Source organism: Loxodonta africana, chromosome 11 (assembly GCF_030014295.1).
Source record: "Loxodonta africana isolate mLoxAfr1 chromosome 11, mLoxAfr1.hap2, whole genome shotgun sequence".
Taxonomy (NCBI): domain Eukaryota; kingdom Metazoa; phylum Chordata; class Mammalia; order Proboscidea; family Elephantidae; genus Loxodonta; species Loxodonta africana.
The window spans coordinates 15,353,779-15,497,957 of NC_087352.1; the positions used below are offsets into that span (position 1 = coordinate 15,353,779).

The following is a 144,179-nucleotide window of genomic DNA, read 5'->3' on the forward strand; positions in this document are numbered from 1 at the left end:
GGAACATTCCATTAATCACATTATGAGGTTACATAACCTTGTGGCAAAACTTGACAAGGAAAGTATGAAAAATCATAAGATTGTTCATTTTAGGAGCCTAGATGAAAAAAAACTATACAAAATCATTGTAAAATTGACCCCACAATATGTAAATCTAATCAGGCAACTGAATAAGAGAATTAGCCCAAGGATGCAGGGTGAATTTGATCATTAGAAGTTTCATTGGTATGATTAATTACGTTGATAGGTCAGAGGAGCAAAAATATATGACCACCTCAATAGATGTGTAAAATCATTTATAAAATTGAGCATATATATACTATAAGAATTCTTAGCAAAGTAGTGATAGCCTGGAATAACTCACCTTGATAATAATAGCTACATGTGGTGTTTGTGAAGAACATTGAATATACCATGGACTGCCAAAAGAACGAATAAATCTGTCTTGGAAGAAGTACAACCAGAATGTTCCTTAGAAGCAAGGATGGTGAGACTAAGTCTCACATACTTTGGACATGTTATCAGGAGGAATCAGCCCCTGGAGAAGGACATCATGCTTGGTAAAGTAGAGGGCCAGCGAAAAAGAGGGAGACCGTCATCACGATGGATTGACACAGTGGCTGCAACAATGGGCTTAAGAATAACAGCGATTGTGAGTATGGTGCAGGACCTGGCAGTGTTTTGTTCTGTTGTATGTGTGGTCACTATGGATCAGAACTGACTCGATGGCACCTAACAACAACAACAACATGGCGTCAACAGTAAATATATTAGCAGTTAAGAACTGAAAAGTTTAGCTTTGAGATTAGAAAGAAAAAAATGTTTTCCCTATCACCACTTCTACCCCTCATGTTTTCTGGAGTACTTGAGCTTTGTAGTAAAAGAGGAAAGTAAAATATATAATAGCTGGGAAAAAATAACAGAATTTTTTTATCACTGTGAATTAAAAAAAAATGAATTATATAATTTCAGAGAGGAAATCTATAGAATAATTGTCTAAATCCTTAGAATTATTAAGAGATTTTCAAGGTTGCTGAAATCAAAGTCAACAGAAAAATTATTTGGATTTGTATATTCCAGCGTAAAAAGTTTTAAACATGCAATTTAAAGAAAGATACCATTTAAATAGCATAAAGACTTGGAGAACCTAGCAATCAACATCGCCATGAACAAATCAATTGTGTTAAACCTCTAAGAGGAAACGATTATAAATTATCTTAAGTGTGATTGAAGCACTTTTAAATGACAATGAGCATATGATAAATTGAAATAAAGTTTGCAATTTATAAAGATAGTACAGTGTAGAGGAAAACAAAAGCCAGTACAGCAGTAAAGTGGAACAGAGAACGGTAAAATCAAACTGAGAGGAAAATTATATCAAATGCAAACAAATATCAATTAAGATACAGAGAATCAAGAAGAGAGAATGAAGAAAAGAGTAAAATATGGGAGATATGTCAATTTATGGAATTATGTAGAGTTTTAAAATAGTTGTTAGTAATAAAGCAAAAAGAGGTTAGAATACAATAAAGAGAGAACAATGGTTATACAAAGAAACCATATCAACTGAAGGCAATGAAAGAGATTTGGAGAGCAGTTAAGAGAAGTTAAAGAATAAGAGAAATAAAAGAAGGAAGAAAGTGAAAATAACATACATCAGAAAAGGAGATGTGAGAAATGGAAGAAAAGGAAATAGTGATGATCAAAATAAGAAAGAAGACAAAAACTTAGACCTGTCAAATCAGAAAAGTAATAGGAGAAATCTGAAAAAAAGAAACAAACAAACCAAAGGCAGCCTCTGTAAGGAAGCACAGAATAAGAAAATGAAATACTGAAAAAAACAACTCTCTGTACCTCCCTCTTATTCTCAAGGCTAGGCATTGCGGAATACTTATGAAAGACAGCCAGCTTCCCCAAGAAAGTGAGACATCTCAGAAAGGCTGAATGTGATGGCCAGGACTATATATCAGGGAGGAGATGGCAGGACTCCTCCCAGTGGACAAGGATCACCCTCTCACCTGCTGTCCCAATGACCTTGTTTATTGTGGATCATTTTGATGCCCCCAGAGCAGCAGCAAATAATTCTCCCAGATGCAAGATGACTTCTGGTAAATGTATTAGGTCTATTAATTAAGAGTGCAAAGGCGGTACGTTGTCTCAAGTTGAACTACGGAAAAAAATTAACTTCAGGGTCTAGAAAAGTTTATCACAAGTTAGTGTTTTTTTTTTTAATGGATTTGTATAATTAAATAATTTTTTAAAATTGTACCGTAGATGAAGGTTTACAGACAAAACTAGTTTCTCATTAAACAATACACATATTGTGTTGTGACATTGGTTGCCAACCCATGACACGTCAACACTTTTCCTTCTTGACCTTGGGTTCCCTATTACCAACATTCCTGTCCCCTCCTGCCTTCTAGTCCTTACCCTTGGGCTGGTGTGCCCATTTTGTTTCGTTTTGTTTTATGGGCCTCTCTAATCTTTGGCTGAAGGGTGAACCTCAGGAGTGACTTCAGTACTGAGTTAAAAGGGAGTCTGGGGGCCATATTCTTTGGGTTTCTCAGTCTCTGTCAGGCCAGTAAGTCCAGTTCTTTTTTGTCAGTTAGAATTTTGTTCTACATTTTTCTCCAGCTCTGTCTGGTCCCCTCTACTGTGATCCCTGTCAGAGCAGTCAGTGGTGGTAGCTGGGCACCATCTAGTTGTGCTGGACTCAGCCTGGTGGAGGCTGTGGTAGTTGTGGTCCATTAGTCCTTTGGAATAATCTTTTCCTTGCATCTTTGCTTTTCTTTATTCTCCCTTGCTCCAGGTGCGGTGAGGCCAGTGGAGTCTTAGATGGCCGCTCACAGGCTTTTAAGACCCCAGAGGCTACTCACCAAAATAGAATGTAGAACATTTTTTTATAGCTATGTTATGCCAGTTGAGCTAGATGTTCCCCGAGATCATGGTCCCCAGACCCCTAAGCCCAGTAATTTTGTACCTCAGTGAATTTGGATGTGTCTATGGAGCTTTCATGATCTTGCCTTGGACAAATTGTTTTGGCTTTATTGTTTCGGAGTATTCCATTGTGTGTATGGACCATACTTTGCTGATCCATTCATCTGTTGATGGGCACCTAGGTTGTTTCCATCTTTTTGCTGTTGGGAACCAGTGATGCACTGAACAAGGGTTTGCATATTCCTGTGACAGCTCTTATTTCTCTAGGATATATTCCTAGGAGTGGGATTGCTGGATCATATGGTATTTCCAGTCATGATATCATTAATATCACACGCAAGCAAAATTTTGCAGAAGACCATTCAAAAACGGCTGCAGCAGTATATCTACAGGGAACTGAGAGAAATTCAGGGTGGTTTCAGAAGAGGATGTGGAACCAGGGATATCACTGCTGATGTCACATGGATCCTGGCTGAGAGCAGAGAATGTCAGAAGGATGTTTACCTGTGTTTTATTGACTACACAAAGGCTTTCAACTGTGTGGATCATAACAAATTATGGATAACATTGCGAAGAATGGGAATTCCGGAACACTTAATTGTGCTCATGAGGAACCTTTACATGGATCAAGAGGTGGTTGTTCGGACAGAACAAGGGGATGCTGATTGGTTTAAAGTCAGGAAAGGTGTGTGCCAGGATTGTATTCTTTCACCATACCTATTCAATCTGTATGCTGAGCAAATCATCCGAGAAGCTGGACTATATGAAGAAGAACAGGGCATCAGGATTGGAGGAAGACTCATTAACAACCTGTGTTATGCAGATGACACAACTTTGCTTGCTGAAAGTGAAGAGGACTTGAAGCATTTACTAATGAAGTTCAAAGACCACAGCCTTCAGTATGGATTGCACCCCAACATAAAGAAAACAGAAATCCTCACAACTGGACCAATGAGCAGTATCATGATAAATGGAGAAAAGATTGAAGTTGTCAAGGATTTCATCTTACTTGGATCCACAATCAACAGCCATGGAAGCAGCAGTCAAGATATCGAAAGACGCATTGCATTGGGTAAATCTTCTGCAAAGGACCTCTTTAAAGTGTCGAAGAGCAAAGATATCACCTTGAAGACTAAGGTGCACCTGACCCAAGCCATGATGTTTTCAATCGCATCATATGCATGTGAAAGCTGGACACTGAATAAGGAAGACGGAAGAAGAATTGATGCCTTTGAATTGTGGTGTTGGGGAAGAATATTGAGTATACCATGGACTGCCAAAAGAAAGAAAATAAATCTGTCTCAGCAGAAGTACAACCAGAATGTTCCTTAGAAGCAAGGATGGAGAGACTGCGGCTTATATACTTTGGACATGTTGTCAGGAGGGACCAGTCCCTGGAAAAGGATATCATGCTTGGTAAAGTACCGGGTCAGCAGAAAAGAGGGAGACCCTCAACGAGGTAGATTGACACAGTGGCTGCAACAATGGGCTCAAGCATAACAACGATTGTAAGGATGGTGCAGGACCGGGCAGTGTTTCGTTCTGTTGTGCATAGGGTTGCTATGAGTCGGAACTGACTTGAGGGCACCTAACAACAACAACAACATGGTATTTCTTTTTTTAGCTTTTTAAGAAAGTGCTACATTGTTTTCCAAAGTGGCTGTACCATTTTGCATTCCCACCAGCAGTGTATAAGAGCTCCAATCTCCTCACAACCTCTCCAAAATTTGTTATTTTCTGTTTTGTGTGTGCGTGTGTGGCAGTAATGTCAGGGTGAGATGGTATCTCATTGTGGTTTTGATTTGCATTTCTCTAATGGCTAGTGATCGCCGGCATTTCTTCGTGTATCTGTCAGTCGCTTGAATGTCTTCTTTGGTCAAGTGTCTGTTCCTATCTTTTGACCATTTTTTAACTGGATTATTTGTCTTTTTGTTGTAGAGGTGTGGGGTTTTCCTGTAGATTTTAGAGATTTAGACCTTTCTTGAATTTTTCATAGTCAAAAATTTATTTCCATTCTGTAGGTTCTCTTTTTACTCTTTTGGTGAAGTATTTTTATGAGCATAAGTGTTTTATTTTTAGAAGATCCCAGTTATCTAGCTTATCTTCTGGTGTTTGTGTATTGCTAGTTATATTTTGTATCCTGTTAATACCATATACTAGGGCCTTTAGCATTGATCTTGTTTTTTCCTTTATAATCTTTATAGTTTTTGGTTTTATATTTAGGTCTTTGATCCATTTCGAATTACTTTTTTGTTGGTGTGAGGTATAGGTCCTGTTTTGTTTTTACAGAAGGACATGCAGTTTTGCCAGCACCGTTTATTAGAAAGACTGTCTTTTCCCCATTTGATGGACTTTGGGCCTTTGTCAAAGAACTGGTGACCAAAGATGGATGGATTTATACTGGGCTCTCAATTCCATTCCATTGGTCAATGTGTCTGTGGTTGCACCAGTACCAGGCTGTTTTGACTACCCTAGCTGTATAGTAGGTCCTGAAGTCAGGTAGTCCGAGTCCTCCTACTTTTTTCTTCTTCAGTAGTGCTTTACTTAGCTGGGCCCTCTTCCCTTTCCATATGAAGTGAATGATTAGTTTTTTCGTCTCATTAAAGAATGCTGTTGATGTTTGGATTGGGATGCATTGTATTTGTAGTTTGCTTTGGGTAGAATTGACATTTTCTCAATGTTGAGTCTACCTATCCATGAGCATGGTATGCTTTTCCATTTATGTAGGTCCCTTTGGTTTCTTGCAGTAGTGTTTTGTAGTCTTATTGGTGTATAGGAATCCAACTGATTTTATATGTTTACCTTGTATCCTGCTACTTTGCTATTAGTTCCAGTAGTTTTGTTGTGGAATCTTTTGGGTTTTCTATGTATAGTATCATACCATCCTGAAACAGGGTCAGTTTTACTTCCTCCTTACCAATTTGCATGCCCTTTATTTCTTTTTCTTGCCTTATTGCTCTAGCTAGGGCTTCCAGCACAATATTGAATAGAAGTGGTGATAAAGGGCATGCTTGTCTTGTTGCTCTTCTCAAGGGGAATGTTTTCAGCCTCTCTCCATTAAGAATGATGTTGGCTCTTGGTTTTGTATAGATGCCCTTCATTATGTTGGAGGAATTCTCCTTCTATACCTATTTTATTGAGAGTTTTTATCAGGAATGAGTGTTGGACTGTCAAATGCCTTTTCAGATGATCATGTGATTATTTTATTTATGTGGTTGATTATGTTGGTTGATATTCTAATGTTGAACTATCCTTGCATACCTGGTATGAATTTCCCTCTTTTGTAGTGTATTATTTTTTTTGATATGATGCTGAATTCTATTGGTTATAATTTTGTTGAGAATTTTTTTGATCTATATTTTCTTTTTTTGTGGTGTATTTGCCCGGTTTTGTTATCAGGGTTATGCTGGCTTCATAGAATGAATTCGGAAGGATTCCTTCTATTTCTATGTTCTGAAATAGTTGAGTAGTACTGGTGTAAGCTCTTCTCTGAATATTTGGTAGAATTCTCCAAAGAAGCCATCTGTTGTTGTTGGGAGTTTTTTTTTCTTTTTACCTTTTCAATCTCTTCTCTTGTTGTGGGTCTGCTCAAATTTGGAACTTCAGTTTGTGTTAATTTGAGTAGGTAGTGTGTTTCTAGGGATTTGTCTATCTCCTGTAGTTTTCAGATTTGTTGGAGTACAGTTTTTCATAGTACTCTGCTATGATCCTTTTTGTTTCAGTTGGGTCTGTTGTAATAGACCCCATTTCATTTCTTATTTGGGTTATATGCATAGTCTCCTGGTTTGCTTTTGCCAATTTGGCCAACGATTTTTCGATTTTGTGGATCCTTTCAGAGAACCAATTTTTGGTTTTGTTAATTCTATTGTTTTCTATTCTCTATTTCATTTATTTCTGCTCTGATCTTTATTATTTTCTTTCTTCTGGTGGCTGTGGGCTTCTTCTTCTTACATCAATGCTTATCTTATTGGCATTCAACATAATTTTTTCCATATGTGTATTTCAGGCAATGTATTCCCAATTGAATAATGTTTTCTTGTATCCCACCTGTTGATTGTCTGGGGTTTTTTTATCATTCAGTTCAAATGATTTATCATTATCATATGATTTCTTCTTTCGTCAGTAGATTATGTAAAAGTGTGGTTATTTATTTTCAATTATATGACTATTTTAGAGGTTTTAAAAAGTTAGTTACTCACTCCAGCACATTGAATTCTGAGAATCTGCTCTGTCATTTTTTTCAATTCTATAAAATTTCTTTAGCAGTAGGAGTATATGCTTACAGTCCATGTTTGCCTACAAATGTATTCCCATCCTTTGTTAGCTGAGTGAGGTGATCTCTTTGTGCATTAGGATAAGTTTCTCAATTTTGTTTTTCATATTGTCTATGTCTTTTTCTTTTCTAATATATTACGAGAATTGTGTGAAAATCTTCCATTACAAAGGTAGATTTATTGTGTCTTTATGTTTGTGCCAAATTTTCCTGTATATTCTGAGACCTTTTTATTATGTATTTACAAATTTTAAAATGTTATATCATTTGTTATATTATTGATATTATCATGTTTTCTTTTTTTTTTGGAAATAATGGTCTAGCTAAGCTATCTTGAATGGAATCTCTGGTCTTTACATTATGGAAAAAATCATTATATCGGGTAATGGGAAATCGTTTTGAACAGCAGTTATGGATACTTTCACTCTGACTTATGATGTTAAAAAGTTCTATCTGAATCACATCTTCTTCAATACTTTGTTGTCATAAACTTTTTTATTTTGTCAATGAATAGGTGCACCATACTGGGCATTTTGAGGGTGCACAAACTTACAAATCTAAACTAAAATTGAGATATATAAATTATTGAAATTTTGAATTTAATTTTACATACATGAGAACAAGAAATATGGTTTTACTCCTTTAAACCCAGTATAATATATTTAAGATTTATAAAATTTATGTAAATTTTTTTAAACTCTTGTTCCAGAACTTAGCTTAGGATTTAAAGCATTACAATTGCAGATGAAGACTTTTGTGTATGTTTCCCATATCCTACAAAAGTAACCACTACCCCAAATTATGTTTCTTTTTTATTTTTACCTTTATTCTTCAGTATATGTGTGTTCCCCAATAAAAAATTTCAGACTATATTAGTTTGCATAATTTCAGTGTTAATACATAGTTACATATTTTATTAATTCTTCTGAAACTTGATTTGTATGCCTTGAAATAATTAAATACAATGGATATGTACTTTTTAATATAATTTATTTTATTTTTGTTGTTGAGAATATGCACAGCAGAACATGTACCAATTCAACAATTTCTACATGCACAATTCAGAGACAGTGATTACAGTCTTCATATTGTACAACCATACTCACCCTCCTTTTTCTGGATTGTTGCTCCCTCATTAACATAAACTCATTGCCCCCCTGAGGTTCCTATATAACCTTTCCAGTTGCTGTTATCAACTTGACCCCATATAGATAAATCTTAGAAGGGCACAATGCACAAGGTGGACATAGAATGAGTCCGTATTGATACACTTTACCAAAATTTAATTTTCATCTAATAGGGGCTCAAACTTAAGCTAAAAATCCACTTGGGCATGCAAGAAGTTAATAATGAGAGAATCAGTGTGCAGGGGAGAAAGGGGATGTATGGGAACTCTCTTAACTTTCTGCACAATTTTTTTTTAACTGTAAAGCTGCTCTAAAAAAAGTTTATTAAAAATATTAAACTATAATTATTTCAAATACCATGTTTTTTTTTTTAGCCTGATGTAAATCATTGTACAGAGTTCTCTATTGCATAAGAAAATTGGGGTATTTGATCATTGATATTGTTAGGTGCCATTGAGTCAGTTCCAACTCATAGTGACTGTATGTACAACAGAATGAAACATTGCCTTGTCCTGCACGATCCTTACAATTGTTGCTATGTTTGAGCCTATTGTTGCAGCCACTGCGACAATCCATCTCTTTGAAGGTTTCTCCTTTTTTGCTGACCCGTTACTTTACCAAGCATGATGTCCTTCTCCAGGCACTGGTCCTTCCTGATGACATGTCCAAAGTAAGTCCTTACTTCTAAGTAGTGTTCTGGTTGTACTTCCTCCAAGACAGACTGCCAGAAGAACATCCGGGGTATTGGATTAACCACTGAATATTTTTTGAGAAAAGATAATTCTCATCTTTGAAAGAGAAGAAGTAAATTTGGAAATAATTTTAATATTTTTCAGCAACACAAAAGGGCAGATTGTTGGGTAACCTGATGAAATGATTCCAGTAATTCTCTCCAGTTTTGGGTTTTTCTGAGGTCCGTAAATTGAATAAACAGAAAGGCAGTTGTTTAAGAAATGAAAGAACACAAAACAACTTACTAGGGAAAGGATGCTGTAGGTAACTTTGTTTTCAGGAGATGGCCTAGAAGAGATGCTGGTGCTGTGGAGGTGCTGGACTCTCGAGGAGAGCATTCACCATGTGGGCACTGGTCCAGATCATGAAGATCACAAAGAGGAGATCTCGAATCACCATGACACTTACAAACGTGACCGAATAGTTGTATTCAAATGGCTTACATTTACAGTACACTTAATGGAACCCAGACCCAACGACAGTGAGATTTCTATGGGCTCCAACACTTACGATGATCCTGATGTAGATCAGCATGTTGATGATCCAGAAGAAAAGGAAAGAGGGAAAAACACGTGGAGATTTTGCATTTAAGCCACGCCCATTTAGAATTACTGGGGCTGATGGTGACACCTTGAAACACATTCAGGAAGGAGGTGTTACAAATAGAAAGACCTCGGGTCAATCTGTAAATATATAACACTACCTTACAACCAACATCGTGCATAAACTCTCTTACTCCGAAGGATGCCAGTACATCTGGAATCAGCCTGAACATGATGGTCATATCATTGGCCACTGTCAAGTGTATGGGCTTCTTCAGGTGAGGTTGAACTAAGAAGGTATATATATATATATATATAATGTGAGGAGCAATGAGTTCCCTGTGAAGCCAATACAAAGTTGAGATATGAACAAAATCCCCAAAGTCATGTTGCTGGGAATCGTCATGGCTTTGTACACATTTTAATTAGTTGAATCTGACTCAAGTAAAATGCAAATACATTAGGATGTGAAAGTTAGCAATAATTGAGTTTGTGGAAGAAATTAATGGTGAACAGTTCAGTTTAAGAGGAGGGTGTCAAAATGTTTGACTCTTGTGTATTTCAAGCCCAGATTTGACCATTCCAGAGGCTGGATTCCATGAATTCTTGTGAACCCTAAAGAACAGGATTAGGTTTTATGAAGACATTGGAATTCAAATTCTAACACCCTTTATTCTAGGACGTCGACCAGCACATGTTGGCCTATAAGAAAAACAAATTTGCAAGTTATAAGGCATTTTTTCTTTTCTGAATGCTTGATTGTTTTTATCTAAAAACCTCTGTGTTTCAAAATTATGAGTTTTCTGTAGAAAGTTGTACTTACAAGAAGTAAACAGCAGCATTTGCAAGTGAAAAGTTTTTTGAGAGTTTTCACTGAATTACACAATACACAGAGAAAAATGTCACTTTAAACATCTATCTACCACAGAAGTTTTCAATGGGGGCCACGTTTCCCCACTCCCCGTGGGAGAATTGTCAGTGTTTGCAGACATTTTTGGTTCTCACAACTGGGTGGTATGCTACTGGCAACTAATGATAGAGGACAGGGATGCTGTTAGAAATTCTACAGTGCACAGGACAGTCCCCACAATAAACAATTTTCTGATTCAAAATGACAATCATGCCCAGGCTGAGAAAGCCTGATCTAACAACTTATGTCTTGCTGACTATAATATATATATATAACCAACAGGTTGTTCTGAACATTCTATTTCACTTTATTTAGATACACAAATGTAGGCAGCATACCGAAGAGTAGGACATTCATTATTTAAGGTTGACATTTGAATTCATAAGGTTATTACTTCATTCATATTTATTGCATTTTGGAGTTGTTTACGACATCATCCTCTCTCAAACTCATTCTTCTGCCCAGCCAGTTTTTGTCATCTAAAACATAATTCTTCTTTGCTTTATAGGCCTCTAGTGAATTCTATGTGTACACTTTTTATACTGAAACAGTCTGTTACAGTATTCTAAACTTACTAAGCTGTGTTCCCTTCTTTCACCACAACCCTCTGCTCTAACATCCAACCCTACTAGAGCTATAATACTCTCATTATATGTGGTAGAGGTGGAAGAGGGACCTAAACATTTATTGAATGCCTATGATGTGACAGATCTTATTCCTCCAGTGTCATATTTGTTTTTTAATGATTTTATAATTTAGGTTTTATGATCTTGATTTGTTTGAAACTGTGATACTTGATATGGTTGACAATTGTTGATATACTCTCATTCTTGAAAATGCACCTTACCTTTAATTGGATGGCATGACAGTTTTCAGGTTCATCTTCAAGCTTCTTTACCATTCATTTGCTGCCAAGTTCACTAAGAATTGGCCTTCTCTTGCTCCTTAGTATCAACCAGAATTCTGCCTTTAGTCGTCTTCTCTGCTCACTTCACAACCCTCCCTTCACAATCCAGTCTCTTTCGATAACTTTATATCCACTCAATCTCAAAATTCCCACAGGTCTTTACGTAATTCAGACTTCTTTCTGCTATGCCAATCCCAGATTATGCCAATAGTGTTATATAAATGAGCAAAGATGGCCTCTGTATATGGGCCCCATGTTGTTTACTTCTTATGCTCATCTGAGGCCCATTAGCCCAAAAAAGTCCAAGAGCATCAAACTCAAATTTGTACACATCTGATTGTTTTTAAAATAATCAAAATAAGCAGATTTTTAGCTTAGGAGGCTGCCTGTTTGCCACATCCCTCAAAACTGCTCCCAACATCTTTTAGCCGTAAACCAAAAAAACCCAAACCCATTGCTGTGCAATCAATTCCAACTCATAATAACCCTACAGGAACAGAGTAGAACTTCCCCAGAGGGTTTCCAAGTCTGTAATTTTTAAGGAAGCAGACTGCCAGATCTTTCTTCTGCTGAGTGGCTGGTGGGTTTGAACCATGGACATTTCAGTTAGCAGCTGAGTGCTTAACCACTGTGCCACCACAGATAAGATAAAAACTTGTAGTTGTAAGGATCTGAGGTGCTGGTATCCTTTGGGCTCTCTGACCCGCAGACTCCCCACCTTGTTGCAGAAGGACATTACCGAGGCACATGCAAGCCACCTGCTTCTCCTCTTCCCTGGGAGTTTTCTTGTCTTCTTCCCCTTCTCATGGTTCCCTTCATGCCTCCTGCTATGAGGGACCACTTCCTGCATCAGCTGTCAATATGTCGACCCCAATAAATAGCTTGTTCTGCAATGTTGCTGTCTTGTGGTCATGTCATTTTCCTCGATTACCTTGCGACTCACTAGAACTCACTACAGAGGGGCCCTGGATTACATATCAGGATCTCATCTGAAGTTAACCCAGCCTCCATCCTGAACAGTGCCTGATTGGATAAATGGCATCAGCTTCTGCTCTATAGGACTAGTGGAGAAGAAGTAAATACCCTATACCACATGATAACATCACGTATACTTTAGCAATCACAATGTTTGACATTGAATAGAAACATTCCTAGAAGACTTAACAAAAATGTATTAGACTGATAGAAAGTCATAAATATATCATGCTCCCAATGATGAAATTGGATACTGGGCAAATATCATTCCATAAGAAATCTCCAAACACACTAAATACAAAAAATGTCTACAAACACTTCCCAAAGAAAGAATAGTGGCAGTGTGCCATTAAGCATATTATGAGGTCAGTACAATCTTGGTAACAAAACTTGACAAGGGTAATACGAAAAGGAAAATTACAAGACTGTCTGTAAGAATGACCTATCTATATAAAATAATTGTAAAATAGATTCCACAATATATAAACTAAATCCAATAATTGACCCAGAGCTTTATGCCAAGGATACAAGGTGAGTTGGACATTAGAAATCTCATCTGTATGATTAATCATAATATTAAATTAAAAGAGTAAAAATATACCATCACCTCAAAAGACACATAGAATCATTTGATAAAAGTCAACATATATTTATGTTTAAAAAATTCTTAGTGAAGTAGCAATAGAATGAAATAATCTCACCCTGATGAAAATATCTACAAAATGTCAACAGCAAATGCCATAATAAAAGTTAAATATTGAAAGCTTTTTCCTAGGGATTAGAAATAAGAAAAAAATGTCTATTATCATCACTTCTATCTCTTGTGTTTTTGGAGTACTTAGACTTTATAGTGAAAACACAAAGTAAAATTTATAATAGTTGGAAAGAAAATAACACTATTCTTTAATCACTTGCCGAGTATATAATTTGCATGGAAATCTACAGAATAATTGGATTAATCGGTAGAATTATTAAGAGATTTTTCAAGGTTGCTGAAATAAAAGTCAATAGAAAACTTATTGGAATTTGTATTCACCAGCATAAAAATAGTTTTAAAGATGCACTATAAAGAAAGATACCATTTAAATAGCAAAAAGACACAGAGAACCTAGGAATCAATGTCACCATAAACAAATCAATTTTGCAAAACCTCTAAGAGGAAATGATTCTATAAATTGTCTTAAATGTGATTAAAGCACTATTATAAGTGTATGATAAATTGAAACAAAGTGTCTCATTTGTAAAGATAGAACGGTGCAGGGGAAAACAAAATCGAGCACAGCAGTAAAGTGGAAAAGAAAGTGGTGAAATAAAACTGAGAGGAAAGTTATATCAAACACAATTATCAGTTAAGATATAGAGAATCAAGAAGAGAGAATTATGAAAAGAGTAAAATATAGTAGATATATCAGTATATGAAATTATGTAGAGTTTTAAAATAGTTGTTAGTAATAAGGCAAAAAGAGGTTAAAATACAATGAAGAGAGAACAATGTGGCTATACAAAGAAACTATATCTAGTCAAGGTGAAGAGATTTGAAGAGCAGTGAAGAGCAGTTAAAGAATAAGAGAAATAAAAGGAGGAAGAAAGTGAAAACGCATCAGAAAAGGAGACATGAGAAAAGGAAGAAAAGAGAAACAGTGACGATCAAAATAAGAAGACAAAATCTACATGTGTACAATCAGAAAAATAATAGAAGAAGAAATCTGGAAAAAAAAAAAAAGAAGTCCCTATAAGGAAGCACAGAAAGAGAAAAGGAAATACTGAAAAAAAAATCTCTGTACCTTCCCCTTACGCTCCAGACCGAGCATTGTGCAATACTTGGGAAAGACAGCTTCCCCAAGTAAGTGAGCCACCTTCTAAAGGCTGGGTGTGACGGCCAGGACTGTATATCAGGGATGGGATGGCAGGACTCCTCCCAGTGGGCATGATCACCTTGTCACCTGCTGCCCCAGTGACCTTGTTTACCGTGGATCATTTTGATGCCTCCAGAGCAGCAGCAAATGACTGTCCCAGTTGCAAGACAATTTCTGGTAAAGGTTTTAGGTTTATTAATTAAGAGTGCAAAGGCACCCTCTGAGGATGTACATTTTCCCAAGTTGAACTACAGAAAAAAGTAAACTTCAGGGTCTAGAAAAGTGGTTAGAAATTAGTTCTCACTCAAAAAAAAAAAGAAAAATTTCTCACTCAGCTGATAGAAATTACCCCAGGACCTGATGTGACCTGGCCCCAGAGCTGCACGCAGAGAACGAGTTTCCTTTCCAACTGAGCCTGCTGTGCCTCCTTCTAAGGAGGCTGAGCGTCTTCTCATATGCTTCTTGGAAGACTGAATATCTTCTTTGGAGAAAAGTGTATTCAAGTCCTTTGCCTATTTTTCGACTGGGCTGTCTTTTTGTTGTTGAGTTGTAGGAATTCTTCATAATTTTTTGAGTAAATTCTTGTCAGATACATGGTTTCCAAATGTTTTCTTCCATTCTAGAGGTTGTCTTTTCAATTTCTTGATAATGTCCTTTGATACTCAAAAGTTTTTAATTTTGATGAAGTCCAATTTATCTGTTTTTTTTCTTTTGTTACTTGTGGTTTTGTTATCATATTTCAGAATCTATTGCCAAATACAAAATCTTGAAAATTTAACTCCATGTTTTCTTTTAGGAGCTTTGAAGATTGACCATTTAGGTAGTTGATTCATTTTGAGTTAATTTTTGTGTACTTTGAGGGTAAGGGGCTCAATTTCATTGTTTTGTATGTGGAAATGTGGTTGTCCCAGCACCATTTATTCAAGGGACGATGCTTTCCCCATTGAACAGACTTACCAACCTTGTTGAAAATCAGTTGGCCATAGATGTATTGGTTTATATTTAGACTCTCAATATTCTCTACATGTCTATGCTTATGCCAGTACTACACTGTTTTGATTGTTGTAGCTTTGTAGTAAGTTTTGAAATCAGGAAGTATGAGTCCTCCAGCTTGTTCTTCTTTTCACTAGTGAGGACTCCTTGCAATTTTATATGAATTTAAGGAAATTATCTTGAAACCGTAGGTTGCTTTGTATAATATTGACACTTTAGCAATATTAAGTCTTTCAATGCATAGACGCCGTACATCTTTTCATTCATTTAGGTCTTCTTTAATTTCTTTTAGCAATGTTCTATAGTTTTTCATGTCCAAATCTTTTACCTCCCTGCTTATATTTAGTCCTAGGTATTCAATTCTTTTCAATGCTGTTGTAAATGGAATGGTTTTCTTAATTTCCTTTTTGGATTGTTTTTATCTGGTGTATAGAAGCACAACTGATATTTGTGTATTGATTTATACTCTACAACTTTGCTGAATTTGTTCACGAGCTCTAGTAACTTTCTTTTGGATTCTTTGAGATTTTCTATATTCAGGATCCTGTTATAAGCAAATAAAGATAGTTTTATTTCTTCATTTTCTATTTAAAGGACTTTTATTTCTTCTTTTTCTTGCCTACTTGGTCCTGCTAAGACTTCCGATAATGTTGAATAAAAGTGGTGAAAGCAGGCACCCTTGCCTTGTTCCTGGTCTTAGGGGGCGAGCTTTCAGTCATTCTCCATTGAGCATGATATTAGCTGTGATTTTCTCATAAATGCCCTTAATTATGTTGAGTAATTTATTTTCTACTCCTAGTTTTCTGAGTGTTTTTATCCTTAAAGAGTGTTGGATTTGGTCAAATACCTTTTCTGTGTCAATTGAGATGATCATGTGTTTGTTTGTTTTTTTCCTCTCTTTGTTCTATTAATGTGGTGTCTATTTCCTTGTCATTATTTGTCTAGATATAAAGTCTAGATATACTATCCATTATTGGAAGTGGTATATTGGAGTCTCCAACTATTATAGGAGATCAAATTTTCATTTGATTCTGTCAATGTTTGTTTCCTTTATCTTGGGGCTGTCTTTTCAGGTGCACATATGTTTATATACATTATATCTTCCTGATGAATTGACTCGTTTATCAATATATAATGCTTTTCTTTTTCTCTTGTAATAATTTTTTACTTAAGAGTCTTTTTCCTTTGATATTAGTATGGCCACAGGAAGCAGCAAAAGAAGATGGATGGAATACACAGACTTGGCTAATGTTCAACCATTTCAGGAAAAATCATATGACCAGGAACTGCTGGTATTGAGGAAGAAGTTCAAGCTGCATTGGGAGCACTAGCGAAAGATAAGGTGCCAGGAACTTACTGAATACCAATTGAGATGATTCAACAAATGTATGCAATGCTAGAAGCATTTACTTGTCTACGTCAAGAAATTTGGAGGGCAGCCATCTGGCCAACTGACTGGAAGAGGTTTATATTCATGCCCATTCCCAAGAAAAACAATCAAATGGAATGCAGAAATTATCAAACAGTAGCATTAATATCACAGGCTAGGAAGTTTTTGCTGAAGATAATTTAAAAACTGATTGCTGGCTTACATCATCAGGAAATTTCCAGAAGTTCTAGCCAGATTCAAAGGAAAACATGGAATGAAGTATATCATTGATGATGTGAGATGGATCTTACCCAAAAGCAGAGAATACCAGAAAGATGTTCACTGGTGTTTTATCAACTACACAAAGACATTCAACTCAGTGGATCATAACACATCATGAATCACATTATGAAAATGGGAATTCCAGAAGAACTAATTGAGCTCATGCAGAACATGTACATGGATCAAGAGGGAGTCATTCAGACAGCAGAAGGGGGTGTTGTATGGTTTAAAATTGGCAAAAGTTTGTGGCGGGGTTTCACCTTGCTTATTCAATCTGTATTACTTATTGAATTATGACATTGGTGAAGAATATTGAATATACCATGGACTGCCAAAGAATGAACCAATTTGTTTTGGAAGAAATACAGTCAGAGTTCTCCTTTGAAGCGAGGATGGCAGGACTTTGTCTCATGTTCTTTGAACATGTTCTGAGGGGGATCCAGTCCTTGGAGAAAGACATCATGCTTGGTAAAGTAGAGGGCTAGTGAAAAAAACAGAGACCCTCGACAAGATAGATTGACACAATGGCTGTAACAATTGGCTCAAACATAACAATGATTGTGAGGATGGCACAGGACTGGGCAGTGTTTTGTTCAGTTGTGCATAGGGTCGCTATGAGTCAGAACTGACTCGACAGCACCTAACAATATTCAATCTGTATGTGGAACAAATAATCTGAGAAGCTGAACTATATGAGAAAGAAATGACATCAGTATTGGAGCATAATAACATAACATAATAACATCTCTGTTACCTTGTTTTGAGCGTTTTTTTGTTTGTTTGTTTTTGTAATCTTGCTTTGTTTTTTGATTTCTCTGTCTGTGTTGACTTCTGATTGTTCTGCCCAGTGTTCTAGTCTTGGGTTGATACCTGATATTATTGATTTTCTAACCAAAGAACTCCCTTTAGTATTTCTTGTAGTTTTGGTTTGGTTTTTATGAATTCCCTAAAATTCTGTTTATCTGGAAATGTCCTAATTTCATCTGCATATTTAAGAGATAGTTTTGCGGGATATATGATCCTTGGCAGGCAATTTTTTTCATTCAATTTTTTAAGTAATCCCATTGTCTTCTTGCCTGCATGGTTTCTGCGGAGTAGTCAGAATTTATTGGTTCTCCTTTGTAGGTGACTTTTCATTTATCTCTCGCTGCTCTTAAAATTCTCTCTTTATCTTTGCTTTTGGCAAGTTTGATTATATGTCTTGATGACTTTCTTTTAACATCTACCTTATGTGGAGTTCAATGAGCGTCTTGGATGGATATATTCTCCTCTTTCACGATATCAGGGAAGTTTTCTGCCAACAAATTTTCAACAATTTTCTCAGTATTTTCTGTTATCCCTTCCTGTTCTGGTACTCCAGTCACCCTTAGGTTATTTCTCTTGATAGAGTCCTACAGGATTCTTAAGGTTTCTTCATTTTTAAAAATTCTTTTATCTGATTTTTCTTCAAATATATTAGTGTCAAGTGCTTTATCTTCAAGTTCAGAAATTCTGCCTTCCACTTGCTCAATTCTGCTTCTCTGTCTTTCTATTGAGTTGTCTACTTCTGTTAATCTTCTGAATTTCTGATTGCTGTCTGTCTATGGATTTTTCCAGCTTATTAAATTTTGCATTCTGTTCATGAATAATCTTTTTAAATTTCTTCAATTGCCTTATCTGTGTGTTCCTTGGCTTGTTCTGCGTATTGCCTGATTTCCTTCCTGATGTCTTGAAGGGTTCTGTATATTAAACTTCTGTATTCTGCCTCTGGTAAACCAGGAATGCACTTTCATCTAGAAGATCCCTTGGTTCTTTGTTCTGAGAGCTTGTTGAGGTGATCATGGTCTGTTTCTTTATGTGACTTGATATTGACTGTTGCCTCCGAGCCATCTATAAGTTATTATATTAGTTTATTTTATGTTTGCTTACTGTATCGTAGTTTCTCGCTTTGTTTTGTTTTGATATGCCCAAATGGGTTGCTTGAATGCGCTTGATTATTTTTGCCTTTGGAGCTCTGACTTCCTGTCCCCAGATGGCTAGAGCTATTATCAGGTATATCAGTCTAGGAGTCCATTTACTTTTCTTGTATGAATTCAGCTCAGGTGTCCAGGTAGCTGATCATCAAGTGTGTGGTACAGGCTCTGTCCTACAGTCTTAGAGGGGCAGGGGTAATTGGTGAATGTACCGGTATCTGATTGCAGCAGGGGGTCACTCTCTGAACAAGGCAGGGAGGTGGAATCTTCCCCTATATGTCTCTGAGGAAAGCCTGTCCCTGATCCCTAGAGTGTGCAGGTGGGTGGGTTCTGCAGACGGACCATGGGAATCCAATGTTTTTGGTTGTAAGGACTAGGAGGTACCAGTTATCCTTGGACCCCTGTTGAGGGTGGCTGGGTGGCCTGAGTGGAGCTACCAGTCCTTAGGCCCCTGATGTGGGTAGGTGAGGACCCTGTTTAATAGGCAAAGCAATGTCAAACATCAAAGACCCAACTCTCTGCCGCACAGCTGAAATGGTTGGAGTTTGCCAACAAGGGCCTATTCTCCTGAAATAGGCCCACAGAAGTCTATGCAGAGGGCAAAGATACTCAAAGTCCATGGACTGTTTATGCCTGGACAGGAGCTGTTTCCGTCCTGAGCTCTCCTGGTTAGTGGAGCCGGCAAATTATCTTTTCCCCCAGTTGCAAATTTTTCCTTCTCTAAAGCTGGGAGGATGGCTCCAGGCACTCAACAGGGCCTATCTCAGGCCCAGGGCAGTCAGCTGCTGAAGCTGGCTTGGGGGTGGGGGGGGGGAGTGGTAAAATATATGCAGGTACCTAGCTTTTGCTGAGAGTGCTGTTCTTCTCTGGTTCTGGAGGTGTGAGTAGGCTGTGTGGCAGGCTGCTTCTCCCTGAGGAACCTGCAGCCGAACGCTAGTACCAGCCCGTCACTGCCGCTCTGGGAATGGTGTCTGAGGGAGGGCTTCCCACAATTCAGGTCCAGTAACTCCTCTCTACTTCTGAACATCTCTTCTTCCCCCTGCCCCTCAGTTCATTTTCTAAGCTTGCCTTTGATGCTCAGGGCTCCTAGCTTGTCATAAATATACTTGTTTCACTTGTTTTTTTTAGTCTTTGTTGTGAAGAGGGCTTGCCGGAAGTGTCTCTCTATTCTGCCATCTTGGCTCCACCTCCTCTCTTTAAAGTTTTAAAAAGTAAAGATGTCTATTTGATGACTAAGATGCGCCTAACCCAAGCTAGGGTCTTTTCAATCACCTCATGTGCATGTGAAAGCAATACATATGGACAAAGAAGACAGAAGAATTTATGCATTCAAATCCTTGTGTTGGTGAAGAATATCGAATATGCTATGGACTGCCAGAAGGATAAACAAATCAGTACTGGAAGAAATACAACCAGAATTCTCCTTAGAAATGAGAATAGTGAGACTCCTTCTTGCTTACTTTGGACATGTCTTCCAAAGAGATTAAGTGCTAGAAAAAGGCATCATGTTTGATGAAGGAGAGGATCAGAGAAAACAAAGGAAGTCCACAATGGGATGGATTGACACAATAGCCACAACAATGGACTCAAATATACCAATGGTCATGAATGGCGTAGGACGAGGCAATGTTTGTTCTGTTAGATATAACCATAAGCTGGAGCTAACTCAATGGAAACTAAGAACAGCAGCAGTATATAGTCACCCCAATTCTCTTCTCGTTACAATTTGCATAAAATACTTTTGTTCCATCCTTTCAATTTTAATCTGTGTCTTAGATCTAAAGTGAGTCTCTTGTAGACAACATATAGTTGGGTCATTTTTTTTTTCAAATCAGTTTTTCCAATCTCTGCTTTTTAATTGGAGAGTTTAATCCGTTTGCCTTTGAAGTTGTTGTTGTCGTTAAGTGCTATCGAGTCGGTTCCAACTTACAGCAACCCCATGTACCACAGAATGAAACACTGCCCAGTCCTGTGCCATCCTTACAATGGTTGTTATGCATGAGCCCATTGTTGCAGCCACTGTGTCAATCCATGTCGTTGAGGGTCTTCCTGTTTTCTGCTGACCCTGTACTTTACCATACATGATGTCCTTCTCCAGGGACTGAACCCTCCTGACAACATGTCCAAAGTATGTAAGATGCAGTCTCGACATTCTTGCTTCTGAGGAGCAATCTGATTGTACTACTTCCAAGACAGATTTGTTCATTCTTTTGGCAGTCACGGTATATTCAATATTCTTTGCCAACACCACAATTCAAAGGTGTCAATTCTTCTTTAGTATTCCTTATTCATTGCCCAGGTTTCACATGTTTATGATGCCAATGAAAATACCATGGCTTGGGCCAGGCACACCTTAGCCTTCAAGGTGTCATCTTTGCTTTCCAACACTTTAAAGAAGTTCTTTCCAGCAGATTTATCCAATGCAATGTATCTTTTGATTTCTTGACTGCTGCTTCCATGGCTGTTGATTGTGGATCCAAGTAAAATGAAATTCTCAACAACTTCAATCTTTTCTCCGTTTATCATGATGTGGCTTATTGGTCCATTTGTGAGGATTTTTGTTTTCTTTATGTTGAGGTGGTGCAATTCATACTGAAGCCTGTGGTCTCTGATTTTCATCAGTAAGTGCTTCAAGTCTTCTTTACTTTCAATAAGCAAGGTTGTGTCATCTGCATAACGCAGGATGTTAATGAGTCTACCTCCAATCCTGATGCCCCGTGCTTCCCCATATAGTCCAGCTTCTTGGATTATTTGCTCAGCATACAGATTGAATAGGTATGGTGAAAAGATACAACCCTGACGTACATGATTCCTGACTTTAAACCATGCAGTATCCCCTTTTTCTGTCTGAACAACAGCCTCTTGAACCTTTAAAGTAATTACTGATTAAAAAAAAGACTCACTTCTGCCATTTTTCTGTTGCTTTCTCTGTGCCTTGTACATTTTTGTCCCTCGCTTTTTCCAATACTGCCTCCTTTTGTATTTGGTTAAATTTTTGAAGTGAATTATTTTGATTCCTTTCTCATTTCCTTTCGTGTATAGCTTTTAGATGTTGTCTTACCATAAGGATTACAATTACCATCCTAAATTTAGGGCAATGTTATTTATATTGTTACCAACTTAACTTTAATAGCATACAAAAACTCTGTACCTATACAGCTCCATTTCTTCCCCTTTATGCTGTTTTCATCTTCATAAATTATCTTTATACATTGGGTGCCAAATAATATAAATTTATAATTATTTTATGTATTTATCTTTTAAATCATGTAGGCTGTAGGGTGGAGGCATGTCTGAACTCCGCCTCATAGCAATCAGCCTTGGGCTGTTGGTCTTGATTCTCCTTCCCCCTTGTGAAGTGAGAGGCGGTCAGATGTCCCTGAAATGCCATTTTTACAGCCCCACATCCAGTAAACTCGATTAAAAATTACAGATGCTTCCTACTTTGGTGCCCTGGACTTCAAACCATGCAAGGCCCTGCCTAAGCAGAACTCTCCCTGGCCACACCCTCTAACTACCATACAAAACCTCCCATCGGTTTCATTTCCTTGTTTGCTCATGCCATTTTCAGACCTGCTTAGGAGTCACTCTGCTCTCCTAAGAAAGCTGTGTTATGTGAGTAATAAACTTTTCCATACTCTCTTGGTATGTGTGTGTGGTGTCAACGTTCTCCACATCTGAACCAAATTTTGACTGGGGAGTCCCCCAGCACAGCTGCTGCCCTACCATATCTGATGTGCATAACCTTCAGTGAGTGGGGAAGAGAGCAAGGAGAGAGAGCAAGCCGGATAGAGGTAGGTCCGTGGATTTCACAAGATTTTTTTTTTTAATAAAATTTTTATTGTGCTTTAGGGGTAAGTTTACAGAGCAAATTAGCTTCTCATTCAAGAGTTTGTACACAAAGTGTTCCATGACATTGGTTCCATTCCCCACAATGTGCCTGCCCTCCCTCCATTTTTGTCCTAGTTACCCTGTTTCCTTTCGTCCTTCGTTGCTACTACCCCTTCCTGCTTTCTCAGCTTTGCTTTAGGGCAAATGTTGTCATTTTGATCTCATATAATAGACTGTTCTCTTGGGTGTTGTTGTTTATTTTATGGGCCTGTCTATGGTTTGGCTGAAAGATGGTCTCTGGTAATGGCTTAGTTCCAGTTCAGAAGAGTGTCGTAGGGCCATAGTCTCGGGGGTTCCTCCAGTCTCTGTCAGACCAGTAAGTCTGGTGTTTTTTGTGAATTTGATTTTTTGTTCTTCAATTTTTCTCCCAATTTGTCCGGGACCCTCTGCTGCGATCCCAGTCAAAGCAGTAGGTAGTGGTAGCCAGGCGTCATCTAATTCTTTTGGTCTTGCGGTAGTGTAGGCAGTGATTCATGTGGTCCATTAGTTTTTTGGACTAATTGCTCACTTGGGTCTTTGGTTTTCTTAATTCTCTTTTGTTCTGAAGGGTAAGAGACTGGTAGTAGTATATTAGATGGCTGTACACGAGCTTTTAAGACCCTAGATGCTACTCACCAAAGGAGGATGCAGAGCTTTGTCTTTATGTACTATGTTGTGCCAATTGACGTAGGTGTCTCCCGAGTCTATGGTCCTTCACCCTCAAAGTATTTATGTCTAAGTTGCCCTGACTGTGGCCTTTGTGTGCTCTATTGTCTATGTTTATATATAAGCATCACCTACAGTTATGTATGTAGAAATATCCACCACCAAAACCTATATCTGCAGATGGGTGTGTTCCCTTATGCCCTCCCACGTCTCTTGTCATGTCTGCATAGCTATGCATCCATTTGTAAATTTGTGTTTGTTAATACTATTGTTGCAGGATTGTCTATGCTATAGAAATCACTATTGTCACCCTTTGTTTTGTATACCAGATGTTATTTTTGAAACGTCAGTATTTCTTGTAACAATAGCAATAAATATAATAATGACTCACACTTTATAGTAAATATTTTTCAAGATTACATAACTAACTGTTCCACCCCACCCAGTAATCCCACTAGAGCAATGGTGTTTAAAACTTTTGAGGATTGCATTCCTTCATTAGTTTCAGTGTCAGTAATAACATGAAGTAACTGGGAATTGTTTTTACATTGTTAAAGATGAGAAATAATTATATTTTATGTACTTATGCAGATATAAAAATATATTCTTTCTGGCTTTGTCCCTGTGCGGCACAAAAGGTTAAGATAACAGCTACTTGCTGAAATGTTGGAGGTTCAAACTCACCCCGAGGTGCCTTGGAAGACAGGCCTGGAGATCTGCTTTTGAAAGGTCACAGCTTTGAAAACTCAGTGGAGCAGTTCTACTCTGTGCACTTGGGGCCGCCATGAGTAGGAATCGACTGGACAGCAACTAACAACAGTAACAAGCTTTATCTACTGAAATGTTAGGCTGTCCCTAAACAGTATCATCCCAGAAGGACATTGTGGTGGCACAGTGGTTAAAAGCTACGGCTGCTAACCAAAAGGTCAGCAGTTTGAATCCACCAGGTGCTCCTTGGAAACTCTATAGGGCAGTTCTACTCTGTCCTTTAGGGTCACTGTGAGTCAAAATCGACTCGATGGCAATGGGTTTTTTTGGTTTATCTCCCCAGAAACAAGAGCCTGATATATCCATCTAGAATCTATATTTTAAATCCTAAATCTCTAACACTGATTGGATTAGAAGTTAGCTCAATACAGGAACTGATCCAGTCAGATATTTTCCTTAGGACTTTTAAATAAACGGTACAGAGTGTAAAGTCATATGATGTTGCTCTTGTTAGCAGCCATTGAGCTGACTCTGAATCATGGCGACCTTATGTACAACATAAGCTACTTGGTTCCACATAATCCTCACAATCAACGGCATGTTCAAGTCCATCATTTTGGCTATTATGTCAATCCATTGCACCTAGGGTCTCCCTCATCCTTGCTGGCTCTCTACTTCATGAAACATGACGTCCTCCTCCAGTGATTGACCCCTCCTGATAACATGGTCGAAAGAGGGAGTCAGACAATGTTCTGTTGTGATCCATAAGGTTTTCATTGGCAATTTTTCAGAAGATTTCCAGAATCAATATGCAACATCATGATAAATGAAGAAAATATTGAAATTGTCAAGGATTTTATCTTACTTGGATCCACAATCAATGCCCATGGAAGCAGCAGTCAAGAAATTAAACAAAGCAACTCACTGGCAAAACCTGCTGCAAAAGACCTCTTTAAAGTGTTAAAAAACAAAGATGTCACTTTGAGGACTAAGGTGGGACTGATCCAAGCCATGATATTTTTTATTGCCTCATATGCAACTAAGCGAAAGCTGGACAATGAATAAGGGAGACTGAAGAAGAACTGATGCTTTTGAATTATGATGTTGGCGAAGAATTTTGAATATACCATGGGCTGTCAGAAGAACGAACAAGTCAGTCTTGGAAAACTTCAGTCAGAATGCTCCTTGAAAGTGAAGATGGCGAGACTTTGTCTTAACTATTTTGTATATATGATCAGGTGCAACCAGTCCCTAGAGAAGGACATCATGCTTGGTAAAGTAGAGGTTCAGTGAAAGAGGAAGACCCTGAATGAGATGGATTGACACAATGCCTGCAACAATGAGCTCAAAATAGCAACGATTGTGAAGATGGCGTGAGACTGGGCGATGTTTTATTCTGTTGTACATAGGGTTGGTATGAGTTCGAACCAACTGGACAACACCTGACAACAACAACGGATCACCAGGCCTTTCTTCCTGGTCTGTCTTAGTCTGGAAGCTCCGCTGAAACCTGTCCACCATGGGTGACCCTGCTCATATTTGAGATACTAGTGGCATAGCTTCTAGCATCGTAGCAACATGCAAGCCACCACAGTAAGACAGACTGGCAGACAGGGGGTGGTCTCTAACACTAGAAGCTATCATTTCTGTTTCTTTTTTTTGACTACAAAGACCTGTATCAAAAACAAAAATCACGTAAGTAATCCAGATTCCTACCACTCTAGGCAGAAAAAAAAAATGCTTTTCTTTTCCTACTTCCCTTTTTATGGTCTTTGTTTCAAGTGCGTACCACTGCTGGAAACAATTAAATAGATCTCTTTTGAAAGGACAATAAGCAATCTTGGCTATTTGTAGAGATAAAAAATGCTAACATTTACTTGAAGGTTCATCAGACTTATATGGAGCCCTGCTAGCGCAGTGGCTAAGAGCTCGACTGCTAACCAGCAGTTCGAATCCGAGAGCTACTCCTTGGAAACCCTACGAAGCAGTTCTACTCTGTCCTATAGAGTCGGGATGAGTTGGAATGGGCTTGACTGCAAGGAGTTCTTTTGTTTGTTTGTTTTTCTGACCTATGTAAATACAATCATCTTATATTTTTTCAGGATTCATAGAGACACAGTGGAGAGAATACAATATTTCATAAATGGAAGAAGATAAATCTTTGGAAGAGAAGACTTCTGGGCCCATTGGAAGGCTCCAAAGTTGGTGAGAGAGCATATAACCTCTGAGAACTCTTGATGGCTTTGATTCCTGTGCATCTTTTTTTGTTCCATGAAATACGAAATATGGTGGATGGGTTCTAAGATATAAAATGCTCTGACTTTTTTTTTTTTTTTTTTGCTAAATTGCACTTAGGTCAGTATGTGTAAATTTCTTTTTCTTTCTTTCTATTGTAACTTAGATGAAGGTTTACAGAGCAAATTAATTTTTCATTAAACAATACATATATTGTTTTGTGACATTGGTTGCCAACCCCATGACATGTCAATGCTCTTCCTTTCTCGACCTCAGGTTCCCCATTATCAGCCTTTCTGTCCCCTCCTGCTGTCTCGTCATTGTCTCTGAACTGGTGTGCCCATTTAGTCTTCTTTTGTTTTATTGGCCTGTCCAATCTTTGTCTGAAGAGTGAGCCTCAGGAGTGACTTCAGTGCTGAGTTTTTAACTCCAGAGGCCATATTCTTGGGGTTTCTCTGGCCTCTGTCAGACCAGTAAGTCTGGTGTTTTTTTTTTGTGTGTGAGTTAGAATTTTGTTCTACATTTTTCTCCAGCTCTGCCTGGGACCCTCTATTGTGATCCCTGTCAGAGCAGTCAGTTGTGGTAGCTGGGCACCATCTAGTTGTGCTGGACTCAGTCTGGTGGAGGCTGTGGTAGTTGTGGTCCTTTAGTCTTTTGGACTAATCTTTTCCTTGTGTCTTTGATGTTCTTCATTCTCCCTTGCTCCAGAGTGGGTAGGACCAGCAGAGTATCTAAGATGGCTACTCACAAGATTTTAAGGCCACAGACATTACTCACCACAGTAGGATGTAGAACATTTTCTTTATAAACTATGTTATGCCAGATGACCTAGATGTCCCCCAAGACCATGGTCCCCAGCCCTCAGCCTAGTAAGTCAGTTCCTCAGGGAATTTGGATGTGTCTGTGAAGCTTCAATGACTTTGCATTGTACAAGTTGTGCTGGCTTCCCCAGTATTGTGTACCGTCTTACCCTTCACCAAAATTACCTCTTATTTATTGTCTAGTTAGTGTTTTCCACTCCTCACACATCCCCTCCCTTGTAACCATGAAAGATTGTTTCTTTTTGTGTGTAAACCTTCTCATGGGTTTTTATCATAGTGGTCTCATGCAATATTTATCCTTTTGTGATTGACTTATTTCACTCAGCATGTTGCCCTCCAGATTCATCCATGTTGTGAGATGCTTCACAGATTCATCATTGTTCTTTATTGTTGCATAGTATTCCATTTTTTTTTTATTCCGTTGTGTTTATGTACCATAGTTTGTTTACCCATTAATTTGTTGTTGGGCATCTAGGTTGTTTCCCTCTTTTTGCTGTTGGGAACAATATTGCAGTGAACATGAGTGTGCGTATGTCTGTTTGTGTGAAGGCTCTTATTTCTCTTGGATGTATTCCTAGGAGTGGGATTTCTGGATCATACGGTATTTCTGTTTCTAGCTTCCTAAGAAAGCACCATATTTTTTTTACAAAATGGTTGTATCATTTTGCATTCCCACCAGCAGTGCATAGGAGTTCCACTCTCCACGCAGCCTCTCCAACATTTGTTATTTTCTTCTTTTTTTTATTTGTGCCAGTAATGCCGGGGAAAGATGGTATCTCATTGTGGTTTTGATTTCCATTTCTAGTGAAATTTACAAGCTACCGATCATGAGCATTCCCTAATGTATCTGTCAGCCGCTCAAATGTCTTCTTTGGGAAAATGTCTATTATATCTTTTTTTAACTGGATTATTTGTCTTTTTGTTGTAGAGGTGTTGGATTTTCTTGCAGACTTTAGAGATTAGACCCTTGTCAGATATGTCATAGCCAAAATTTTTTTTCCAGTCTGTAGGTTCTCTTTTTAAGTCTTTTGATGAGCATAAGTGTTTAATTTTTAGAAGATCTTCCTTATCTTCTGGTGCTTGTGTGTTATTAGTTATGGTTTGTATCCTGTTAATGCTGTATTCTGGCCTTTAGCATTGACACTGTTTTTTCTGCTATGACCTTCACAGTTTTTGGTTTTATATTTAGGTCTTTGACCCACTTTGAATTAATTTTTTATATGGTGTGAGGTATGGGTCCTGTTTCATTTTTTACAGATGGACATACAGTTTTGCCAGCATCATTTGTTGAAAAGACTGTCTTTTCCCCATTTGATGGATTTTGGGCCCTTTGTGAAGATAGCGTGACCATAGGTGGATGAACTTACATCTGGGCTCTCAATTCTGTTCCATTGGTCAATGTGTCTGTCGTACCAGGGCCAGGCTATTTTGACTACTGTAGCTGTTTAGTAGGTTCTGAGGTCAGGTAGTGCTAGTCCTCCTACTTTATTCTTCTTCAATAGTGCTTTACTTATCCAAGGCTTCTCCCTTTCCATATAAAGTTAATGATTAGTTTTTCCATCTCTTTAAATAATGTCACTGGTATTTGGATCGGGATTGTGTTGTATTTGTATATAGCTTTGGGCAGAACTGTCATTTTCACAACGTTGAGTCTACCTACCCATGAGCATGGTATGTTTTTCCATTTGTGTAGACCTCTTTTGGTTTCTTGCAGTAGCGTTTTGTAGTTTTCTTTGTATCCATCTTTTACGTTCCTGGTTAGATTTATTCCTAAGTATTTTATTTTTTTTAGGGGCTATTGTTTCCTGATTTCCTTTTCACCATTCTCTTTATTGGTGTATAGGAATCCAACTGATTTTTGTATGTTTATCTTGCATCCTGTTACTCTGCTGGATCTTTCTATTAGTTCCAGTAGTTTTCTCATGGAGTCTTTTGAATTTTCTATGTATAGTATCATATCATCCTCAGATAGGGACGTTTCACTTCTTCATTATCAATTTGGATGCCCTTTATTTCTTTTTCTTGTCTTATAGCTCTAGCTAGTACTTCTAGCACAATGTTAAATAGAAGTCATGATAAAGGGCATGCTTGTCTTGTTCCTGTTCTCAAGGGGAATGTTTTCAACCTCTCTCCATTAAGAATGATGTTGGCTGTTGGTTTTGTACTGATGCCCTTTATCATGTTGAGGAATTTCCCTTCTATTCCTACTTTATTGAGAGTTTTTTAAATCAGGAATGGGTGTTGGACTTTCTTGAATGCCTTTTCTACTTCAGTTGAGATGATCTTGTGATTCTTTTATTTATTTGGTGGATTTTGTTGATTGATTTTCTAATGTTTAATCATTCTTCCATACTTGGTATAAATCCTATGCGGTCATGGTGTATTATTTTTTTGATACGATGCTAAATTCTATTGGCTAGAGTTCTGTTGAGAATTTTTGCATCTATATTCATGAGAGATATTGGTCTGTAATTTCCTTTTTTTTTTGTGGTGTCTTTGCCTGATTTCGGTATCAGGATTATGCTGGCTTCATAGAATGAATTAGGAAGTATCACTTCTTTTTCTATGTTCTGAAATAGTTTAGTACTGTTGAAAGCTCTTCTCTGATTGGTGGAATTCTCCAGTGAAGCAATCTGGGCCAGAGTTTTTTTGGGGGGGGGTGGGGGAGGCTTTTTTTAAATTTCAATTTCTTCTCTTCTTTGGGCCTGTTCGGATTTTCATCATCATTTTGTGTTAGTTTGGGTAGGTAATGTGTTCTAGAAATTTGTTCATTTCCTCTAGGTTTTCAAATTTGTTGGAGCATAGTTTTTCCCAATACTGTTATGATCCTGTATATTCCAGTTTGGCCTGTTTTAATGTCCCCCATTTCATCTCTTATTTGGGTTATTTGCGTTCTCTCCTGTTTTTCTTTTGTAAATTTGGCCAGTGGTTTGTCGATTTTGTTGATCCTCTGTAACTCTCCTTGTTCTCCGTTCTCTGTTTTCTGTCAGTTTCTTATTCCAACCGTTGCTTGATTGGTGCTTTATTCCTTCATTTGATGTTTAGGAGTTCTGGACTGATGTTTGTATCTGTTTTAGTTTTTCAGGTCTTTGCTGCAGAGGGACGACATGGTGCTTCTATTTATAGCACCATGTCATTTTTTTTGAAAACAATATTTTATTGTGTTTTCGGTGAAGGTTTACACAGCAGTTTACATTCCCATTCAATAATTTCTACACAAGTTTTCCAGTAACATTTGTTAAATTTTTCACAATGCGTGAAAATTCTAATTGTTTCCATTCTGGTTGTTACGTTTCCATTACACCTTCTCCTCACTTATTGACCATCTCTTTATCTGACATTTTGCATTTATGATAATAGTAAAAAATCTACTATCTGACTCTTTTGCACATTAATGACACACTTCGGCAGTAATGAACACTGAAGTGTGAGCTAGAGTAATGCTAGGTGTGATAGTTAACATTATGTGTCAACGTGGCTGGGCCTGAGTTTCATTGGTTTGGCAGTTATGTAATGATGTAATTTGGTAGTTATGTAATGATGTGATTTGGTAGTACGTAATGATGTAGTCATCACCCGTTTTGTCGTCTGATGTGGTCATCCTCCATTTTTGCACAATGCTGATTTCACATAATGACCTGGTTTTTGGAACCTAAACATGTCAATAAGTGAGGTTGTGAGAATACAATCTAGTTTCCCTCCCCGTTTCCATTCTCATCTTTGTTTTAAAGTAATGGCTGTTTTGTCTTATATAGGTGATTTTTTTAAAGGAGCACAGAGCTTGTGGGTGCTATTCATTATTTTGTGAACTAGATTGTTATTTAGCTACAAGGTGACCTTGGAGGTTAGTTTTGGTTCAAAGTTTGAAGAATATCTCAAGGCAATAGTCTCAGGGAGTCCTCCAGCCTTAACCACTGGCAAGTTTGTTTGTTTTTAGAACTTTGAGGTTGTTTCACATTTTTCTCCCATTTTGTCAGGGTCCATCTATTGAGGCCCTGATTAAAGTGGTTGGTAGTGGTATCTGGGCACCATCAAGTTCTTATGGTGTTGCTTACATTTTTATTCATTCACTTGTTTTCATTTGACAGAATGAAAAAGGCCCCATGGGCACTTAATGTATTTTGTAGACTTGTCTTCTCTATCATGGGTAACATAACCTTGACTCTGACCATGGTAACTTCATAACAGAGCAAAATGAGTCTAGGAGTGTTCCTCCAGCTATTTCCCTTCAGCATGGGTTATATAGCCTTGGTGATACTCTTGACAATTCCACAGCATGGTTCTCAGATCCACCAGAACAATGCAGCCTGACCCACTGAGCTATCTTTATTGAGCTTCTGCTCTGCATCAGCATGTTTTTCAGAAGCTCATGTGTCATTTGTGACCAATTAATGCTGTTTTGCATGGACTTGGAATCCAAAGTAATGGATGTATCCAAAAGTTTCTATATATCCAATTCAGATACTCTCGTACACATAGAAGTCTACAGACTAGGAACTGTTGAGGATGATTGGGGTAAATTATTCTGTTTGGGAAGCCAATATCTTCTTCTTTTTAATTTTTTTTTTATTGTGCATTAGGTGAAAGTTAACAGAGCAAATTAGTTTCCCGTTCAATGGTTTGTACACAAAATGTTTCATGGCAATGGTTCAGGTACCCACAATGTACCTGCCCTCCTCTCATTTCCACTCTAGTTACCCTGTTTCCTTCCCTCCTGCATTGCTGCCTCTTCCTGCCTTCTCATCTTTGCTTTAAGGCAAATGTTGCCATTTAGATCTCTTATAATAGATTTTTCTAAGGAACACATTCCTCTCAGGTGTTGTTTATTTTATGGGCCCGTCTATGGTTTGGCTGAAAGGTGGTCTTTGGAAATGGCTTCAGTTCCAGTCCTGAAGGGTGTAGGGCCATAGTCTCAGGGGTTCCTCCAGTCTCTTTCAGACCAGTAAGTCTGGTGTTTTTAATTTTTTGTTCTTTAATTTTTCTCCCACTTTGCTTGGGACCCTCTGTTGTGATCATAGTCAGATATCCCAGTAGTGGTAGCCAGAAACCATCTTGGAGTGATGTAGGCTGTGGTTCGTGTGGTCCATTAGTGCTTCAGACTAATTGTTCTCTTGAGTCTTTGGCTTTCTTAATCCTCTTTTGCTCCAGATGGTAAGAGGATGAAAGCTCTCTTAGATGGCCTGTCTTAGATCATCTATCTTAGATGGCCATTCACAAGCTTTTAAGGCCCCAGATACTAGTCACCAAAGTAGGATGCAGAACTTTATCTTTATGAGCTATGTTGTGCCCACTGACATAGGTGTCCCTGGGATCTATGGTCCTTTTCCTTTGAGCCTTGGAACTTTGTTCTGTGAGGTGTTTGCTTATGTCTAAGAACTTGCCCTAATTGTGGCCTTTTTGTGCTTTATTGTCTATATTCATATATAAGCACTACCTACAGTTATGTATATAGAAATATCCACCACCAAACCTATATATGCAGATAGGTGTGTTCCCTTATACCCTCCCACATCTCTTGTCATAACTATCTAGTTATGTATCCACTCATAAATCAGTGTTTGTTAATACTATTGTTACAGGATTGTCTATGCTACAGAAATTACTGTTGGTGTCCTTTATTCTTGCATTTCTCTCAGTGTCTTCTCACTCCTTGGTCATGTTTTGCTGCCATATTGTGCATTTCCTTTCCCTTCACCAGAATTGACACGTCTTTTATCTATTTGGTAGTCCTGGCTCACATCCAAAAAAAACTTTTTTTCCCCAGGAGTAAACCTTTTCTTCCTTTATAATAATGGTCTCATACAATATTTGTCCTTTTGTGATTGACTTATTTCACTCAGCATGATGTCCTCCAAATGCATGCGTGTTGTGAGATGTTTCACGGATTCATCATTATTCTTTATCATTGCTTAGTATTGCATTACCAGAGCCCTGGTGGTGCAGTGGTTAAGAGCTTGGCTGCTAATCAAAAGATTGGCAGTTTGAATTCACCAGCCACTCTTGGAAACCCTAGGGGAACAGTTCTACCTTGTCCTATAGGGTTGCTGTGAGTAGGAATTGACTAGATGGTGAGTTTTTTTTTTTTTAATATTCCGTTATGTGTATGTACCACCATTTGTTGATCACTCATCTGTTGATGGGAACTTAGGTTGTTTCCATCTTTTGGCTATTGTGAATAATGCTTTAGTGAACATGGGTGTGCATATGTCTATTTTTGTCATGGCTCTTATTTCTTTAGGAGTGGGATTGCTGGGTCATATGGTATTTCTAATTCCTAGCTTTTTGAGGAAGCACCATACCATTTTCCAAAGTGGTTCTATCCTTTAACCTTCCCACCAATAGTGTGTAAGAGTTCCAATCTCTTCACAACTTCTCCAACATTTGTTATTTTCTATTGTTTTGATTACTGCCAGTAATATCTGGGTGAGATGGAATCTCATTGTGGTTTTGATTTGCATGTCTCTAATGGATTAAAAAAAATTTTTTTTTTTCTTAATGGATAAGGGCCATTACAGAGATTCAAACAAATGGAAGGAATACACAGAGTCACTGTACCAAAAAAAATTGGTCAATGTTCAGCCATTTCAGGAGGTAGCATATGATCAAGAACTGATGATAAGATGGAAGGAAGAAGTCCAAGCTGCAGTGAAGGCATTGGTGAAAAACAAGGCTCCAGGAATTGGTGGATTACTGATTGAGATGCTTCAACAAACAGATGCAGCACTGGAAGTGCTCACTTGTCTATGCCAAGAAATTTGGAAGACAGCTACCTGGCCAACCAACTAGAAGAGACCCATATTTGTACCCATTCCAAAGACGGTGATCCAACAGAATGTAGAAATTATCGAACAATACCATTGATATTACACACGAGTAAAATTTTGATGAAGATCATTCAAAAGTGAATGATCAACAGGGAACTGCCAGAAATTCAAACTTGATTCAGAAGAGGATGTGGAATGAGGTATATCATTTCAAATGTCAGAGGGATTATGACTGAAAGCAGTGAATACCAGGAAGATGTTTACTTGTGTTATGTTGACTATGCAAAGGCCTTCGACTGTGCAGATCACAACAAATTATGGACGACATTGCCAAGAGTGGGAACTCCAGAACATTTAATTGTGCTCATGAGGAACGTGTACATAAACCAAGAGGCAGTCGTTTGAACAGAACAAGGGGATGCTGCGTGGCTTAAAGTCAGGAAGGGTGTGCGTCCAGGTTGTATCATTTTACGATAGTTATTCAATCTATATGCTGAGGAAATCATCTGAGAAGCTGAAGTATATGAAGAAGAACGTGGTATCAGAATTGGAGGAAGGGTTATTAACAACCTGCAATATGCAGATGACACAACCTGGTTTGCTGAAAGTTAAGAGGACTTGAAACACTTACTGATGAAGATCAAAGACCGTAGCCTTCACTATGGATTACACCTCAACATGAAGAAAACAAAAATCTGCATAAGTGGACCAATAAGCAACATCATGATAAATGGAGAAAAGATTGAAGTTGTCAAGGATTTCATTTTACTTGCATCCACAGTCGATACTCATGGAAGCAGCAGTCAAGAAATCAATCGATGAATTGCATCGGGCAAATCTGCTGCAACAGACATTTTTAAAGTGTTGAAAATCAAAGACTTCGCCTTGAGCATTTTCATTTTCATTAGATTTTAGAATTTTTTTTTTTTATTCCATCCTTGATTTCTTCTATTACCCAGTGGTTTTTAAGCAAGGTGTTGTTCTGTTGACATGTGTCTGATTTTTTCCTTGCTCTTCCTATTATTGATTTCTACTTTAATGGCATTGTGATTAGAAAAAATGCTTTGCATTATTTCAAAGTTTTGGATTTTGTTAAGACTTGCTTTGTGTCCTAAAATGTGCTGTATTGTGGAGAATGTTCCATGCGTATTGGAAAATGTATACTTTGCTGTTGGGTGGAGTGTCTGTATATGTCTATGAGTTTGAGTTGGTTGATTGTGGCATTTAGATCTTCTGTATCTTTGTTGAGTTTCTTTCTAGATGTTCTATGTTTCACTGAAAGTGTGCCATGAAATCCCCTACTATTATTGTGGAACTGTCTATTTCCCTTTTCAATGCTAGTGTATGGATTACATCTCAACATAAAGAAAACAAAAATCCTCACAACTGGAACATAAGCAACAAGATGAGAAAAGGAGAAAAGATTGAAGTTGTCAAGGATTTCATTTTACTTGGATCCACAATCAACACCAATGGAAGCAACAATCAAGAAATAAAATGATGCATTGCATTGGGCAAATCTGTTGCAACGGACCTCTTCAAAGTGTTACAAAGCAAAGAAGTCACCCTGAAGACTAAGGTGCGCCTGACCCAAGCCATGGTATTTTCAATCACATCATATGCATGTGAAAGCTGGACAATGAATAAGGAAGACCGAAGAAGAATTGATGCCTTTGAATTGCAGTGTTGGTGAAGAATATTAAATATACCATAGAATTCCAAAAGAACGAACAAATCTTTCTTGTAAGAATCCCAACCAGAATGCTCCTTAGGAGCAAGGATGGCGAGACTATGCCTTACATACTCTGGACATGTTATCAGGAAGGATGAGTCCCTGGAGAAGGACATCACGCTTGGTAAAGTAGAGGGTCAGAGGAGAAGAGGAAGACCCTGAATGAGATGGATTGACACAGTGGCTGCAACAATGGGCTCAACCATAACAACGATTGTGAGGGTGATGCAGGACCAGGCAGTATTTTGTTCTGTTGCACATAGGGTAGCTATGAGTCAGAATGGACTAGGCAGCACCTAACAACAACAACAAGAGTTTGTTTTATGTATTCTGGGTCCCTGTCATTGGGTGCATATATATTTATTATGGTCATACCGTCTTGGTAGATTGACCCTTTAATCATTATATAGCATCCGTCCTTATCTTTTATTCTGTATTTTACTTTAAAGTCAATTTTATCAGACATTAATATTGCCGCAGTTGCTCTTTTTTGGTAATTGTTTGCTTGATATATATATTTTTTCCCATTCTTCTTTGAGTTTTAGTTTATGTGTTTGTGTCTAAGATGTATGTCTTGTAAACAACATATTGATGGATCATATTTTTTATATCCATTCTGCTACTCTCTGTGTCTTTACTGGTTCATTAATCCATTTACATTCAGCATAATTACTGATAGTATGAGTTTACTGCTGTCATTTTCTACTTTTCTGTGGTCTTGACAGTTGCTTTGTTTTGCTTAATTTTCTGTGCAAAATAGAATTTTCTTTGTGAGTTTTCATTTCTTTTGTTATAGATGATTTTTTGTTTGTTTACTGAGTCTTTATATTTTCCTTCTTTTTTATTTTGATGGGTAGGTCTGTTAACTTTCTTTTTGGTTATTGAAATTTACCTTTATCCTCCTAAGTTTAAAACAGTTTTTTATTTCCTGATATCACCTTGAATTCCTCTCCATACAAAAGTTCTATAACTACACCATTTATTCCCTCTTATTTGTTTTGATGTTGTCATCATTTACACGTTGATGTCCCTGGTTCCCTGTTTTCAGTCTTTTAGCTTTGTTTTATCTTTGAGAATTCTTTATCTGGGTTGATATCTGGGTGGTCTGTCCCGTGTTCTAATCCTAGATAGTCACCTGATGTTGTTCTTAGTTCTCTATCTGAAGGACTGCCCTTAATATTTTTTGTAAGTTTGGTCTGGTGTTTTACAAATTCCCTTCATTTTTGTTTACCTGAAAATGTCCTAATTTTGTAATCACATTTGAAGGACAATTTTGCTGGCTATATAAATCTTCATTGGCAATTTTTTTTCCCCAAGATTTTATATATGTCATTTCATTGCCTTCTTCCCTGCATGGCTTCTTCTGAGTAATGGGAGCTTAGTCTTTTGGTTTCCCTTTTTAGATGACTTTTCTTTTTTTCTAGCTGCTCTCTGGATTTTTCTTTGGTTTTGGCAAATTTGATTATGCTTGATTTGTCTCATTATGGCCACACCATTCATGTTAGGCTAACAGGGCCCCGTTGGAAGTGAATAGAGTGAGAAACATCCCTGCCTGGCTCTGGCCGTGGGTGTAGAGTTGCTCCTGCTTGGCTGCACCAGGTGGTGGGGGTGTCAGCTAGGAATGCTGCTTGCTTTGTCTCAATATGGCCATGCTGTGCTGGTCGAGCTAGCAGGGCACCTATACAGGGGGCTGGAGGAAGCAGAAGGTCATGCAGGACCATGGGCCCCTTGTATGTGTGGTCGAGTGAAGGGGCAGGCACCTCCAGACCGTGGGTCCTGGCTTAAGGGATAGTTGGTGATGGGAGACGCTGAGCTCTGATCATGACTGGGGAGGGGGGATGGCCAAGTGGAGTGGGAACACCCACTGGCCCATGTATCTCTGGCACAGAAAGCTGAGGTAGACATTGTGGGTGGGGTGCGTGCACTTCACTGCCACAGGGCAGGATGCACTCCTGTCTGGCTCTGGATGTGTGTGTAGAGTTGTTCCAGCTTTGCTGCACCAGATGATGTAGTTTTTGGCTGGGAATGCTGCTTGCTTTTTCTCGGTATGTCCATGCTGTTCAGTTTTAGGTAGCAGGTACCAGCTATCTGTAATTCTCTGTTTCTGCTGATTTTGTATTTTCTCTCCTTCCCCTTGGCACTTAGCCCAATTCTTCAGCCTTGTCTTTGATGCTTAGGGTTCCTAAGTTTTATTATATATTTAATTCACTTGTTTTTGGGGGTCTTTGTTGTAAGAAGTATGATATGAAGCGTCTGACTACTCTGCCACCTTGGACTGCCTCCCACAACAGCCCAACGTGTTCTTAACAAAGTACTAAGTAATTTTTCACTTTTATCATTAATCATCATATTTTGTGATGATGCTATAGAATCCTTGTTTTCGAAGTTAAAAAAAAATACACAAAATGGTTAAATAGGAATTTTGTCATGAATGTAACTGCTAAGGAAGGACAATGCAGGCACTGAATTCGGGGCTCTCTGATCTTCATATTGTTGTTTTAGTGTTGCTGTAGTGTCTATTTCAATTCATGGGTACCCCATGTGTGTTGTAGTAGAACTGCTCCAAAAGGTCTTCCAGGTTGTGATCTTCTGGAAGTAGATTCTGAGGTGCCCCTGATTGTATTCAAACCACCATCCTTTCAGTTAGCACCTGAATGCTTTAATCTTTTGACCACCCTGGGGAGAAGGACTATTGCTGTTGTTAGTTGCTGTCGAGTCCATTCTGACTCATGGTGCAGACTAGAACTGCCCCATAGCGTTTTCAAAGCTGTGACCTTTCAGAAGCAGATCACCACGTGTGACTTCTGAGGTGCTTTTGGATGAGTTTAAACCACTAGTAGCTGGGTGCTTAACTGTTTGCACCACCCAGGGATTCCTTTGGCCTTCCTAGTCCATGAGAACAGCCTGCTAAATACAGAAATCTTCTTTTTAAGAAATTTAGTTCAATATGACTTAAAAACACCAGTACTCCTTCCTCTTTTGAACCAGTTGAAGATACAGCAAGTAAGGAATGTCTTATCCTCCTAGTTTTCAAGAATCTTGTATTGCTCCAGGGACAGATTAAGGCATGTGAAGGCACTAAGCACTAATAATCTTGGTGCCTCATCTTTGGCTTATTAATTTAAATGGGATATGTGAGTTACACAGACCTCATCAGATGGAATACACAGGAATCAAATAGACTATTTGATATCTGTGGAAAGAGACGATGGAAAAGCTCAATATCATCAGTAAGAACAAGGCCAGGTGCTGACTGTGGAACTGACCATCAACTGCTCATATGCAAGTTGAAGTTGAAGAAAATTAGAACAAGTCCACCAAAGCAAATTACAATCTTGAGTATATCCCACCTGAATTTAGAGGCCATCTCAAGAAGAAATTTGATGCATTGAACTGAAGACCAGACGAGTTGTGGAATGACATCAAGGACATCATACATGAAGAAAGCAGGACATCATTAAAGAGGCAGAAAAGGCCAAAATGGATGTCAGAAAAAAACTGTGAAATTTGCTCTTGAACATTGAGTAAATAAAGCGAAGGGAAGAAATGATGAAGTAAAAGAGCTGAACAGAAGATTTCAAAGCTTGGCTCAAGAAGACAAAGTAAAGTTTTTTGAATGAAATATGCAAAGACCTAGAGATAGAAAACCAAAAGGGAAGAACATGCTCAGCATTTCTCAGGCCTGAGGAACTGAAGAAAAAATTTAAGCCTTGAGTTGCAATATTCTAGGATTTTACGGGGGAAATACTAAACGATGCAGGAAGCATCAAAAGAAGTTGGAAGGACTACACAGATCACTGTACCAACAAGAATTGGTTGACATTCAATCATTTCAAGGGGTAGCATATGAGGTCCAATTTGACCTGAAGGCACTGGCGAAAAACAAGGCTCAAGGAATTGATGGAATACCAATTGAGATGTTTCAACAAATGGATGCAGCGCTGGAAGTTTAAATTTGCTAACAATTTAGGAGAGAGCTACCTGGCCAACTGACAAGAAGAAATGCATATTTGTACCCATTCCAAAAAAAGGTGATCCAACAGAATGTGGAAATTGTTGAACAATATTGTTAATATCGGGAAACGCTGTCACACACAAGTAAAAATTTGCAGAAGATCATTTGAGGGCGGTTGCAACAGTACTTTGACAGGGAACTGCCAGAAACTCAAGACGAATTCAGAAGAGGACCTGGAACAGGGATATCATTGATGATGTCAGATGGATCCTGACTGAAAGCAGAGAATACCAGAAAGATGTTTACCTGTGTTTTATTGACTATGCAAAGGCACTCAACTGTATGGATCATAACAAATTATGGATAACATTGTGAAGAATGGGAATTCAGGACAATTTAACTGCACTCATGAGGAACCTATACTTAGGCCAGGAGGCAGTCTTTTGAAGAGAACAAGGGGCTACTGCATGGTTTAAAGTCAGGAAAGATGTGCATCAGAGTTGTATTTTTCACTGTACTTATTCAATCTATATGCTAAGCAAATAATTGAAGAAGCTAAACTGTATGAAGAAGAATGCAGCATCAGGAATGGAGGAAGGCTCAATGACAACCTACGATATGCAGATGACACAACTTTTCTTGCTGAAAGTGAAGAGGATTTGAAGAACTTACTGATGAAGGTCAAAGACCACAGCCTTCAGTATGGATTACACCCAAAATGAAGGAAACAAAAACCCTCAGAACTCATGAATTCTCCATGTGTGTCACATTAAAACTGTGCTCCATGAAGTTTTCAATGGCTGTGATCTTTTGGAAGTAGATGGACAGGCACGGCTGGGTGGATTTGAATGCCAACCTTTCAGTTAGCAGTTGAGTGCTTACCCATTTGGACGACTCATGGGCTCTGTAATAAGCATTATGGATTGAGAATGGAACAAAGAATGCCTCCTGAGATAAGAACAGAGATAGAGGCAGACTTAATTCAATGAAATATCAGGGGAATGGGCTCTTGTCATAGGACAGACATCAGAGAAGGCATCCCTCAAGATGGGACACCTAACCTGGGCCCCTTCCACTACATGACAGTGAAGAGACTGTCCCATCACTTAACACCTCCACCTGTTCACATTACATCTCTCTTTGTGTTTTTCCCAGGTTTAGTAGATGGATCTCCAATTCAGATGCACAGGAAAACTTATTACAAACTTCACCTCGTGGTCTGTCCACGGAGGTGATGATGTCGAGTGCCAGCACTTCTGGTCAGCTTGAATCCCTTGGAAGAGTCATACCTAGGTAAGGAAACCATAGTCCGTGGGGAGAAAACAAGGATTTTGTGCCCTGCTCCTCTTTTTCTTAGAGCTTTACATCTGAATCTGAAGCCCAAATAAGTCCTCCTCATGGGAGATGAAAAAGGAGTAAAATATCCAGCATTTCTTCCCCTCTGACCATTCTCACGCTCTGCCCAGAACACCTTGCTGTGCAGAAGCAGAAGGCAAAAACCAGACAGCCACAGTTGTATGGATTCATAGAACACATACATCATCTCCCTAAGGCCCTGGAGTTTCAATCAATCAGATTAGGGTCCCCTTTCTTTTGGGCACCAATGAGGGATGAAGGCAGAATACAAACTTGAAATCTCTCCTGAAAATTCTTAGCGGGGTAGTTTAGGTAAACAACATATTGAACTATTGTGAAACAAAAAAAACTTATTGTGAACACTAATCGAGAAAAAAAAAGAAACCCACTGTCACCGAGTTGATCGTGACTCATAGTGATCCTATAGGACAGAGTAGAACTATTCCATAGGGTTTCCATGGTTGTAATCTTTACAGAAACAGATTGCCACACCCTTTTCCCTGCTGAGAGAATGGTGGATTTGAACCACGGACCTTTTAGTTAGCAGCTGAGCACTGTAACCATTGTGCTGCCAGGACTCCTTATTTATCCCCCTAACTTACTACATTTATTAATTTTATAGCCATTTTTAGATAATTTGTTGGGCTTGCTTATGGAATTCATATCGTTTGCAATTACTGACTGTTTAATCTCTTCCCTTTTAATAATTTTACTTCTAATTTATCTTTTCTAGTTGTATGGGTGAATGCTTCCAAGATTTTAATAAAAAGAGTGGTGGGGTGCACACTGGCCATTTTCCAGACTTTGGTGGAATCATTCCATAGTTTCCACACTAACCTTGATGCCACCTTTTGCCTGATAGACATATTTCATCAATCAAATATTTGTGCATTCCTACTTATTGATTGTGTTTTAACTGTTTAAATGGGTGTTGATTTTTGTGAATGGTTTTCTTTTGCTCATTCTTTATGTCATAAATCTTGCTGGTCTTTCTCTTCTATTTTCGTGTAGTTCTTTGTAGCCATTCTCCGTTGTCTGCTTTCTATTTATTATCATGGAGTGAGTTGGATTATCCCATGCGGGACTATATTCAGAAAGTTCTTTCTGAAAGTCTACTTTTTTTTTTTTTTACTGTTTTCTGAAATCTGTCACCACTGGGCCATTTTTCTATTCTCTGGGATTTTCAATGCACCCTGCCCATACCATGTTTATCTCTTGTTTAGCCTGTACTCCAACAGCTCCAGGCCACACAGTTCTTGCATGCAAGGTCTATAGTTTTATCATGTCAATATATTTTTCTAACATTTTCTAGCAAAGGCAAGAAATTATTTTTCTAGCTTTTCCTGCCTCCTTTATGCTTTTTCACCATGTACTTCCTCCTGCAACTCTGCCGCACTCCACCCTGATCTGATACACTTTTGGCAGCGCGTGAGAAATTTTGGGTCTACCTCCTAGTTTTTCTGAAAATGGAGTTTTCACAGGATTTTCCATTCACCTTATTGCTTTTATAAATACTTGTCAGAGAAAAGGGAAGTTGTTATTTCGTATTACCTTGTGCATAGCAGAAGTACTAGGTAGCTATATTTCAAGATGGCAACACTGAATCAAGCCTTTTGGTCAGGAACCTCCACTCTGTATCTCTATTCATTCCCTATTTTCTATCATTTCTTCTTCTCCTCAATGACTTCCAACCTAATAGTTTATCCCCTCATTTAAGGGTCAGGGCTCTAGGATTGGCCATGTTCTCATGGAACATCTAGCTCAATTGGCATAACTTAGTTTATAAAGAAAATGTTCTACATCCAGCTGTGGTGAGTAGTGTCTGGGGTCTTAAAAGCCTGTGAGCAGCCATCTAAGATACATTTACTGGTCCCATCCTGGCTGGAATAAAGGAGAATGAAGAGAACCAAAGACACAGGGAAATATCAGTCCAAATGACTAACGTACTGCAACTACCGCATCCTCCACTATACTGAGCCCAGAACCATTAGATAGTGCCTGGTTACCACCACTGACTGTTCTTGCAGAGATCACAATAGAGGATTCCCAACAGAACAGGAGAAAAGTGTAGACTAAAATTCAAATTCACAAAATAAATAAATAATACCAGACTTGTTGGTCTGACAGAGACTGGGGAAACACTGAGAGTATGGGTTCCGGACACAATTTTAACTCAGTACAGAAGTCACTGCTGAGGTTCACCTTTCAGCCAAAGATTAGACAGGTCTATAGGGCCAACCACCGCCATGCATCTGTCAGTTTGTATACTGTGGGGGTTTGCATGCTGCTGTGATGCTGGAAGCTATGGCATTGGTATTCAGACACCAGCAGGGTCACCCATAGTGAACAGGATTCAGCTGAGCTTCCAAACTAAAACAGACTAGGAAGAAGGACCTGGTCGTCTGTTCCTGAAAAGAATTAGCCAGTGAAAACCTCATTAATAGTAGCAGAACATTGTCTGATATAGTGCCAGAAGGTTAACCCCCTCAAGTTTGGAAGATACTCAAAAGATGACTGGAGAAGAGCTGCCTCCTCAGAGTAGAATCCACCTTAATGACGTGGATGAGGTTAAGCTTTCAGGACCTTCATTTGTTGATGTGGCACATCTCAAAATGAGAACACCTATAAACATCCATTAATAAATAGAATGTAAAATGTATGAAGCATGAATCTAGGAAAATTGGAAATCATCAAAAATGAAATGGAACACATAAACACTGATATCCCAAGCATTAGTGAGCTGAAATGGACTGGAATTGGATAATCGTATGGTCTACTCTGTTGGGAATGACAACTTGAAGAGGAATTGTGTTGCATTCATCATCAAAAAGAACATTTCAAGATTGATCCTGGAGTACAACACTGTCAGTGATAGGATAATATCCATACGCCTACAAGAAAGTCCAGTTAATATGACTATTATTCAAATTTATGAACCAACCATTAAGGCCAAAGATGAAGAAATTGAAGTCATTTACCAAATTTTGCAGTCTGAAATTGATTGAACATGCAATCGGGATGCATTAATTACTGGAGATTGGAATGCGAAAGTTGGAAACAAAGAAGAAGAATCGGTAGTTGGAAAATATGGCCTTCGTGATAGAAATGATGCCAGAGATCGCAAGATAGAATTTTGCAAGACCAATGATTTCTTCAGTGCAAATACCTTTTTACAACAACATAAACACTGACTCACTGGATGGAATACACTGGAATCAAATCGACTACATCTGTGGAAAGACATGATGGAAAAGCTCAATTTCATCAGTCTGAACAAGGCCGGGGGCCGACTGCGGAACAGACCATCAATTGTTCATATGCAAGTTCAAGCTGAAGTTGGAGAAAATTAGAACAAGTCCAAGAGAGACAAAATATGTCAGGGTTGTATGCTTTCACCATACTTAATTCAATCTATATGGCTGGACTATATAAAAAAGAATAAGGCATCAGGATTGGAGGAAAACTCATTAACAATCGGCATTATGCAGATGTCACAACCTTGCTTGCTGACAGTGAATAAGACTTGAAATACTTACTGATGAAGGTCAAATACTACAGCCTTCAGTATGAATTACACCTCAACATAAAGAAAACAAAAATCCTCACAACTGGACTACTAAGCAACATCATGATAAATGGAGAAAAGGCTGAAGTTGTTAAGGCTTTCATTTTACTTGGATCCACAATCAATACCTATGGAAGCAGCAGTCAAGAAACCAGAAGATGCATTTTATTTGGCAAATCTGTTGCAAAAGATCTCTTTAAAGTGTTAAAAAGCAAAGATGTCACCTTGAAGATTAAGGTGCACCTGACCTGAACTATGGTGTTTTTGATCACCTCATATGCATGTGAAAGCTGGACAATGAAAAAAGAAGGCCAAAGAAGAATCCATGCCCTTGAATTATGGTGTTGGCAAAGAATATTGTATATACCACGGACTGCCAAAAGAACAAACAAATCTGCCTTGGAAGAAGTACAACCAGAATGGTCCTTAGAAGCAAGGATGGCAAGACTTCGCCTCACATACTTTGGACATGTTATTAAGAGGGATGAGTGCCTGGAGAAGGACATCATGCTTGGTAAAGTAGAGGGTCAGTGAAAAAGATGCAGACCCTCAGTGAGATGAATTGACACAGTGGCTGCAACAATGGGCTGAAGCATAACAATGATTGTGAGGGTGGCACAGGAGTGGGCAGTGTTTCATTCTGTTGTACATAGGGTCACTATGGGTTGAACCTGAACTCGATGGCATATAACAACAACATAAAATATTGTTAGTTCCACACTGAGTTGATCTCTTATATAATCAGTGTTAGCCAATTTAGAGACCAAAATATGAATTCTAGTTCGATATATCAAGTTCTTGTGCCGGGGTTATATTCTCTCTAAACCATTTCAGTAGACAAAATTAGAGTGTGTATATATTTATACATATGTACATATTACTCATAATAGCTCTAAATTGGAACCAACACAAATGTCTGTCAACTGGTGAATGGATACACGAAATGCGATATATCATGCAATGGGATAGTATTTAGCCATAAAAAGGAATGAGCCACGGATACATGCTACAAAATGGGGGAAGCCTGAAAACATTATGAAAGAAAACAGTTATGAAAGACCACATATTGTATGAATCTACTTATATATAATATGCGTAATAGACAAGTCCATACAAGCAGAAAAGTGGTTGCCTAGAGCTGACTAGTTGGGAGGAGGGATGGGGAGTGACTGCTAACAGGCACAGGGTATCTTTTTAGGTGATGAAAATGTCTCAGATGTGATTGTGGTTCTTGCTGCACCAGTCTTTAAATAAGTTTTTTTTAAACATTGAATTTATACTTTAAATTGATGAATTGTGTGGTATGCAAATTGTATCTCAATAAAACTGCTATTAAAAAAACTGAATCTTCAAAAAACTTGCAGGGAAGAGCTCATGAAAGTAAGGGGTTGGGCAATTATTCATAACCTAAGAGTTTGAAAGGAGTAAAAGTGATGAAAATTTAGGTGAGGAGAAAGATTAGAGTTCTACTATGAAAGAAGTGTGTTGTGACAAGGAAAGAAAAAAATCACATTTGTGGTGTTGTCTTTCAGATTGCATTCTCTAACACTAGAAGTTATTATTCCTATTTCTTTTTTATTTGAACACAAAGGGCTGTGTCAAAAATAAAACAATTTTTAAAATCCAGATCCCTACTACTCTAGGCACATGCACAAAAATAACGTCCTGTATAGCCATAATTATTGTAAAAATCATGGTCATTATGAAACACAGTCATTTTCAAACCCAGGAAACTAATACTGACGTAATACTATTAACTCAGGTACATAGTGATCTTTGATGGGCTAGAGATGTTGCAGGAACCCTGGTGGTGCAGTGGATAAGGTGCTTGGCTGCTAACCAAAATGTTGGTGGTTTGAACCCAACAGCCGCTCAGTGGAAGAAAGATGTGGCAGTCTGCTTCTGTAAAGGTTTATAGCTTTGGACAAGGTCATGGAAGCTCCACAGACACATCCAAAATCCCTGAGGGACCGAATTACTGGTCCGAGGGTTGTGGGGACCATAGTCTTAGGGAACATCTAGCTCAATTGGCATAACATAGTTTATAACGAAAATGGTCTACATTCTACTTCAGTGAGTAGTGTCTGGGGCCTGAAAAGCTTGTGAGCAGCCATCTAAGATACTCCACTTGTCTCACCCCATCTAGAGCAAGGAAGAATGAAGAAAACCAAAGACACAAGGCAAAGATTAGTCCAAATGACTAGTGGACCACAACTACCACAGTCTCTATCAGACTGAGTGCAGCACAGCTAGATGGTGCATGGCTACCACCACTGACTGTTCTGACAGGGATCACAATGAGGATCCCAGACAGAGCTGGAGAAAAATGTAGAACAAGATTCTAACTGACAAAAAAGAACCAGACTTAACTGGCATGACAGATTGGAGAAACTCTGAGAGTATGGCCCCCTGGACACCCTTTTAGCTCAGTAATGAAGTCACTCCTGAGGTTCGCCCTTCAGCCAAGGATTAGACAGGCCCATAAAACAACATGAAACCAAAGGAGCACACCAGCCAGGGGGCAAGGACTAGAAGGCAGGAGAGGACAGGAAATCTGATAATAGGGAACTCAAGGTCAAGAAGGAGAAATTGTTGACATGTCGTGGGGTTGGTAACCAATGTCACAAAACAATACGTGTACTAATGGTTTAATGGGAAGCTAGTTTGTTCTGTAAACCTTCATCTAAAGTACCATAATTAAAAAAAAGCATTTATAGCCTTGGAAACCCTATGGGGCAGTTCTACTCTGTCCTGTTGGGTCACTGTGAGTTGGAATCAACTCAACAGCAGTGGGTTTTTGGTTTGAAGATATTGCCAGTCATATTTCCTTAATGCTGTTTAGCCTATCCTCTCCTTCTCCATGGGATATTTGCAGGACAGTGTTACAGACAAGAGACCATGACTTATAGGACTCAAATAACAACTTTATGTTGGTTGACCAATGTCAGATACCCCAAAGCAAGTCTCTCTAGTCAATTGGACTCAGCAGATGACTAGGGCAAGGCCAGAGCTGTCTAATAGAACTTTCACCATGAGGAAATGATCCATATCCATGCTGTCCAATATGGAAGCCACTGGACACATTGTTTTTGGAGTACTTGAAATGTGGTTGGTGCAATAAGGAACTGATTTTCAAATTTTTATTACAGGTAGTCCTTGACTTACGATGGGCTCCATTCTAGGGGAATCCATCCTAAGTTGGATCTGACTTTTTCAATACCTCATTTTTTTTAAGTTTTCATTTCAAAACACGGTAGTGTTCATAAGATTGAACATCTGTGAGTGAACATCTAAGAATGATAACATCAACAAATTACACTCTGCAACATTGCATGTAAAACAAAAATAAACCAAATCAATTGCCTTTGAGTTGATTCTGACTTATAGATACCCTATAGAACAGAGTAGAACTGCAGCATAGAGTTTCCAAAATGCAGCTGGTGGATTCGAACTGCTGACCTTTTGGTTAGCAGCCAAGCTCTTAACTATTGCACCAATACTGTATGTCAGAAGAGGACATGGAATGAGGGCTATCACTAGTAATGTCAGATGGATCCTGGCTGAAAGCAGAGAATGCCAGAAGGATGTTTACCTGTGTTTTATTGACTATGCAAAGGCATTCGACTGTGTGGATCATAACAAATTATGGATAACATTGGGAAGAATGGAAACTCCAGAACGCTTAATTGTGCTCATGAGGAACCTGTACGTAGACCAACAGGCAGTTGTTCAGACAGAACAAGAGGATACTGAGTGGTTTAAAGTCAGGAAAGGTATGTGTCAGGGTTGTATCCATTTACCACACCTATTCAATCTGTATGCTGAGCAAATAATACGAAAAGCTGGACTATATGAAGAAGAACGGGGCATCAGCATTGAAGGAAGACTCATTAACAACCTGTGTTATGCAGATGACACAAACTTGCTTGCTGAAAGTGAATAGGACTTGAAGCACTTACTGATGAAGATCAAAGACCACAGCCTTCAGTATAGATTACACCTCAACATAAAGAAAACAAAAGTCCCCACAAGTGGACTAATAAGCAACATCACGATAAACAGAGAAAAGGTTGAAGTTGTCAAGGATTTCCTTTTACTTGGATCCACAATCAACAGCCATGGAAGCAGCAGTCAAGAAATCGGAAGACGCATTGCATTGGGCAAATCTGTTGCAAAAGATCTCCTTAAAGTGTTAAAAAGCAAAGATGTCACCTCGAAGATTAAGGTGCACCTGGGCCAAGCCATGGTGTTCTCGATCGCCTCATGTGCATGTGAAAGCTGGACAATGAATAAGGAGGACCAAAGAAGAATCCATGCCTTTGAATTGTTGGTGAAGAATGTTGAATATACCATGGACTGCCAAAAGAACGAACAAATTTGTTTTGGAAAAAGTATGCCCAGAATCCTCCTTAGAATTGATCAGAAGGGATCAGTGCCTAGAGAAGGACATCATGTGTGGTCAAGTACATGGTCACAAAAAAGAGGAAGACTGTCAATGAGATGACACAGTGGCTGCAACAATGGATTCGAGCATAACAACGATCATGAGGATGGCTCAGGACTAGTCAATGTTTTGTTGTACATACAGTCCCTATGAGTCGGAACCAACTGGATAGAACCTAACAACAACGATAGCATATTAATAACGATAAGGTGTACAAAATAAAGAAAAAGATGGTTGTAAATGTGGTTCAGAATTCATCCTAAGAGGATGGCTCAGGATCAGCCAATGTTTTGTTGTACATACAGTCCCTATGAGTCAGAACCAACTGGATGGAACCTAACAACAATGACAACATATTAATAACGATAAGATGTACAAAATAAAGAAAAAGATGGTTGTAAATGTGGTTCAGAATTCATCCTAAGTCAGGGACTACTTGTAATTTAAATTTAGATATGCTCATGTGATTAGAGGCTATCACACTAGACAGTGCAGATTTTAGCCCAATGGGCATTCCCTTGTTGCTAACACCAATCTTGATCTTAGCCAGCCAAAAAAGATCAAAGTGCCTATCCCTCAAGAGTGAACAAGAAGAAAGGACCTAGCCTGGGGCCTTCTGTTCCATGTCTGAAATCAGGAGCCTTAAACAAATTTACCTCATTGGAGAAGAAAAAGGAAATTAAAATATCCAGCATTTCCTTCCCTCTGAAGTTCTTGTGCTCTGCCCTGAGCACCGCCCCGTGTAGAGGCAGAAGGCAGAAGACAGAAGAGGAGCACCACAGTTGTATGGATTCACTGATAACACATAAAATTATCTCACTAAGATCCTACAATTTCAATCAAGTTAGAGTCTCCTTTTCTTGGGCACCAATAATGGGTAAAGGTAGAATATAAACAAGGAATCTCCTTTCTTCTTAAAAATTCTCAGCAATATAGTTATGTCAACAAAGATGTTGATTTTACTTTGGTGAATTCCACTTTAGTGTCTGGCTTCTTAAAAGCTTGTGAGTGGACATCTAAGATACTCTACTTATCTTACCCCACCTGGAGCAAGGAAGAATGAAGAAAACCAAAGACACAAGGCAAAGATTAGTCCAGACAACTAATGGACTACAAGTACTACAGCCTCCACCAGATTAATACAACTAGATGGTGCTCGGTTACTATCACTGACTGCTCTGACAGGGGTCACAATTGAGGGTCCCAGACAGAGCTTGAGAAAAATGTAGAACAAAATTCTAACTCACACACACACACACACACACACAAGAACAGACTTACTGCTCTGACAGAGACTGGAAAAACTCCTAGAGTATGGCCTCTGGACACCCTTTTAGCTCAGTAATGAAGTCACTCCTGAGAGTCACCCTTTAGCCAAAGATTAGACAGTCCATAAAACCAAACAAGACTAAATGTGTACACTTGCCCAGGGGCAAGAAAAGAAGACAGAAGGTGACAGGAAAGCTGGTAATAGGGAACCCAATGTCAAGAAGGGGAGAGTGTTGACATGTGCGGCTGGCAACTGTCTTAGTTATCTAGTGCTGCTGTAACAGAAATACCACAAGTGAATGGCTTTAACAAAGAGAAATTTAATTTCTCACAGTCTGATAGGCTAGAAGTCTAAATTCAGAGCGTCATCTCCAGGGGAGGGCTTTCTCTCTCTGTTGGCTCCAGAGGAAGATCCCTGTCATCAATCTTCCCCTGGACTAAGAGCTTCTCCGCACAGGAACTCTGCGGTCCAAAGGATGCGCTCTCTCCCAGTGCTGCTTTCTTGGTGGTATGAGGTCCCCCATCTCTCTGTTCGTTTCTCTCTTCTATATCTCAAAAGAGATTGCCTCAAGACACAATCCAATCTTGTACATTGAGTCCTGTCTCATTACCATAACTGCTGCCTATCCCTCTTTGTTAACATCATAGAGGTAAGATTTACAACACATAGGAAACTCACATCAGATGACAAAATGGTGGACAATCATACAATATTGGGAATCATGGCCTAGCCAAATTGACACATATATTTTGGGGGGGACACAATTCAATCCATGACTGCAACTAATGTCACAAAACAATATGTGCATATATTTTTTGGGGTCACAACTCAGTCCATGACAGAAACCAATGTCACAAAACAATATGTATACTAATTATTTAATGAGAAGCTAGTTTGTTCTTTAAAACTTCATCTCAAGTACAATTAAAAAAAAAAAAAAGGATGTTGACCTATTATAAAAGAAAACCTTGTGCTGAGTATTAGGTATTGAGAATTGACTAAGATCTGCTTTCTGGGGTGAATAAAGCACTATTTAGTGTGAGACAGAGACAAGAACAGTTAAACTGAAAATAATGAGGGATAAGATGAAGTGGGCCTAAAGGAAAACTTTAGAAAAGACCAAACACAGGATTTATGGCTATAGAGAGACTGTCCTACCAGGCCCCTCCTCTACATACATAATATGACTCCCATTGTGTTTAAAAACTTAAAGAATTTTTTTATTGTGGTGAAATATATGTAACATTTCAACTTTTCTTACGTATACAATTCAGCGACATTAACTACATTCAAAATGCTGTGGTCCAAGCACCACTATCCGTTTCCAAAAGTTTTTTAACCCAGTGCCAACCTATTGTATTTTGCAAGGGCTATTGGACTGAAATTGTCTATGATTGGAGACGATATCTCACAACGTGAAGACGACACAACGTTAGAGCAGTCGATTTACAACATGCTCATCCATGAAGAAGGTCTCAGGTGAGGGGAACTCTATTCTCTGGTGAAAGTTGACACTATTGGATACTCTTTCTGTAGATCACAGAGGAAGATGAGAAACAGATGTGAGTGATTTACAAAAAGAATCAGGGAAGAATGAAGCAGCTTATACATTTCCAACGAAACCAGAAATTTCTGAATTTTGTTGTTGTTGTTGCTGTTATTTGCCATCAAGTAGACTTGGACTTGTGGTAACCTTATATATAACAGAACAAAACGTTGTTTGCTCCTGTTCCATCATCATGACCTCTGGTATGTTTGAGGCCACTGTCTTGGCTATTGTGTCAGTCCACCTAATTGAAGGCTTCCCTCATTTTTCTTGGCCCTCTACAAAACTTGATGTCCTTCTCTAGCATTTTTGTCTTTCATGTTGATGTGCCCAAAGTAGACGGGTCAAAGTTTCTCGATCCTTACTTTTAAGGAACACTCTGGTTATATTACTTCTAGGACTGATGTTATCTGTTCTTTTGGCAGTTCATGTTGTATCTGGTATTCTTCACCAACACCACAGTTACATTGCATCAATTCTTCTGTCTTCCTTTTTCAGTGTCCAATGTTCCCATGCATATAAGGCAATTGAAAAGACCATGGCTGGGGTAGGAATCTACATCTTACTCTAGGCTAACCATCTCTTCTTCCAGGGAGGTATCTAGGGAAGCTATACACTAAAAGCCAATATGATGATAATCAAAGACAACTGCATTACTGGTTTAGCTGCTGACCAAGCAAATAACCGACACAATTCTCTAGGAAACCATTTGGTGACGAGGCTGAAGGCTAGAATACGGTCCCGGCAGAGGTATTCTGCTAAATGTTTAACAACCAGCTTTCCAGGGGAGAGGGGAAAGCCTTGACGTGTAGTGTTTGCCAATTTCCAAGGAGCCAATACTCCCACCATGGGGTATTTCAGGCTACTATAATGATGTCCCTGAACATGGAGTTGAAAAGAAAGAAGTGTGCAGTAGCCCATCATTATAGATTTTCTTCACCCTACCAATCCAATAGAAGTAAATAACCTCAAGAGCATAGACTATAGTAGAACAATTAGAAAGTGATAAGTTTTGAGTATTTATTACCTTTGTTTTTAATATAATTTTTTAATTTAAGTTTAAATAATTTAGTTTTTAATCATGGTGGTATTGAACAACTGCCTTAGTTTGCTAGTGCTTCTGTAACAGAAATATCACAAATGGGTGGCTTTAAAGGACAGAAATTTATTTTTTCACAGTCTTGGGAGCTAAAAGTCTAAATCAGAGTCTTGTCCGTGTCAATTCTTTTGGTGAGCCTCTTTCATAGTTTCTGCTGCCTACAGACAATCCTTTGCCTGTTTTGTCTTGTAGATGGCCCTCCATGGTTTCTGTCTCCCCCAGTGTGTGTCTTTGTGTCTATTCTGCTGTTTTTATAACTCAGAAGTAATTAGGCTTAGGACCCACTCTACACTGGTATGACTTCATTAACATAACAAAAGAAAACCCCTGTTTCCAAACAATATCACATTCATAGGTACAGGGGTGAGGACTTCAATTCATACCTTTGGGGAACACAATTCAATCTATAACAGCAACCTACTTGCAATTCCTGAAAACTTAACAACCAGTTCTCACCATCTGGTATGAGCTGGCTGCAGCTCATCACTGGGTTCCTGCCATATTCCTAAATTCAGTCTCATCAGACAGCCAGCCACCAGTATTCAGACTGCCTATGCACCATGAGAGAGACTATAAAATGGCACATTCATCATCAGTGCTTTGCATGGGGCTGGCATAATCTAGGGCTAAATTAGTAGCCCTGAACATAGCACCAAGTCTAAGGAAGGCAGCCCAAGGGTCTCTAACTTGTGGCCTGCCCTTAGAATCCTTCTGAGAGAAGAGCTATAGGTCCTTTCTTCTAACCCCCTCAGCCATTGGCCCTATCTATGCATCAATTTCTCTGAAATCTTTTTCATGTTGAGATGAATATATACATCAAATATATCAACAATTCCTTGGATACATCAAGGAATCAAGGGAACCTTAGAAAACGTCAGCAGAAACTGGACCATATTTCATGATGCCACAGCATCGGCCCTTCATGACGGTACTCATGCCTTCTTATTCCCCAGGTCTTGATTTGTTCCACGTTCAGATTCCCCAAAGTAGAGAACTGAATTGAGATGTCTGTCTTCATCTAGAAGGCTTCATCTGTGTTAGGACCTATTTCTCACACCAGGCACTTAATGAACCACTGATTCTCCCTACAGATCATGGGTTTCAACCTTGGCACAACATTGGATTCACCTGGGAAGTTTTAAAAGTACTGATAGGTGGGTCCCACCTCCAACATTTTGATTTAATTGATGTGGGCTGTGACTTGGCTATGGAGGGGCGATGGGTTAAAACTCCCCATATATGGTCAAGGTTGGAGACCAGTGCTAAGGTATGCATTTAACTCACGGGTCAATTACTAATTCCATCTTTTGATCCCAATGGTCATATGATACAAATCAGAACAATTTAAGGGAAAGAAAATGGCAGTTATGAATTGAATTGTGCCTCCCCAAAATGTGCGTCAAACTGGCTAGGCCATGATTCCCATGTGTGTGTGGTTGTCCATTATTTTGTGATCTGATGTGATTACCATATGTGTTGTAAATCTTAACCTCTATGATGTTAATGGGAGCCCTGGTGGCTGCTAACCAAAAGGTTGGCAGTTCAAATCTACCAGCTGCTCCTTGGAAATCCCATGGGGCAGTTCTACTCTGTCCTATAGGGTACCTATGAGTCAGAATCGAATGGCAATGGGCTTGGTTTGTTTTTTATGATGTTAACGGGGAAAGACTAGAGGCTGTTATGTTAAGGATGCAGGATTCAGTCTATAGGACTAGGTTGTATCTTGAGTCAATCTCTTTTGAGATATACGAGAGAGAAGTGAACAGAGAGGAGAGGGGCCTTATACCATCAAGAAAGCAGCCACGGGAGTGGAGTTTGTCCTTTGTACCCAGGGTCGCTGCAATGAGAAACTCCTAGACCCAGGGGAAGACTGATGACAAGGATCTTCCCATACAGCCAACACAGACAGAAAGCCTTCCCCTAGAGCTGGCATCCTGAATTCGGACTTCTAGCCTCCTAAACTGTGAGAGAATAAACTTTTGTTTGTTGAAGCCATTCACTTGTGGTATTTCTTGTATAGCCGTACTAGATAGCTAAGCCACCATGTAGCTGTTTGTCATACTGTGGGGGCTTGCATTTTGCTGTGATACTGGAAGGTTTGTCACCAGTATTTCAAACACCAGCAGGATCACCCTTGGTTGACAGGTTTCAGCAGAGCCTCCAGACTAAGACAGACAAGGAAAAAGGACCTGGCAGTCTACTTCTGAGAAAATTGGCCAGCCATTGAATAAGGAAGACCAAAGAAGAATTGATGCCTTTGAATTATGGTGTTGGTGAAGAATATTGGATATACCATGGACTGCCAGAAGAATGAACAAATCTGTCTTAGAAGAGGTACAGCCAGAATGCTTATTGGAAGCAAGGATGGTAAGACTTCATCTCACATACTTTGGACATGTTATCAGAACGGACCAGTCCCTGGAGAAAGACATCATGCTTGGTAAAGTAGAGGGTCAGCAAAAAAGATGAAGACCCTCAATGATATGGATTGACACAGTGGTTGCAGCAATGGGCTGAAGCATAACCACAGTTGTGAGGATGGTGCAGGGTAGGCAGTGTTTCGTTCTGTTGTACACAGAGTTGCTATGAGTTGGAACTGACTCAATGGCACCTAATAACAGCAACAACAGATAGCTAAAACAGAAATTGGTAACAGGGAGTTGAGTGCTGTTCTAACAGATAACTAAAATGTGGAGATGGATTGAAACTGTGAATGTGAATGTGAAAGCATCTAATAGTAAAAGCCTAGATTGCCTTGAAGAGACTGCTGGTGGAATTATGGATGTCAAAGACAATGCTGGTGAGGACTCAGAAAGAAGTGAGAAGAGTTGTAACACCTGAGGCATTGGAGATGGTAAGAAACAGCAGCAGAGAAACGGCAGCAGCAGAACCAGAAGAGACTAGCACAAGATAGCATGGGAGCAGACCCACAGAGCAAGAGAGCTGAGTGCCTTCGGGCAAGAGGCTTCCTGGCAAAGTGGGGTTCCTTCAGGCACTTGTCAGTGGAGCTAGGCTTGCTGACCCATGGAGTAAGAGAATTGAGTGCCTTCTGGCCTAGGCTTACTGGCCCAAGGGGCGGAGAGACCAAGGAACTAGGAAGCAGAAGCTAAAGAGGGAAGGATCACAGGAATCAGAGATGCCTTAGTCTCAAAGGGTAGGGCCACGACTTCTGGGGTCTCAAGGGTGGAAGCACAGCTTGCTGGATCTCAAAGGGTGGGGCCACAGCTCCTGGGTTTCATAGAGTCAGGTCTTTACCAACTTGGATCTGGAGTGTGGGGCTGCTTTTCACAAGTGCCAGCAGGATGGAATTGAATTTGCTGCCCAAAGCTGAGGGGAAGGGTCTGCCATGCCCAAGGTGTAGAAAAATAGGGCCTGCTGGGGCTGCTGAGAAACTTCTAGACCAGGAAAGATTGATGACTAGGACCTTCCCCAAGAGCCGACAGGGAGAAAAAGCCTTCCCCTGGAGCTGGCACCCTGAATTTGGACTTCTACCCTTCTAAACTGTGAGAATAAAATGTTTTTTAAAGCCATCCACTTGCGGTATTTCTCTTATAGAAGTACTAGATAGCTAAGATACTGGCTATGGCCACTTTGGACACTGGTATAACATGAGAAGAGGGAGAATAGGCAAGACACATTTGGCTCCAGAGAGTCCCTTAATTTCTATTATCCATATATCGCATTAACAAATCTCTCTTTAACCAAGCCATCTCTTTTTTGACTGTTTAGATCAGGTCTGTCCAATAAAACTTTCTTCAATGATGGAAGTGCTCTATTCTGTATTTTCTAGTATGGTAGTGATTAGCCACATGTGGTTGAAATGTGGATAGTACAACTGGTGAACTGAATTTTTTAGTTAATTTTAGTTAATTTAAATTTGAATAGCCACATGTGGCTGCTGGCTATTGTATTGAACAGTGTAGGTTTAGTTTTAATCACCTCCCCTTCATATTCATGAACAGATTCTTAGTATTTTTCATATTTTGAAACACAAGGCCCAAAGACACCAACGAGCCAGAAGACCAGCAATCTCTACAGAAGTACCAGAGACAAGTAACAGGTAATTTGCTAATATAGAGAACAATCTAAAGATGTGTCAGCCAGTTCACTGAAATTTTTTTTTTTTTAACATTGGGAAGACACTTTGAGGGCTTTAACAAACTCAAAATGGATTTGGGGAAGATTAAAAGGGAGTCCCTGGGTGGTGCAAATGGTTAATGTGCTCATCTGCTAACCAAAAATTTGGAGGTTCCACCCAGAAGCACCATGGAAGACAAGCCTGGCAATCTACTTCCAAAAAGTCATCTATTGAAAACCCTATAGAGCACAGTTCTACTCTGACACACACAGGTCGCCATGAGTCAGAGTCATCTTGAGGGCAGCTTGTTTTTACCACAGTGCACTATGCAGCCTAAATGGGCATACTAAATACTTGTAATTTTAGACAGTATTTCTCAAATGAGTTCTATAATCTTGACACTATTAGATATATTATACCTATTCCCTTTTTATCGTCCATGGAAACTCTACAAATGATTCCTATGGATTTTATTTTAGAGAATGAGTAAAGTAAACTTGGAGGTGAGAAGCCACTTGACTTCATCCAGCTAGTAGGAGGTGTGAGTGGGTATTTGGCTGTATTTGCCTCAATCAAAAGGAGCCGTGTTTTTTGTTTATTTTATCCTAATATATCCCTACTAGTTTCCCAGTCTTCACAAAATAGGCAATGGGTTGTTAAGGACCTTGCTCTTTTGAGAAATTTGTACTGTGGTGGACCTGTGCTAAGAGATTTTCCTAGCCTCATGGTACAAGGTTTTTTTAAAAACATCACCCAAGTTTAACAATTCTATGCCTTCTAATTGCACACCCTGCCTCTAAGTGCTATGGTTTGAATACTGTTCCACATGGTGTGAGTAGTTTGAAAGCCGTATGAGATTCGAGAGCATAGACATGATGTTAGATGTACCCTGATGCCAATCTCTGCTCCCGTGCTTACCAGCTGTGAGGCCATGGGGTAAGTTCATTTGTATTAATATTAATATCTGACATTGAGTGCACATAGTTCTCTAGGTACCAGGCTATAGGTACTGGGGTTCATATCAGCTCTGTAAGTTTCAGAGGCTATTGTTCTCCACTTTACACAGGATGAAGCAGACTTGGAGTGGTTGGGTGCCTTTTCACAGAGTTGAGACTTTTCATTATGTCTGCAAATAATACTTGCTCTCCATAAATACACGACAATGAGATCCCTTTTATGTAATTCTTTGTAAACTAATTTCATCAAAGGACAGTATATTGGAGACTTTTCTCATACAGTATATAAATATTTGCTCTATGTAAACAGTCATTGTCCCAGAGCCTGAGCAATGGGAATGGAATCCAGCAGAGCAGGCATGGAGGGTCCCAAGAGTTGCTGATGATCTGCTTCCTACTGGATTGTGGAAATGCTTAGGGGAACAAGGCACAGTCTAGGGTCATTTGGGAGGGTGGCAGGGCACTTAGGAGGAACATATGTTCTTCTGCCTCTTCACAGCTTTTGCACTTATTCCATTTTTGGCCCAACTTTCCTCACCAACAGAAGATAATATCGGCTATTTGAGACAATGTAGAAATTTAGCTGCATTGTTTCCAACCCAAGGGAAAAGGTTCTTAGCGCCAAAGCTATAAAACTTGATTTCCCAGAAAATTCTTGGAAATGCACAGGTACAAACTTGTACCTTTGTCCAGATTCAAAAACAACAACCCTATGTTCTAACCACATATTGTTCTCTCCATTACCTGTACTCCCAGTAGCATACATATAACTCAACACCCAGACTCCTTCAAAACATGCCCTTTCCATCAATCTTCTTATGTTCACAACATGTTTTATTTCGTTTTCAGGAAATATTTGTTCAGCAGAGAAGCAACTAATACTTTCCTAATCTCTCATTTGGTATTGAAACAGATTGCAAAAATAATCAGTTTCAGGGACCTGAAGGGAATGTGGATATTGAGTTGATTGATAAAAGCCTAAACAGATACAGGTAAGAATAGAATATGGTGATTATACAAATACAACTCTAATATAAAGGAAATGTACACTATTCATCATTTAAGGTATATGAAGTTTTATCAATTATATGTTTATTTCCTGCACTGTGGAGTTGGTATTTTAATTTCAACGTATATAGATGTGAGTGTGGCAAGGATTTTACTACCAACTGCAGTATAAAAAGGATGAGGTGGGCAAATCCCACTGTAAAGGGTTGAATTGTGTCGCCTAAAAAAATATGTGTTGTGAATCCTAACCTCTATACCTGTGGTGGAAACCCTGGGGGCGTAGTGGTTAAGAGCTACAGTTGCTAACCAAAAGGTCAGCAGTTCAAATCCATCAGGCACTCCTTAGAAACCCTATGGGGCAGTTCTACTCTGTCCTATAGGGTCGCTATGAGTTGGAATTGACTCAACAGCAACGGGCTTGGTCGGGTTTTTATACCTGTGGTTATAATCCCATTTGGGAAAGAGTTTTCTTTGTTAATGAGGCAGGATTAGTGTAGGGTGTGTATTAAATCAATCTCTTTTGAGATATAAAAAGACATTAAGCAAGAAAGCTAGGAAGCAAAGATGAGGTAAGATAGATGCCAAGCCACAGCAAGATGAATGAGGAACAGAAGCTGAGAAGAGACAGGAACCTTCTTTCAGAGTGGACAGAGAGAAAGCCTTTTCCTAGAGCCAGCACCCTGAATTCAGACTTCTGGTATCCTAATTGTGAGAAAATAAATTTCTGTTTGTTAAAGCCACCTACTTGTGGTGTTTCTGTTACATCAGCACTAGATAACTAAGACACCCACCTTTATCACCAACTGCTTTGCAAGGATCAGCATGAATCCAATTCCCAGCTAAAGTGGATCCAGGTGTCACCTTCCCACATTTCCATGCCTTATTGCCAGCCATTTCCATGGCAATTCCTCTATCTGACCCTAACTAACAAGTGTTAGATCAGGCCTCATTCCCTGCTATCCTGAGCTGGAACAAAACATCCCTGACCACCTGAGGCCAAGTCTTTGGCGGGGGCAACCCTAGGCTCAGTAGTCTACACAACTGCCAGCCCTTCAGACCAGCTGGTCTCTCTCTCTCTGTCTGTCATCCCCTAGGACTAGGTCACAAGGTAGAAGAACTCTATCTTTCTTCATTGACTGCCCTTGCAGCCTTTCTCTATCACCCAGTCACCCAGAGCTGAGTCTACACAAACTAAATCTGTGCTGCCAATCCCTGCTAGCTCATGGCCTCTGTGGTTTTATTAATTCTCTAGAACAAAACCTGTTGCCTTCTTTATGGAAGCCAACTGCCACATGTTTCTGCCATGGAGTGGCTGGTACTTCAAACTCCTGGCCTTTGGGTTACCAGCTGAGTACTTAACCACTGCACCGTCAGGGCACCTAAATTCTCTAGAACAGCTCACAAATTCACAGGCACTGTTAAATGAGTTGGAATTGTCTGGACGGCACTGGGCTTGATTTTTTTTTTGTTATCTATACTTAAAGTTACCCATTTATTATAACCAGAAAGGATACAAACGAAGACATACATCGGGCAAGGTCTGGGGGAGTTAGTGGATGGGGCCCCCATGTCCCCAGGGACATGCTGTTCCCTCCTCCATGCATGGGTGTTCTCACCAATCCAGGGACTTCAAAGAGAGCACCCCAAGGTCCTGGGTCCCTGAGTCATTGAAACCTCAATGAATATGCATGTCTTGGCCTTAATATATGTTATAATAGATCCAGCAATGAATATGCATGACTGCATTAGGCCCCCTGCCTTCCTGAAGTTAATTTGCCCTGTGGGGGGCCTGTGCATCCTCTCCTCAACTGACTATTTTGTAAAACAAAGGCATCTTGATTGCTCAGGTTATTTTCAGAAAACTGGTCTAAGGGCCGAACCAAGTTCTTTGTCCCACAATAGAATACAGAGAAATTGGAACTCAAAGAGAGCTTAATTAAATTCCCAGATTTTTCTAATTTAGTAAAATTGTAGATGGATCTCAAACTCTTTCCTAACACCAAAACACCAAATACTACACCACTCTATACAATGTGATTCAGTTTAGAGTCTTGATGGTTCTCCCGTCATGATGTTCTCCTCTGGCTCTTTCAGTGTCCACTTCCCCACAGCTGGGTGGTATCTGTGGCCAGCCACAGGCCTGGGCTTTGGTGTCAGGGAGGCGGTGACTGTGACAATTGCATTTGAGTCTTGGGGTCAGCACCTGGACCTGGCCCTGCAACAAGACAAGCGCCGGATGGTGGCAGGTCCTTTGTTTGACATCACAGCAGAGCCTGTAGGGGCCATAGCCAAAATCCACCTGCCCCACTTCATCTCCCTCCCAGGTAATGTAGGGGGAGAGGAGGTGGTGGGAATTATTGGGCAACATTTTGTACAATTGTCATTGTGGTTCTCCTACAGAAGGTGAGGTTGATATCTCCTGGTTCCAAGTTGCCCATTTTAAGGATGAAGGAATGGTCCTGGAGCAGCCAACCCGGGTGGAGCCTTTTTACGCTGTTCTAGAAAACCCCAGCTTCTCTCTGATGGGAATCCTGCTGTGGATCGCCAGTGGTACTGGTCTCTCGGTCCCCATCACTTCCACCACACTCATCTATTATCACCCTCATCCTGAAGATACTAAGTTCCACGTGTACCTTATCCCCAGTGATTGCACACTAACAAAGGTAAGACTGACTGATTTTTTTTGTTGTCGTTGTTATGAGAACTGTTTTTCCAAGTAATCACCTTGGTCTTTCCAGCCCCTTGTCAAACAGAAAGGACATGAACAGTTTTAATTGAGAGAAGCGTGTATCACCTGCCACGATGTCATTTAATGTGTGCCTATCGTTGCATCATAGGTAACAACCTGTGATAGAAATTCAGTTCTACTGAAAGCTGAGCTTCCTTTTTCTTACTTTCAAGGAAAGGAGAAAGGGAGAGGATACTTGGGGAGATTTTCAGAAGGAGTAAGATCCAGAGGTATCATCATCATGTTTAAAATTGATCATAGCTGAATTAAACACACACACACTTGAATCATATCATATGTTCTACTTTAAAAAATCATGATTATTTACGCCGTTTTACTTTTTTTTTTTCCTTTCTAATTTCTTTCTTCTTAGGCAATAGATGAAGAGGAAGACAGGTTCCATGGTATGCGTCTGCAGACCTCACCCCCAGTGGAACCCCTGAACTTTGGTTCCTGTTATAGTGTGTCTGGATGCACACACCTGGAAATAGTTCCCAAGGTCAGTAGAATCTGAATTTAACTCATCAGTTTTCACTATACGTTATACTTTCAAAATAACTGGTAGAATCTTGACAAAATGTAAACTTTTTAAAAATTAATGTCAAATATGCCCATTTTAACAATTTAAAATAAAGACAAATAAAATTAATTTTACTACATGTTTCCAAGAAACTAACATAAGCAGACTTAACATTTTGGCCTTTGGTGTATTTATTTTGTGGTTAAAATTTATACATTGTTAGTTCCTTTTTTATATCTGGAGGTTCAACTTGCCTGGCATCGTTGCCTCCAAGCCTGACATCTTGCCCAAGGAAAGCACTTAATATGTGTATATTAGAATCCTTCAAAATTGCAACTTGAGGCTTGAATTTTTTTCTTCAGTTCTTTCAGCTTTAGAAATGCCAAGCGTGCTCTTCCCTTTCAGCTTTCTAACTCCAGGTCTTTGCACATTTCATTATAATATTTTACTTTGTCTTCTGGAGCTGCCCTTTGAAAACTTCTGTTTAGCTCTTTTATTTCATTATTTCTTCCTTTCACTTTAGCTACTCTATGCTCAAGTGCAAGTTTCAGAGCCTCTTCTGACATTTATTTAGTCTTTTCTTTCTTTCCTGTCTTTTTAATGACCTTTTGCTTTCTTCATGTATGATGTCCTTGATGCCTTCCCACAACTTCTCTGGTCTTCAGGCATTAGTGTTCAATGCATCAAATCTATTCTTCTTAAAACAAGTCCACGAGAGTGAAAAAAAACTACTTGTGTATATTCCACATGAATTTGGAGACCATCTCAAGAATAGAAGTCCAAGCTGCACTGAAGGCATTGGCGAAACACAAGGCTCCAGGAATTGATGGAATACCAATTGAGATGTTACAAGTGCTCACTTGTCTATGCCAAGAAATTTGGAAGATGGCTTCCTGGCCAACCGAATGGAAGAGATCCATATCTGTATTCATTCCAAAGAAAGGTGATCTAAAAGAATGCAGAAATTATTCAGTGATATCATTAACATCACATGCAAGAAAAATTTTGCTGAAGATCATTCAAGAGCAGCTGCAGCAGTACATCGACAGGGAACTGCCAGAAATTCAAACCAGATCCACAAGAGGACACGGAATGAGGTATATCATTGCTGATATCAGATGGATCTCGGCTGAAAGCAGAGAATACCAGAAAGATATTTACCTGTGTTTTATTGATTATGCAAAGGCATTCAACTCTGTGGATCATAACAAGTTATGGGTAACATTGTGAAGAATGGGAATTCCAGAACACTTAAAAATGTTCATGAGGAACCTGTACGTAGACCAAAAGGCAGTCATTTGAACAGAACAAGGGGATACTGCATGGCTTAAAATCAAGAAAGGTTTGTGTCCGGGTTGTATCCTTTCACCATACTTATTCGATCTGTACGCTGAGCAAATTTTCCAGGAAGATGGACTATATGAAGAAGAATGTGGTATCGGCATTGATGGAAGACTCATCAAAAAACCGTGATATGCAGATAACACAACCTTGCTTATTGAAAACGAAACAGACATGAAGCACTTCCTGATAAAGATCAAAGACTACAGCCTTCAGTATGGATTACACCTCAACACAAAGAAAACAAAAATCCTCACAACTGGACCAATAAGAGACATCTTGATAAACGGAGAAAAGATTGAGGTTGTCAAGGATATCATTTGACTTGAATTCGCAATCAACTCCCATGGAAGCAGCATTCAGGAAATCAAATGACTTATTGCATTGGGAAAATCTGCTGCAAAAGACCTCTTTTTAAAGTGTTAAAAAGCAAAGATTTAACTTTGAGGACTAAGGTGTGTCTGACCCAAGCCATGATATTTTCGATCATCTGTTACGCATAAAAAAGCTGGACAATGTATAAGGAAGACCTAAGAAGAATTGATTCCTGTGAATTATGGTGTTGGCGAAGAATATTGAACATACCATGGACTGCCAGAAGAACGAACAAGTCTGCCTTAGAAGAAATGCAGCCAGACTGCTCCTGGGAAGCAAGGATGGCAAGACATCGTCTCATATACTTTGGACATGTTATTAGGAAGAACCAGTCCCTGGTAAAGCAGAGTGTCAGTGAAAAAGAGGAAGACACTCAATGAGATGGATTGACACAGTGGCTACAAGAACGAGCTCAAGCATAACAAGGGCCATAAGGATGACGCAGCATTGGGCAGCGTTTCTTTCTGTTGTACATAGGGTTGCTATCAGTTGGAACTTACTTGACAGCATCTGATAGCAACAGCAACAACAACAACAATTTCTTATAACTGGTGCCCTGGCAACAGATATTTCCACACATGTGGTTTTATACCATGTCTGTTGTTATTAGACTATCGTAAGTGAAATTACAGACTCCAAGTGTGTTAACCTATTTTAAAGCTAGAGTATTCCCAAATAGGTTTCCAATTGTTTTGCACAATATAACTTCCAATAGTGAGAATGAGATTGTTCAGCTCATATACCATTTCCAGGATAAAGTATCAAAATTTGTCTTTCAACTTGAATGGAAGGAAAAAGCAAGGTTTCGAACCGGTTCAAACTGGTTCAGTCATAGCCCATGAAGAGAAACAGGAACACACCCAAAGTTTTCCAATTTGGTAGATTTGGCACAATTCCAGGAATGGGAAAAATTACAGGTCAAAGCCCTGGAATGGGAGACTCACAGAAGGTGTAGCGAGCCCTTTCAGGAGACTGATGCATTAGATTAAATTATTGGCAGGACTGTAGGAGAGCAACACACATTCAAAGCAGGTCAGTGGGTGGCCATCTTTAAGTAAGCCATCACCATCTTTGAGAGTGGAAGCACCATCTTTGACGGAGTCAGTGCTGCGTGGGGGACTGTGCTCAAAATCTGAAGGCATGAGATTTGGTTGTTATGCAATGCCTAGCTGCTCTTGTTCTTTAAGAGGGAGGTTAAGTTTCTAGCAGGGCTTCGACTGTAATTTTTCCTTCCAGGCTGTCTGTCCAGTTCACCATAACTTTAAAAATTTGGATCTGTTCCAGTCATGCTTCCTTGGCCATAATTTAACCAGGCAGAACTAGGTTGAAGCCCTGAAAAAAAAAAACCAACAAATCTTGGTCAGTTTTAAATTCTTTAATTGAAAGTGATTGATCCATTGTATTTTTTTTTTTTTGGAGATATATATATATATACATATATCTAGAGAGGAAACCCTGGTGGCATACTGGTTAAGTGCTACAGCTATTAACCAAGAGGTTGGCAGTTCGAATCTGCCAGGTGCTACAGGGCAGTTCTACTCTGTCCTATAGGGTCGCTATGAGTCGGAATTGACTCGAGGGCAGTGGGTTTTGGTTTTGGTTTTATATCTAGAGATATTTGTATTATAGGGTCCAGGAAGACAAACAGAAAGACTAAGGGTTGGCAAAATAAAGAGGTTTAAGTTTCTATATTATCATTTTTCCTTTTTGAAAACTAAGGCTGAAGTTAAAAAAAAAAAAAATTTCCCAAAGTTATGCAGACACAAGTTGTGAATCCAAGAGCAAACATCAATTTAGTGTTTTTTTCTAAGTATACCACATCATAAGTATATTATAAAGTATCTGTTCTTGGTCTGCTTATAGTTCCCAGTTTCCTTTAAAAACTCTGAATCATCTAAGGCACAACAATTGGTCTCTATTTGGAGCAACAATGAAATAGAGTCAGGAATAAGAGGTGGAAATGGAATGTGTAGCTAATTGCCTCCATAAATAATTGCCTCCTTTGCCACGAGGCCAGAAGAACTGGTTGGGGTCTGGATACAATTACATTTTGATCAAAGATTCTAGAGAATATTTTGATCAAAGATTCTGTAGAAATCTGCTCAAAAGGGGGAAATGCAGAACAGAATTTCAAATTCTCATGGTCTACAGGCTATCTGGAGCCATGCAGGCTGGATGAATTCTTGAAACTATTGCCCTGAGATAATCTTTAAGCCTTAAGCCAAAAATATCCCCTGAAGTCTTCTTAAAACCAAACAATAGTTTAGCTTGACTGGTAAAAAAATGTCTGCCTTGAGTATTGTGCTCCTTTAAGAATTATGTATATGGGATCAAGGTGACAACAACAACTCGAAATATTAGATATGAATTTTAGGGAGCTCTGCATTTATGTTAATGGGGCAGAAACAATTCAGAAAGGAGGGTGAGAATGGTTGCACAACTTGAAGAATGTAATCAACAATATTGAATTGTTTGTGTAGAAACTGCTGAGATGCCTATGTTTTGCTGTGTATATTCCCAAGAACAACAATGAAGCCTCTGAATCAACCATTCAAAGCAGGAACTGCCTCTCAGATACTTGGTTGTCTTCTTGGCAAGATACATCCTTGGCTTTTGCAGGACTTGCCATAACCCCTGGTGATACAGAGATGAATAAGACACAGTGTTCCAATGGGAGTAGAATATAGTAAACATGAGCTATGAAATGGAAAATTGTAACATGAGGTGATAAATAATCTTGAGCAAGATAAATGCACCTCAGAATCATCTATCTGAAAGATTTAGAACCAGTTATTTCACTTCTGACAATTTTATTATAATTATTATTTCCCAAGAGCTGTGAGGCCTGCCTCCAACAGGAACTAGACTTGCATCAGCCAAGCTCTTCTTCATTCTATCCTGGCCAGAAAGTTAGCACCAGTTCCCCCATTGCAGCAGTCCCTAGGAATCCTGAGGTGGTGGGGTGCAGAGCAGAGCTATCTGAAATGGCCCTTGGTATTTTCCATTTAGGCCGAGTGAGGACTGATGAGATTCCTTTGACAGGACTCTCACTTCTCTGCAGCGTCTCAGATTCTGTTCTGGAGGGTCTCAAGAACTTAAAAGTTTGTATTCAGTTAGTAGCTCAGACAATTTTTTCTCTGACCATGTGCAGTTGAGCCTGAGGATACTCCTCCTTCTATGGGATAATTATATTTTCTCAAATCGTAAATGTAAAAGTCTGTTGACATCTCTCCATCCATTTAGCCTTCAAACGGCCATGGGTTGTAGGAAGAAAACAGAGATTAAATTCCATTGGCTTGTCCATTCTAGGGAGCCATTCTTTTCTACCCTCCACTGCTTCAAGATAAGTGGTATGCTTCCTCTAGGAGCTGAAATTATCCTACAGAAGCCCTGGAGAGATCCAGCCTTTCTCTAAAGTCTATGCTGGGCAGATGAAAGAACCAATTCAACTGAAAATTACTGACAAAAGTCTTGGGAGCCTGGTCTGGGAGACTTTGGTGAAACCAGGTAGGTAAAAGTATGAGGATGGATTTTTTTGAGAAGGAAAATCCTTGCCCTTCAATCTGTGGGTGTAGTGAAGTGGATCAAAGGAGATCATGTGTTTCTGGTCCCATCCCAGATGAGAAAATTAATCTATTGTCAGTTTATATGTAATGGGAGTGAAAAAAAAGATGGCGGCAATGATTCATATCTAGGGAGCGAAATGTGCAAGTGTGCCTGGGAGTGGGAATGGGCATTGGTGTGGAGAACAGAACCACTCATGCCTAAGGGATAAAGAATGGGTGATACTAATTATAAAAGTCAGGAGGAGTGTAAAGGCCATTTAATTCCATATCCTGCACAACTTTATAATGTCCTCTAAAGTCACGTTTCTGATTTTGTAGTGCTATATGCCTTTAGACAATCTGATGATTTGTAAAATGTTTTATCAATGCAGACAAACCCAACATTATAAACACAATTTTGGGAAGTTTAGTAACTCCCGGACCCTTGCCATTGATTTCCTATGGGCTCTCAAGTCCCAATGATCTCCTGTGCATCCTCAAGTCCCTGGATAAACAACCAAAATTTTAATACAGCATCCTTATAAAAGCCACCCTCTGCCTGAATACCTACGATGATGGAGAAATAAATACCTCTAAAGTAAAAGCTTATTACCTTGAGCAATATTATACCTGAAATAATTTCTCTCAGGCCTTATCATGAGAAGGACATTAAAGTAAAATTTTTGTTGTTGTTTGTTGTTAGTTGGCATCGAGTTGATTTTGGAAGCAGATTGCCAGATCAGTCTTCGAGGTGCCTCTGGGTGGTTTGAGCTGCCAACCTTTTTGCTGGTAGTCAAGTGCTTAACTACTTGTGCCACCCAGGGACTCCAAATTAAAAATTAGCAGAGGGCTATAAATTGCTTTACCCTTTGAATAGTAATATGGGAGCAAAGATTAAATTTGAAAATTGTCCTATGATCCAGGAAATCACTTTAAGAGATCTATCCTATAGAATACAAGCACCTGTACCTAGGGAAGAAGTATGCAAAGATATTTCTTGGAACATTTTTGCAGTGGGAATAAATAAAGCCCACCTGAATACACAACAATAGAGGAAAACCTTCCATCAACTTAAGATAGTTTCCAAATTTCAGTACTATAAAAAATGTGCCGGTAGTATCAGATTAAAAAAAAATTTTTTTTTCAAGTTTAGTCATTTAATATGGCTATTTCCCTTTTTTTGTTAAGTGAAAGTTTTCAGAGTAAATTAGTTTCTCGTTAAATAATTAATGCACAAATTGTTCTGTGATATTGATTGCCAGCCACAGAGTGTGTCTACACTTTCCCTTTCTCAACCTTGGTTTCCCCATTTCCATTTGTCCCGTTTCCCTGTCCCTTTCTGCCTTCTCGTCTTTGCTTTTGGGCTGGCGTGCCCTTTTAGTTTCATATACATGGTTGAACTGCCTTAATTATTATTTGTTTTATAGGCCTGTCTAATCTTTGGCTGAAGGGTGAGCTTCAGAAGTGACTTCAGTATTGAGTTAAAAGGGCGCCTGGGGGCCATACTCTTGGGTTTTCTCCAGTCTCTGTTAGACCAGTAAGTCTGGTCTTTTTCTGTGAGTTTGAATTTTGTTCTACATTCTTCTCCCGCTCTGTTTGGGAACTTCTATTGTAATTATTATTGCAGAGCAGTCAGTGGTGGTAGCTGGGCACCATGTAGTTGTTCTGGTCTCAGCCTGGTGAAGGCTGTGGTAGCTATGGACAAACCTTTCCCTTGTTTCTTTGGTTTTCTTCATCCTCCTTTGGTCCAGCTGGGGTGAGACCAGTAGATGGCTGCTCACAAGCTTTTAAGGTCCTAGATGTTACTCATCGAGTATGACGTAGAGCATTTTCTTTATAAGCTATGTTATGACAACTGATTAGACATCCCCTGAGACCATGGTGGCCAGCCCTCAGCCCAGTAACTTGGTCCCTCAGGGAGTTTGGATGTGCCTATGAAGCTTCTATGACTTTGCCTTGGTCAAGTTGTGCTGACTTCCCCAGTATTGTGTATTGTCATACCCTTCACCAAAGTTCCCACTTATCTATTGTCTGTTGCCGTTGGTAGGTGCTGTTGAGTCGGTTATGACTCATAACAACCCTACGTACAACAGAACGAAACAGTGCCCAGTGCTGCGTCATCCTCATGACCCTTGTTATGCTTGAGCCCATTGTTGCAGCCAGTGTGTGTATCCATCTCATTGAAAGTCTTCCTCTTTTTCACTGACCATCTACTTTACCAAGCATGATGTCCTTCTCCAGGGATTAATCCCTCCGGATAACATGCCCGAGTTATGTAAGACTAAATCTCACCATCCTCGCTTCTACAGAGCATTCTGTTTGGAATTCTTACAAGACAGATTTGTTCATTCTTTTGGCAATCCATGGTATATTCAACATTCTTTTCCAGCACCACAATTCTCAGGCATCAATTCTTCTTCGGTCTTCCTTAATCATTGCCCAGCTTTTGGATGCGTTTGGAAACACCAGGGCTTGGATCAGGCAAGCCTTTAGTCCTTAAAGTGACGTCTTTGCTTTTTAACACTCTAAAGAGATCTTTTTCAGCAGATTTGCCCAATGCAATGCGTCCTTTGATTTCTTGACTGCTGCTTCCATGGGTGTTGACTATGAATCTAAGTAAAATGAAATCCTTGACAATTTCAATCTTTTCTTCCTTTATAATGATCTTGCTTATTGGTCCAGTTGTGAGGGTTTTTGTTTTCTTTATGTTGAGGTGTAATCCACACTGAAGGCTATATAGTCTTTAATGTTCATCAGTAAGTGCTTCTGGTCCTCTTCACTGTCAGCAAACAAGATTGTGTCATCTGTATAATGCAAGTTTCTTGATAAGACTTCCTCCAATCCTGATGCCCTGTTCTTCTTCATATAGTCCAACTTCTTGGATTATTTGCTCAGCATACAGATTGAATAAGTATGGTGAAAGAATACAACCCTGATTCACACCATTCCTGACTTTAAACCATGCAGTATCCTTTTGTTCTCTTTGAACGACTGCCTCTTGATCTATGTACAGGTTTCTCATGAGCACAATTAAATTGTCCTGAATTCCTATTCTTAGCAAAGTTATCTGTAATTTGTTATGATCCACACAGTCAAATGCCTTTGCACAGGTGAACATCTTTCTGGTATTCTCTGCTTTCAGCCAGGATCCATCTGACATTGGCTATGATACCCCTCATTCCATGTCCTCTTCTGAATTCAGCTTGAATTTCTGGGCTTTCCCTGTCAATGTACTGCTGCAGCCACTTTTAAATGATCTTCAGCAAAATTATGTGATATTAATGACATTGTTCCCTACTTTCCGCATCACCTTTCTTTGGAATAGACATAAATATGGATGTCTTCCAGTTGGTTGGTTAGGTCTCTGTCTTCCAGATATCTTGGCATGATGAGTGAGCACTTTCAGTGCTGCATCCATTTGTTAAACATCTCAATTGGGATTCCGTCAATTTCTGGAGCCTTGTTTTTGCCGGTGTCTTCAGTGCAGCTTGGACTTCTTCCTTCAGTAGTGTTTATGTTTCTATCACCAAGGCCATATTTTCCAGCTACCGAAACTTCTTCTTTGTTTCCAACTTTCACATTCCAATCACCAGTAATTATCAATTTGTGACTGCAGAATTTGGTAAAAATCTTCAATTTCGATTTCTTTGGCCTTAGTCATTTTCTAGTTAGTGTTTTCCCCTCCCCACACCTCCCTCTTTCATAACTGTCAAAGATTGTTTCTTTCTGTATAGAAACATTTTCATGTGTTCTTATAATGGTCTCATATATTATTTGTCCTTCTGTGACTGACTGATTTCACTCTGCATAATGCTGTCCAGATTCATCCATGTCTTGAGACGGTTCTCAGATTCATCATTGTTCTTTATCATTGTGTAGTATTCCATTGTGTGTATGTACCACAGTTTGTTTATCCATTCATCTGTTGATGGGCACTTAGGTTGCTTCCAACTTTTTGCTATTGTGAAAATGCTGGGAAGAACATGAGTGTGCATATGTCTATTTGTGTGATGGCTTTTATTTCTTTAGGATATATTCCTAGGAGTGGGATTCCTGGATCGTATGGTATTTCTCTTTCCGGCTTTTTAAGAAAGTGCCATATAGTTTTCCAAAATGGTTGTGCTATTTTGCATTCCCACCAGCAGTGCATAAGTGTTCCAATCACCCCCCAGCCTCTCCAACATTTGTTATTTTCTGTTTTTTTTTTTATTCGTGTCAGTAATGTCGGGGTGAGATGGCATCTCATTGTGGTTTTGATTTGCATTTCTCTAATGGCTAATGATCAAAAGCATTTCCTCATGTGTCTGCTATCCACTTGAATGTCTTCTTTGGTGAAGCATCCGTTCATATTTTTGCCCATTTTTTAATTATTTGTCTTATTGTTGTAGAGTTGTTGGATTTTCCTGCAGATTTTAGAGATTATACCTTTGTCGGATTTGTCATAGCTAAACATTTTTTACCAGTCTGTAGGTTCTCTTTTCACTCTTGGTGAAGTCTTTTGATGAGCATAAGTGTTTAATTTTTAGAAGATCCCAGTTATCTATCTTATCTTCTGGTGTTCGTATAATTGTAGGTTGCAGTTTATATCCTATTTATGCTATATAATAGGGCCAGTTTTCCATGATCTTTATAGTTTTTTGTTTTATATTTAGGTCTTTGACCCATTTTAAATTAGTTTTTTTTTTTTTTTTTTTTGTATAATATATGGTATTGGTCTTGCTTCATTTTTTTACAGATGGACATCCAGTTTTGCCAGCATCATTTGTTAAAAAGACTGCATTTTCCCATCTAACTGACTTTGGGCTTTTTTCGAAGATTAGGTGAGCATAAAAACAAAAAACAACCCATTGCTATCGAGTCAATGCCGAGTCATAGTGACCCTATAGGACAGAGTAGAACTGCCCTGTAGGGTTTCCAAGGTGTGCCTGGTGGATTCGAACTGCTGACTTTTTGGTTAGCAGGTGTAGCACTTAACCACTATGCCGCCAGTGTAGGTGACCATAGGTAGATAGATTTACATCTGGATTCTTCATTCTGTTCCGTTGGTCAATGTGTCTGTCATTATAACAGTACCAGGCTGTTTTGACTACCATAGCTGTATAGGAGGTTCTGAGGTCAGGTACTGTGAGACCTCCAGCTTTGTTATTCTTCTTCAATAATTCTTAACTTATCTAGGGCCTCTTTCCTTTCCATATAAAGTTAACAATTTGTTTTTCCATCTCTTTAAAGAATGTTGTTGGTATTTGGATCAGGATTATATTGTATTTGTAGATTGCTTTAAGTAGAATTGACATTTTCAGCATGTTGAGTGTACCTATCCATGAGCATGGTATGTTTTTCCATTTGTGTAGATCTCATTTGGTTACTTGCAGTAGTGTTTTGTAGTTTTCTTTGTATAGGTCTTTTATGTCACTGGTTAGATTTATTCCTAAGTATTTTATTTTTTTAGGGGCTATTATAAATGATATTGTTTTCCTGATTTCCTTTTCATAGTTCTCTTTATTGATGTATAGAAATCCAAGTGATTTTTGTACGTTTGTCTTCTATTTTGCTACTCTGCTGAATCTTTCTATTAATTACAGTAGTTTTCTCGTGGAGTCTCTTGGGTTCTATATGTATCGTATCATATCATGTGTGAATAGGGTTAGTTTTACCTCTTCCTTACCAATTTGGATGCTCTTTATTTCTTTTTCTTGCCTTATTGCTCTAGCTAGGACTTGCAGTACAATGTTTAAATAGGAGTGGTGTTAAAGGGCATCCTTGTCTTGTTCCTGGAAGCCCTGGTGGTGCAGTATTTAAGAGTTTGGCTGCAAAACAAAAACCCAATAGTTTGAATCCACAAGCTGCTTCTTGGAAACCCAATGGGGCAGTTCTACTCTGTCCTATGTGGTCACTATGAGACTGAATTGACCTGATGGCAATGGGTTTCATTTTGGTTATCTTGTTCCTGTTCTCAGGGGGAGTATTTTCAGCCTCTCTCCATTGAGAATAATGTTGGCTGTTGGTTTTGTATAGATGCCTTTTATTGTGTTGAGGAATTTCCCTTCTATTCCTATTTTGTTCAGAATTTTTATCAGGAATGAGTGTTGGACTTCATCGATTGCCTCTTCTGTGTCAATTGAGATGATCATGTGATTCTTTTTTGTTCTATTTGTGTGGTGGATTACGTCAATGGATTTTCTAATGTTCAATCATCCTTGCATACCTGGTATGAATCCCATTTGGTCATGGCATATTATTATTCTTTATATGATGATGAATTCTGTGGCTAGAATTTTGTTGAAAATTTTTGCATCTATATTCATGAGAGATATTGGTCTGTAGTTTTCTTTTTTGGAGGTGTTTTTGCCTGGTTTTGGTATCAGGGTTATACTGGCATCATAAAATGAGTTCAGAAGTATCCCTTCCTTTTCTGTTATGAAATAGTTTGAGTAGTACTGGTGTGAACTCTTCTCTGAATATTTGGTAGAATTCTCCAGTGAAGCCATCTGGGCCAGAACTTTTTTTGCTGGGAGTTTTTTTTTTTTTTTTTAATTACCTTTTCAATGTCTTCTTTTGTTGTGGGTCTGTTCAGATTTTCTACCTCAGTTTGTATTAGTTTAGGCAGGTAATATGTTTCTAGAAATTTGTCCATTTCCTCTAGATTTTCAAATTTGTTGGAGTACAGTTTTTCATAGTACTCTGTAATGATCCTTTTTGTTTCAGTTGGACCTGTTGTAATGTCCTCCATTTCATTTCTTATTTGGGTTATTTGCTTTCTCTCCTGTTTTTTTTTTTTTTTTTTTTTGACAGTTTGGCCAATGGTTTGTCAATTTTGTTGATTCTTTCAAATAAGCAACTTTTGGTTTTGTTGATTCTTTCTATTTTTTTGTATTCTCTGTTTCATTTATGTCTGCTCTAATCTTTACTGGAAACCCTGGTGGCATAGTGGTTAAGAGCTATGGCTGCTAACCAAAAGTCCTGCAGTTCAAATCCACCAGGCATTCTTTGGGAACCCTATGGGGCAGTTCTACTTTGTTTTTGTTTTATGAGTCAAAATCAACTCGACAGCAATGTTTTGTTTTTTTCTAGGGGGGGGGGGGTTGGTAATCTTTATTATTTCCTTTCTTCTGGTGGCTGTGGGCTTCTTTTACTGTTCTCTTTCTATTTGTTTGAGTTGTAAAGCTAACGTTTTGATTTTGTCCTTTTCGTCTTTTTAGATGTGTGCATCTCTTGCTATAAATTGACCTCTGAGCACTGCCTTTGCTGTGTCCCAAAGGTTTTGGTATGATGTGTTTTCATTTTTGTATGATTCTAGAAATTTTCTGAATCTATCTTTGATTTCTTCTATTACTCAGTGATTTTTAAGCAAAGTGTTAGTTTCCATTTTTTAATTTTTTTTTCCTTGCTCTTCCTTTTATTAATTTCTATTTCTATGGCACTGTGATCAGAGAAAATGCTTTGTATTAACTCATTGTTTTGAATATTGTTGAGGATTGCTTTCTGGCCTAAGATGTGGTCTATTCTGGAGAGTGTTTATATACATTGGGAAAAAATCTTTAATTTGCTGCTGTTGGGTGGAGTGTTCTATGTATATCTATGAGGTAAAATTGGTTGATTGTGGCCTTTAGATCTTCTGTATCTTTGCTGAGTTTCTTTCTAGATGTTCTGTCCTTTACCAAAGGTGGCGTATTGAAGTCTCCTGCTATTATTATGGAATTATCAATTTCTCTTTCCCATGCTGTTACAGTTTGTTTTATGTATTTCGAAGCCCTGTCACTGGGTGCGTAGATATTTATTATGGTTCTGTCATCGTGGTGGGTTGCCCTTTTAGTCATTATATAATGTCCCTCCTTGTCTTTTATGGTGGATTTTGTCTTAAAGTCTATTTTATCTAAGGTTAGTATTGCCACTCCTGCTCTTCTTTGGTTGCTGTTTGCTTGATACATTTTTTTCAACTGTTTGATTTTTCATATATTTTTGTCTTTGTTTCCAAAGTACGTCTCTTGTAGACAGCATATTGATGGGTCATGCTTTTTTTTAATCCATTCTGTCATTCTTTGTCTCTTTGTGAGTGCATTTAAGCCATTTAAGTTCAATGTGATTATCAGTAGGTATGAGTTCATTGCCGTCATTTTGTAGTGCTTTTTTTTTTTTTTTTTTGTGGTGCTGACATTTTTTTGTTGTTTGTTCCTTTTACTCTCCTGGGCTGGCGTGGGAGCAGTGTGGCAAGGTGAGGCCAGGCATCCGGAGGTCCACACCAATCCCACATATGGATATGGTGTTCTGTATGCGGGGGTGGGGAACAGGGAGCATGGTCTGGGAGTCCAAGTGTCCCTGCCAGTGCCACTTAGGGGTGTGATGCTTGATGGGGCTGGGCCATTGGGTAGCATGGGGCTGAGTCCAGTGATCAGAGGCCCACACGCTCAATCGTGTGGTGCTGTGCAGGCAGTGTAGAGAGGCAGGAAGGAAGGGGGGGAGGATTTGATGTGTGGAGCTAGGTGGGAGGGAGAAAGAAAAGAGAGAAACAATAGGGAAAAAAATGGTGGTGTGGTGGGAGCCAGTGGGTGGGGGTAGGACAGACTCTCGGAGGCTGTGTGCTTGGGGCTGTCTAGCTCAGTGTGCAGCATGGCCTGTCAAGAAGGGGCAGAGAGAGTGCATGGGGCTAGGTCAGAAGAAGAAAGAAAAAAAGTAAAGAGAGAGAAGAAACAAACAAACAAAATATGGCACTGAGGGAACCAGTTGTTGGGGGCGGTGTGGAACTGGGGTGGTGATGAGCTGGTGTCTTTCTCCCAGAGACAGAGGCAGCTCAGGGGGCTAAGTGGGAGGGAAAAGGAAAAGGAAGAAAGGGAAAGAGAAAAAAAAATACATGGCACTGAGGGAGCCTGCCAATGGAGACAGGGTGGACCTGGGGCAACAGTGAGCTGGTGTCTCTCCTGCCAAGTGACTGTGGCCCATTGGAAAGTGGCAGAGGCAACATACGGGCAGAAGGGTGAGGGGTGGGAAAGTTGTATGTCTGGTTACTGAGTGCTGTGTCTCCCACTGGGAGCTCTGTGAAGTTGTCTTCCTGTACTCCCTGTCTGGGGTCATTGCTGGCTGTGCTCCTAGATGGCGAAGCTGTGCTGCATTAGCTGATAGGGGACCTCCACTCCTTAGCCCTCCTGGTTCTCTGTTCTCTGTCAGTTTCTTCTTCCATTTGGTGCTTGATCTAGTTATTTATCCTTTCATTTGATGCTTAGGGTTCCAAGACTGACATTTACATCTGTTTTACTTAGTTTTTCGGGTCTTTGCTGCAGAGTGATGGCATGGTGCTTTTGTCTATAGCAACATGTTGGCTCCGCCTCTAATATCTCACTTCTAAAATGCCTTTATATAGACTATACGTTTATGTAAGACAGTGTGATATAATTTTTTGTAGCCATCGTATTTTCTAACATTGGCTTGCAAATAGAAACTGAAAGAATATTGGAAGGAAGAAATTTCTTCCTTCCTCTGATAAATTTACTTAATGGACAGTGAGTGAGCCTTTACTTAATAGGGCTCCAGAAGTATATTAAGATTCAAAACAGGATCCTCACCTTATAAGCAGGGAATTAAATGACTTCATTTGGCCGTATCAAAGACTAGAAAAGGTAAATAATGGTTTATGATTGATTTTTATGTCATCCTCCAATTTCTTTTTCCTAGTGGATCTCCAGCTTGGTGCCACATCAGCCCCACCCACTTTCTCAGGTCAGTGAAATGTTTTCATTTAAAGCCAGAGGGATGTGTTTCTGATTTGAGGACATCTTTGAGTGGCCTCATCACACAGCAAGAATTCATTCCTTCCATCCTCGTCAGTTACAAAGACCAACTAATTTCAGAGACAAACACAACAAGTATGATTTACTTAAGCAAGGGTGTTAGTGTGAACTATCAGACGGAAGAGCATGCAACAACAAATTACTGCGGAAAAAATCTTTCATCTGGAGAACTATAAGTAAAAGTAGTTCTGTATGACTGAAACATAAATTATTAGGGGGACAAAGCAAACATGAGACTAGAGAGGCAGGCAGGAACCCAATAGCAGAAGTCCAAGAAAGATGTTATGAATATTGTGGACTTTGGACTGAAGGCAAAGGAGAATCATGAAAGGTGGATAACAGTTTGCCGACTCCTCCAAACATTGTGTGTGACTGATTGTGCATTGTCCTGAGATAGAAATCAGGGAACTGAGATTGGAGACTGTTTTAAAAGTCAAAATCTGCCATTTCCAGGGAATTGGTTAATATAACTGGAATTGGTATGTAACAGAGAAAGAAATTATTTATAATAACGGATCAAGATTCTGAAACATAAAATCTATCACCTGGTAATAAGTGAATGCAGGTCTTCAAATACTTGTATTCCGATACCGTCATCTCCATATTCATTTTAAAACTCATACAAGGCAGCCATCTGCAATGTACTGTGTATCTGTGAAACCACTTGTGTGGCAAAAGACAGAGGTCAACTGCATTTGACTAGAAGTATAAATGGAGTATCTTGGCTCAAGTGAGTAAAAGGGCAAGAGGTGGAACTGACTTCATTATGAGGCTGATCACTTGGATCACAAGATGGTTGTGATGTCACACAAATGTGTTATGGCTCCATGTCTCCACCTTGCCTTCCATAATGTTGGCCTTTTATTCAGTCTCCACACAGTCAAAATAGCAAGCCCCATATCTCATGAGAGACCACCCAGGAGAAAAAAGAGCATATTCTGACACCTCCCAATAAAAAGAAAACTCCTCGAGGTGTCACACTGGCTTGGATGTAAATCTCCAGTGACTTTTTCAAGATAAATCTCAGAATTAAAAGAAATTTCCATCGTTTCAGTAAGCTGTTTGCATTATAGCCCCAGATGAATGGGCATTCATCATCTCTGTCATTGTGGTTAACAAAAAGTTTTGAGAGGCACTACTGTACATAAATAGTAGAAAACTAAGATGCAAGGAAGTGAAATGGCTTGGCAAAAGCTACAAATATATTAAGTATGGGAACCAATATAATCCCTGAGTCTGCATGATGGAAAAATCCCATGTTTTCTATCCAGGGTGTCTGTATTTCCCTGTGTTCAGCTAATCAGTTGAATTTCCTTCTCCAAGTATTTGTCAGAAAAGCCTTCAGGGCAGGGAACCAGCCTAATCCATCCCCATCCATCTAACATTATGCACAGTTTCTGACAATTTATGGGCTTGACGATGTTTGTTGGATTGTTAGAGAGATGAATACATGAATGTACAGCAATATGGAGTCCAGTCTAAGGTTTAAACAAAAAACTAGGAAAGGGGAGGCTGTCCAAGCTTGTAGAGGAGAGAAAGGAAATGAGGAAGGCACATTCATTGAATGCATCTGAATTCATGGACCACTGTCAATGGACTATTTACCCTGTAAGTACGTGAGTATAAGACAAGCAACAATATCCCCAGCCCAGATAAATGACCTTTGGGTGGGTGTATGTCCTGAATCCCATAAGTGATATGTTTCTCTCTGAGTTTGAAACCCTTTCTCCCAACCAGGAGCAGCCTTTGTGAAGGAGCACCACCGGCAACTCCAAGCCAGGATGGGAGACCTGGATGGGGTGTTGGATGATCTTGAGGACAGAGAAGTCCTCACCAAGAATGAGAAGGAGCTGGTGGAGCAGGCACAGACACGGCGGAGGAGGAACGAGACCCTGTTAAGGATGGTGGAGAGCAAAGGGGACCAGGCCCTGGAGTTGCTCTACGGGAGCCTCAGTGAAAGGGACCCTTACCTAGTATCCTACCTCAGGCAGCCAAGTTATTCCTCATGACTCAAATACTCAGTATGCCATGAAGGATTAAGCTTGCCCAAAGAAAAATTTGTCCATTTTCCCCCAGGTCTTGGTAAGCAACACTTGATCCCTTGAATATTCTGCCTGATAAGAGTGTCTTTGTTTACCTGGGGGCTTTAGGTCACACCTGATAGCCTATGATAACAATGTGAGGATTGGGTCACACCTGATAATCTATGTTAACAATACGATTTATAATGGAATCACAGTCTATGTGGAAGCTTCTCAACCCCTAGAGACCCTGGAGACTAAGGTCAGCCACACAGATTGTCAGTGTTGTCTATGTGACTGACCCTGAATATAAACTCTGGACTCCAAGGTTCAGGTGAGCTTCCTTCACTGGCAATTGTTACTGAGAGAAATAGTTATTGTCTGCATGACTCCCCTGGGAGAGGACAATTGGAAAATCTGCACTTGGAACTCTCCTGGCCATTGCTCTGCCCTATGCATCTTTTTCCATTTCTGACTTTAATCTATACCCATTTGCTGTAATAAGCTGTAATCGTGAGTATAATGGCTATGAGTACCTCTATGAATCATTGAACCTGTGGGTGGTCTTGGGGAGCCTCCCAAACTTGAGCTTTGCCTGAATTTATAACCTTGGCTGCATTAGTGAGAGCCCTTAAGAATAAAAATTAGTTAGGGGTTCTAATGCTTGCCTCTCTGGGTTGCTGCTTTTGCTAAGGTTTTTGCCAAGCAGTTCTTTATATAGCTTGTCAGTGCTTTGAAGCTTTAAGAGATCAAAAACATATTCTCTCCATCATTTTCATTTGTTTTCTTCAAGAGGATAGGTGCCGAGAACCTAGGCCAATATTTTTGGAAGGAAACACTTTAGAAACCCATAGTAGACATAGTAACAGTTCATGAGCATATAAGTCTGAACTAAAGTTGAGGTAAATAAATTATTGAAATTTAGAAGAAAAGCTAACATTGCCTTAAGATAAGAAGAAATATGGTTTTATATTTTTTAACCCAGCATAAAACGTTTCAGATTTAGAGCATTTATATAATATTTTTGAAAAAGCATATGTCAGAATTTAGTATTTAAAACATCACAAATGTAAGTGAAGTCCTCTGGGCATCCTTCCCATATCCCACTAAGGTAACCACTATCCTGAATTATATGTTTCTCATGTTTATGTTTTCCTTAATTTTCCCTATGTGTATGTTTCCCTGTAAAATCCATGAGCTATTACTTGGCATAATTTTAGAATTAATAGAGAGCTCAATATTGTAGGTATTCTTATGAAACTCGTTTTGTATGCCTTGAAATAATTTATTAAAATGGTTAAAAAAATGATTATGTACTAATAATGCTTTCCCTCAATTTAATTGTAGTTTGATAGTGGCTCAGAATTAAACTAAAAACATTTTTAGTACTATGGCTTTAAAAAAAAAAACTTATTGTGCTTTAAGTGGAAGTTTACAAATCACGTCAGTCTCTCATACAAAATCTTACACACACATTGCTATGTAACCCTAGCTGCTCTCCCTGTAAAGTGACAGCACACTCCTCCCCTCCACCCTGTATTCCCCATGTCCATTCAACCAGCCCCTGTCGACCTCTGCCTTCTCATCTGGCCTCCAGACAGGAGCTGCTCACATAGTCTCATGTGTCTACTTGAGCCAAGAAGCTCACTCCCCATCAGTATCATTTTCTGTTTTATAGTCCAGTCTAATCCCTGTCTGAAGAGTTGGCTTCAGGAATGGTACCAGTCCTTGGGCTAACAGAGGGTCTGGGGCCCATGACTTCTGGTGTCCCTCCAGTCTCAGTCAGACCATTAAGTCTGGTCTTTTTATGAGAATTTGAGGTCTGCATCCCACTGTTCTCCTGCTGCAACTGGGATTCTCTGTTGTGTGCCCTGTCAGGACAGTCTTTAGTGGTAGCCAGGCACCATCTAGTTCTAGTCTCAGACTGATGTAGTCTCTGGTTTCTGTGGCCTTTTCTGCCTCTTGGGCTCATATTTACCTTGTGTCTTTGGTGTTCTTCATTCTCCTTTGCTCCAGGTGGGTTCAGACCAATTGATGCATCTTAGATGACCGCTTGGTAGCGTTTAAGACCCCAGACACCACTCACCAAAGTGGGATGCAGAATGTTTTCTTAATACATTTCGTTATGCCAATTGACCTAGGTGTCCCCTGAAACCATGGTCCCTAGACCCCTGTCCCTGCTACTCTGGTCTTTGAAGCATTTGGTTGTATTCAGGAAACTTCTTTGCTTTTGGTTTTGTCCAGTTGTGCGGACCTCTCCTATATTGTGTGTTGTCTTTCACTTCACTTAAAATAGTTCTTCTCTACTATCTAATTAATGAATACCCCCCTCCCTCCCTCCCCAGCCTCATAACCATCAAAGAATATTTTCTTCTGTGTTTAAACTTTTTCTTGAGTTCTTATAATAGGAGTCTCATACAATATTTGTCCTTTTGTGATTGACTAATTTCACTCAGCATAATGCCTTCCAGATTCCTCCATGTTATGAGATGTTTCACAGATTCATCTTTCTTTATTGTTGCCTAGTATTCCCTTGTGTGACTGTACCATAATTTGTTTATCCATTCATCCATTGATAGGCATCTTGGTTGTTTCCATCTTTTTGCTATTGTAAACAGTGCTGCAGTGAACACGGGCATGCATATATCTATTCACATGAAGGCTCTTATTTCTGTAGGATATATTCCAAGGAGTGGGGTTGCTGGATTGTATGGTAGTTCTAGTTCCAGCTGTTTAAGGATGTGCCACATCAATTTACAAAGTGGTTGTACCATTTTACATTCCCACCAGAAGTGTGTAAGTGTTCCACTCTCTCCACAACCTTTCCAGCATTTATTATTTTGTGTTTTTTGGATTAATGATAGCCTTGTTGAGGTGAGATGGTATCTCATTGTAGTTTTGATTTGCATTCCTGTAATGACTAACGATCCTGAGCCTTTCCTCATGTACCTGTTAGCCGCCTGAATGTCTTCTTCAGTGAAGTGCCTGTTCATATCCTTTGTCCATTTTTTAATTGGGTTATTTTTCTTTTTGTTGTTGAGGTTTTGCAGTATCATGTAGATTTTAGAGATCAGATGCTGATCAGATTTGTCATAGCGAAAAACTTTTTCCCAGTCTGTAGGTAGTCTTTTTACTCGTTCGGTAAAGTCTTTGGATGAGCATAGGTGTTTTAGGAGGTCCCAGTTATCTGGTTTCTCTTCTGGTGTTTGTCCATTGTTAGTAATGTTTCGTATGCTGTTTATGCCATGTATTAGGGCTCCTAGTGTTGTACCTTTTTTTTTTTCCATGATCTTTATCACTTTAGATTTTATATTTAGGTCTTTGATCAATTTTGAGTTAGTTTTTGTGCATGGTGTGAGGTATGGGTCGTGTTTTATTTTTTTCAGATGGCTATCCAGTTATGCCAATGCCATTTGTTAAAGAGACTGTCTTTTCCCCATTTAACTGACTTTGGGCCTTTGTCAAATATCACCTGCTCGTATATGGAAGGATTTATGTTTGGATTCTCAACTGTGTTCCATTGGTCTATGTATCTGTTTTTGTACCAGTAGCAGGCTGTTTTGACTACTGTGGCGGTATAATAGGTTCTAAAATCAGATAGTGTGAGGCCTCCCACTTTGTTCTTCTTTTTCAGTAATTCTTTACTTATCCAGGGCCTCTTCCCCTTCCATATGAAGTTGCTGATTTGTTTCTCCATCTCATTAAAAAAAAGGTATTGGAATTTGAATTGGGATTGCATTGTATCTATAGATCGCTTTGGGTAGAATAGACATTTTCACAATGTTGAGTCTTCCTATCCATGAGCAAGGTATGTTTTTCCACTTATGTAGGTCTCCTTTGGTTTCTTGCAATAGTGTCTTGTAGTTTTCTTTGTATAGATCTTTTATGTCTCTGGTTGGATTTATCTGTAAGTATTTTGTCTTCCTGAGGGCTATTGTAAATGGTACTGATTTGGTGATTTTCCTCTTCAACATTCTCTTTGGCGTAGAGGAATCCAGCTGATTTTTGTATGTTTATCTTGTACCCTGATGTTCTGCTGAACTCTTCTATTAGTTTTCTTGTGGATTCTTTAGGGTTTTTTGTGTATAAGGTCATATCATCTGCAAATAGAGATAATTTTACTTCTTCCTTTGTTTCTTTTTCTAGCCTAACTGCTCTGACTTGGACCTCCAGCACAATGTTGAATAAGAGTGGTGATAAAGGGCATCCTTGTCTTGTTCCCATTCTCAAGGGGAATGTTTTCAGACTTTCCATTTAGGATGACGTTGGCTGTTGGCTTTGTATAAATGCCTTTGATTATGTTGAGGAATTTTCCTTGTATTCTTACTTTGCTGAGAGTTTTTATCATGAATGGGTGTTGGACTTTGTCAAATGCCTTTTCTGCATCAATTGATAAGATCATGTGGTTCTTGTCTTTTGTTTTATTTATGTGATGGATTACATTGATTTTTTTTTCTAATGTTGAACCATCCCTGCATACCTGGTATGAATCCCATTTGGTCATGTGAATTATTATTATTATTTTTTGATATGTTGTTGAATTCTATTGGCTAGAGTTTTTTGAGGATTTTTGCGTCTAAGTTCAGGAGGGATATAGGTCTGTAATTTTCTTTTTTTGTAGTGACTTACCTGGTTTTGGTATCAGGGATATGCTGGTTTCATAAAATGAGTTTGGAAGTTTTCCATCCTTTTCTATGCTCTGAAATACCTTTAGTAATAGTGGTGTTAGCTCTTCTCTAAAAGTTTGGTAGAATTCTCCAGTGAAGCCCTCAGGGCCAGGTTTTTTTTTGTTGTTGTTATTTGGAGTTTTTAAATTACCTTTTCAATCTCTTCTTTTGTTATGGGTTTATTTAGTTGTTGTACTTCTGTTTGTGTTAGTTTAGGTAGCTAGCGTGTTTCTAGAAATTTGCCCATTTCCTCTAGGTTTTTTAATTTGTTGGGAATACAATTCTTCATAGTAATCTGATATGATTCTTTTAATTTCAGTTGGGTCTATTGTGATATTGCTCGTCTCATTTCTTATGTGGGTTATTTGCTTCCTCTCCTGTTTTTTTTTTGTTTCTTTGGTCAGTTTTGCCAATGGTTTATCGATTTTGTTGATCTTTTCAAAGAACCAGCTTTTGGTCTTGTTAACTCTTTCAATTGTTATTCTGTTCTCTATTTCATTTAATTCTGCTCTAATTTTTATTATTTGCTTTCTTCTGGTGCCCAAAGGTCTCTTTTGTGGATGTCTATTTGTTCAAGTTGTAGGGATAACTCTTTGATTTTGGCCCTTTCTTCTTTTTGGATGTGTGCGTTTATTACTATAAATTGACCTCCAAGCACTGTTTTAGCTGTGTCCCAAAGATTCTGATAGGAAGTGTTTTCATTCTCATTGGATTCTATGAATTTCTTTATTCTGTCCTTAATTTCTTCTGTAAGCCAGTGGTTTTTGAACAAGGTATTGTTCAGTTTCCATGTATTTGATTTCTTCTCCCTGCTTTTTCTGTTACTGATTTCTACTTTTTTGGCTTTATGGTCAGAGAAGATGCTTTGTAATATTTCCACATTTTGGATTCTGTTAAGTCTTGCTTTATGATCTATTATGTAGTTTATTCTGGAGAATGTTCCATGTGCATTGGAAAAGAAAGTCTACTTGGCATCTGTTGGGTGGAGTGTTCTGTATATGTCTATGAGATCCAGTTGATTGATTGTGGCATTTAGATCTTCTGTGTCTTTATTGAGCTTCTTTCTGGATGTTCTGTCTTTCACTGAAAGTGGTATGCTGAAATCTACTATTATTGCAGAGCTGCCTATCTTGTTTTTCAGTGCTGATAGAGTTTGTTTTATGTATCTTGCAGCCCTGTCATTGGGTGTGTAAATATTTATTATGGTTATTTCCTCCTGGTATATTGACCCTTTAATCCTTTTATAGTGTCTTTCCTTATCCTTTGTGGAGGATTTAACTTTAAAGTCTATTTTGTCAGAAATTAATATTGCTATTCCTGCTCTTTTTTGATTGCTGTTTGCTTGACAAATTTTTTTGCCATCCTTTGAGTTTTAGTTTGTTTGTGTCTTTAAGTCTAAGGTGTGTCTCTTGTTGGTAGCATATAGACAGATTATGTTTTTTAATCTATTCTGCCACTCTCTGTCTCTTTATTGGTGCGTTTAGTCCATTTGCATTCACCATAATTATGGGTAGGGCATAAGTTCAGTGCAGCCATTTTGATGTCTTTTTTGTGCTTTGTTGACAGTTTCTTTTTTCCTCTTAGTTTTTTGTGCTAAGTAGCTTTCCTTTATATGTTGTCTTTTCCTCTTTTTCATTGTTGTTGATTTTGTTTTTGCTGAGTCTTTATGTTTTTCTTGTATTTTATTTTGATGAGTAGGATTGTTAGTCTCTTTTGTCGTTATATTAATATTTACCCCTATTTTTCTACATTTAAACCAATCTTTTATTTCTTTATATCACCTTGACTTCTTCTCCATATGAAAGATCTATGACTACATTTTTTAGTCCCCCTTTTTTGTTTTAATGTTGTCATCTTTTACATAATGATGTCTCTATTTCCCTGTTTTGAATGTTTTAGCTTAGATTTATTTTTGTGATTTCCCTATCTGGGTTGATATCTGGTTGCTCTGTCCTGTGTTCTAGTTTTGGGTTGTTAGTATTTCTTGTAATTTTGGTTTGGTTTTTGAAAATTTCCTAAACTTCTTTTTGTCTGGAAATGCCCTAATTTCACCATCATATTTGAGAGAGAGTTTTGTTGGATATATAATTCTTGGTTGGCAATTTTTTTTTCTTTCAAGGCTTTATATATGTCATCCCATTGCCTTCTTGCCTGCATGGTTTCTGCTGAGTAGTCCACATTTAGCCTTAGTGACTCTACTTTGTAGGTGACTTTTCATTTATCCCTAGCCGCACTTAAAATTCTCTGTTTATCTTTGATTTTGGCAAGTTTGATTATAATATGTCTTGGCGACTTTCTTTTGGGATCTACCTTGTATGGGGTTCAGTGAGCATCTTGGATAGATATCTTCTCATCTTTCATATCAGAGAAGTTTTCTGCCAACAAAGCTTCAACAATTCTCTCTGTATTTTCTATTAACCTCCCCTTGTTCTGGTACTCCAATCACTCATACGTTATTCCTCTTGATAGAGTTCCACATAATCTTAGGGTTTTCTCATTTTAAAAAATTCTTTTATCTGATTTTTCCTCAAATGTGTTGGTGCCAAGTGCTTTATCTTTAGTTTCACTGATTCTGATTTTCTCTGCCTCAGTTCTGTTCCTATGACTTTCTATTGAGTTGTCTAATTCTGAAATTTTATTGTTAATCTTCTGGTTTTCTGTTTGCTGTCTCTCTATGGATTCTTGTCATTATGCTCTTCTCTAATCTTCTTAAGTTCCTCTATTGCTTTGTCTTTGTGCTGCTTGTCTTTTTCTGTGGCTTGCCTGATCTCTTGAAGAGTTCTGTATATTAATCTTTTGTATTCTACCTCTGGTAATTCTAGGAAATTCTCTTCATCCAGGAGATTTCTTGATTCTTTGTTTTGGGAGCTTGCCGAAGCCATCATGGTCTGCCTCTTTATGTGATTTGATATTGACTCTTGGTTTTGAGCCCTCAATAAGTTACTGTATTTATTTATTTTATGTTTGCTTACTATGTCCTAGCTTCTCGTTTTTTGTTTTGATATGCCCAAATACATTGCTCAGAGTGAGCTACTTTGATTATTGGCACCTTTGAAGCTCTAACGTCTTGTCACCAGGTGGTTAGAGCTGTTACTAGGTATGTGAGCCTAAGAATCCATTCTCTTTTCTTGTATGGATTCAGCTCAGGTGTCCAGGTAGTTGGTCACCAAGTGTGTGTTGAAGGCTCTCACCTACAGTCCTAGATGAGCAGAGGTGATTCGTTTAGGCACAGGTATCTGGATTCAGTGGGGGTGGGGGGGTCACACACTGAGCAAGACAGTGGGCTGACAAGTGCCCCTGAGTGTCTCTGAGGAAAGGTGTTCCTGTTCCCTAGAGCACACAGGTAATAAGTTTTGCATCCAGACTATGGGCACCCAATGCTGTTGGCTGTAAGTACTGGGAGCCACCATTTATTCTTGGACCTGTGTTGCAGGTGGCTAGGCAGCATGGGAGGAGCCACCAGTCCTTAGGCCCCTGATGTGGTAGGTGAGGACCCTGCTTAATAGGCAGAGTGGTGTCAAATGTCACGAACCTGCCTCTCGACCATATAGCTGAAACAGTTGAAGTTAGACTTCAGGTATGTACCCTGTTGTACTATGCTAATGAAGGCCTATACTGTTGAAACGGGCCCACACAGGTTTATGCAGGGGTGAAAGGCATTCAAAGTCCACGGACCCCTTATGCCTGTGCCTAGGCAACGGAGCTGTTTCTGCCCTGCGTTCCCAGCTTAGGGGAGTTGACAGATTATTTTTTCCCCTCTTTGTTAATTTGTTCCCTCTCCAAGGCTGGGAGAATGTGTCAGGATGAGTGCCAGGTCCTACTTCTGATCCAGGGGACACAGCCAGCTGGGACCTAATGTAGAGCAGGAAGGGAGCAGGTAAGTGGGAGAGAGTTTTTCCCAAAGGGGTATTTTTTGATCTGAGCACTAGGTTAAATGCACGTACTTATCTTTTGCTCATTGAGGGTTGCTTCTTGCTTGTTCTGGAGGATTGAGAAGACTCTTTGCTGCTCAGCCCCTCCCGATGTGGAAAACACATCCCGAAAGCCACTGCTCGTCTCGCTACACTAGTGCCAATGCAATCAGCCTGTGGGGTGCTGACTTCTGCTGTGTCAGGTCTGGCAACTCCTCACTGCTTCTGAACTGTTTCTTCCTCTCCCTGCCACTCGGTTCCATTCTTCAACTTTGCCTTTGATGTTCAGGCTCCTAGCCTGTCATATATAGTCGATTCACTTGTTTTTTCAGGTATTTGTTGTAAGAGGGACCACAGGAAGCGTCTGACTACTCCGCCATCTTGGCTCTGCCTCCTGAAGAGTCCTTACCTGTTTTATAGTTGCTAATTGTGTTAAATTTTCCAGTGTTTTAACTACCGTAATGTGATAATTATTATTTATGAACCTATATCAATAACTTTTTTGAGAATGAAGTAGTAACTAAAGGAAAAGAAAGAGAAAAATAAAATAAAACTTTTGCTCTGTTGCTAATAATGTTATAATTCAACATAGGAAGATTTTTCTAAACAATTTTGTTATTAGTATTCATATATCTAAGAATATTACATTTAAGCAATTTACAACCATATTTATCACATATTATTCTATGATTAAAATTGGTAATAAACATTACTAAGGATTCTGTATGGTCTGGTAAGGGTAGAAGTTCTGGGAGGGGTGGGGTTGAATGAATTACCACACTAGGTGACACCAACCCTAGTGATGCCACTTGCAGCAGATAACTTGTATCCTAGGTTTCACAGGTCCACAGATGGAAATTTTGCCCCCAGATGGACCATACCAAGTCTCACCTGCATTTAATTTCAACAATTCAGAAGATGAGGTTTTTGACTTAGAGTGGATTCTGGGATGGAGTATTTTGGATATGCAAAGAACATGAATTTTGGGAGGCCAAAGGGTGGAGTGTCATGGATTGAATTATGCATCCCAGAAAGATATGTTGAAGTCCTAACCCCTGTACCTGTGAATGTGACCGTGTTTGGAGAAATAGTTTTTCTTTTGTTATGTGAGTGAGTACTTATGAGTCCAACTCCTAGCAACTCTATAGGACAGAGTAGAACTTCTCCATAGTGTTTTCAAGGCTGTAATCTTTATGGAAGCAGACTGCCACATTTTTCTCCCATGGAGCAGCTGGTGGGTTTGAACCATTGACCTTTCAATTATCAATTGATCACTTAACCACTGCATCACCAGGGCTCCTTTACCAGAATAGAGTGGTCCTAAACCCTTCTGAGTGGTGCCTTATGAAACAGGAAAACAGACATAGAGAAAAACACACAGTGAAAAGGTGCCATGCAATGACAGAGACAGGTGCATCTACAAGGCCTGGAATATCAAAGGTTGCTAGCAGCTACTAGAAGCTGAAAGAGACAAAGAAGGACCTTCCCCTAGAGACAACACCCTGAATTCGGACTTCTAGTTTCCAGAACTGTGAGAAAATAAATTTCTGTTATTTAAGACCACCAACTTGAGGTATTTTTGTTTCAGCAGCACTAGGTAATTAACACAATGTAATACATGCTGTGGAAACCCTAGTGGTGTAGTGGTTAAGTGCTACGGCTGCTAACCAAAAGGTCAGCAGTTCGAATCTGCCAGGTGCTCCTTGGAAACTCTATGGGGGCAGTTCTACTCTGTCCTATAGGGTTGCTGGGAGTCAGAATCGACTCAGCGGCACTGGGTTTGATTTGGTTTTTGGTTAATACATGCTGTTGTTGTTGTGTTCCATTTAGTTGATTCCAATTCATTGTGACCCCATAGGAAACAGCAGAACCGCCTCATATGGTTTCCAAGGCTGAAATCTTTATGGGAGCAAATCACCAGGTCTTTTCTCCTGAAGAGATGCTGGGGATTTGAACCACTGATCTTTCAGTTAGCAGATGAGCACTTAACCATTGTGCTACCAGGGAGATATAAATTATATTATGTATATGTTTATATATATAGGAAGAGAGAGTGAGCGAGATAGAGCCCTGGTGGCAGAGTGGCTTAGAGCTTGGCTGCTAACTGAAACGTCAGCAGTTCAAACCCACCAGCTGCTCCAAGAAAGAGGGGCCCTCTGCTTCTGTGAAGATTACAGCTTTTGAAACCCGATGGTGTAGTTCTACTCTGTCCTATAGGGTCACTATGAGCCAGAATCGATGCAACAGTGAGGTTTGTACATATAAAAACAAACGAAAATTTTCCATCTCATTGATTCTGACTCCTACAGACCCTACAGGACAGAGCAGAACTGCCACATAGGGTTTCTAAGTTGCTGCTGATGGATTTGAACTGCTGACCTTTTGGTTAGCAGCCCTATGCTTAACCATTGCACCACCAGGGATCCTTTGTACACACACACACACACACATTATATATATATATATATATATATATATATATATATATATATATATATATATATATATATATATATATATATATGTTGCCAGATGCCTTTGAGTCAGTTCAGACCCATAGTACAAAAGAACAAAACACTGCCAGGTCCTGGGCATCCTCACAATCATTGTTATGCTAGAGCCAATTGTTGCAACCACTGTGTCAATGCGTCTCATTCAAGGTCTTCCTCTTTTTTGCTGACCCTCTACTTTTGCAAGCGTGATGTCTTTCTCCAGGGACTGATCTCTCCTGATAACATATCCAAAGTATGTGAAATGTAGTCTCTCCATCTTTGCTTCTAAGGAGCATTCTGGTTGTACTGCTTCCAAAACAGATTTGTTCCTTCTTCTGGCAGTCCATGGTATATTCAATATTCTTCACCAACACCACACTTTAAAGGCATCAATTCTTCTTCAATCTTCTTTATTCATCATCCAGTTTTCACATGCATATGATATGATTGAAAACATCATGGCTTGGGTCAGGCATGCCTTAGTCTTCAAGGTGAATGCTTTCCAACACTTTAAAGAGGTCTTTTGCAACAGATTTGCCCAATGCAATGTGTCATTTGATTTTTTGCCTGCTATTTTTTTTTTTCCTATGGGCATTGATTGTGGATCCAAGTAAAATGAAATCCTTGACAACTTCAATCTTTTCTCCGTTTATCATGATGTTGCTTATCGGTCCAGTTGTGAGGATTTTCGTTTTCTTTATGTTAAGGTGTAATCTATACTGAAGGCTGTGGTCTTTGATCTTCATCAGTAAGTGCTTCAAGTCTTCTTCACTTTCACCAAGTAAGGTTGTGTCATCTGAATAAAGCAGATTGTTAATGAGTCTTCCTCCATTCCTGAGCCCCGTTCTTCTTCATATAGCCCAGTTTCTTGGATTATTTGCTCAGCATACAGATTAAATAAGTATGGTGAAAGAATACAACCCCGATGCATACCTTTCCTGACATTAAACCATGCAGTATCTTCTTGTTCTGTTGGAACGACTGTCTCTTTGTCTAAGTATAGGTTCCTCATGAGCACAGTTGAGTGTTCCGGAATTCCCATTCTTCACAATGTTATCCATAACTTGTTATGATGCACGCAGTTGAATGCCTTTGCATAGTCAATGAAATGCTGGTAAACACCTTCCTGGTATTCTCCGCTTTCAGCCATAGTCCATCTGACACCAGCAATGATATCCCTCCTCCCATTCTTCTTCTGAATTGGGCTTGAATTTCTGGCAGTTCCCTGCTGGTGTACTGCTGCTACTGCCTTTGAATGATCCTCAGCAAAATTTTACTTGCATGTGATATTAATGATGCTGTTCAATAATTTCCACATTCGGTTGGATCACCTTTCTTTGGAATAGGCGTAAATATGGATCTGTTTCAGTCCGTTAGCCAGACAGCTGTCTTCCAAATTTCTTGGCACAGACAAGTGAGCACTTCCAGTGCTGCAACTGTTTGCTGAAACATCTCAATTGGTGTTCTGTCAATTCCTGAAGGCTTGTATTTCATCAGTGCCTTCAGTGCAACTTGGACCTCTTCCTTCAGTACCATCAGTTCCTGGTCACATGCTAGCTCCTGAAGTGGTTGAACATCAACCAATTCTTTTTGGTATAGTGAGTCTTTGTATTCCTTCCATCTTCTTTTGATGCTTCCTACATTGTTTTAATATTTTCCCCATAGAATTCTTCAATATTGCAACTCAAGGGTTGAATTTTTTCTTTAGTTCTTTCAGCTTGAAAAATGTTGAGTGTGTTCTTCCCTTTTGGTTTTATAACTCCCGATCTTTGCACATGCCATTATAATACCTTACTTTGTCTTATCGAGCCTCCCTTTGAAATCTTCTGTACAGCTCTTTTACATCATTTCTTCCACTTCCTTTAGCTACTCAACATTCAAGAGTAAGTTTCAGAGTCTCTTCTGGCATCCATTTTGGTCTTTTCTTTCTTTGCTATCTTTTTACTGACCTCTTGCTTTCTTCATATGTGATGTCCTTGATGTCATTCCACAGCTCATCTGGTCTTTGGTCGTTAGTGCTCAACATGACAAATCTATTCTTGAGATGGTCTCTAAATTCATGTGGGATATACTGAAAGTCGTACTTTGATTCTTGTGGATTTATTCTGATTTTCTTCAGCTTCAACTTGACCTTGGTTATGAGCAATTGATGGTCTGTTTGGCAGTTGGCCCCCTGCCTTGTTCTGAGTGATGATATTGAGGTCTCTTTCCATAGATGTAGTAGATTTGATTGCTGTGTAGTCCATCCAGTAAGGTCCATGTGTATATTCACCATTTTTTTGTTGTTGAAAAAAGGTATTTGCAATGAAGAAGTTGTTGCTCTTGCAAAATTCTATTATGTGATCTCCCAACGTCATTTTTATCACCATGGCCATATTTTCCAACTATAGACCCTTCTTCTTTGTTTCCAGCTATTGCATTTCAAAAACCAGTAATTATCCGTGTATCCTGATTGCATGTTCGATCAGTTTCAGGCTAATCCTCAATTTCTTCATCTTTCGCCTTGGTAGCTAGTGCATAAATTTGCATAGTAGTCATATTACTGGTCTTCCATGTAGGCATATGGATATTATTCTATCCCTGACAGCATTGTACTTCAGGATAGATCTTGAAATGTTCCTCTTCAAGTTGTCATTCCCGGCACATTAGACCATATGATTGTCTGATTCAAAATGGTGAATACCAGTCCATTTCAGCTCTCTAATGCCTAGGATATTGATGTTTATGCATTCCATTTCATTTTTGATGTCTTCCAATTTTCCTAGATTCATATTTTGTACATTACATTATTGTTATCAATGTTCTGATTATCAATGGATGTTTGAAGTTGTTTCTTCTCATTTTGAGTCGTGCCACAACAGCAAATGAAGGTCCGGAAAGCTTGACTCCATCCACATCATTAAGGTCAGCTGTACTTTGAGGAAGCAGCTCTTCCCCAGTCGTCTTTTGAATGCCTCCCAACTTGAGGGACTCATATTCTAGCACTATATCAGACAATGTTCTGCTGCTCTTCATAAAGTTTTTACTGGCTAATTCTTTTCAGAAGCAGACTGCCAGTGTCCTTCTTCCTAGTCCATCTTAGTCTGGAAGCTCAGCTGAAACTTGCCCACCATGGGTGACCCTGCTGGTATTTGAATACTGGTGGCATAGCTTCCAGCATTACAACAACATGCAAGCCCACACAGTATGACAAACTGATAGACACATGAGGGATAAACAGCACACGTTATGCATTTATTTGCCCTCCCCTCATGAGATATTTTCTTCAGTGTGTTATGCTAATTTTTTTACATGCTGTTGTAAAAAATTCAAATAATATGCCTACGAAAATACCTCGTGGGGGGTGCAGTTGGCAAACGAATGCATTACATAGGCATTATTTACATAAATACAGTATGTATTTGAGACGAGTGCATCATAAAGAGGTAAGAATAACATCAAGGTGCTAAGGTTTCTATATTCCACTATAAGTGGTACAATATTGATAGTAATAGACTGTGATGAATTCAGTATGTATATTGTAATCTCTAGAGAAATCACTTAAAAATGTACAAAGAAATTTGGCAAAACCAGCAAATAAATTGAAGTGGAATACTAATAAAAGTTCAAATAACCAAAAAGAATGCAATAAAAGGGAAATGGGGATGAAAAACAGATGGAGGAAACAAATAATAAAATGGCAGGCTTAAATCCTAACATATCAAAAATTATATTAAATGTAAATGGCATAAATACATAATTAAAAGACAGAGATTGTTAAAGGGGTTAAAAAATGGCCCAACTGTATGCTGTCGACTAGAAACTCACTTCAAATATAATTACGTACATAGGTTAAAAGTAAAAGAATGGAAAAAGATATGTCATGCAAATTCTAATCAAAAGACAACTAGAATGACTACAAAACGGCAGCACCAAATGATGGAATCAAAATGTCAAGTTCTGCTTATTTTTGTGAGTTATTTAGACAGGAAGACCTCACTCAGAGTTGGCTGAATTCTTCTCTTTTTCTTCTTGCTAGTTCTGTGGACTTAATTTATCCACTCTCCTCTGTCTCATGGAGCTCTTCAATGAAAATTTGACCCATCAATTCCTCATACCAGCCTATATACCAGTAGCAAAAGGTTTCTGTTCATATTTGTGTTTCCTCACATTCTTGTGTACTATTGCATCAAATGCACTTACATTATTCTAGTAATTATATCAACAGATAAATTATTAAAGGCAAAACATGTGAAAAAACACCACTATTAATATTTGTAAATACCTTCAATGACCTCAGCGGAGAGTTTTTGTAAGCCTTTCTGGCTTTATTTGTGAGAAAGTGAGAATTAAAATGGATTGTTCACTGGAGCTGCTTTCCATATTAATCAGGAGAATTTTCTTCCTAGGCCCTGTGTGTAGAGAGTAAGAGTTTGCAATAAGCGATCTTATCCTGCTCACAGTGCCAATTGCTCAAGCCAGTCCAGGGAGACTAAGATCACCCACCTCTGATGTCAAATTGTGTGGAGGATAACATATCCCATTACATACACATCATTTGGAAATCTCAGCTTCCCTTTCCAGGTCTACTTAGACCTCAGCTTCCCATAAAGCCCTCTATCTCATCCCTAGCCACCTGGGGCTAGGTCACGGGGTGTTGGCCACAAGTTCAGAGTTCACCCAACTCCCTCTACTTCAGGCTAGCTGACCCCATCTTTAGTATTTTCCTCTACCCCTTCAGGGTCCAATCTTAAACTTGGGAGTTCATCTGCCCCTTTCCAATTCAGACCAGCTGGCTCCTCTACTCCCTTTATGCCTGATAATTCACTGAAATAATTCACAGAGCTCATGGAAACAGCATGTCTGTAATAACAATTTTAATATAACGGAGAAGGATATAAAGAAATACGTAGGGCGAGGTACAGGAGGGGTCCCAATGTGGAACTCAGTATCTTAAGGGGACATGCTTACCCTCCAGGGACAGATGTTCACTTTCACCAACCAGGAAACTCTTCAGCCAAGAAATGCTCCATGATATCTCTGTGGAGCAGAAATGCCCACTACCTTCTTCCAGACACTGCCACACCTAGTACAGTTCTCATCCAGCAGCCCTCGAAGAGTTTTTCTCTCAGTCGGGGCAGCTCTGCTCTGCTCTTCTCTCTATGGCATGTGGTTTAATTTTTGGTTTTATTTTCTATGTAAATGTCCATTTTGAAAATTAAAGTTATATAGTGAAATTAATACATATATCTTAATACTAGAAATTCTATGCCTCTTTATAAACTCTAAAAACAAATGCAAGTAACTATACTCCAGGGTACAAGTAGAGATCTGTTTATTGTGGTACTCACGGCATAGAAAATAAGTGGAAACAACTCAATATTTATCAAGTTGAAAATGGACTTAAAAATTATGATGTATTTATAAAACAGAATACAGTGCAGTAGGGAAAATGAGCTAGCTACAGTTACAAATTTAAGCATCTGTGAAGCCACAAAAATATCTTTGAGGATAAAAAGCCAATTTTGACAAGAATGCATGAAATCTAATGTCATCCATTAAAAACAGAACCCAAATATTATCTATATTTTTTAATAAAAATATGTACATGTGTTACATCTATAAGGAAAAACAGAGGTGGGGCCAACATGGCACTATAGACAGAAGTACCAGGCCATACCCTCCACATCAAAGACCCGGAAAACTAAGTAAAACAGAGACAAACATGAATCCTGGAACCCTAAGCATCAAATGGAGAGATAACTCAACTGAATGGAATAAGAAACTGACAGAGAACAGAGAGCAAGGAGAGCTATGAAGTGGAGGTCCCCTATCAGCTAATGAGGCATGGATTCACCATCTTGTACTTCTCAGCCACTGGGAATGGTGGGCAGGGAGTAGTGGACGACAGCTTCAAGGAACTCCCAGCAGGAAGGAGAGTACCCGGTAACCAGTGATACACGCTTTCCCTCCCCCTACCCTTCTTCCCCCTGGCAGGCCTCTGCCTCCTTCTGGCTGTCCTTGGACACTTGGCTGGGAGGCGCTGGCTCCATACTGCTTGGATTAGCCCCACCCATACTGATGGACTCCTTCAGTGCCATTTTTTTTGTTGTTCCTGTTGCTGCTTTTTTTGGTTTCTTCTCTCTGTCTTACCTCCTTCCCTTCCTTTCTCTTTAACATCTAGCTCTGTGTGCTATCTCTGCTTCTTCTTGACAGGCTATGAAGTGCTACTCAGATGAGAAACTGCTTCCCCAATCCGCACCACCATGCCTGTGGGATCCCTAGAGGGATTTTCTTTTCTTTTCCCTTTTGTTTTTCTTCATTTCTCAGTTTCTTGTCTCTCTTTACTTTTCTTCTTTTTCTGTCTCCTGGATACCTGGTGCTGTGTGGTATCTCTGCCCTTCACAGATGGGCTGTGCTGTGCAGATTGGGAGCCATTTCCCTGGTCTGTGCCTCCAAGCCAGTGGGCTCCCTGGGGGTATTTTCTTCTTATTATTTTTCTTTTTACCTTTTTTTTTTTTTCCTTCATTTCTCAGTTTCTTGTCCCTCTCTATTTTCCTTCTTTCCCTGTCTCTTGAATACCTGGAATTGTGTGCCATCTCTGCCCCTTCTAGATGGGGTGTGAAGTGTCTGCCAATCAGCTTGGGAGCCACTTTTCTGGTCTGAGGTGCCAAGTCAGTAGGCTCCCTTGGGGATTTTTTTTTTCTTTTTCTCAACTTCTTGTCTCTGTCTACCATCCTTCCCTTCTTTTCTCCTGAACACCTGGCACCATCTGCCATCTCTGCTCTTTCTTAATGGGCTGGGCAGTACTTCTCAGCTGGGGACCTGCTTCCAGTGGGCTCCCTTGGGGCATTTTTCTTTTCCATCTTTATTCTTTGTTTTCCTTGGTTTCTTGTCTTTCTCTACCTCCCTTCCTTTTCCTGCTCCTGAACACCTGGAGCTGTGTGCCATCTCTGTTCCTTCTGGATGGGCTGTGCAGCATGCTCAGCTGGGGACTCCCTTCCAGTGTACTCCCTTGGAGCATGTTTTTTTCTTTCTTCTTTCTACTTTTGTTTTCTCAGTTTCTTGTCTCTTTCTACTCCCTTCCTTTCCTTCCTCCCAACCACCTGACATCTTTTCCCCCCTTGGTTTCTTGTCTCCCTCTACATTCCTTCCATTCTTTTCTCCCTATCACCTAGCCACATGTGCCTTTCTCTCTCCTTTTCTTTTTAACCTAGTTTCTTATCTCTCTCTCCTTTCCTCCCTTTCCTTTCTCCTGCCCATCTAGCTGCATGTGCTGAATCTTTCCCTTCTTGAGGGGCTGTGCCTTGCCACCTCTCTCTAGAAACTCACGGGCACAGGGCTTCCCTGGGTCTGCACTTCTCCAACAGTAGGCTCCCTCAGCTCTTTTTTTTTGTTTTTCCTCCTGTTTCTCTCTCCTTTCCCACATCCACTTAACTACACACATCACAACCTCCCCCCTTCTCTTGCTTAGCTGCACCATGAACTAAACATCTCACCCCCGAGCAGCACAGGCACTGTCTACTGGGATCTGTCCAGCACTGACACCCAGCCCTGCCCTATCAGCCCCAGCAGGTGCCCAAAACAGCCCATCCCAGCCCCTCCCCTTCTGATGGTCTTGTGTTGAGCACCATAGCTAAGTGGCAGACCCTGCCCATTGGAAAGGTGATAAGAAGTATTGTGCCCACAGACGCGCAAACAACAAAGAACACCCAGACTGCCTGCACAGACATAACCAAATAAAACAAAAAAGCAGAATGAAACAAACCCATCAACAATCAATAAACAAAGACAATAACTATTGAATGTCCCAAAGACAGCAGACAATATCTAAACATATAAAGAAACAGGACAGGATGGCTCCAGTAGGTATCCAAAATAAAACACCAGATGACCTTCTAGTAGAAAAAAATGCACTGGAACTACCTGACAGGGAATTCAAATATCTAATATTCAGAGCTATCCAAGAGTTGAATGAAAAAGCAGACAAAAACAAGGAAAAATAGACAAAATCATGGAAAAGGCAGACAAAATCATGGAAAAGACAGGTAAAACCATGGAATAATTCAGGAAAATAATACAGGAATAAAATGTCAAAACAAAGTCACAGCTAGAAATCATACAAAAACAGCAATTAGAAATATAAAAGGTAAATAACAAATTTTCAGAAATGGACAGTATCATAGGAGGTCTGAGGACCAGCTTTCAAACAATGAGGGATAGGATCAGTGAAATTGAAAACAAATACTTGGATACCACTTTGAGGAAAAATCAGAGGAAAGAATGAAGAAAAACGAAGAAACTGAGAATGATGTGGGATACAATCAAAAGCAAAAAGTTGCAAGTGATAGGAGTTCCAGAACAGGGGGAGAAAATGGAAAACACAAGAGAGGATCATTGAAGAATTGTTGACAGAACACTTCCCTAATATCATGAAAGATGAAAAGCTGACAATTTAAGAAGCTCTACGAACGTCAGTTAGGATAGGCCCTAAAAGAAAATCACCGAGGTATATCATGATCAAACTCACTAAAACAAAAGACCAAGAAAGAATCCTGGAAGCAGCTCAAGAAAAATGAAAAGTCAGATACATAGTGGAAACAATAAGACTAAGATCTGATTACTTGGCAGAAACCATGCAGGCAAGGAGACAATGGGATGATATATATAAAACCTTGAAAGAAAAAAAATTGCCAACCAAGAATAATATATCCCGTAAAACTCTTGCTCAAACATGAGGGTGAAATTAGGACATTTCCATATAAACAGAAATTAAGGGAATATATAAAAACCAAACCAAATTTACAAGAATTATTAAAGGAGTCCCTTGGTTTGAGATCAAACAACGTCAGATGACAGCCTGAATCTAGGATGCAAGACCTTATCAGGCAGATACCAACCTAGGTAATGAGCTCTCAAGGATTAATCAAAACTGAAAATTTTACAACAGGGAACCAGAGAAGTTAATCTGTAAATGACAACATCAGAACAACAAAAGAGGGAATAATAATGGTGTGGGTATAGAACATTCTTCTAATGGAAAGGAAGGCAGGGCGATACCATGGAATAAAACACTGGTTCAAACTTAGGAAGATAAGGGTAAATTTCAAGGTAATCACAAAGTTAACATACTCAACAAAATAAAGAAGAAAATACAAAATCGAAAACAAATGAAAAAAACCCACAAACAAAAGGAATTCAGCACAGGAGAGTAAGAGGAAAAAAGAAAACGTCAGCACCACAAAAAAAAAAAAAAAAACACTACAAAATGACAGCGATAAACTCATGCCTATCAATAATTACATTGAACATAAATAGCCTAAAGGCACCCATAAAGAGACAGAGAGACAGAATGGATAAAAAACAGGATCCATCAATCTGCTGCCTATAAGAAACACACCTTAGAAACAAAGATATAAATTTATTAAAAGCCAAAAAATAGAAAAAATATATCAATCAACAGCTACCCAAAAAGAGCAGGAGTGGCAATCTTAATCTTAGATAAAATAGATGTTAAAACAAAATCAAAGACAAAGACGGGTATTATATAATGATTAAAGGTACCTACTATCATGATGACATAACCATAATAAATATCTACACACCCAATGACAGGCCTCTAAAATACATAAAATAAACTCTAACAGCACTTAGAAAAGAAACTGACCGTTCCATAATAATAGTAGGAGACTTCAACACAACACTCTCGGTAAAAAACAGAATAACTAGAAAGAAACTCAACAAAGACACAGAAGTTCTAAAGGCCACAATCAACCAACTTGACCTCATAGACATATAGAGGACCCTCCACCCAACACCTGCAAAGTACACATTCTTTTCCAATGCACATGGAATCTTCTCCAGAATAGACCACATCTTAGGCCAGAAGCAACCTTCAGCAAAATCCACAACATTGATAAAATACGAACTATTTTTTCTGATCACAATGCCATCAAAATAGAAATCAACGAGGAAAAGCAAGGAAAAAATCAAATACATGGACACTGAATAACACTTTGACTAAAAACCGCTGGGTAATAGAAGAAAACAAATATGGAATAAAATATTTCTAGAATCAAACAAGAATGAAAAAACTTCATACCAAAACCTTTGGAACACAGCAAAGGCAGTGCTCTGAAGTCAATTTACAGCAATAGGTGCACACATCAGAAAAGAAGAAAGGGGGCGGGGCCAAGATGGCGGACTAGGTGGACGCTACCGCGGATCCCTCTTGCAAGAAAGACTCGGAAAAACAAGTGAATCGATCACATACATAACAATCTACGAACTCTGAACAACAAACACAGACTTAGAGACAGAGAACGAACAAATATGGTCAGACAGTGATCGTTTTCAGAACCAGGAGCCAGCGTACCAGGCAGGTGACCTTTGGAGCCCGATCTGGGGCAGAGCCCGGGGGGCAGACGGCACAGACAAGGGGCCCAGCCCTACCCCCTGAACTCATCCCGGGAGGGAGCCTAGCCAGTTGGCGCGGGCGGCATAGTGGCGCAGCCGGTGGGAGAAGCACCCAGGAGGCAGTGACTGATCTTGGAGCGGGGAGAGCAGCGTCCCAGCCAGGGAGCCGTCCCGCCGGGAGTTTGGCGGGAAGCGGGTGTGGCGCGAGCATGGGGATCAGCTATATTTCCCTAAAGTGACCCGGGGGGGGGCCCAGACGTTCATGCGGGTGACGCCTACCCAGTTCGCACGTGCGGCGCGGTGCACCGGAGGGAGAAGTCCCCGGGAGGAAGTGACGGGTCTCGGAGCGGGGAGAGCAGCTTCCCAGCCGGGGAGCCGTCCCGCTGGGATTTTGGCAGCGCGGGTGGGGCGTGAGCGTGGGGATCAGCTCTATATTCTGAGGTGCTACACTCCTAGCTCTCTGATTCCTCCCCCACCCTCCCCAGGCGGCTCCATTAACACCCGAATACCCTGAGCCAGAGGGAGAATTCAGATAGGGATCTGACTGCATTTTTTTTTAGCTGATTACCTGGAAAAACTAGTTTCCCAGTGATGGCTCGGAGACAGCAGTCCATATCAAACCACATAAAGAAACAGACCATGACAGCTTCTCCAAGCCCCCAAACAAAAGAATCAAAATCTTTCCCAAATGAAGATACAATCCTGGAATTGTCAGATACAGAATATAAAAAACTAATTTACAGAATGCTTCAAGACATCACAAATGAAATTAGGCTAACTGCAGAAAAAGCCAAGGAACACACTGATAAAACTGTTGAAGAACTCAAAAAGATTATTCAAGAACATAGTGGAAAAATTAATAAGTTGCAAGAATCCATAGAGAGACAGCATGTAGAAATCCAAAAGATTAACAATAAAATTACAGAATTAGACAACACAATAGGAAGTCAGAGGAGCAGACTCGAGCAATTAGAATGTAGATTGGGACTTCTGGAGGACCAGGGAATCAACACCAACATAGCTGAAAAAAAATCAGATAAAAGAATTTAAAAAAATGAAGAAACCCTAAGAATCATGTGGGACTCTATCAAGAAGGATAGCTTGCGAGTGATTGGAGTCCCAGAACAGGGAGGGGGGACAGAAAACACAGAGAAAATAGTTGAAGAACTCCTGATACAAAACTTCCCTGACATCATGAAAGACGAAAGGATATCTATCCAAGATGCTCATCGAACCCCATTTAAGATTGATCCAAAAAGAAAAACACCAAGACATATTATCATCAAACTTGCCAAAACCAAAGACAGAAAATTTTAAAAGCAGCCAGGGAGAAAAGAAAGGTTTCCTTCAAGGGAGAATCAATAAGAATAAGTTCAGACTACTCAGCAGAAACCATGCAGGCAAGAAGGGAATGGGACGACGTATACAGAGCACTGAAGGAGAAAAACTGCCAACCAAGGGTCATATATCCAGCAAAACTCTCTCTGAAATATGAAGGAGAAATTAAGATATTTACAGATAAACACAAGTTTAGAGAATTTGCAAAAACTAAACCAAGACTGCAAGAAATGCTAAAGGAGATTGTTGGGCCTGATGACCAATAATATCAGGTACCAGCACAATACAAGGTCACAAGACAGAATGTCCTGATATCAACGCAACTCAAATAGGGAAAGCACAAAAACAAACAAATTAAGATTAATTCTAAAAAATAAATAAACAAAATAATACACATAACAGGGAATCATGGAAATCAATAGATAAACGATCACAATAATCAAAAAGAGGAACTAAATATAGGAGGCATTGAACTGCCAGATGGAGAGTGATACAAGGCGATATAGAACGATACAAGTTAGGTTTTTACTTAGAAAAATAGGGGTAAATAATAAGGTAACCACAAAAAGGAATATCAATTCCATAACTCAAGAAAAACGTAACGACTCAACTAACATAAAGTTAAACATTATGAAAATGAGGATCTCACAATCTACTAAGAAAAACGTCTCAGCACAAAAAAGTACGTGGAAAAATGAAATGGCCAACAACATAAATGAAAAGGCAGCAAAATGACAGCACTAAAAACTTATTTATCTATAATTACGCTGAATGTAAATGGACTAAATGCACCAATAAAGAGACAGAGAGTCACGGACTGGATAAAGAAACACGATCCATCTATATGCTGCCTACAAGAGACACACCTTAGACTTAGAGACACAATCAAACTAAAACTCAAAGGATGGAAAAAAATATATCAAGCAAACAATAAGCAAAAAAGAAGAGGAGTAGCAATATTAATTTCTGACAAAATAGACTTTAGACTTAAATCCACCACAAAGGATAAAGAAGGACACTATATAATGATAAAAGGGACAATTGATCAGGAAGACATAACCATATTAAATATTTATGCACCCACTGACAGGGCTGCAAGATACATAAATCAAATTTTAACAGAATTGAAAAGTGAGATAGACACTTCCACATTTATAGTAGGAGACTTCAACACACCACTTTCGGAGAAGGACAGGACATCCAGTAAGAAGCTCAATAGAGACACGGAAGACCTACTTACAACAATCAACCAACTTGACCTCATTGACTTATACAGAACTCTCCACCCAACTGCTGCAAAATATACTTTTTTTTCTAGTGCACATGGAACATTCTCTAGAATAGACCACATATTAGGTCATAAGACAAATCTTTGCAGAATCCAAAACATCGAAATATTACAAAGCATCTTCTAAGACCACAAGGCAATGAAGCTAGAAATCAATAACAGAAAAACTAGGCAAAAGAAATCAAATACTTGGAAAATGAACAATACCCTCCTGAAAAAAGACTGGGTTATAGAAGACATCAAGGAGGGAATAAGGAAATTCATAGAAAGCAACGAGAATGAAAATACTTCCTATCAAAACCTCTGGGACACAGCAAAAGCAGTGCTCAGAGGCCAATTTACATCGATAAATGCACACATACAAAAATAAGAAAGAGCCAAAATCAGAGAACTGTCCCGACAACTTGAACAAATAGAAAGTGAGCAACAAAAGAATCCATCAGGCACCAGAAGAAAACAAATAATAAAAATTAGAGCTGAACTAAATGAATTAGAGAACAGAAAAACAATTGAAAGAATTAACAAAGCCAAAAGCTGGTTCTTTGAAAAAATTAACAAAATTGATAAACCATTGGCTAGACTGACTAAAGAAAAACAGGAAAGGAAACAAATAACCCGAATAAGAAACGAGAAGGACCACATCACAACAGAGCCAAATGAAATTAAAAGAATCATTTCAGATTACTACGTAAAATTGTACTCTAACAAATTTGAAAACCTAGAAGAAATAGATAATTTCTTGGAAAAATACTACCTACCTAAACTAACACATTCAGAAGTAGAACAACTAAATAGACCCATAACAAAAAAAGAGATTGAAACGGTAATCAAAAAACTTCCAACAAAAAAAAGTCCTGGCCCAGACGGCTTCACTGCAGAGTTCTACCAAACCTTCAGAGAAGACTTAACACCACTACTACTAAAGGTATTTCAAAGCATAGAAAAAGACGAAATACTACCCAACTCATTCTATGAAGCTACCATCTCCCTGATACCAAAACCAGGCAAAGACATTACAAAAAAAGAAAATTATAGACCTATATCCCTCATGAACATAGATGCAAAAACCCTCAACAAAATTCTAGCCAATAGAATCCAACAACACATCAAAAAAATAATTCACCCTGATCAAGTGGGATTTATACCAGGTATGCAAGGCTGGTTTAATATCAGAAAAACCATTAATGTAATCCATCACACAAATAAAACAAAAGATAAAAACCACATGATCTTATCAATTGATGCAGAAAAGGCATTTGACAAAGTTCAACACCCATTTATGATAAAAACTCTTACCAAAATAGGAATTGAAGGAAAATTCCTCAACATAATAAAGAGCATCTATGCAAAGCCAACAGCCAATATCACTCTAAATGGAGAGAACCTGAAAGCATTTCCTTTGAGAACAGGAACCAGACAAGGATGCCCTTTATCACCGCTCTTATTCAACATCGTACTTGAAGTCCTAGCCAGGGCAATTAGGCTAGACAAAGAAATAAAGGGTATCCGGATTGGCAAGGAGGAAGTAAAGCTATCACTATTTGCAGATGACATGATCGTATACATGGAAAACCCTAAGGAATCCTCCAGAAAACTACTGAAACTAATAGAAGAGTTTGGAAGAGTCTCAGGTTATAAAATAAACATATAAAAATCACTTGGATTCCTCTACATCAACAAAAAGAACACCGAAGAGGAAATAACCAAATCAATACCATTCACAGTAGCCCCCAAGAAGATAAAATACTTAGGAATAAATCTTACCAAGGATGTAAAAGACCTATACAAAGAAAACTATAAAACTCTGCTACAAGAAATTCAAAAGGACATACTTAAGTGGAAAAACATACCCTGCTCATGGATAGGAAGACTTAACATAGTAAAAATGTCTATTCTACCAAAAGCCATCTATACATATAACGCACTTCCAATCCAAATACCAATGTCATATTTTAAGGGGATAGAGAAACAAATCACTAATTTCATATGGAAGGGAAAGAACCCCCGGATAAGCAAAGCATTAATGAAAAAGAAGAAGAAAGTGGGAGGCCTCACTCTACCTGATTTCAGAGCCTATTATACAGCCACAGTAGTCAAAACAGCCTGGTACTGGTACAACAACAGGCACATAGACCAATGGAACACAATTGAGAACCCAGATATAAATCCATCCATGTATGAGCAGCTGATATTTGACAAAGGACCAGTGTCAGTCAATTGGGGAAATAATAGTCTTTTTAACAAATGGTGCTGGCATAACTGGATATCCATTTGCAAAAGAATGAAACAGGACCCATACCTCACACTATGCACAAAAACTAACTCCAAGTGGATCAAAGACCTAAACATAAAGACTAAAACGATAAAGATCATGGAAGAAAAAATAGGGACAACCCTAGGAGCCCTAATACAGGGCATAAACAGAATACAAAACATTACCAACAGTGACGAAGAGAAACCAGATAACTGGGAGCTCCTAAAAATCAAACACCTATGCTCATCTAAAGACTTCACCAAAAGAGTAAAAAGACCACCTACAGACTGGGAAAGAATTTTCAGCTATGACATCTCCGACCAGCGCCTGATCTCTAAAATCTACATGATTCTGTCAAAACTCAACCACAAAAAGACAAACAACCCAATCAAGAAGTGGGCAAAGGATATGAACACACATTTCACTAAAGAAGATATTCAGGCAGCCAACAGATACATGAGAAAATGCTCCCGATCATTAGCCATTAGAGAAATGCAAATTAAAACTACGATGAGATTCCATCTCACACCAACTAGACTGGCATTAATCCAAAAAACACAAAATAATAAATGTTGGAGAGGCTGCGGAGAGATTGGAACTCTCATACACTGCTGGTGGGATTGTAAAATGGTACAACCACTTTGGAAATCCATCTGGCGTTATCTTAAACAGTTAGAAATAGAACTACCATACAACCCGGAAATCCCACTCCTCGGAATATACCCTAGAGATACAAGAGCCTTCACACAAACACATATATGCACACCCATGTTTATTGCAGCTCTGTTTACAATAGCAAAAAGCTGGAAGCAACCAAGATGTCCGTCAATGGATGAATGGGTAAATAAATTGTGGTATATTCACACAATGGAATACTACGCATCGATAAAGAACAGTGACGAATCTCTGAAACATTTCATAACATGGAGGAATCTGGAAGGCATTATGCTGAGCAAAATGGTCAGAGGCAAAAGGACAAACATTGTGTAAGACCACTATTATAAGATCTTGAGAAATAGAAAAAACGGAGAAGAACACATACTTTTGTGGTTACAAAGCGGGGAGGGAGGGAGGGAGGGAGAGGGTTTTTTATTGATCAATCAGTAGGTAAGAACTGCTTTGGGTGAAGGGAAAGACAACACTCAGTACAAGGAAGATCAGCCTAATTGGACTGGACTAAAAGCAAAGAGGTTTCCGGGATAAAATGAAAGCTTCAAAGGTCAACGGAGGAAGGGCAGGGGTTTGGGGACTATGACTTAAGGGGACTTCTAAGTCAATGGGCAAAATAATTCTATTATGAAAACATTCTGCATCCCACTTTGAAATGTGGCGTCTGGGGTCCTAAATGCCAACAAGCGGCCATCTAAGATATATCAATTGGTCTCAACCCACCTGGAGCAAAGGCAAAGGAAGAACACCAAGGCCACACGACAACTAAGAACCCAAGAGACAGAAAGGGCCACATGAACCAGAGACCTACATTATCCTGAGACCAGAAGAACTAGTTGGTGCCCGGCCACAATCGATGTCTGCCCTGTCAGGGAGCACAACAGACAACTCCTGAGGGAGCAGGAGACCAATGGGATACAGACCCCAAATTCTCATAAAAAGCCCATACTTAATGGTATGACTGCGACTAGAGGAATCCCAGAGGCAATGCTCCCCAGACCTTCTAATGGCACAGGACAGGAACCATCCCCGAAGACAACTCATCAGGCATGAAAAGGACTGGTCAGCGGCGGGGAGAGAGATGCTGATGAAGAGTGAGCTAATTAAATCAGGTGGACACTGGAGAGTGTGTTGGCAACTCTTGACTGGAGGGGGGATGGGAAGATAGAGAGAGAGGGAAGATCGCAAAATTGGCACGAAACGAGAGACTGAAAGGGCTGACTCGATGGGGGAGAGCAAGTGGGAGAAGGGAGTAAGATGTATGTAAACTTACATGTGACAGACTGATTGGAATGGTAAATGTTCACTTGAAGCTTAATAAAAATTAATTAAGAAAAAAAAAGAAGAAAGGGACAATATCAAAACATCAGCTATACAACTCAAACAAATAGAAAGAGAACAGCAAAAGTAGCCCACAGCCAAGAGAAGAGAGGAAATAATAAAGATCAGAGCAGAAATAAATGAAATAGTAGAAAAACGATAGAAAGAATCAAAACCAGAAGCTGGTTCTTTGAAAGGATCCAAAAAATCAACAAACCACTGGCTAAACTGACAAATGAAAAACAGAAGAGGATGCAAATAATTTCAATAAGAGATGAAATGGGGAACATTACAACAGACTCACCTGAAATAAAAAGGATCAAAACAGAGTACTATGAAAAGCTATACTCCCACAAATTTGAAAACCTAGAGGAAATGGACAAATTTCTAGAAAAACACTATTTACCCAAACTAACACAAAATGATGTTGAAAATCTGAAAAGGTCCAAAACAAGAGTTGAAAAGGTAATAAAGAAAATTCCTAACAAAAAATAAAAAGGCCTGGCCCAGATGGTTTTACTGCAGGATCCTACCAAGCATTCAGAGAAGAGTTCATACCAGTACTACTCAAACTATTTCAGAATGTAGAAATGGAAGGGATACTTCCAAATTCATTCTATGAAGCCAGCATAACCCTAATACCAAAACCAGGCAGAGACACCACAAAGAAAGAAAATTACAGACCAATAGCATCCATGAATATAGAAACAAAAATTCTCAACAAAATTCTAACCAATAGAATACAGCCTCATATCAAAAAACTAACACACCACAACCAAGTGGGATTCATAGCAGGTATGCAAGGATGGTTCAACACTAGAAAATCAACCAACAGAATCTACCACATGAATAAAAGAATCACATGATCATCTCAATCAACTCAGAAAAGGCATTCAACAAAGCCTAATACCTATTCCTGATAAAAACTCTCAATATAATAGGTATAGAAGGGAAATTCCTCAACATAATAAAGGGCACCCATATTTTTCATACAAAACCAACAGCCAACATCATTCTTAATGGAGACAGGCTGAAAACATTCCCCTTGAGAACAGGAGCAAGACAAGGTTGCCCTTTATCACCACTCCTATTTAACATTGTGCTGGAAGCCCTAACACTAAGTCCTAGCAACGAGGCAAGAAAAAGAAATAAAGGGCATCCAAATTGCTAAGGAAGAAGTAAAACTGCCCCTATTTGCAGATGATATGATGCTAAAGATACATAGAAACCCCGAAAGACTCCATGAGAAAACTACTGGAACTAATAGATTCAGCAGACAAGCAGGATACAAGGTAAACATACAAAAAATCTTTTTGGATTCCTATGCATCAACAAAAAGAACAACAAAAACGAAATGAGGAAAACAATACCATTTATAATTGCCCCTAAAAAAATAAAATACTTAGGGATAAATCTAACCAGGGATGTAAAATACCTAAGCAATGAAAACTACAGAACACTGCTGCAAGAAACAAAAAGAGATCTATATAAATGGAAAAACATACCTTGCTTATGGGTAGGTAGACTCAACATTGTGAAAATGTCAATTCTACCCAAGCAACCTACAAATACAATGCAATCCCTTCCAAATACCAACAGCATTCTTTAAAGAGATGGAAAAACTGATAATTAACTTTATATGGAAAGAGAAGCAGTACCAGATAAGTAAAACACTACGGAAGAAGAATAAAGTAGGAAAACTAGCACTACCTGACCTCAGAGCCTACTGTACAGCTACGGTAGTCAAAACAGCCTGGTACTGGTACAATGACAAAAATATTGACCAATGGAACAGAATTGAGAACCCAGATGTAAATTCATCCACCTATGGTCATGTGATCTTCGACAAGGGCCCAAAGTCCATCAACCGGGGAAAAGACAGTCTTTTTAACAGGGGCTGGCAAAACTATGGAAACCCTGGTGGTGTAGTGGTTAAGTGCTATGGCTGCTAACCAAAGGTCAGCAGTTTGAATCCACCAGGTGCTCCTTGGAAACTCTATGGGGCAGTTCTACTCTGTCCTGTAGGGTCGCTATGAGTCGGAATCGACTCGATGGCACTGGGTTTGGCTTTCTTTTTTTGGCAAAACTATATGTCCATCTGCAAAAAAATGAAACAGGATCCAGACCTCACACCATACACAAAAGCCAATTCAGAATGGATCAAAGACCTAAATATAAAAGCAAAAGCTATAAAGGTCACAGAAGAAAAATTAGAATCAATGCTAGAGGCCGTAATACATTGTATTAACAGGATATAAACCATAACTAACAACACACAAACTCCAGAAGATAAGCTAGATAACCGGGATCTTCCAAAAATTAAACACTTATACTCATTAAAAGATTTTACCAAAAGAGTAAAAAGAGAACTTACAGACTGGGAAAAAATTTTGGCTATGGCAAATCTGACAAAGTTCTAATCTCTAAAATCTACAGGAAAATCCAACACCTCTACAACAAAAAGACAAATAATCCAACTAAAAAATGGGCAAAGAAATGAACAGACCCTTCACCAAAGACATTCATTTGGCTAACAGGTACCTGAGGAAATGCTCACAATTGCTAGCCATCAGAGAAACGCAAATCAAAACCACAACGAGATACCATTCACCCCAGCATTACTGGCACCAATCAAAAAAACAGAAAATAGCAAATGTTGGAGAGGCTGCGGGGAGATTGGAACTCTTATGCACTGCTGGCAAAAATGCAAAATGTTACAACCATTTTGGAAAATGATATGGCTTTTCCTTAGAAAGCTAGAAATAGAAATACCTTATGATCCAGCAATCCCACTCCTAGAAATAAGGGCCATCACATGAATAGACATATGCACACCCATGTTCATTGCAGCGTTGTTCACAACCTAAGTGGAAACAACCTAGGTGCCCATCAACAGATAAATGGATAAGCAATGGAGTACTACACAACAATAAAGAACAGTGATTAATTGTGAAGCATCTCACAACATGGATGAATCTGGTGGGCATCATGCTGAGTGAAATAAGTCAATCACGAAAGGACAAACATTGTATGAGACCACTACTATAAAAACTCATGAAAAGGTTTACACGCAAAAGGAATTTTTCATGGTTACAAGGGAGAGGAGGGGTGGGGAAGCAAAAACACTAAATAGACAACAGATAAGTGGTAACTTTGGTGAATGGTAAAACAATACACAATTCTAGGGAAAGCCAGCACAATTTGTCCAAGGCAAGGTCATGGAAGCTCCATAGACACATCCAAAATCCTGAGGGACAGAATTACTGGGCTGAGGGCTGTGGAGACCATGACCTTGAGGAACATCTAACTTAATTGGCATAACTTAGTTTATAAAGAAAAAGTTCTACGTTCTAACGTCGGTGAGTAGCGTCTGGGGTCTTAAAAGCTTGTAAGCAGCCATCTAAGATACACCACTGGTCTCACCCCATTTGGAGCAAGGTAGAATGAAAACAAGAAAGACACAAGGGAAAGATTAGTCCAAAGGGCTGATGGACCACAACTACCACAGCCTCCACCAGACTGAGTCCAACACAACTAGATAGTGTTCGGCTACCACCACTGACTGCTTTGACAGAGATCACAATAGAGGATCCTGAACAGAGCTGGAGAAAAATGTAGAACAAAATTCTAACTCACAAAATGAGACCAGACTTACTGGCCTGACAGAGACTGAAGAAACCCCACGTATGGACCCCAGACACACTTTTAGCTCAGTAATGAAGCCATTCTTGAGATTCACCCTTCAGCCAAAGATTCGACAGTCCCATAAAACAAAATGAGACTAAAGGGACATACCAGCCCAGGGGTAAGGACTAGGAGGCAGGAGGGGACAGTAAAGTTGGTAATAGGGAACCCAAGGTCAAGAAGGGAGAGTGTTGACATGTCGTGGGGTTGGGAACCAATGTCACAAATCAGTATGTGTACTAATTGTTTAATGAGAAACTAGTTTGTTCTGTAAACCTTTATCTAAAGTACAATAATAAAGAAAAGAAAAACAAAGGAGTAATAAAATATTCAGGAGTGGCTAACCTTGTTGGAAAAGGAGGACTATGGTAATAGATAGAAGTTCATATGGTTGGTCAGAATTATTGAAAATATTCTATTAATTAAACTGTATTGTATATGAATATGCATTCTTTTAAAGCTATTTAAATTTTATATTGTGGCAAGTAATTTTTAAAAGGGAAATAGAGTCCATAGTAAAACAGGGGTAAACAAATTTTTAAAAAAGAAATAATGTCTGAAATTTCCCTAAATGTGATAAAAACTATAAATCCTCAGATAGAAGAAGCTCAAAGGCTCTGAGTAGAAGTCACATGAAGAAAACTACACAACGACACATAGTTAAATTCCTGTAAACCACCGATAAAGAAAAAAAAAATCCTAAAAACAACCAAAGCAGGGAAAACGAAGGACATACAGAGGAGCAATAAGGGTGACAGCAAACTTTACATTGGAAACCATGCGAGCCAGATGACATTGAAGTGATATCTATACAGTATGAAAGAAAAAAATTTCAACCTAGAAATCTATACACACAAGATTACCTTTTCAAACTGAAAGAGAAATAAAGACTTTTTTCAGGCAAACAAAAGTTGAAATGATTCATCACTTAGAATGGAATTACAAGAAATGTTGAATATAAAGTCCTTCAGGCAGATGGGAAACGATACCAGATGGAAATATGGATCCATGTGAGAAATGGCTACTATGTGCATGAGTATAATAGATATTTTCCTTGTTTTTGAGAAGGTCTTTATAAGGTAGTTGATTATTTAAAGCAAAAAAGTTTTAACAATATATTTTGAGGTTTATAACAGATGTAGGCATAAAATGTTTAACAATAACAGTACAAATGATGACAAAGAAGAATTGCAAGTTACTGTTGTGAAGCTCTCACAATACAGGTGAAGTGTTGTATTATTTATAGATAGGCTATCATAAAGTTCAAGGATGTATGCTGTAAATCCTAGAGCAACCTTTAAAAAGAGGGCATAGTTAAGAAGCTAATAGCAGACATAAACTCAAATAATAAATAATGCTTACTTAATTAGGATAATGAATAGATAAGCTACAGACCGGGAAAAAATATTTGCAAAACACATATATGGTGAGGGCGTATATTCAAAACATACAAAGGACGCTTAAAAAATGCAACAATAAGAAATCAAACAACCCACTTAAAAATGGGCAAAAGATCCGAACAGACACATCACCAAAGAAGATACACAGATGGCAAATAAGCATATGAAAAGATGCGCAACATCATATGTCATTAGGAAATTGCAAATTAAAACAATGAGATACAATTACACATCTATTAGAATGGCTAAAGTGCAAGACACTGACACCACCAAATGTTGGTGAGGGTGTGGAGCAACAGGAACTCTCATTCATTGCTGGTGGGGATGCAACATGGTGCACAAACTTTGGAAGACAGTCTGGTAGTTTCTAACCAAGCTAAACATAGGCTTACCATATACCCAGTAATTGTGCTCCTTGGTGCTTACCCAAATGACTTGAAAATTTATGTCACATGAAAATCCGCACATGAATGTTTAAAGCAGCTTTATTTGTAATTACACTTTGGAAAATGGTTTGAACTCAGGTAGTGAAATTAAAGATGCATACACCTTAATACCACACCTTTTTCTATAATCTATTAACAATGCAAAATTCACATAGAGATCCGTTCATTGTCACGTTCTGGGTCATAGAAAATATGCACAAATAACACTTATCATGTTGAGAATGGATAGAAAAAAATTTAGTACATTGATAAAACAGGATACACAGCAAGTGAATGAATTAACTAAAGCTTCAAAATGAGCATCTATAATTCCACAAAAATATCTTTGAGGATAAAAGCCCAAGTTTGTTAAAAAAAACAAGCCATCCATAGAAATTTACCTCAAATATTATATACTTGTAAAAATCAAAACATACACATATGTTAAGTCTATAAGGAAATGTAAGCCAAACCAACCAAACTCGTTGCCATCGAGTCAATTCTGACTCATGGTGACGCTATAGGACAGAGTAGAACTGTCCCATAGGGTTCCCAAGGAGCAGCTGGTGGATTCGAATTGTTGACCACGTGGTTAGCAGCCAAGCCTTAACCACTGTGCAACCAGGGCTCCATAAGGAAGATTAAAGGAATTATAAGAAAAAATTTCAGGAGGGACTAACAGTTGTAAAAAGGAAGGAATATGGTAATTTATAGACACACTCACAAGTGTTTAGATTTTTTAACAACATTCTATTAATTAAGTTGTATTGTATATGAATATACACATTTTTAAGAAAATTTGTATCATATATTATGCATGAAATACGTAATAGTAAACATTTGAGAGTAATGTAAAAATTTTGATTGTGGCAAGCAATTAAAAAAAAGAAAGAAAACTGAGTGCATAGCACACCACGTATGTCAGTTACAATCCTGAGCAGGTCCGGTAATGGTTGGGTTGCAGTAAGGCTCACTGCGCTCGCTGCATTATGCTTGAGCTTCATGGAATGCGAAGGAAGTGAAAACACTTTGAAAAGAAGGAGGCACAACAGGCTCAGTTGGAAAACAACACGTGTTCTCAGGGTGCTGCTCTGGGGCCAGGTCACATCGAGCCCTGGGGTAATTTCTATCAGCTGAGTGAAAACTAACTTCTGATCCTTTTTCAAGACCCTGCAGTTTACTTTTTTCTGTAGTTCAACTTGGGACACCATACATCACCAGAGGGTGCCTTTGCACTCTTCATTAACAGACCTAATACATTTACCAGAAGTCATCTTGCATCTGGGAGAGTCATTTGCTGCTGCTCTGGGGGCATCAAAATGATCCACAGTAAACAGGGTCATTGGGGCAGCAGGTGACAAGGTGATCCTGTCCACTGGGAGGAGTCCTGCCATCTCATCCCTGATCTACAACCCTGGCCATCGTAATCCGTCTTTCTGAGATGTCTCACTTTCTTGGGGAAGCTGGCTGTCTTTTGTATGTATTCTGCAATGCCCAGCCTTGAAAATAAGAGGGAGTCACAGCAACTTTTTTCAGTATTTTCTTTTCTCATTGCATACTTCCTTACTGAAACTTCTTTTTTTTTTTTTTCAGATTTCTTCTATTACTTTTCTGATTGGACATATCTAGATTTTGTCTTCCTTCTTATTTTAATCATCACTATTTCTCTTTTCTTCCATTTCTCACTTCTCATTTTCTGATGTAGGTTGTTTTCACTTTCTTCCTCTTATTTCTCTTATTCTTTAACTGCTCTTCATTGCTCTCCAAATGTCTTTCTTCACCTTTAGTCCATATAGTTTCTTTTTATGACCACATCATACTCTCTTCATTGTGTTTAGACCACGTTTTACTTTATTGCTAACTATTTAAAAATTCTATAAAATTGCACGTATTGATATGTCTCCCATATTTTTTTCTTTTTTCATTCTCTTCTTGATTCTCTGTATCTTAATTGATATTTATTTGCATTTGATATAATTTTCCTCTCAGTTTTATTTCACCACTCTCTTTTCCACTTTACTGCTATGCTCACTTTTGTTTTCCCCTGCACCGTCTATCTTTATAAATGACACACTTTATTTCAATTTATCATATACTCATTGTCATTTAAAAATGCTTCAATCACATTAAAGATAATTTATAGCATCATTTCCTCTTAGAGGTTTTACATAATTGATTTGTTCATGGTGATGTTGATTGCTAGGTTCTCCGAGTACGTGTCGAACTATTTGTACGCTGGTGAATAGAAATCCAAATAATTTTTCTATTTACTTTCATTTCAGCAAACATAAAAATTCTCTTAATAATTCTAATGATTAAGCCAATTATTCTATAGATTTCCTTCCTTGAAATTCTATAATTTGTAAGTGATTAAAAAATAGCGTTACTTTCTTTCCAGCTATTACACATTTTACTTTCTTTCTTTACTATAAAGCCCAAGTGCTCCAAAAAAAGTGAGGGATAGAAGTGGTGATAAAAGACATTTTTTCTTACTTAGAATCTGTAAGGAAAAGCTGTCAATATTTAACCTTTAATATTACATTTACTGTTGACATTTTGTAGATTTTTTTTTATAATTTTTATTGGGCTTTAAGTGAAAGTTTACAAATCAAGTCAGTCTGTCACATATAAGCTTATATACACCTCACTCCGTACTTTCACTTACTCTCCCCCTAATGAGTCAGCCCGCACCCTCCTTCCAGTCTCTCCTTTCGCGACAATTTTGCCAGTTTCTAACCCTCTCTACCCTCCTATCTCCCATCCAGACAGGAGATGCCAACACAGTCTCAAGTGTCCCCCTGATACAAGTAACTCACTCTTCGTCAGCATCTCTCTCCAACCCATTGTCGAGTCCCTTCCATGTCTGATGAGTTGTCTTTGGAAACAGCTCCTGTCCTGGGCCAACAGAAGGTTTGGGGGCCGTGACTGCTGGGATTCCTCTAGTCTCAGTCAGACCATTAAGTATGGTCTTTTTATGAGAATTTGGGGTCTGCATCCCACTGATCTCCTGCTCCTTCAGGGGTTCTCTGTTGTGCTCCCTGTCAGGGCAGTCATCGATTGTGGCCGGGCACCAACTAGTTTCTCTGGTCTCAGGATGATGTAAGTCTCTGGTTCACGTGGCCCTTTCTGTCTCTTGGGCTCATAGTTATCGTGTGACCTTGCTGTTCTTCATTCTCCTTTGATCCAGGTGGGTTGAGACCAATTGATGCATCTTAGATGGCCGCTTGTTAGCATTTAAGACCCCAGATGCCACATTTCAAAGTGGGATGCAGAATGTTTTCATAATAGAATTATTTTTCCAATTGACTTAGAAGTCCCCTTAAGCCATAGTCCCCAAACCCCTGCCCTTCCTCCGTTGACCTTTGAAGCATTCAGTTTATCCCGGAAACTTCTTTGCTTTTGGTCCAGTCCAGTTGAGCTGACCTTCCGTGTATTGAGTATTGTCCTTCCCTTCACCTAAAGTAGTTCTTATCTACTAACTAAGCAGTAAATAACACTCTCCCACCTTCCCTCCCTGCCCTCCTCGTAACCACAAAAGTATGTGTTCTTCTCATTTTATACTATTTCTCAAGATCTTATAATAGTGGTCTTATACAGTATTTGTCCTTTTGCCTCTAATTTCACTCAGCATAATGCCTTCCAGGTTCCTCCATGTTATGAAATGTTTCACAGATTCCTCACTGTTCTTTATTGATGCGTAGTATTCCATTGTGTGAATATACCACAATTTATTTAACCATTCATCCGTTGATGGACACCTTGGTTGCTTCCAGCTTTTTGGTATTGTAAACAGAGCTGCAATAAATATGGGTGTGCATATATCTGTTCCTGTAAAGGCACTTATTTCTCTAGGGTATATTCCGAGGAGTGGGATTTCTGGGTTGTATGGTAGTTCTATTTCTAACTTTTTAAGGAAACGCCAGATAGATTTCCAAAGTGGTTGTACCATTTTACATTCCCACAAGCAGTGTATAAGAGTTCCAATCTCTCCGCAGCCTCTCCAACATTTATTATTTTGTGTTTCTTGGATTAATGCCAGCCTTGTTGGAGTGAGATGGAATCTCATCATAGTTTTAATTTGCTTTTCTCGAATGGCTAATGATCGAGAGCATTTTCTCATGTATCTGTTAGCTGCCTGAATATCTTCTTTAGTGAAGTGCGTGTTCATATCCTTTGCCCACTTCTTGATTGGGTTGTTTGTCTTTTTGTGGTTGAGTTTTGACAGAATCATATAGATTTTAGAGATCAGGCGCTGGTCGGAGATGTCATAGCTGAAAATTCTTTCCCAGTCTGTAGGTGGTCTTTTTACTCTTTTGGTGAAGTCTTTAGATGAGCATAGGTGTTTGATTTTTAGGAGCTCCCAGTTATCTGGTTTCTCTTCGTCACTGTTGGTAATGTTTTGTATTCTGTTTATGCCTTGTATTAGAGCTCCTAACGTTGTCCCTATTTTTTCTTCCATGATCTTTATCGTTTTAGTCTTTATGTTTAGGTCTTTGATCCACTTGGAGTTAGTTTTTGTGCATGGTGTAAGGTATGGGTCCTGTTTCATTTTTTTGCAAATGGATATCCAGTTATGCCAGCACCATTTGTTAAAAAGACTATCTTTTCCCCAATTAACTGACACCGAGCCTTTGTCAAACATCAGTTGCTCATATGTGGATGGATTTATATCTGGATTCTCAATTCTGTTCCATTGGTCTATGTGCCTGTTGTTGTACCAGTACCAGGCTGTTTTGACTACTGTGGCTGTATAGTATGTTCTAAAATCAGGTAGAGTGAGGCCTCCCACTTTCTTCTTCTTTTTCAGTAATGCTTTACTTATCCGGGGCTTCTTTCCCTTCCATATGAAGTTGGTGATTTGTTTCTCCACCACATTAAAAAAAGTTGTTGGAATTTGGATCTGAAGAGCATTGCATATATAGATGGCTTTTGGTAGAATAGACATTTTTACAATGTTAAGTCTTCCTATCCATGAGCAAGGTATGTTTTTCCACTTATGTAGGTCCCTTTTAGTTTTTTGCACTAGTACTTTGTAGTTTTCTTTGTATAGGTCTTTTACATCTTGGGTAAGATTTATTCCTAAGTATTTTACCTTCTTGGGGGCTACTGTGAATGGTATTGATTTGGTGATTTCCTCTTCGATGTTCTTTTTGTTGATGTAGAGGAATCCAAGTGACTTTTGTATGTTTATCTTGTAACCTGAAACTCTGCCGAACTTAGGGTTTTCTGTGTATAAGATCATGTCATCTGCAAATAGAGATAATTTTACTTCCTCCTTGCCAATCCGGATGCCCTTTATTTCTTTGTCTAGCCTAATTGCTCTGGCTAGGACCTCTAGCACAATGTTGAATAAGAGCGGTGATAAAGGGCATCCTTGTCTGGTTCCCGTTCTCAAGGGAAATGCTTTCAGGCTCTCTCCATTTAGAGTGATGTTGGCTGTTGGCTTTGTATAGATGCCCTTTATTATGTTGAGGAATTTTCCTTCAATTCCTATTTTGCTGAGAGTTTTTATCATAAATGGGTGTTGGACTTTGTCAAATGCCTTTTCTGCATCCCAATTGATAAGATCATGTGGTTTTTGTCTTTTGTTTTATTTATATGGTGGATTATATTAATGGTTTTTCTAATATTAAACCAGCCTTGCATACCTGGTATAAATCCCACTTGGTCGTGGTGGATTATCTTTTTGATATGCTGTTGAATTCTATTGGCTAGAATTTTGTTGAGGATTTTTGCATCTATGTTCATGAGGGATATAGGTCTGTAATTTTCTTTTTTTGTAATGTCTTTCCCTGGTTTTGGTATCAGGGATATGGTGGCTTCATAGAATGAGTTAGGAAGTATTCTGCCATTTTCTATGCTTTGAAATACCTTTAGTAGTAGTGGTGTTAACTCTTCTCTGAAAGTTTGGTAGAACTCTGCAGTAAAGTCATCCGGGCCAGGGCTTTTTTTTGGTGGGAGTTTTTTGATTACCTTTTCAATCTCTTTTTTTGTTATGGGTTTATTTAGTTGTTCTACTTCTGATTGTGTTAGTTTAGGTAGGTAGTGTTTTTCCAGGAATTCATCCATTTCTTCTAAGTTTTCAAATTTGTTAGAGTACTATTTTTCGTAATAATCTGGTATGATTCTTTTAATTTCAGTTGGGTCTGTTGTGATGTGGCCCATCTCATTTCTTATTCGGGTTGTTTCCTTTTCTGTATTTCTTTAGTCAGTCTGGTTTATCAAATTTGTTAATTTTTTCAAAGAACCAGCTTTTGGCTTTGTTAATTCTTTCAACTGTTTTTCTGTTCTTTTTTTTTAATTCATTTAGTTCAGCTCTAATTTTTATTATTTATTTTCTTCTGGTGCCTGATGGATTCTTTTGTTGCTCACTTTCTATTTGTTCAAGTTGTAGGGACGGTTCTCTGATTTTGGCTCTTTCTTCTTTTTGTATGTGTGCATTTATCGATACAAATTGACCTCTGAGCACTGCTTTTGCTGTATCCCAGAGGTTTTGATAGGAAGTGTTTTCATTCTCGTTGCATTCTATGAATTTCTTTATTCCCTCCTTAATGTCTTCTATAACCCAGTCTTTTTTCAGGAGGGTATTGTTCCGTTTCCAAATATTTGATTTCTTTTCCCTAATTTTTCTCTTATTGATTTCCACTTTTATGGCCTTGTGGTCTGAGAAGATGCTTTGTAGTATTTCGATGTTTTGGATTCTGCAAAGGTTTGTTTTATGACCTAATATGTGGTCTATTCCAGAGAATGTTCCATGTGCGCTAGAAAAAAAAGTATACTTTGCAGCAGTTGGGTGGAGTGTTCTGTATAAGTCTATGAGGTCAAGTTGGTTGATTGTAGCAGTTAGGTCTTCCGTGTCTCTATTGAGCTTCTTACTGGAAGTCCTGTCTTTCTCCGAAAGTGGTGTGTTGAAGTCTCCTACTATAATTCTGGAGGTGTCTATCTCACTTTTCAGTTCTGTTAAAGTTTGTTTTATGTATCTTGCCACCCTGTCATTGGGTGCATAAATATTTAATATGATTATATCTTCCTGGTCAATTGTCCCTTTAATCATTATGTAGTGTCCTTCTTTATCCTTTGTGGTGGATTTAACTTTAAAGTCTATTTTGTCAGAAATTAATATTGCTACTCCTGCTCTTTTTTGCTTGTTGTTTGCTTGATATCTTTTTTTCCATCCTTTGAGTTTTAGTTTGATTGTGTCTCTAAGTCTAAGGTGTGTCTCTTGTAGGCAGCATATAGACGGATCGTGTTTCTTTATCCAGTCTGAGACTCTCTGTCTCTTTATTGGTGCATTTAGTCCATTTACATTCAGTGTAATTATAGATAAGTATGTGTTTAGTGCTGTCATTTTGATGCCTTTTTATGTGTGTTGTTGGCAATTTCATTTTTCCACTTACTTTTTTGTGCTGAGACATTTTTCTTTGTAAATTGTGTGTTCCTCATTTTCATAGTATTTGACTTTATGTTTGCTGAGTCGTTATGTTTTTCTTGGTTTTTATTTTGAGTTATGGAGTTGTTAGACCTCTTTGTGGTTACCTTAATATTTACCCCTATTTTTCTAAGTAAAAACCTAACTTGTATTGTTCTATATTGCCTTGTTTCCCTCTCCATCTGGCAGTTCAATGCCTCCTATATTTAGTCCCTCTTTTTGATTATTGTGATCTTTTACATATTGACTTCAATGATTCCCTGTTTTGAGCATTTTTTTCGTTTTAAAATTAATCTTAATTTGTTTTTGTGATTTCCCTATTTGAGTTGATATCAGGATGTTCTGTTCTGTGACCTTGTGTTGTGCTGGTATCTGATATTATTGGTTTTCTGACCAAAGAATTTCCTTTAGTATTTCTTGTAGCTTTGGTTTGGTTTTTGCAAATTCTCTAACCTTGTGTTTATCCGTAAATGTTTTAATTTTGTCTTCATATTTTAGAGAGAGTTTTGCTGCATATATGATCCTTGGCTGGCAGTTTTTCTCCTTCAGTGCTCTGTATATGTCATCCCATTGCCTTCTTGCCTGCATGGTTTCTGCTGAGTAGTCTGAACTTATTCTTATTGATTCTCCCTTGTAGGAGACCTTTCTTTTATCCCTGGCTGCTTTTAAAATTTTGTCCTTATCTTTGGTTTTGGCAAGTTGGATGATAATATGTCTTGGTGATTTTCTTTTTGGATCAATCTTAAATGGGGTTCGATGAACATCTTGGATAGATATCCTTTCGTCTTTCATGATGTCAGGGAAGTTTTCTGCCAACAGATCTTCAACTATTCTCTTGTATTTTCTGTTATCCCTCCCTGTTCTGGAACTCCAATCACAAGCAAGTTATTCTTCTTGATAGAGTCCCACATGATTCTTAGGGTTTCTTCATTTTTTTAAATTCTTTTATCTGATTTTTTTCAGCTATATTAGTGTCAATTCCCTTGTTCTCCAGATCCCCCACCCTGCATTCCAATTGCTTGAGTCTGCTCCTCTGACTTCCTATTGCGTTGTCTAATTCTGTGATTTTACTGTTAATCTTTTGGATTTCTGAATGGTGTCTCTCTATGGATTCTTGCAGCTTATTAATTTTTCCACTATGTTCTTGAATAATCTTTTTGAGTTCTTCAACTGTTTTATCAGTGTGTTCCTTGGCTTTTTCTGTAGATTGCCTTATTTCATTTCTGAGGTGATCCCTGATGTCTCGAAGCATTTGTAAATTAGTTTTTTATATTCTGCATCTGGCAATTCCAGGATTGTATCTTCATTTGGGAAAGATTTTGATTCTTTAGTTTGGGGAGTTGTGGAAGCAATCATGGTCTATTCCTTTATGTGGTTTGATATTGACTGCTGTCTCTGAGCCATCTCTAAGATATTGTAGTGATTTATTCCATATTTGCTCACTGAGTCTTATCTTGTTTTGTTTTCTTTCAATATACGTAGATGGGCTACTAGATTGTGCTGTCTTGATTGTTGTAGCCCTTGAATCACTTATGTCCTATTACCAGCTGGTTTGGGCTATTACCAGATATATAAGCCTAAGAGTCCATTCACTATTCTTGAGTAGAATCTGATTTTGGGTCATCAAGTGTGTGGTGTAGGCTGTCACCTATCCACCTAGAGAAGTCGTGGTGATAGTTGTGTGCACCAGATTCTAGTAGCAGCAGGGTTTCACACTCCGGGGGGGGGGGCAGGATGCTGACAGGCTTCCCCCAAGTGCCAGTGTGGTAGGTGTGTCTCTATTCCTAAAACACTTTGGTGGGTGGGCTCTGCAGCTGTACCTTAGGCCCCCAATGCAAGTACCTCTACAGATTGGTAGGTGTCACCCTCCTTAGACTCCTAAGGCAGGAGGTTAGGTGGTCTGGGGGCAGCTTCTGCCCTCAGTTCCCTGTTGTGGGTCAGTGAGGGCTCTGTTGAAAAGCAGAGATATCAGACCTGGGAAACTTGTCTTTCCAGTAATCTGCTGAAACAATTACAGTCGGATCCCTATCAGCATTGCCTTTGCATTATAATAGCCACCTTGTTCCCTGTAGTGATGAAAGCCCAAGACTGTGGATCACATATGTTTGGCTGGAGCTGGTTCTGTGTTTTTAGTCCAATTAGGGAAGGATTTTTGGTCCCTAGGTTTTTTGTAGCTGCTTCTCTCAGGCCAGGAGATTGGGTTAGGAAAAGACCAAAAAAAAAAAAAAAAAAAAACCCACAGCGCACTTCACTCTCTGGCTCAGGAAATTCCAAGCTGCCTGGGAAGGGGAGGGGAGGGTTCAGATAAATAGAAGAGAGTAGCATTCCGGAATATAGACAAAGTTACTTATCTTGCTTGGGATGACTGTTTTACCTGAGACTGTGTGCACTGGCTGGGTAGAGATTGCCCCCGAGGGTCAGGCCTGCGTCCCATAACTGCACTGTCTCAGAAGCCTTGGTCAGTTCCTCTGCTCCCAGTCCAAAGCCCAGTGCCAAGGTTCCCTGGCTGGGACGCCGCACTCCCAGCTCCAAAACCAGTCGCTGCCTCCCGGTGACTTCTCCTCCTGTCAGCCGCGTCGCTGCGTTGTCTGCATGCACTGGCTGGGCTTCCCCCGAGGTCACTTCTGGGGGCTAGGACTGCGTCCTGTGTTTGCGCTATCTCAGGATGCCGTGCTCAGCTCCCCTTCTCCCAGTCCAAAGCCCGGAGCCAAGGCTTCCTGACTGGGATGCTGGCTCCAGGCTCCGAAAACAGTCGCTGCCTCCCCTTGGTTGTTCATTCTCAGTCTCTGTCACTCAGGTCAAGTCTTTAGATCTGTGTTCGATGGTCAGGGTTTGTAGATTGTCATGTACGTGATTGATTCACTTGTTTTTCCGAGTCTTTGTTGCAAGAGGGATCTGAGGTAGCTTCTACCTAGTCAGCCATCTTGGCCCCGCCTCCTCCATCTTCTTTTAATTCTTCCTGCATCACTCAAAGTTTGCCCATAGAATCCTTCGATATTGCAACTTGAGGCTTGAATGTTTTCTTCAGTTCTTTCAGCTCGAGAAATGTTGAGCCTGTTCTTCCCATTTGGTTTTCTTACTCCAGGTCTTTCCCCATTTCATTATAGTTTGTCTTCCCAAGTTGCCCTTTGAAATCTTCTGTTCAGCTCTTTTACTTCATTTCTTCTGTTCACTTTAGCTACTCTACGTTCAAGAGTAAGTTCCAGAGTTTCTTTTGACATCCATTTTGGTCTTTTCTTTCTTTCCTGTCTTTTCAATGACCTCTTGTTTTCTTCATGTATGATGTTCTTGATGTCATTCCATAACTTGTCTGGTATTTGGTCATTAGTGTTCAACCCATCAAACCTATTCTTCAGAGCGTCTCTAAATTCAGGTGAGATATACTCAAGGTCATACTTTGGCTCTCGTGGTCTTGTTTTAATTTTCTTCAGCTTCAACTTGAACTTGCATATGAGCAATTGATGGTCTGTTTTGCAGCTGGCCCCTGGCCTTGTTCTGACTTTTGATATTGAGCTTCTACATTGTCTCTTTCCACAGATGGAGTCTTCGATTCCTGTACATTCCACCAGGCGAGGTCCATGTTTATAGCCACCATTTATATTGTTGAAAAAAAGGTCACTGCAATGAATAAGTCGTTGGTCTTGCAAAATTCTGTCATGGGATCGCCAGTGTCATTTCCATCTCCAAGGCCATATTTTCCAACAACAGATCCTTCTTTGATTCCAATTTTTGAATTCCAATCACCAGTAATTATTAATGCATCTTAATTGCACACTTGATCAATTTCAGAATGCAGATGATGGTAAAAATCTTCAATTTCCCCATCTTTGGCGTTAGAGGTTGGTGTGTTAATTTGACTACTAGTTGTATTAACTGGTCTTCCTTATGGTGTAGGATATTACCTTATCACTGAGAGTGCCGTACTTCAGGATAGATCTTGAAATGTTCTTTTTGACGATGTATGCAGATGTGGAACAGACAGGAAGAAGGAGTGGATCTTAAAAGCTGTCAGCAAACACCAAAAACTGGGGTCAGACTCTTCATTACGCACTGCAAATTTCCAACACAATAATAAAGCCTCGAAATGGGAAGTTTGCTACAAACGTGAAGACTGGGTTAATATCTCATCTGCAGGTTGACATCTTTGCCTTAAGAATGGATGAATGGATAGATGGGCTAATTATCAAAGCAGATTTTATCTTCTTTTGATTTGAACACTTAGCAATAAACACAGGTAGTGCTGAAATAACTGCTGTGAATCTCATGTTTTATCCTGGACAGCCATGTTAACATTTGCACAGATGGTGCAAAAGCTTGTTGTTGTTGCGTTAGATCGAGTAGATTCGGACTCATAGCAGCCCTATAGGACAGAGTAGAACTCCCCCATAGGTTTCCAAGATGGTAATCTTTGTGGAAGAAGATCGTCACATCTTTTTCCTGAGAACTGGCTCATGGGTTCAACCCACCACCAAGCACGTTAAGCATTTGTGCCATCCAGAAACTAGTCATTAATTTATGTAACAGGCTTAGCTTCAAAAGTGTTGTTCAGACTCAATATTCCTAAGTGGAATGAGATTACAACAACAACAACAATGCTACTTCATAGGGTTGTTATGGTTCAATATGATGCTCATGTAAAGGAAGTAGCTTCATTACATCATCTGTTCCACTCTTGTATGTGGATGAAAATTTCCATAATAAAAAGTTTTAACAAATAAACACTTTGCATAGTCCCAGCAGATAGAAAGTACTGACATTAGTATTGGCATCAACACCACTACTTTTCCTAACTCCTGCTCCTCCCATAACAACCCAATTGTGAGAATAATACCCCATGTGGTTGTTCTCATTAGGTGCCACACTGGACTCATAGTTACCCCATGTGACAGAGAAGAACTGCTCCATAAGGTTTTCTTGACTGCAATCTTTACAGGAGCAGATCACCAGGTCTTTCTCTGGTGGAGCCAATGGGTAGGTTCAAACCACCAACCTTTTGGTTAGAAGCTGAGAGATTAAAATATAATAATCCACTCTTCTTGGATGCCCCAATTCCCCATAATTAGGGTTGCCAGATAAAACACAGGATGTCCAGGTAAATCTGAATTTAAGAGAAACAATAACTAAAAAATCATGTGTTGTTTACCCAAAATTCAAATCTAACTGGGCATTTTTCTCCTAATCTGGCAGCCAAAACCAAAACCAAACCCAATCTGCCATGGGGTCGATTCCGACTCATAGAGACTCTATATGTCAGAGTAGACCTGCCCCAGCCGTAGCATGATGTCAACTTTTCTCACTGAGGAATCCTCAAGGCCTCCCAGAAAGTGGCACTTAGTGGCCTTCCATTAATAGTGATAGAATTTATTTATATAATACCCCAATTCCCTTTAAAACCTTTAGCTTCTCCTCGTGGCTCCAGTTCCTCCATTCGACCCCCCATCACTCCATAGTGGACAACACCTCCCTTTTTCTGTACTACCCAGCTCCTCCATAAAACCCCCAACTCCCTCTATAGTTTCGTCTGTCCTGCTCACCACTGCATTTCCAGTGTCTCGCAGTGCCTGGTACATAGTAAGAGCTCTATAGATTAATTGCTGAATGATAAATGTGTTTCTAACACCCTCAATTTACCTTGCTGAATGTCCGCTTCGCCCAAAACATCCCAATTATCTACTAACATATCGATTTCTCTGATGACCTTCTCAAATCCCTTCATTCCATCCCGATTCACCTTAACACTCCCACTCCTTCAAAAAACCCCAAGCCTCCTAATATCACCCCTAAACTCCCCCTATTTCAAACCAATTCCTCCATCACGCTCTCCATTGCCCCATTAGCACCCAGTTCCCTGGTTGTTGCTCAAATTCCTTCCACGATTTCCCTAATTCCTTTCATTTCATCCCTGCCTCTCCATCCACTCCAGGGTTACCATGGCAACGACAACTTTTGGCTTACTTCTTGTCCTTCCAGCGTCCTGCCCGCCCGTCACCATGGAGACGGAAGCCTGCTTCCCCAGTCCTCTCACCCCAAGATGCAGACCTTGAACCCAAACCCTTTGGACACGGAAAGAGACCCACGTGACAAGAGGGCCGCACAACACTCAGTTCACAAACTGTTCCCCCACCGCCCCAGCCTAACCCCCCATTCCCCACCCATAGCCTCTAGACACCCTTCTAAGCGTTCTCCAGCCGGCACAAGCTCAAATGGAGCCTCAAGGCAGCACATTCTACTGCGCAGACGCCCAAAGGAGTTGACGGCGCTCAGCCTGCTGGGAGTTGTAGTTTTCTGGTTGCTACAGCCGGACACTGGGAACAGTCCCCAGTGGCCAATGGGCGAGCAGGATGAGGATAAAATAACCCGTTGCCGCCAAGTGGATTCTGACTCATAAGACAGAGTAGAAACTGCCCCACAGGGTTTCCGAGGAGCAGCTGGTGTAGTGGCCAAACCCTTAACCACTGCACCACCAGGGCCCAGGATGATGATTCTGGTAACCGTTGCCATGGAGTGGATTCTGACTCATAGCGACCCTACAGGACCGAGTAGAACTGCCGCATAGAGTTTCCAAGGAGTGCCTGGTGGATTCAAACTGCCCACTTTTTGGTTAGCAGCCGTAGCACTTAAGCACTGTGCCACCAGGGTTTCCAGGATGATGATAGATACAAAGCTATTGATGGGGGGACTTTTCAGGCAGCTGTCACCATGACAAGGGTGACTTGCTAGCCTTACTAGCCAGTCCGCCATTTTTATCCTTTGATCTTTCTCAGTGAGTGCTGATTTTGCCCTAGGCACCGTTCTAGACACTTGGGATACAACAGAAAACAAAATAGACAAGGTTCCTGCTTTCAAGGAGTTTATATTCTGTTGCGGGAGACTGAATATTAATAACAACAGTGAACATAGAGTGATAGACAATGTTAGAACATTGGCATTGTTGCTAGCGGCCCAACTCATGTAATTAAAGAGCCAAAATCAAAACATTAACCATACAACTCAAACAAATAGAAATAGAACAGCAAAAGAAGCCCACAGTCACCAAAGAAAGGGGAATAATAAAGATTACAGCAGAAACATGTCAAGACCTATCCTGAAGTACAATGCTGTCAGTGATAGGATAATATCTATATGCCTACAAGGAAGGCCAGTTAATATGACTGTTATTAAAATTTATACACCAACCATTAAGGCCAAAGATGAAGAAACTGTAGATTTTTACCAACTTGTGCAGTCTGAAATTGACGGAACATGCAATCAGGATGCATCGATAACTACTGGTGATTGGAATGCAAAAGTTAGAGACAGAGAAGAAGGATTGGTAGTTGGGAAATGTGGCCTTGGTGATACAAACCATGCTGGAGATTGGACAATAGAATTTTGCAAGACCAACGACTTCTTCATTGCAAATACCTTTTTTCACTAACGTAAACGGCAATTATACACGTGGATCTCGCCAGATGGAATACACAGGAATCAAATCAACTGCATCTGGGGAAAGAGATGATAGAAAAGCTCAGTATCACCAGTCAGAACAAGGCCAGGGGCCGACTGTAGAACAGACCAGCAGTTGCTCCTATGCAAGTTCAAGTTGAAACTGAAGAAAATTAGAATAAATCCACAACAGCCAAAGTACAACCTTGAGCATATCCCACCTGAATTTAGAGACCATGTAAAGAACAGATTTGACGAGTTGAACATTAACGACCAAGGACCAGACCAGACATCATACATGAAGAAAACAAGAGGTCATTAAAAAGACAGGAAAGAAAGAAAAGACCAAAATGGATATCAGAGGAGGTGCTGAAACTTGTTCTTCAAAGTCCGGTAGCTAAAACAAAAGGAAGAAATTATGAAGTGAAAGAGCTGAATAGAAGATTTCAAAGGGCAGATCCAGAAGACAAAGTAAATGTATTATAATGACATGTGCAAAGACCTAGAGGTAGAAAACCAAAGGGGAAGAACAGGCTTGCCATTTCTCAAGCTGAAAGAACTGAAGAAAAAATTCAAGCCTCAAGTTGCAGTATTGAAGGATTCTATGAGCAAACTTTGAATGTCTATTATTTTTATTTGTTTGTTCTTTTCTTCTCTCTCTGTTTCTTTTTTCTTCTTAATTTCTAACATTTAAGAAAATCTGTGTCCAAACACTAGCTGAACACAAGCTAAAGGAACAGAGACTTTAGTGAACACGCACATCAGGGAATCTAATCTTTGATAAAATATTTTGGAAGTCACTAAACTAATGTACTACTACAATATTCATAATAATTAAAAAAATCAAACTTCAAGGAAGGAGGAGAATATGATATCAGAGTCATCACATTATTCAAAATTGCCACTTTCTACAAAGAATCAGAAAGCATACAAAAACAGTAAAGGATGTTCCTTTCAAAGGCACAAAATAAAGAGATAGAAACCAGCCCCAAGGAAGCACATTGTACAAACTAGATAAAAAACTTTAAAACAACTGTCTAAAATGTTCTCAAAGAGCTAAAGAGAAACACAAAGAACTGAAGGAAATCGGAAAAATGATGTATGAACAAAATGAAAATATCATGAGAGATGGAAATTATGAACTGAATAAAACAAGAATTCTGAAGTGAAAAAGAAATAACCAAATTCACTAGAGAGGTCCAACAGTAGATTTCAGGTAACAGAAGAAAGAATCACTAAACTTGAAGACAGGACAATTGAAATGATCCAGTCTCAGGAATAGAGAGGTAAAGAAAAAAAAAAAAGGAAAAATGAACAGAGGCTAAGAGACCAGTGGAACACCATCAAGCAGATCAACATATGCATTGTGGATGTCCCAGGGGGAGAAGAGAGAGAGAAGGGGACAGAAAGAATATTTGATGCGATAAAGGCCAAAAACTTCCCAAAACTGATGAAAGACATAAATCTATACAAACAATAAGCTTAACGAAATACAGACAGGAGAAATGCAAAGAAATCTACACTGAGACAGAGTATAATTAAGCTTTCAAAAGACAAAGAGGCAGTCTTGAAAGCAGCAAGAGAGAAGTGACAAGTCAAATGTACAAGGGATCTTCAGGAAGATTAAATGCCTATTTCTTATCAGAAACCACGGAGGCCAGAAGGCAATGGAGTAACATACATAGAGTGCTGAAAGAAAAGAACTGCTGACTAAGAATTCTATATCCAACAGAATTGTCCTTCAAAAATGTGGTCAAAATTAAGACATTCCCAGATGAACAAAAGCTGAAGAAGTTCATTAGCACCAGATCTGCCCTACAAGAAATGCTAAAGGGAATTCCTGAGCTTGAAATAAAAAGACACTAGATGGTAACACAAAGCCATAAGAAAAAATACAGATCCCAGGTGAAGGTAGCTTTATAAAAAAAAAAAAAAAAAAGCTTTATAGGCAATTATAAATGCCAAGTTTATTGTATTCATGCTTTATAGCACTAATTGATACACCCTACATGATTTAAAAGACAAATACATAAAATAGTTATAAATTTATGCTATTTGGCACCCAATTATTAAAAACAAAAAAAACCCCAGTGCCTTCAAGTCGATTCCGACTCATAGCGACCCTATAGGTCAGAGTAGAACTGCCCCATAGAGTTTCCAAGGAGCGCCTGGTGGATTCGAACTCCTGACCCTTTGGTTAGCAGCTGTAGCACTTAACCGCTACACCACCAAGATTTCCAAAGAATAGAATACCTATAAAAAAATATATATATAAAGAGGGAGGTAAAAGACTTGGATGTGAAAAACTATAGAACATTGCTGAAAGAAATGAATCAATGACGTAAATATAAAAGATCAATCTACAAAACTCCTGAAGAAAACAGAGTTAAATCTTCAAGTCTTTGCATTGGGCAATGGATTCTTAAATGTGATACCAAAAGTGTTGCCGGCGCCTCTACACCTTTAATGAAATAAGATTCTTGCCTCTCACTGGTCAAGAATGGACAGGTAAGAAACGGAGAATTTTCCACAGGAGCAAAGCTTTATTAAAAGAGGCTCACAAGCGGAGATGAGGAGGGCCTAGGCAACACTTACCCCCGTCTCCAAGAACAAAGGATTTGCATGGATTTTTAAAGGTTTTTGAGGGGGAGGGGAGAAAATTTACATTTATTCATAGGTATAGGCTGGGTTTTCCAGGAAATGGCCCCTCTGGGAGGGGATATGCTGCGCACGCAGCAGCTTTCTAAGATGGCTTTCAGACGGCTCCTGTCCCAGAGGTTTCTGGGATTTGTAGCAGGACTTATTATGGGGTGTCACGCTTAAGCAGTCTTCTGTTCTCTGAGTTCAGTTCCTCAGCTGCAGCTGCAGCCTCTCACTGCCCCGGTGGAAGGTCACACGGCAGCCACAGGTGGATGTTCTACGCATGTCCTTGGGGCTGGTTTCATCCTTTTGCTTCTGAAAAACAACTTTAAGGAAGTTCGTGGGCTGTTTTTAGATGCCCTGCCCCATTGATCTGGGAAATGGCTTTGTTCTTAGACCCTGACTATTTCCTGTCACTTTGTCGCTTTGGTTTGTTTATATGGCTGCAAGGCAATCTTGGGGCCGCTCTCTTCCCTGTCATAAAAGCACAAGTAACAAAAGAAAAAAAAAAATAGATAAACTGGACTTGATCAAAACTAAACACTTTTGTGCATCAAAGGACGTTATTAAGAAATCGAAAAGACAACCTACAGAGTGGGAGAAAATATTTGGAAACCTTATATGTGATAAGAATTTAGTATCCAGAATATATAAAGAATTCCTACAACTAAACAACAAAGAGATAAACGACTCAGCTGAAAAAAGGACAAAGGACTTGCATACACTTTTCTCCAAAGGAGATATTCAATCGTCCAATAAGTACATGAAACGAGGCTCAACATCATTAGAAGGAGGCACAGCAGGCTCAGTTGGAAAGGGAATTTTTTTCTCCGAGAGCAGCTCTGTGGCCAGGTCACAACAAGTCCTGGGGTAATTTCTACCAGCTGAGTTAGAACTAACTTCTGATCCCTTTTCTAGATCCTGAATTTGACTTTTTTCTGTAGTTCAACTTGGGAAAACATACATCATCAGATGGTGCCTTTGTACTCTTAATTAATAAAGCTAATACATTTACCAGAAGTCATCTCGCAACTGGGAGAGTCACTTGCTGCTGCTCTGGGGACATCAAAATGATCCACAGTAAACAAGGTCATTGGGACAGCAGGTGACAAGGTGATATGTCCACTGGGAGAAGTCCTGCCATCTCATCCCTGATATACAGTCCTTGCCATCATATGCAGCCTTTATGAGATGTCTTTTTCCTGGGTAAGTGGACTGCCTTTAATAGGTATTCTTCAATACTCAGCCTTGAGAGTCAGAGGGAGGTATCAAGATTTTTTTTCAATACTTTCCTCATTCTACGCTTCCTTCAGAGACTTAGATTTTTGCTGCAGATTTCTCCTATTACTTTCATCTTATGACATACCTAAATTTTGTCTTCTTTCTTATTTTTATTATTACTATTTCTCTTTTTTCCATTCCTCGCTTCTTTTCTGGTGTATGTCATTTTCGCTCTCTTCTCCTTTTTATTTCTTTTATTCTCTACTTCTCTTATTGCTCTCCAAATCTTTCTCATTGTCTTCAATCATTATAGCTTCTTTTTAAAACAACATCACACTTTCTTCATTGTATTTTGACCATTTTTATTTATTATTAACAGCTATTTGAAAATTTCATATAAATCCATGTATTGACTTATGTCTCCCATATTTTATGCTTTTCTTTCTTACTCTCTTCTTTATTTTCTATAACTTATCTGGTATTTACTTACACTTGACTTAATTTTCTTCTGCTTTACTTCATTACTTCTTTTTCTACTTCACTGCTATACTCATTTTTTATTTTTCCAGCACCATTCTACTTTTGGAGATAATTCTCTTTATTTCGATTTATCGGTCACTCATTTTCATTTAAAAGTGTTTCAGTGACATTTAAGTTAATTTATGATATTATTTCCTTTTAGAGGTTTTATTCAGTATTTACCATATATTGATTCCTAAGCTCTCCATATTTTTTATGTTACTTAAGTGATATAATTTTTTTTTAATTCTTTCAACTGCATTTTTTAAACATTTTTATGGTAGTAATAGAAATCCAAAAATTGCTCATACTAACTTTGGTGGCAGCAAACTTGAAGATTTCATGATGTAGCCAATGATTCTGTAGATAGCCTCTTTGAAGTTATATAATCATCCATTGATTTAAAAATATAGTACTAGTTTCTTCCCAACTATTATAATTTTACATTCTTTCCTTTAAAAGAAGGAAAAACATGAGGAATAGAAAGGATGATAGCAGACTTTTTTTTTTCTTATTTACAATCTCAAAGGAAAGGCTTTCAATAATTAACCTTTAATATGATATTTACTGTTGACACGTTTTAGACACTTTCATGAGGGTGCAGTTAGTACATTCTGTTGCTACTTTGCTAAGAATATTATCATAAATGTATATCAAATTTTATCAAATGACTTTATGCATCTATTGACATGATCTTATATTTTTGCTCCTTTAATCTCATAGTGTGGCTAATCATAGAGACGAACTATCTAATGGTCAACTCATTCGCATCTTTGGGATAATTCTCTTGGTCGAATGCTTGATAATGATTACATATTGTGAATGTAATATTTTACAATTATTTTGTATAGGTTTTTTTTTCTTCTAGGTTGATGAAATAAATAGTCCTGTCATTTTCTTTTTTAAACTATCCTTGTTAAATTTTCCTACCAGGGTTATACTAACTTCATAATGGGATTAAGGGCAAGTTCCCACATTTCTCTCCTTAGGTAGTGTCTGTAGATGGTATTTGTATCTACTCTGTTGGGCATGCTTCGTCAGTGAAGCATTCTTGGGGGTTTCTTTTAGAAGAAGTTTTGCCCACGATTCAACTTCATGCTGGAAAGCAATGCACAGTTCTTACTTTCTAGTATTCTAATGTCTTTTTGGTGCATTGAGTCATCTAGGAATTTTCCTGTATCTTCAAAATTTCCAAATTCATTGGCAGAGTTAGTCATAATGTCATTTTATTTCTTAATATTTGCAGCTTTTTCTTACCTACTATCCCTTTAAAATTTGTAATCCTTATTTTATTTGTGTGTTCCTTTCATGGAATGGTACCCTCACACTAAAGGTTTGTTAATTTTATTACTTTTCTCCAAGAACTGACTTTGGGCTTTATTTTTCCTTTCCATTTTAGAGGTGTTTTCCATTATATTTTGCTTGTGACTTGGTCATTTCCATCTATTTCCTTTAGGGAATTTATTTTGCTATTCTTTTCTAACTGTCATTGTTTTCTTCTATGATTCTTATGTAGTCTTCACTTTTATTTCTGTAATGGACTTTCTTTCCATGATGAGTTTCAATAAGAGAGTTTTATTTCATTGACTGGTTACTTGAAAGTGCATTTGTTAAATTGGAACACATGAGGTATGAGTTATTTTTTCTTACTTAATCGGTTATTCCTTTATTGATAACTTGTTGTAATTGTACACTGATCATTTGCTTGCTATGAATATAACCCTGAACCTTGTTGAGACCCACTTCAGGGTTTGCTGTATGGTTACATTTTCTAAGTGTTTCATCTGAGCCTGAGAAGGATGGGCATTTTTTTCATGACTGTGTGCATTGTTGCTCTGTGGCAGTTAAGTCAAGTTTGTGAATTGTCTTGCTCAAATTTTCTTTGTCTCTGTTGATATTTTGTCTGTTTGTGCTGTAAATTACTAAAAGACTTTTGATCAAATCTACCACAGTAGTGGTGTATTTTTTATATCATTCTCATCGTTCCATTTTTCTTTTGCATATATTGAGGCTATGTTCATTTGTACCCACAAATTTCAAAGTTTTATTATTATTGAAATAATTTTATTTATATCCAGTAATGCTATTCCTTTAAAATTTTATCAAACATTATCGAAGGGGCATCAGTTTTTGTTGATTAGATTTCACAGAGGTTGTCATCTTTCCTTTTATTTGTGAATTTTCAGTATCTTCTTCTTTGGATGTGTCTCTTATAAACTACAGGTAAATCGTCTTATAAACCACTGGTAGATGGTCTTGAAGTCTAGTTTATCTAATTAGCATTTCCATGCCATATCTCTTTCCATCCTATTACTTTCAACTTCATTACATCTTTGGATTTATTTAGATTTTGTTAGATATAATATTCTATTATAATGTCGTTCCATTAAATAAACATAGTTGGGACATAGTACATTTTGGTCTTGCCATCATTTCATTATACAGTTGGATTTAGTTCTCCAATTTTGCTGTTTCCAAGTAATCTCTCTTTTGTCTTCCATTCCGTCTTCCCTAGCCTCTTTTGCATTAATTGTTTTTTATCATTCCATTTCAATTCTTCTGTTGGCTGTTCTACTGTATCTCTTTACATTATTTTTCAGTAGTTGCTCTAGGAATCATAATAATTACCTGTAACTTTTCACATTCTGCTTAGAGTCAGTATTAAATTACCTCAAGAAAGTTATTTCACACTGTCACAATTACCAAGGTTCTTAGCATTTTTTTCTTTGTAAAATTAACAACTGATTGTTTTAAAAATACTAGATCTTTTCAACTATTCATTTCAACTATTCAGGTATTTTCTCCATCTTTTCCTCGGTCTCCTTAAACATATTTCCACTGGTTGCTACTGTCAACACCTTCTTTCTAAAGTGGAAGCTATTTTTCCCAGAATCCCCAGGATTAGAGTTAGCCAAGATATTATTAATGTTAAATTGAAAACATAGAAATAAAGCAGAGAGCATTATACTAATAGGGTCGTGGCGGCCAGAATTGATGACAGACAGAGCCATAGGTACCTCACAGACCACACTTCCACCTCATCTTCCTGACTACTGGTCCCTAAGAATAAAAGCATCCCCAGACCAACTGGCCAGAATTTAGCTGCTATTCTCACAGAGGTAACTTCCACAGACTTCTCCATGAGCTTCCCCTTCACAACACCACTACAGTGACTAGAACTCATAAAGGTTTTCATTTTCCAGTTATCCTGCCCTGCCCACCTGTGCCAGTGTTCTACATGGCCATAGTTACTGGTTGTCTTGGATCCTTTAACTCTTCTCTAGATCTTCAACTCCCTAACTCCTCCTACATTTTAGTAAGTTTATATTCTAGTAGTCATCCCCTACATTTAATAATAATTTTGGTCAATCATTCTTCCCAACTGATACAATTTTTAGTAACACAAGTGGTTCTGGGGTATCAGAAACTTCAGGGGGGAAAAAAAGGATATGGTATTTTTTCTCTTATTCAACTACACTTAAAAGCATTACTAATCACATTGCCAGTGGTAAATGAATACTGATCAATATGTGGCATGCACTGGCACATCATTTAGTTAAATAATCATCCATAGTTATGTGGTGTCACACTTTCCAGAATATCCTTTCCTGTAGATATCTAGGTTGATTTGGGCAAAGAAAAACCCACTTGAATTTGGGAAGGTAAGAGTGAAGCAAAGGCCGTTAATCTTGCAATGTTATGGCTTTCAGACTCAGTGACAGACACAGAAGTTCCCAGCAGATCCCAGCTTCCAACATGTCTTCCTAAAAATGGTCCCAAGCCATCCAGCAAGCTCTTAACTGCAGTTTCTATAGGTTTGGCATCTTTCACAGACATCTCCACAAGCTACCCCTTCACAAACCAACTTCAGTGACCAGACATCCATCAATTGTTGGATTTACCCACCATCTCCTACCTGTCTTCCCATGATAGTGCCTCACGGTATAGGCATTAGTGGATCTTTCTGTACCTTTGACCCATCATTTCTAGACCTGCACTTCCACACCTGCTCTCTCATTTGAATAAGCTCTAATTCCTATACTGAATCTCTTATGCCAAAAAGTTTTTAATGGCTCTATTTCCTTGACTTAACTCCACTGACATAATATTATCCTAGTTATTTTAAACTCCCTACACATTGGTGGCGTGGTGGTTAAGAGCTACGGCTGCTAACAAAAAGATTGGCAGTTTGAATCCACCAGACACTCCTTGGAAATCCCATAGGGCAGTTCTACCCCGTCCAATAGGGTCACCATGAGTTGGAATCGACTCGATGGCAGTGGGTTTGGGTTTTTGGTTACATGCTTTTTCTACATCTGAATCATCTGTTGGTCTGTCCTTATTGCTGGTTTTTTCATGGTTTAAAAATTATTCATCCCCGTGTATTTATACTCTTGTATGCTATACTTTGGAGCCCTGGTGGCATAGAGGTTAAGAGCTTGGCTGCTAACCAAAAGGCCAGCAGTTTGAATCCATCAGCTTCTCCTTGGAAACCCTATAGGGCAGTTCTGTTCTGTCCTATACTGTCAGTAGGAGTCAGAATCAACTCAACAGCAATGAGTTTTTGGTTTCCTATGCTACATTATAGGACCTCTGGTGGCACAGTTGTTAAGCGCACAGCTGCTAACCCACAGTTGGGCAGCTCAAACCCACCAGCCGCTCCCCAGGAGAAAGATGTAGCAATCTGCTCCAGTAATGATCACAGCCTTGTAAACTCTGTGGGGAAGCTCTACTCTGTCCTATAGTGTCGCTATGAGTTGGAATCTACTCAATAGCAATGGGTTTGGTTTTTTGTTGTTGTTTTTATGCTACGCTATAACAGATCCAGACGATGCTGTCTTCCATTGTAGGGTGCTCACTTTTTCCACTGCAACTCTTAAAGAGCAGAAGCTGAGACCATTTATCCAATCAGGTACTACTCAGAGTGGAGGCTGGGCCAAGTTCAGATGAGACCCTGGTATGCTACAAGGCCCCTCTGTAGCGAATCCAAAGGTGTTCTGGGCTGATCTAGAAAAAGGAATGACTATGAGGTAGTAGCAATGGACAACGAACTATTTATTGGGGCTGATGTATTAACAATCACATACAGGAGATAGTTCCCACAGCAGGAGGACCCCCAGAGGCAAACAGCACAGAAGAAAAGGGCAAGGAAACTTCCATGGAAGAGTAGAACTGGGGAGGGGGGGACTTATATGTGCCTAGGTGATAGACTTCTACAGAAAGGTGGGGATTTGGGATCAGACAGTTCCAAAGGACAGGAGCGGCTTGGGTGCCAATAACTACAGAGTTGTATTTTATCTATGGCTAGCAGATAGTGGGTGCACTTTTTTAGGCTATGTAAAGCAGGTAGGCTCTAAGGATCTAAAAATATGCTTACTTGGCTATTTTTAAAACAACTGGATGTGTGCAAATCTGAGTTTGGTGCCAGCTGGCTTTTCTGGAATAATGGACGTCGGCCGGCTATGAAGAAATCTGGGACCAATACACAAAGGCCATCGTAGACTCATTTATATATTATACTCCCCTTGACAGAAAGAAGTCTGAACTACATAAAGACCTGTGGGAATTTTGAGAATTGAGCTGGATGATAAAGTTATTGAAACAGATTGGTTTGTAAAGCCAAGGTGTGTGGAGTGAGGAGAGACTAGGACAGAAGGAAGCATTCTGGTTAACACTAAGGAGAGGAAAAGGGCCAATTCTGGGCAGGATGAATGGTATAAGAACTTGAGGGTAAACCTGAAAACGGTTAGGCTATAGAATTAGAGATAAGAACCAGAATATGGTCAATAGTTGTCAACTATACCAAGAACCACAGTCAAACAAATCAAGGTCATAACACCTAAATTATCAAGTCACTAGGGAAACAAATGAGGTAATGGAGGAATATCTCCCACATTGTGGTGAAGGAAGAAAATACAACTTACTAAACTGAGAATACTCTTATGTACCTTTTCAATATAAGGAAGGAGACACATATGAAATTCTCCAGAGGCCTAAGAAGCAAAGAAGAATTATGTTTTAGATGACCACACAACTGTCTGCCTGGAAGGATGAGTTTGAGAGCGGACGATTTAGTAAAACGACTCTAAAATCAGTTAATATAGATGAGGTAATAAGCTTACGAGTTTGAACATCAACCTTCATGACATTCAAATTCTACCTACATTTGTGAATGCACCTGTACAGAATGTATGTTCTATTGCCATAACAAGCATACAAGCAAAATGTTCAGGACAAAATGCGGGTTTCATATATGTTGTAGCCAGCAATGTGCATGTAAGATTTATTGAATGAGTGTTTCTTAACCTTGGCATGATTGCCATTTTGTCCAGAAAATTCCCTGGGACTGTCCTGTGCATTGTAGAATGTTTAGAAGCATCCCTGCCCTCTATCCAATAGATTCCAGTACCATTTCACCACTTGTGAGTACCAAAATGTCTCTAACCTCTGCCAATTCTCCCATGTGGAGTAGGGGAAAATGGCCCCCACTCGTAAGCCCCAGTGTTAGGTTAATATTAAAAATGAGAACAATTTTTTAAAGATGAATTGTGTAACACAGTCAAAATTCTCAAAAACAGTTCAAATGCACTTGCTAATCGTTATGTTCTATAATGTTTTATAGAAAGGTCAGAATTTTGAAACATTTAGATTAGAGTTAAAAACCAATCCAATGCTCTGAAGAAAAATGCCTTATAACATGTAAATTTGTTATTTGTACAGAACAAACATCCCAGGGAAATGTACTAGAATGAAAGGTCATAGTATTTGAATTCCACCATCTTTATAAAACCTAATTCTGCTCTTTAGGGTTCACAAGAATTGCTGGAATTCAGCTTCTGGAATTGACACATCTTGACCTGAAATACACAGGAGTCAAACATTTCAATACCCTCCCCTCATACTGATTGTTAACTATTAATTTCTTCCACAAGCTCAATTATTGCTAACTTTTACATTATAATGTATTTGCATTTCAGTGGAGTCTGGCTCAACTAATTAAAACACGTAAAAAACCAAGAAGATGATGATTCCCAATGACATGACTTTGAGGAGTTTCTTCATATCTCAAATTTGTATTGGGTTCACGGGAAATTCATTGTTCCTCACGTTATATACGTATACCTTCTTAGTTCAACCTCACCTGAAGAAGCCCATAGATATGATTGTAATACACTTGACATTGACCAACGGTATGATCATCATGTTCAGGCTGATTCCAGATATAATGGCATCCTTTAGAGTAAAATATTTTATGGACGATGTTGGTTGTAAGACAGTGTTATACATTTATAGAGTTACCCGGGGTCTTTCCATCTGTATCACCTCTCTCCTGAGTGCATTTCAAGCCATCACCATCAGCCCCAGTAATTCTAAATGGGCGTGGTTTAAATCTAAAATCTCCGCATGCATTTTTCCCTCTTTCCTTTTCTTCTGGATCATCAACAGGCTGATCTACATCAGAATCATATAAGCATTGAAGCCAATAGAAATCTCGCTGTTGCTGGGTCTGGGTTCCATCAAGTATACTGTAAAGATAACGATTTTGAGCATGGTCATTTGGTAGCATGTGTAAGTGCCATGATGATTCGAGATCTCCTTTTTGTGGTCCTCATGATCTGGACCAGTGTCCACATGGTGAGTGTTCTCTTCAGACACCACAGAAGAGTCCAGCACCTCCACAGCAGCAGCCTCTCTTTTCGGCCATCTCCTGAAAACAAAGCCGCTCACAGCATCCTCTGGCTGGTAAGTTGTTTTGTTGTCTTTTACCGCATAAGCAGCTGCCTCTCCATTTATTCATCTTATGGATCTGTGAAAAACCTGAGAATGGAGAGCATTACTGGAATTATTTTATCGGGTTACCCAACCATCTGTCCTTTTGTGTTGTTGAAAAATAATAAAATTATTTTCAAGTTTACTTCTAATCCTTCGAAAATGAGAATTACGTTTTCTCCAAGAATATTCAGTGGCTGATCCAATATCTCTGACAGTTCTTTTGGCAGTCTGTCTTAGAGGAGGTACATCCAGAATGCACCTTAGAAGTGAGGGTGGCCTAGACTTCATCCCACTTATTTTGGACATATTATCAAGAGGGACCAATCTCTGGAGAACAACATTATGCTTGTCAAAATAGAGGGTCAGAGGAAAAGAGAAAGACTCTCAATTATGTGGATTCGTACAGAGGCTGCACTGATGGGCTCAAACATATATATTATTGTGAGGATGGTGTAGGACTGGGCAACGTTTCATTCTGTTCTATGTGGGATCACTATTAGTCAGAGCTCACTTGATGGCACCTAAGAGCAACAAAAATGACCCAATACTCCACAACTTCCTTCTGAAATAGAGAAGTCTGTATAGTGATTTACATGAGGTAGAAAAAAAAAAAAGCTATGATATTTGAAATATTTTTAGTTTAATTCTGAGCCCCTATTAAACTAAGATTAAATTTTGGAAAAGTGTTATCAAAACATATCCATTCTAAATCATTATATCAAGGCATACAAAACAAGTTTCAGAAGAATTAATAAAATATGTAACTATGTATTAATTCCAAAATTGTGCAAAGTAATATAGTATGTATTTTTTATAGGGGGCCATACAAGTAGTGAAGAATGAAGACAGACATAAAAACAGAGAAACATCCAAAGAGGACATTCATACGGTCACCAAACACATGAAAAGATGCTCAATGTCACTAACTATCAGAGAGATGCAAATCAAAACAACAATAAGATACATTTCACTCCTACTAGAATGTCTAAGATAAATAAATATAATAATAAATGTTGGTGAGGATATGAGGAAATTGGAACCCTTATCCATCGCTGATGGGAATGCAAAACGGTACAGCGGTTGTGGAAAAGTGTGACGGATCCTCAAAAAACTAAAAATAGAACTACCAGAAGAAAACCAAACCAAACCTGTTGCCATTGAGTTGATTCCAACTCAAAGCAACCCCATACGGCAGGGTAGAAGGAGTGGCTGGTGGATTCTAACTGCCAACCTTTTGATTAGCAGTCAAGCTCTTAATCACTGTGCCACCAGGGCTCCAGAATGACCCAGCAATTCCACTCTTAGGTAAATACAGAAAAGACTTGAAAGCAGAAACTCAAACAGAGGCTTGTACACCTGTGTTCACTGCAGCACTACTCACAATAGCCAAAAGATAGAAACAACTTGAATGCCTATCAACAGATTAATGGATAAACAAAATGTGGCACATACATACAATGAAATGCTATTCAGCCAGTAGAAGAAATGGAGCCTTGATACATGCCACAATATGGATGGAACTTGAAGACATTATGCTGAGTGAAATAAGTCAATCACAAAAAGACAAATATTATATGACCTCATGTATATAAAAAGACAAGAAAAGGCACATGTATAGAGACCAATATAGGGTCGCTATGAGTTGGAATCGACTCAAGGGCACTGGGTTTCTGGGGTATAGAGACCAAAGTTTATTAGTGGCTAACAGGGGCAGAAAGGAGCAGGGGAAGGGGGTTATTGCTTATGGAGCATTGAGTTCCAGTTTACAGTGACAGAAAAATCACATTGATTAAGGGTAGGATTACACAGCCAATTATTGTAATTGCTGTGAATAAGTTCTACACCTGTAAAAAGTTGGATTGGCAAAATTTGTGTGATAGACATGTTTACAACAATGACAAAAAAAGGGGGGGGGTAGCTGCTGAGGCTGATTAAATACAACCAAACACCTCACGGAATTCCTTGGTTTGGAAGTTTAGGGTCATTATTTCATGAGACATCTCAGTTAATTGTTCTAATAACGTGTTTGGTGCTTCTGTTCTACCTCCTAGTTTGTTGGGGATGCCTGGGGTCTTAAAAGCTTGCAAGCAGCCATCCATGGCACAACATTTGGTCTCTATTGCATGGAGCAACAGAAGAAGAAGAGTCAGGAACAGGAGGAAGAAATGGAATGTGTGGCTAATTGCCTCCGTGAACAATTGCCTCTTTTGCTATAAGACCAAAAGAACTGGATGGTATCTAGCTACCATTACTGAACATTTTTTATCAAAAATTCTACAGAAGAACCCTGATCAAAAGGAAGAAAATGCAGAACAAAATTTCAAATTCTCACAGAATCCAGACTTTCTGGATCCATGGAGACTGGATGAACCCCTAAAACTATTGCCCTGAGATAATTTTTAAACCTTAAACCAAAAATATCTCCTGAAGTCTTCTTAAAACAAAACAATAGTTTAGCTTAACTAGCACAGAACGTCTGCCTTAAGCATTATGTTCTTTTAAGAACTATCTGTGTGGGATCAAAGTGACAAAAACAACTTGAAAGGTCAGATAGGAACCTGAGGGGACAGTGAGCTTATGTTAATGTGGGAAAAACAACTCAGAGAAAGGTGAGAATGGTTGCACAACTCAAAAAATGTAATCAATGTTACTGAATTGGACATGTAAAAGTTGTTGAATTGGTGCATGTTTTTCTGTGTATATTCTCTACAACAACCAAATGAACAAAATTTACAAAAAAAGAAGAAACATGTAAGTTAGAATGGTGGTTACTTTTGTAGGATATAAGAAGAGTACCTACAGGGCTTCACCTGCATGTGTAATGCTTTAAATCCTAAGTTAAGTACTAAAACGTGAGTTTTTAAAAATTGTTTGTGTAACTTTTGTAAGTCTGATTTTTTTTTTTTTTTTTTGCTGGATTTAAAAGAATAAAACCATATTTCTTTTTGGCCTAATGGAATGTCAAATTTGGTTCTAAATTTCAATAATTTACCTCAATTGTAGTCTGGATTCATATACTCGTGCTCTCTAAATTGCTCAGTATGGTGCATCAGTTCATCGGCAAAATGAAGTTTAAGAAAATAAAGTGATGGAGAAGATATGAATCAGCTAGAATTTTATTACATTAGAGGAGAGAGTGGAAGTGTCAATAATCATTGTTGAGGACTGTCATGGATTGAATTGTGTCCTCCAAAAAATCTGTCAACTTGGCTAGGTCATGATTTCCTTGTATGATTGTCTACCATTTTATCTTCTGACGTCATTTCCCTACATGTTGTAAAATCCTGTTACTATGATGTAGTAAGATGGATTAGCGGCAGTTATATTGATGAAGTCTACAAGATTAGTGTCTTAAGCCAATCTCTTTTGAGACATAAAAGAGAAATGAGCAGAGAGACATGGGGACATCATACCACCAAGAAAGCAGTGCCAGGAGCAGAGCTCGTCCTTTGGACGTGAGGTTCCTGAGCTGAGATGCTCCCAGACCAAGGGAAGACTGATGCATCACAAGGACCTTCCTCCAGAGCTGACAGAGAGAGAAAAGCTTCCCCTGGACCTAACACCCTGAATTTGGGCTTGTAGCCTACTGAACTGCAAGAGAATAAACTTCTCTTTGTTAAAGCCATCCACTTGTGGTATTTCTGTTACAACAGCGCTAGACGACCAAGACAAGGACAATATCACATTATCTGATACAACTGATTTTTCGCTAACTTAAAGACGAGCAATTCCACTCACAGGTGGTTTAGCTATACTAATATCTGGAAAAAAAAAATTTTTAAGGATGTTTTCTCCAAAATCAAATGTATTAATGATAAAACAATTGATATAACATTTTAAAATCTGTATGCACAAATCTGTTTTGGAAGAAGTACACAGCCAGAATGCTCCTTAGAAGGTAGGATGGTGAGACTTTGTCTCACATACTTTGGACATATTATCAGGAGGGACCAGTCCCTGGAGAAGGACATCATGCTTGGTAAAGTAGAAGGTCAGTGAAAAAAGGGAAAACCCTCAAGGAGACGGATTGACATAGTGGCTGCACCAATCATAGCCAACAGCAATGATTGTGAAGATGGCAGAGGACCT

At 39.0% G+C, this 144,179-nt stretch overlaps 1 protein-coding gene across 8 annotated transcripts; it reads left to right on the forward strand.

Annotated features, from left to right (window-relative positions):
- Window positions 1-22,392: 22,392 nt before the first annotated feature.
- Window positions 22,393-90,229, forward strand: CARD8 (caspase recruitment domain family member 8). 8 transcript variants are annotated; one of them, XM_064293934.1, is made up of 14 exons: window positions 22,394-22,649; window positions 26,202-26,304; window positions 40,762-40,899; window positions 51,610-51,720; window positions 53,978-54,040; window positions 56,882-56,946; window positions 58,834-58,912; window positions 61,023-61,252; window positions 61,329-61,591; window positions 62,030-62,155; window positions 67,258-67,399; window positions 72,173-72,257; window positions 77,104-77,148; window positions 78,957-79,138. In XM_064293934.1, exons 2-14 carry the CDS (start codon window positions 26,243-26,245, stop codon window positions 79,027-79,029), a joined length of 1,482 nt encoding a protein of 493 aa, XP_064150004.1. In that variant the 5' UTR covers window positions 22,394-22,649; window positions 26,202-26,242; the 3' UTR covers window positions 79,030-79,138. The 8 variants fall into 8 exon arrangements, with proteins under 8 accessions (XP_023398972.1, XP_064150004.1, XP_023398969.1 ...); XM_023543201.2 differs by lacking the exon at window positions 72,173-72,257 and having other exon boundaries at window positions 22,394-22,653; window positions 78,957-88,507; XM_023543200.2 differs by lacking the exon at window positions 72,173-72,257 and having other exon boundaries at window positions 78,957-88,507.
- The last annotated feature ends 53,950 nt before the right edge of the window (window positions 90,230-144,179 follow it).

Excerpts from the sequence above, each read along its gene's own strand:
- CARD8 (XM_023543201.2), top strand. The coding sequence starts at position 26,243 with ATGGAAGAAGATAAATCTTTGGAAGAGAAGACTTCTGGGCCCATTGGA. Across the intron at positions 58,913-61,022 it reads AAAAGCCTAAACAGATACAG|TGTCCACTTCCCCACAGCTG; the intron begins GTAAGAATAGAA and ends TGGCTCTTTCAG. Across the intron at positions 61,253-61,328 it reads CCACTTCATCTCCCTCCCAG|AAGGTGAGGTTGATATCTCC; the intron begins GTAATGTAGGGG and ends GTTCTCCTACAG.